Source organism: Sciurus carolinensis, chromosome 3, assembly GCF_902686445.1.
Source record: "Sciurus carolinensis chromosome 3, mSciCar1.2, whole genome shotgun sequence".
NCBI lineage: Eukaryota > Metazoa > Chordata > Mammalia > Rodentia > Sciuridae > Sciurus > Sciurus carolinensis.
This window is the reverse complement of record NC_062215.1, coordinates 149,039,348-149,183,526: the sequence shown is the minus strand read 5'-3', so window position 1 is coordinate 149,183,526 and position 144,179 is coordinate 149,039,348. Positions and strand designations below refer to the sequence as shown.

Below are 144,179 nucleotides of genomic sequence, written 5' to 3'. Positions count from 1 at the left end.
AGGCTTGTTTAGGAACATTTCATTCAACTGCCATGGCCTTGTCCCTTTGTCATCTAAACCTAAGACTTCCACCTGCCTGCTGCCCAGGGGCTACAGCAGACATAGTCCACCCACCTTCAGCCTGCCTGTACTAGGAATCACTGAATTCTTGATGCTACATTCTCTGAAGGAAAGAAGAAAGTGGGGCCCTGTCCTGCCTCTCACTCTCCCCTCATCCTTCCCTTTCTTTCCCCTAAACTCAGACTGGTGAGAAACTGCTGAGAAACAACATCCACAATTAAGGACGAGGTCACGTTTAGTTCAGCACCATTGGCTGCTTAATTGGCTGCTTCTATGCTGCTCTCCTCATCTGCCAACACAGCCTCTAACAAGCTGCTTGCCGGGCAATTAATCCTTGGGTTCTGAGACCCGCCTGATGCAACGGTCCACTCCCCTCCTTTATCTGTTGGTAGCAAGAAGTAGATTCTTGTCTAAAAATCCTGTGTAAACTTGTGGGGCTCAGAGAACACACCTTCTGGAGGAGAAGGCTCCAGGATCCAGGAAGGAAGCACTAGCCTTCCTAAAGGGTCTAGAAAAGGCAGGCCTGACTGACCCTTTTGGATCTTCTGGGCCAAGGGAGTGGAGAGACAGTAAAGCCTAATGGTTAGAGAATGCACAGAGCCAGGCAGGTCCTGTCTGATTTGAAACCCAGCTCTGTCCCTTAATAGCTGTGTGGCCTTTGGAAGGCTAATAGTTTCTAGTCTTTTCTGGGTTTCAGTTTCTTCCCATGTAAAAATGGGATAAGAACAATTATTACTCTATTATCACCTACACCTATGAGTAAGAATGACATGATATTGCGTATGTCAAGTGCTGAGTGCAGGGCTATTATTAGGGCAATAGTAAGATTGGAGAAGATGAACTCGCACAGCCGGAGGCAGATGTTTCCAATCCCAAACTGGCAGAAGGACCTGTAAATGACAATGGCAGTGGAGAGATGCTTGTCCCGCTGTGGGAATAGGAAGCAGCTGTGAAGTTGACCAAGTTTGAGCAGAGTTGAAACTTGGATTTTTATGGTGCTGATACCGCTGTTTACTGGTGACGAGTCCTGTTTCCTCTAATGTTGAAGTTTGAACACTAGAGAAGCACACCAAGGCAAGCATATTAAGCAGGTTTTATTTAAAAGCAGTAATAATACAGACTTCTCCAGGGAGGGAGAAGGCCATGGCTGATGTTCTAGAATCCCAAGAACTGAGCACTTCCTACGTCTTTTATAGGTTAAGGTCTCTTGTTCTCCAGTTCTCTCCCCGCTTATCTCTCCTTCCTGCCTATATGACTAGGCCTGGTTTTGCAGGTGAGATGCATAAAGTGAGAAGCGATGGGCAGGGGGAGGGCCAAAGTGATTCAGCCAGGCAAGGAACCAGGGAGCATTAATTAGTAACTCCTTGCCTGTGGACCTTGATAAGGGCAGGTAAATTTGGTAATCAATGGGCTCCGGAGATCCTTGACATTCCATTCTCCCAGGGGCAGTCTCCAACTTCCAGAGGCAGATGGCTCTCATGCCTCCATTTCCTCGATTTGACGCGATCCCCTATTTCTACACTAACTGCCTGTCCCCAATTCTGGCTTCAGTGCCAACTCCCCTCATGAGGAAGGTACCATGGGTGCCTGGTGTGGGATGTGCCTTCCTTCCAAGCACACTCACTGCCCATTTGAGGCCATTAGAAGGAAGGTTTGTGCTATTGTTTGGATCTGGATGTCCCCCTAAAGACTATGTGTTAAAAGCCTAATCCCACCGGTCGCGGTGGGGCACTCCTGTAATTCCAGTGGCTCGGGAGGCTGAGATAGGAGGATCGCAAGTTCAAAGCCAGCCTCAGCAATGGCAAGATGTTAAGCACTCAGTGAGACCCTGTCTCTAAATAAAATAAAAAAATAGGGCTGGGGATGTGACTCAGTGGTCAAGTGCCCCTGAGTTCAATCCCCAGTACCAAAAAAAAAAAAAACAAAAACAAACAAACAAACAAAAAAAACATAAAAACCCTGACCCCGCTGTTATGGTTTGAATATTAGGTGTCCCTCAAAAGCTCACGTATGAGACAACACAAGAAGGCTTAGAGTGAAGTGATTGGGTTATGAGACCTTACCCCAATCAGTGAATTAACCCCCATGATAGGGATTAATTGAATGATAACTGAAGGTGGTAGGGGGTGGCTGGAGGAGGTGGGACATAGGGGGTGTGCCTTTAGAGTATGTATTTGATCCTGGCAAGTGGAGTCTTTTCTGCTTCCTGGTGTATGTCTTGAGCTGTTTTCCTCTGCCACACTCTTCCACCATGATGTTCTGCCTCATCTCAGTTTTCAATGAATTATTAGACTGAGACCTTTGAAACTGTGAGCCCCCAAATAAACTTTTCCTCCTCTAATTGTTCTTTTCAGGTCTTTTGATCACAGCCACAAAATAGTGGACTAAAACACCAGTTTAGAGCTGTTGGGAGATGGTGGAAACTTTAAGAGATGGGGCCTACTAAGAAGTTTTAGTCACCAGGGGCATGCCTTTGAAGAGTATAGTGGAACCCCAGCTCCTTCCTCTTCTCTTTTGCTTTTGATCATGAGGTGAGTGGTTTAGTTCCCACCACAATCAATGTAATCACCCCAGACCAAAGAGCAATGGGGCCAATCAACCATGAACTGAAACCTCTAAAACTGTGCACCCCCAAACCTTTTTTCTCTGTATAAGTTGGTTATCTTGCATATTTGTATGGAAAGCTGACTAACACACCATGTATTCAGGAACCACAATGCCCATTATCATTATTAGTATTCAAAACTGGGGTGTAGTTTATAAACACATCAACCTCCACATTCACTGGTGCGTTTAATCCTCAGAGCAACGTTATGACGTTTGTGGAAGTTCATATTTCTAGGTGAGAAAACTGAGGCTCAGGGAGGTTGTGATCTGTCTTGGTTGGCTACAGGACTGGCACAGAGTAGATCTGGAGCCCAGTTCTTCTCTTTCTGAGCCCAGCTTTGCAATATGTGTTCATGAGAACAGTCCTCACTAACATCGCTGAGGGAATGTGTTGCTTATGACCCTTCCAAACATTGCTGGGAAGGGCTGTCAGTGCTTAACTCCCTGTCTATAAACATGCAGGTCACTTGAGCCAAGCTCCATTACTGGTAAAAGGAAATGTCATGTCCCAACCCCCCTAATTTCTGCCAAGACTTATAGACTGAATGTGGGGCTTGTGGCTGGGTTCCAAAAACATTTCCACCAGTTTCATTACTGAACCAAAAGCCTCTGGGTGACTCAGGATGGCACAGAAGAGCTGGATCTCTCTGAAAACTACTGTCACTGTTCCCAGTTGGGAGCTGCCTTGGGGATCTCTGAACCATCAGGTATGGTCAGGAGAGAAAGTCAAATCCCAAAGTGAAATGGCTTCTTTGTTTTTAAATGGTTGGGGAAAAAAATTGCTCTTTGAAAAATAGAACAGATTTCCTTTTAATTTTTGTTTGAATTCTGTTCAGTGAGACAAAAAAATACTAGGAGGTCATCACCAATTCCTTGCCTGACTGAGGGTGAATCCAGTTCCACATGGGTGGTGGGTGGAAATAGTGCTCAGTGAAGGTGACCAAACACTTGTGCTTGCAGGGAGGGATGTCTGCTCCCCTACTTTACATTGTTACCAATTTACCAATGGCTATTGTGCTTATCTGCCTCCCAGTCATTAGGAAACTGAGGAATGGGACTTGAGTTCTCAGCTTGGAACTCAAGTCCAGTGTACTACCACTATATCTCAGACAACTGTGTTAATTATTTTAAAAATTATATGTATGTGTATCTATATATATACACATATATATATACATATATGTTAATTGTTTTAATGTATGTATATGTATATAATGTGTGGGTATGTGTGTATATATATATATATATATATATATAATATATATATATACATATGAAGCTGGTGCATGATTAGTGAAACCCTATCTCTAATAAAAATAAAAAGGGCTGGGAGCTTAGCTCAGTGGTTGCCCCTGGGTTCAATCCCTAGTACTACCATAAATAAACAAATATAATGATAAAAAAAAAGTCTTAAAAATTAATGAAAAGTTAACTGAGATACCTGGGAAATGAGAGAACAAGAATGGAGCCATTTGAAATGTCTGGATGTCTAAAGAACCTTTTCTGGATTCCTTTGAATTCCTTGAGGAACCTTTTCTGGATTCAGTTGTCTTTGATCTTTCTAAGGAGGATGGGGCAGGGGTGGAAGGGGCAGGAGGATGGAGTCAATGAAACCATCACACATAATGGAAATTCAAGAGAATCTTAAGCCATTATTTCCTTTCAACTTCCTCCTCAAACATTTTACTGGGGTTAGTTAAGGAGCTAAACTGGCTGATTTGGAGTTTTATTTCCTTTTTTCTTTCTTTGTATTTTACCCAATCCTTTCGGGCAGGCTTGTTAATGAGCGGGGGACAGCTGAAAGGCAGGCAGGAGTGGGTAGAGAAAGGGGGAGTCGTAGTAACCCACAAACTAGATAATTGGCCTGTGATTGATCAAGGATGATATTTTAGCTCTGCGGCTTTCAGGGAAGCCCAGAAACGAACACCAGGAAGAGCGGGCACCTCAAACTCCCGAAGTCTTAATGAAGAAGAACTCTGTTCATGGGAATGTTGAGCAGGATGTCATAAGTACCCAATTAAGGAAGCCCTTACAAGATCATTCACTCCCAGGAAGCATGGAGAAGGATGGAAAATTTGTTCATTTAAGATCAAAACAACAACAAAACCTTGTCGGTTTTATAGACATTAAATAGACATTTATTGGTTGGTTCCCCAATATTAATGCATATCCATTCACCCTTCCTCTTCTTCACAAAATTTTCAATTTCCTGTGGGAAATTGTCCTCCCTCATGTTCTCAGTTGTGTGCTTCTAGACAATTCCACACTCAATGCTAGGCAGGGAGCACATGACCCACCCTGTCAATTAGTACTTACATTTCCCTTGACCTTCTTGATTGAACATAACCATGTTGGAAACCTCACCAAGGCCTGGGAATGTAGCTCAGTTGTAAAGCACCCCTGGGTTCCATTCCCAGTACCAGCAAAACAAAGCAAAACAAACAAAAATTCTTGATGTATAAAATAACTTAATAAAACATCTTGAGCCAGTTTTCATGGAATTGGCCCTCATTTGCAACTAAAATCATTCTATCTTACATAACTAACAACAGATATCAACAAATAGGACACAAAGTCAGCATCCTCGCTGGAAGGGGACCACAGAGAGAGACACCTAGTGAAAACTCAGCAGTGCCCACCACACCCCAGAACAGAGTAGCTGATATGGATGCAAGCCTTAGGCCCTGTTCTTGCCTCTGCAGAGCCCAACATGATGAAAGCAAAGTCTAAACAAAGTCCTAACTCAAGGTTCACCGGACTGTGCCACAGGACAGGACCTATAACTGGCCAAGAATAAACCAATACTCATCCTTGTAGGGAGTGGAATGAAAGAACGGGGTCCCGGGGCAAAGGTGCACAGCTCCAGGCAGAGCAGTGGAGATACCCTCTGCACGAAGGATGTCACCCCTCTTCCTCTGATCTGACAATTACCAACAAAGCCATACTTTATTCCCATGTGGTAAAATAAAAAATTCTCACTATGGACCATGCATGACCCTCTGGACCAATGCCCTTGCCTGGGGTAGGCGGTGAACTTTCAGTGGAAAATGCCAACATAATTTGTCTTATAAAATTCTATTCCTGCCAGGCATGGTGGCACACACCTTTAATTCCAGCTACTCTGGAGGTTGAGGCAGGGGGATCTCAAGTTCAAGATCACTGTAGGCAATTTAGTGATTCCTTATCTTAAAATAAAAAAAAATTAAGAGGGCATGACTTCCCAGAGATGCACTGATACTCCTTTTGTCTCTCAGGAGTGTCTCTGTCACAGAGGCCTTGTCACAAGAACATCTCCCAGAATTGGGGACTGAGTTTCCTGTAACAAATGACCACAACCTGATGACTTAACAATAAGGCAGATTTATACTCTTAAGAGTTTTGGAGACTGAAGTGTGAAATCAGTTTCATTGGTCTAACATCAAGGTGTGAGCAAGGCAATTTCCTTTGAGCCTGTAAAGAAGAATCTGTTTCCTTGCTTCTTTCAGTTGCTGGCAGCTGCCTGGCTTCCTTGGCTTGCAGCCCCTTCCTCCATTTTTGAAGCACATCACTCCAACCTCTGCTTCAGGCCTCATATCACTACCTCTTCAGGCAGGCACTGTCTTATAAGAGGAAGAGAGAGAGAGAGAGAGAGAGAGAGAGAGAGAGAGAGAGAGAGAGAGAGAGAGAGAGAGAGAGAGAGAGAGATATCTGTTTTCCTCTTTGAAGGACACTAAATTATTAGGGCCCACCCAGATAAATCTAGAATAATCTGTCCATCTTAAGATACTTAACATAATCACATCTGCCAAATCCTTTTCACCACATGAGGTAACATCCACAGGTTCCAAGGATTAGGTCCTGAGTATCTTTGGGGGCCATCTTACAGCCCACCACAGCAACCAAGTCTGGGGAACTCTGGTTGGCCCAGACCACGCTCAGGGGCCTGCTTCTCTTTGCTTTGGTGTTGTCTGTGCCACCAGGGAAGACAAAACGTACGCCTCCTCAAAGGGCTCCATGCTGCCTCATGAGTTCTGTTTTCTTTGCTGATGATCTCATTCTGCTAACCACTGGCATTGGTCAAAGGCAGCAGGCAATGAAAGTCTTGGCCACATTCATCTTGGTCCCTGAGAATCTGCCTCCAGGCTTCAGGTTCATGGAGGCTACTGCTGTTGGCCTCAGGGTCCCCCTCAGCCCGGCATATGAAGCCTGTGAGGAAATCTGGTTATTGGGGCCAGCTCTGCTGTCAGAGTATCTATCCCCAGGAGACAGTGGGAAGCTCTCTCCATGTCCTCAAAATAAATTGCTCTCCTTCTTGGGTGGGACCAGCAACATCTGAGCCTGTGGTAGATGTCCAAACTCCTGGAAAGTCTTTCTCACATAGGCCTGAGCTGGGCTTCACAGAGGAAGGGCATTATGTCAATGAAAACAGAGTGAAACCACAGGGTCCTGCTTGGTGGGGCTTTGTTCTGCCAAATCCTTCAGGCTACACAGCCCTGCCCTGGCTCCCCTCAGCCCCATGCCAGGACATTCTTGTGTGACTTTACAAAAGCAATACAGTTTGTTTCCAGGAGGTGTGAGAAATGGCTTCAGAACACCATCCTCTTCAGAGGTTGGGGGAGAAGGAAAGGAGAGAAATTCTCCTCAAACTGTGAAGGTGGGAGATAGTTCTTGTCAGGATCAGGATTAAATTGAGATGTTGCTCTGTCTGTTATTTATGAGTGACTATTTGGGCTAACATATAAATTTTTAAAAGCAAGAGGATGTCTGTGTTAAAACACCTCTAAATAAAATTGAGCTAGGAAAGCATAACCTCAGATTCAGGGAAATGGCATTTTTTAATGTATTTTTTAGTGGATGAATATAAGTCTGTGTGTATTTATCCAATGTCCTCATGTGAGCAGAAATGAACATACTTTAGTAATTCAGACTAATTAGGTGGGAGGCCTAAGTGAGATGTCTGAATTACTATTTATTAAAAGGAATGCCGTTTTATTATTTTCAAGAGCTTTGAGTAAAGAAGCTAACAAGATGTTACCTAGGAGACATATTTATAGATTTATTCTTGAGGTAAAAAAATGCTCCAATTTAGAATTCAGCCATCTGAAGGGAAGGCAAGATTGGCAAATTGAAGATGTGTTCTTACTGCAGGTGGGGACATACTGGGGTGTTTTGATTCACAGAAAACAGAAACCACTCACTTATTTTGTGTTAATTGTTTTGCACTTCAGTGCAGGAGGTTCAGGTACCAGTTACCACTGCACGTACTTGTGTATGCGTGTACACACACACACACCATGGCATGTACATCTGCACCACAGAATAATCATGATGTAATCAGAGCAGGAAGAGGGGTTTGCAGTCATCTGGTCAACTGCCCGCCCTCTCTCGACCTGGGAGGAGCTTGTGGGCTACCAGCAGCCCACACTAGGATAGAGTAATTGGGATCTGACTGATCTCTGACTCTTAGGTCAATTCTCTTTCCTCTTTTGCTGCTACCTGTTGGGCATTCACAGCCACATCAGAGAAGTGCCAAAGGAAATGGATGAGAGAGAAGAACAGATTTTGAGAAAACAACAGATCATCCTGCCATGATCTCTAACTGGATTTGGAGCAGGAGACCACTTATCCTTTCTCTTCCATGCTGGTCCTGGAGCCAATGGCACTAACAGCAGAAGTTGTCATTTACCTAGTGCTTGCTTGGTGCCAGACATTCTCTTAAGAACTAGATGTGGATTAACTCATTTAATCCTCAGAACGGCCCCTTCCGGTAGGCACAATTATTAGCCCCATTACACCTGTGAGGAAACTGAGGCAAGGAAGAAGTACTCGTGGTTATAAGTGTTTAAGCCAGGACTCAGCTGACTTTAGAGTCCCCTTCCTCCCAGAACCACTCTGCCCTAACGATTTCACTCTATGCCAGAGTCTTCCAACAGGTAGCACAAAACATTGGCCCTTCAGTCCCTGGGTATCCCGAAAAGGCCCAGAGTGGATGAAGTCACTTGGATTGCAAAAAATCTCACCTGTTCATCCTGGAGTGTCTGTCATGTTGTATTATTATGTTCTTGTGAGCTACAATGGGAGAGAGGTTGGGAAGCTTTGTTCATGATAGATGATTCAATCAGCATCTTTATTTGTTACTGTCTGGTCAGCTTAGAAAAAACTAACAGCCAGTTTAGCCCAACAGGTTGGTGGTTTAGCCTCCCAGACTCCACTCATTCCTCTGGGGGCAACTCCTGAACACAAGAGAGACACAGCAAGAGTAGGCCTGGATTTACATAAACCCTTCACCTACCAGAAAGGCTGTTGGGCCTGTGTCCTCTGAGAACCAGTCAGGACAGGATCCTCTGAGAACCAGTGCAGACAGACAGGATCTTTTGATCCCAGGAGGGGAGAGCATTGAGGTTCAGAATCCCAGAACCTGAATTGGATGTCAGTTCTTTTTTAAACTTCTCTATTTATCATACAGGGGCACCTGAATTCTGTACTGGTATAGCAATGAGATGTTCCTTGAAGGAGAACTACCTGTTCCTGAGATGTCAGGGTTAGAGGAGTCGGCAATTATGAACTTATGAGATAATGACATGTGTTTTTGGTGTGATGGCAAATTATACCATAGGAAAAAAATTTTTAAGATTCAGTTTGAACTATTTTCCCATATAAACTTACTGCCTCAGGAAAACTGTGGTTAAAATTATACATTACCAGGAAACTTCAAATTTCCTCTAGAGAGCCAAAATAGAAATACAAGAAGCATTGTTGAAATCATCTCAAATTGGAAGCAATGATTATTCAATTAAAAATAAGTGTAGTTACACTTTTTGTTTATATGGTATCTTCTAGCAGCTTTTAGCCAGAGGCTCAAAGGGAAATGTGGTAATCCTAGACTTCACCCTCACCTCGGTGATGGGTGGCTAACCTTTTTCTTACAAATCTCTAAAGATGTAACTTCCTCTCCTCTCATTTGAATCTACTTCAGTTTTCATGGCCTTCATGGTCAGAAAGTTTCTTCTAAAGTTTATCCTAAGTCTTCCTTCTGTTTTTTAACACACATATATATTTTTTGTCCTGTGCAAGGGAAAATGGAAGCCACAGTTAACCCTTCACATTCTTAGAGAGCATAACTAAGCCGACCCCTTTCTGTCCCCCTACAAAGATACCTAGGGCTTATGTCACATAGCTTCCATTTGTGGAGAGAGTTATCATCATAGTAGAGTTCCAGGGTCCAAAAGGCAATGTGGTGGTAGACAGGGTGGTCTTTGTGGGTTTCACCGGTGACCATGATTCCCTTTTCCATCTGTAGACCCATGGATTGACCAGTGCCTAGCATTCTGTGAGGAGAAAGTTACAGGGACCACAGGAAGAAGAGGTACCACTTACAAAGAATGAAACTGGTCCCTTACCACTGTATGCTGGCCTGGGATCTTAGGCACCTGAATGGAACTTTCGAGCTCCTCATTGTCCTCCTTTGTAGAAGGGAAAGTAGCATCTGTCTCACACAACCTCACAGGATGATGCTAAGATCAAATAAGATGGAAGACCAGTGCTGTAACTCAGTACAAGAGCACTTGCCTAGCAAGCAAAAGGTCCTGGGTTTGATCCCTGACACTGTTTAAAAAAAAAAAAAAAAAAAAAAATTACAGAAGGCCATTGTTTTGGACTAAGCTCCTGCACTAGGGCCCAACAGACTAGACCAAAAATCAAAATAAGAGTCTCTTAAGCTAAAGTTCCGGGTCACCAAGCTGAAACTAAGCTGTTTACCTTACCTTCTGAGAAATCAGGATTAGAGAGATAAGAGCCAAATTTCCCAAATGGGCCCAGTTTCAACTGGCATGATAATGAAATTCCCTTTGCCTTAATACTTCCACCAGAAAGGTAAGCTGAAGTAACCTGATGTTAACTAACCAGTTATTTTTCTATTGTTCTCTCTCCCTGCCCTGCCTTACTAGCAAAGTAGCTTTGAAATGACCAATCTGCTTCTTGTTTTTAGTTTCTGCTTTCTTCAGGCCTTTTCTGTCTATAAAACAGACTTCTCTGCTCAACTCATCAGAACACTTATTCTGTTTTATGGAATAAAGTGTTGCCCAATTCTAGAATAAAGAAAAAGCCAATGAAGATCTTTAAACTAAATTATTGTAATTTAGTCCTTTGACAGTACCCATTATACTGAGTCCTTTGGATGCAGGCCTACTCAATAGAAGATGTCCATCAAAATACACATATTTCTCTGGGTGCAGTAGCACACGCCTGTAATCCTAGCGACTTGGGAGGCTGAGGCCAGAGGACAGTAAGTTTGACATCAGACTTAGCAACTTAGCAAGACCCTGTCTCAAAATATAAGGGACTGGGGATGTAGCTCAGTGGTGAAGCACACCTGGTTTCAATCTCTAGTACAAAAAGAACAAAACCCAAGAAACATATTTCATCCAGGAAGGGAACCAATCCTTTGACAACTGTTTCTACATTATCACAGATAACTTAGTTAATTCTCTAGCAGAGGGCTGGGCATTGAAGGGATAGTAAGTGTTGTTTTGGGGGAAATGAGGATGTTGGCTTATATGCATGGGCAGGGTGGTGGGCAATGGGAATTTGGAGTGGGAGAAAGAACATCAAACTTCAGTCCTAGATTTGCCATTTGTGAGTTGACTTTGTGATTTGACTTTGGGCATTTGCTTATGAACTCTGCTGCTTAGCTTGCTCTTCTAGGAAAAAAAAAAAAAAGACACAAGGATATGCATATACCCCACAGGTGGGTCTGAGGATTAAATAGTAGGGGGTGAGTGTTTGTGTTTTATTAACCAAGAGGGGAAATGCAAATGTTGGTCATTGCCACTACTTTGATCTCTACCATGTTTCTCAGGACCCAGGGCCAGTGCAGAGGGATGTAAATCACCAGCTCAGGACACTGCATGAATGTGTCTGTGTGGAGCGGTACAGTCCATGAAGAGGTCAGACAATGTAATAACAACTTTGATTCTGGATCTACCGGCTGGGAGCCTGCACTGTGCTAATGACCATCTGCATTACCTTGAGGCCTTATAGCAGCCTGATATTAGTGATATTATTAGTATATCTGTTTTTTTCTTTTTCTTTTTTTCTTTTTTTCTTTTTTTTTGGAAGAGGAAAGGAACTCAGGACAAGTAATGGTCCAAGGTTACATAGTAGTGAGAGGTGAAGTAAAGACTCAAACTGAAGCTAGGAGTCTCTGGGGCTTCAGTTCTTTGTATTTGCCCCCCTATAAGTCTCTTTTCAGGTTCTGCACCCCAAATTCTTCATCAGAGAAGGCCTAGTTTAAAATGGAGACAGGCAGATCCTAGCACGGCTTCAACTCAGCTAACACACGTAGTAAATAAAGAAGGCTCCCTGTTCTTCACTGGGATGGCTGTAGATTCCAAATGAGAAGTGACCACCCCACATTCAGTGTCACCCCAAAGCACCTGTTCCTCATTTGGAGCATTAGTAGTTGTAACAGAAGTAGTAATATTTCAACAACAGTGGTGATTAGTTACAGAAGGAGCCAAGTGACAGCTCATCTCCATGTAAAAAGGGCTCTGGGCCTTCCAGGCACCCTGGCCTGTTCCATCCTATTTCAATAGGGGTGCATACTCCCTGCCTGGCACCCAGCTGGCAGCACAGAGGAGCTGTTGTGACATAAACCCCTTCAAACTCAAAAAGCTTTTCATCAGCTTGCAAAGGAGGGGAGGAAAGTAGAAGAAAAGTCATAAGAATGCAAAAGAAAGTAGGGGTAAGGGGGGGGGGGTGCGGAATTAACCCTTTGTGCATGAGGGATCCTTCCAACCCACTCTCTTTCCCAAAGAGAAGGTATGAATGAGCCAGAGGGAACTGTGGGGATGGGACTGGAAGGAGACAAGCACCCTGGAGGTCCAAACCTCAGTCTGATGTCACATGCCCATTTAACTCTCAGCCACTGCGCAGGTGTGACTTGGGAATTAGGAATGACAGGTGATTTGTTTCAATCACATAATCCTTCATCCACAGGAAGTGGAGGAACTGTTGGTTTCCTCTTGAGGCCTCCGAAACCAGAAGGCCAACTTCGTAGGTGTGCAGTTTCACACCCCAGGCGTCTACCATAAGGGGACCAATGGGACAGACGGGAAAGAAAACATCCCATGATCTGGCTGGGGTCACCTCCTGCTCTGTGGGAGGGTTGGGGACCAGCCAGGGTGGAGGCCAGAGCCAGGGGAGGGAGGGTATTACTGTGTGGCGGGAGCCAAGAACAAATGTGGGTGAAGTGGATGAGGTCTAATTTAGCAAGGGTAGTGTCATAACTGTCTCTTTAGCAACCGCAAGGTACCAACTCTGGGAACAATGACTGCACACCATTATTTAAAGATCCATGTAGACCCAGGAGCATTAATAATGCAAATGAACTTTCTTTTTTCTTCAGTGCTAACATTCTTGGTCTAGAAATCACTGTTCTGTTAAAATCTTTTCTGAAGCTACCCAGTTAGAACACAAGATTAAAAACAATAATTAACATACCCCTCCCGCCTTATTTTTTTCAGTACTTAATGATTGAACTCAGGAGTGTTCTACCCACTGAGCTGTATCTTGGTCCCTTATTATGTTTTGTTTTAAGACACCCCCCCACCCCCGCCGCCAAGCTGCTAGTCTGACCTCGAACTTGCAGTCCTCCTGCCTCAGCTTCCAGAGTTGCTAAGATCAGAGGTCTGTGCTACCATACCCAGAGGGACTTGGGTTTTTTGACTGTACATTCAGTGCTCTTCTTATGAGTCCTTGCAGTAGTGCTCCATTACTGACACATTAAATTTGTTCTTACAGAGCCTCTTTGCTTGGACAATCATTACCAAAGCCCTGAACTCATGTACGTGGGTCTTCTTAGCCCTTGGACTGAGGAAGCTAAGTCATATGACCCTCTAAAGCAACTATTAAAAAAAAAAAACAAAAAACTCCTTCTAGTGCATTTTAACCACAAATGTCCCCACCTTAGTTTGGTTGTGATATTTATTTCTCAGGGTCATTCTTGGGTCTTTTTCTACTAAGATTCTCTTTGAAGTCCCCCCTTCAGGAGGCCTTCCTTCTCTCTTTGACTCTGGTTTCCCTTCATTCTTCTGCCCAGGTCATTCATAGGCATCTATGCTCCATCCCAGACGTGGCCTCTCTAGAATCCAAAACTCCCAGCTTGTCCTGGAAGGGGCCACATATCCAGGATGGGTGGAAAACCCTACAGAAATGCCTCCCCCCATCCCTTCTAGGCCCAGCCCCAACTCCTGTTGCTCCTACCGGGGGTTCCCCATTCTGGAAAAGGTTTGAGATGGACATGTAGTTAACATAAGCCAACTCTGACTTGTGGGGGAGAGCTTGTCACTGGTTGTAAACCCCCTCTTTGCCAGGGGGCCTGTTCATCATCTTCTGCTCCTTTTCTCCAATAAAAATGACCCATTTAAACCAGATTTTTTTGATTAACAAACTTCCTACTAAATGACTTCAGCTGTACTTGTTGATTTATGGAACTCAAAGAGTTCTCCTCAGCTGTGGTCCCCTGCCTTGGTCCAAGGGCCTGAGCGAGCCATCCTGCCCTGGTGACATGGTGTGGGGGCAGGGCACAAGCTACTCTCTAAGGGGCAGCTTCAGAGGGGGCTTGTTTCTTCTTCTTCTTCTTCTTCTTCTTCTTCTTCTTCTTCTTCTTCTTCTTCTTCTTCTTCATATTCCAATTATGAAAATGTCCAAATACAAAATTAGGGGAAATAAAAAGTAGAACCCTTTGGACTGTCACCTGTCCATCTTGTTTGATCTGTTTCTCCCCACTTCCTGAACTGCCCTTCAACTAAATTAAATCCAAAGCTTTGTATCATTCACCCATAAAGATTTCAATGTATTTTCTAAAATATAAAGATCATTTGGGCTTTTAACAGAACAACAATATCATTATCATATCTAAAAATATTAACAATAATTTCTTAATATTATCTGATATCCACTCAGTGTTCAAATGTTCTTGATTGTCCCATAAATAGCTTTTATATTTGACTCATTTAAATCAAGATCCCAATTACATTTGATTGATGTGATGACTCAAGTGTTTTTTAAAAATCTGTAATAGTTCCCCCTGCACCCGGCATCTTGAAATAGACAAGTTCCCAAAACATATGTTCACTCTGCTCTCACCAAGGAGGAAATTCCAAAAGCACCCTTATCACTGGAGGCTTTTTAAAATCTGCCATGGCTTCCTATTACCATGGCCCCAACCCAAAGGCTTCTGCCGACTGTCCCTCGGGATGCCCTAAGAAAGCTGAATCATCTTATTCCAATACTGATTGCAACATGAGATCCTAGAGGGCTAAACAGTTATAACCCATTCATCCCAATAATAATTCACGTAATTTGATTGTTTTTCTTTTTACCAATGCTGAGGATCGAACCTAGGACCTCATGCATGCTAGGCAAGCACTCTAGTTACCCCTAGCCAATAACTCACATTTATTAACACATAATAAGTGCTTACCACAACCCAGTAGGATTGGTCCTTTACAATCCTTACTTTACAGATGAAGAAATGGAGGGATAGAACAGTCAGTTCTACTTGTCCTGATCTGGACTGTGGAATCAGGTTGTCTGATGAATGCACCATGTGCCTAACCATTGAGGGACACTGTCTCATTGTGCAAGGGCTTATTTCCTACCAAGGGCTTCTGGGGCTTCCAGGCTTCTCTCAAGCAGAGCCCAGGGAAGAAGGAGAAACCTAGATCAGTAGCAGGTGCTTGCACCTCTGGGGAAAGGTTAGGGCAAGCAGGAAGTGGATGTGCATGACCAACAGGGACCTGGAATCTTCTGTGGATTCCCTTTGACCACAATGGCCTGTGCCCATCCCTGAGGGAGGCAGCAAACAGCCTCCCCACCCTCTCTCTTTCACAAGTCCACACAAATCATTATTGCCACACACTCTCAAATGCATACAAACACCATATCCACATGCCCTCAGATCTACAACCAGCTGCTTGGCTCACAGGACAGTCCCCATAGGACTCCCACAAGCACAGACTAGCTGGTGCTGAATAAAAAGACCCTAGAGACTGTGGGGGAAGGGAAGACGTTGTCTCTGGTGGCAGCCAGAACTAAAAGCTATCTGACTTCAGGTAGAAATGCTGTCTGTCCATCCATCCACTCATCCAAACATCCATTCATCCACCCATCCCTCCATTCATTCATCCATCCATTCATCCATCTTTAGTAGGTCTTCTTAAGTCTTGGAGAAGACAAAGGCTTTAGAGTTCCTGGTCTCTGCAGGCCTGGGGAGTCTGGCTGGGACTGCAGGGTTACTTAGCAGAGCCAGGGTGGGGCAGGTGAAGTGGGGTGAGGAGGCGGCTGGTTAAATAGTGCTAAATTGAATTCTTTCCATCTGAAGAAGAGGAGCTCTCATTTGTGGTTCTAAGGGATAGAAAAACACCAACTGCTAGCAAGATAATCCAATTTCCTTTCTCCATTGCACGGGAGGGGGACTGCTTGGCCCTCCTGCTCCAACTTCATGCTGGGTCTCAGTCTGGCTAGGACTCTTTACCCCTCTAGCAGAATTCATATCAAAGCCTCAGCCCCCCAGGGTTCATTAGGAGGCATTTATTTCTGCATATTCTTGGAGGGCGGGAGGGAGGATAACTTGATTCGCAATGCAAATTGCTTGGCTGTAATTTCAACTTGCTCTCCCTCCCGGCTCACAGGGAGATTTTGCAGGTCATTAAAAATATATGATTGCCTCCAAAATAGCAGTGACAGCAGCTCTGCCGGGCAGGGCCAGGTGCTAGTGTTTGAAGGCCACTGAATGATGTGAAATGGACTCCCTGGGCAAATGGAGCCAGGCCCTCCCTCCTGTGCCAGCAGCTGGTATGGTGGCCTAGATCTGGCACCAGTCGGGTACTTAGACCTCATCTGTCTTCAGCCCACTTTTGCCTTCTGTTGCTGTGGGGCACAAGGCAAGTATTTCCATCTTGGAGCTCTTGGTTTCCTCCTCCATAAAATGGTGATAAGTAAGGAACTGGACACAGAGTAGCTGACATGGAGTGGGTAGGTGGTCACACTGCAGCCCAGGCTTTCCCCCCTGCAGGCTTTGCTGCCCTGCCAGTCACAGGTGACACCCTTCTTCATCCACTGCCCTCCCAGTCTGGGCTTCTAGGCTCTAATCAGTCAAGGAAGGATGGCCTGTCTTGACCTTTTGGTCTTTTCTCCCCTGTATTGCAACTGGACTTCAAAATCCCCAAAACTATCTAGACCTTTACTGGTGACCTAATTGAATACTCTTGAATGAATGGGCAAGGAGGGTAGGACTTAAGGGATGTGAGCATTGCTCAAAACCAACAGCAAGACAGGAAGGAAACTTCCCCCATGAGTCTGAGAGTCTAACCTGGGATTCACCTGGGAGATGCGTGGGGCCCCAAGGTGCTCCAGCCCTGAGCTGCAGGGATACTGTTATGGTGTCCTATTTCTATAATAAATGCATGGGGAGCAGAGTTGTTGTGTACCACTGCAAGAAGGAAGGTACATTTTGAAGGTTTAAAATTATCTTTTTAGTTTAGATGTATGGGGGGGAGTTTGTGTGCTAGGGATTGAACCCAGGGCCTTACACATGCTAAGTATGCACTCTACTGCACTGAGGTATGCCCCCGACCCTGTCTTAGATTTTAAAGGTATATGTATATAGAAAACAGTGTTTCAAAATGTCAAATACAGAGCTGTCCTATGAGCCTGCAAGTTCACTTCTGTGTCTGTAACATGAGAAATGAAAGCAAAGGGGCCCATGAAAACTTGCATATAAGTGTTCATAGCAGTATTATTCCTAAGAGCCAAACAAATGAAAATAACCCAAATGTCCATCAGAGGATGAATGGATAAATAAAATGTGGTATGTCCAAACTATGCAATATTGTTCAGCTATGAAAAAGAATGAAGTACTAGAAAATGCTGCAACATAGATGAACGCTGAAAACCAACAATATATGGCCAGGCTTGGTGGTGCATGCCTATAATCCCAGCTTCTTGGGAGGCTGAGGCAGGAGGATTGAAAGTTCAAGGCCCAGCCTGAGCCTTAAAAATGGCTGGGTTGTCACTCCATGGTTGGGTGTCTCTGGGTTCGATCCCCAGTATTGTGGGGGGGCAGGGGAAGCCACAGGAAGCAAAGAGAAGTGGGCAATGGAAGAAAATCATGCTTAACACTCACTGTTCAGTAGCACTAAGGCTCTTTCCTTCCTACCACCCTGCTCAGGCTGGTTTCTTTGGTGGGTTCCCAAGTTCTGCTCACAGCTGGGAGATACTGGTCTGTGGTGGGGAAGAGGGTTTGGGGGCAGGTAGAAGCGACAGGGCATCATTGGTGGGAAATTTGCACATCCCCTGTCATCCAAGAGATGGTGCATTCTGAAAATATAACCATGACGTTCATGAAAGGTTTAAACAAATCTCTGGCTGACAGAGGCAGTCCTCACCTTTGAGGTTGATGTCATGAGCTTGTCAAATTAAACAAATGATGTCTTATGCAACGGGAGATCTGAAGGAACAGTTAGACATGAATTCCAATTTTTAACAAATTTATTCATCACAAACTCCAAACTCTCTTATGCACATGCGCGTACACACACACACACACACACACACACACACACACATATGCCTGCCTGTGTTTGCAGTTTAGTTTTGACAGTTTCATGAAGAAACCCAGGTGTCTTCTCTACAGTTGGGGTCAGGAGGCAGACTCACACAGGAGTCCAGGAAGAGAGATCCCTTCTGTCCAGCACCATCGTCTCTGCTCCTCCTCATCCATCTTATGCATCAGATCTTTAACTGTTTGCAGTTCTGGAACCACGCATGCACCCTGACCAAGGAACACTTTTCTTCTGCTTCTCTGCCTGGGGGCACCTATTTGTCTTCCAGAAGAGCCCTCCCTGGCCTTCCCTTTCCCTGGGGAAGCTGGTTTCCTCACCTCCAGAGGAATAGCTGGGCAGTGGAATAGCTGTGTCTGTTCCCTGGTTATGGAACAAGCACAGGTGACTGGACTGTGGGCTCCTAGGAGCAGGGACCATGGCTCAACCATTTGAATCATGGTGCCTTGTGGGACACAGAGTGGTATTCAAGTGATGATGGGAAGGAAAAAAGAAAAAGAAGGTAGAAGGACAGAAAGGAAAGGGTGATCTTTTTTTATATTATTTCTTTTTTTTTATGTAGTAAAATTTAAAAAGAAATAAAAGAAAATAGTTTCAAGAAGTCTTAATTCTATTGTCATTTTTTTGTTGGTGTGTAGTTTCATTTATTAATAAAGTAGAAAAAGAAAGACTCAGGTATACTTTACCTGCCAATGGAATTCTAGATTTGAGGATTTAAAAAATAAGTACTGACCAGGTACACATGTCTGTAATTCCAGTTACTCAGGAGACTGAAGCAGGAGGATCACAGGTGTGAGACCAGCCTGGGCAATTGTCCCAAAAATAAAATAGAAAAGGCTGGTGATGTAGCTCAGTGCTCAGTGGTAGAGCGCACTTGGGTTAAATCCCCAGTACTGTTAGAAAAAAGAGTAAACTTTACTATTTAGCTGGGTGCCATGGTGCACACCTATAATCCCAGCAACTTAGGAGGCAGGAGATTCACAAGTTCAAAGCCAGCCTCAGTAACTTAGCAAAACCCTGTGTCAAAAAAAAAAAAAAAAAAAAAAAAAAAAGAGAGAGAAAAAAGGTATTAGGGATGTGGCTTAGTTGTTGAGTGCCCCTGGGTTCAGTTTCCAAAAACTTTACTATTTAAACCACTTTTAGTGTATCGTTTTAAATATATTCGTATATGAGCAGCCATTCAAAAAAGAGTCAATATAGTCAATGTTCATTTCTCCTCTTATAGTCAATGTTCATTTCTCCCCTATAGAAAAGTCATTTTTCTCCTCCAGAATGACTTGGGTTCTGACAACTTCTGGTAAAATGGAGTTTGATTGATCTACAGGCTGAATATGGATCTCCCTTTCTCTTACTCAAGTGGAGAACACACATACATGGCCATTCCCTTCCAGAGCATAAGGGGCTTAATTCTCTTTGGTCCAAACCCAGCTTTCTCAAGGCTCCCTGTGTTCAGTGCACCAAGTGTGTGGACTTCAAAGGGCGTTCCACATGAGTGCTGGAGATAGATGGGTGCAGCAGGTGGGCATGACTCCTCTTTATTAGTTAGCATTTACCAAGTCTTTGTAATCATTAACCAGTTACCCTGGTGGAGTGAGTCCCCTATGCATTGATGAGAATTATCTGAACATAGAAAGATAGAAATGGATCATCTGACCAGGTAACCCCATAATTGTCCCCAAACAGGTGATTTCATGAAGTACTTCTCAGAACCAGGGGCAGTATGGTGCCCAGGAAGAAACATTGAGCTGATTCTTTTCCATCTCTGTCATTAGCCAGCTGTGTGACCTTGGATGCCTCCTCACCTGCTTCCTCAGTGATTCCATAGCTGGCTTCAATCAGGGAGTGCAAATAGGTAGCAGATGTGCCACCACGGATGCTCTCCTGTCACCATGGTGGACATTGCTAATCAGTCACAGTTCTTTTCCTGAGACTGGACAGGGCTCCATCATCCCAAGCACCTACAATTGAGCATATGTCCTGTAAGCTGCTGCTCATGGCCCACGTGGGACTAGATGGTCTCTGCTATTCCTTCCAGGGCTAACACTCAATAATTTTAAGTATTATGGCTGTTTGTTTTGTTGTGGCAACTACCACCAACAGACCTCATAAAACTGTGCACTTCCGTTCCAAGGATCCCAAAGAATTTCTCTCCTCAAAACACTCCTACAAAATAGGAAAATGCACATACATTCCAGTGTCCCTGAGGCTGAGACTGCCTGAAAGAAAGGGGGTGGCCTAGATATTCTAAAACAAGTTCCAGACAGGGCTAAAAGTAAAGGCCACCACTGAAACCACTTCCTAGTTCTTCCCTCAAGAGTGAAGGTCAAGAGCCAATCCTAAGGAGAATTCATATAGGACTTAAGGTAAATTTGGGGTTAAAATGAGTCAGTTACGGGCTGGGGATATTGCTCAGTAGGTAGAGTGCTTGCCTTGCAAGCACGGGGTCCTGGGTTCGATTCCCCAGCACCGCAAAAAAAAAATCAGTTCCTCATACACTGAGGGTAGAAATGTAAAATGATGCTACTGCTTAGGAAACTGGCAGTTACTCAAAATGTTAAATACAGGTACACCCTATGATTCAGTGAATTTACTCCTAGATATATACCCAAGAGAAAGAAAAGCATACATTGTTCCAAAAGTGTGGACCATGTTATTCATAGTCCCAAAGTGGAAACAACCCAAATATTCATCAACTGACAAATGGGTTAATAACAATTATACATCCATACAATGGAACATTATTTAGCCATAAAAAGTAATAAAGGACTAATGCATTTTACTACATGACTGACTCTTGAAAGCACGCCAAATGAAAGAAGCCAGATATGAAAGAGTACAAACTGTAATATTTTGTTTATGAGAAGTTTCCAGAACAGGCAAATCTATGAAGACAGAAAGTAGATTAGTGGTTGCGAAAGACGGAAAGGGAAGGAGATGAGCGAGAGATAGCTAAGGACTGTGAGGTTTATTTGTGGGGAGGAGCTGGAAATGTTCTAAAATAGACTCTGAGATAAAGCAGTACAGATACCACTCCTCCCAAGCTGTCTCTGCTTCACTTCCTAGGTCATCTCCTGACATTTCCCCCGCCACTCCGCATCATCCCACGCTCTGCCACACTTCCGTGCCTTCACAGATGAGGGGATTCTGGCCTCCGTGCCTTGTTCCCGCCCACCCGACTCCTTACCTGGCAGAATTCAGCTCACTTCTTGGGAAAGGAGAGCCTCTGGGCTACACCCGCCTCACCACCCGCACTTGGCCCAAGATTCTGTGTTGTCTGGTCCATCTCCCTCACTCCAGGGTGAGCGCCTCAAGGGCAGGGTTGATACCGTGGAGATTTATGAATTCTCAGGGCCGAACAACATGCCTGAGGCACAGCAGGCCCTTGAAACACAAGAGGAACACTCGGGGTTCCTGAACTTGTGACAGGAAAACTGCATTATTTTAGCAAGTTACGTAGCCTACCCCCTCGCCTTTTTGGAACTGAGAAGCAGCCACCAAGTTCATGTACAAACAGAACCTTCAAGAGTCTGGTTTCATTCTAGTAGCAGCTTTTGAACAAAAATCCAATTGTTGTCTGGAACAGAGACACATCACGCACACAGGAGGGATGTCTCTTCCCTCTGACTCAGGGTCACCCTCTTCTCTGCTGAGGAACATTCTTGAGCATCTCAGTGTGTAGAAGTTAGAGAAAATAATGAAAGGTTCAGTGTCTCTGGGTCTAGTTCCCACCGATGGGGAAAAAGTGGTTGTTAAAGCGGTAACCCTCATGAGAAAACTGCCACATGGCCATTGTTCCCCTCCAGAGACTGTGGCGTGTATCTGCAGCTCTCCCCCACCTCCTTGGGTCTTCCAGCTCACTGCCATCTATGCACAGTTTTTACCTATAAATGATGTATGTACTACTGCACTAATTATATATAATTAGAATTATGCAAAGGCTTTAGGTATACCATGATGTCTTGGAATTTGCTGGGGTTTGGTTCCAGGACCCCTGCGGTTTCCTAGAACTGCAGATGCTCAAGTTCCTTATATGAAATGGCATAGTATTATCATATAACCTATGTTTATCCTCCTATATGCTTTAAATCATCTCTTGATTACTTATAATACCTAATTGTTTTATTCAGCTTTTTCGTTGCTATGACTAAATGATCTGACCAGCACAATTATAGAGGAGAAAAGGTTTATATGAGGGCTCATGGTTTCAGAGGTCTTAGTACATAGAAGGCTGGCTCCATTCCAGGTGAGGCAGAACATCATGGCGGAAGAGTGTGGCAGGGGGAACCAGCTTACATTATGGTAATCAGAAAGCAGAGAGTCTCCACTCTCCAGATACAAAATATATACCCCCAAAACCACACCCCAATTTCAATCTTCTCCAGCCACGCCCTACCACTTCAATTAATCCCACCAGGGATTAATTCACCAATTGGGTTAAGACTCTTACAACCCAATCATTTCTCCTCTGAAACTTCCTGCATTGTCTCACATGTGAGCTTTTGGGGGACACCTCACATCCAAACCGTAACACTAATACAATGTAAGTGCTATGTAAATCATTGTTACACTATATTGTTGACAGAATAAATATGAAAAAAGTCTGTACATTTTCAGTAGAGATGTGATTAAAAAAATTATTTTTTGTGACACTGGGGTCTGAACCCAGGCCTCGTACATGCTAAGCAAGAGCTGTACCACTGAGCTACATCCCTAACTCTTTTTATTATGCTTTGGAGTCAGGGTCTAAGTTACTGAGGCTGGCCTTGAACTTGCCATTGTCCTAACTCAACCTCCTAAGTAGTTGGGATTACAGGTGTGTGCCACCATGCCCGGCCAGGACTGACTGTTAACACACACACACACACACACACCCCTACATGTGCATATATAAAAAATAAGTAATGTTTGCCTAATTATACATTTATATACTTAATAAAAATTCATGTGTTAATGTTTACATAGTATTATGTAAATGCAATAATATTAATGTATACTCTAATTTTTTTTTTCCAGCAGCTTACTGGATCTTACTCTGTACAACCACTCCCTTCCCACTCTTAATCTGGGGACTACCCATCTAACTCAGCACAAGTCCAGAAAGCAGAGCTCATTTTCTCCTATGTAAGAATGAGAAAAATAAGGCTTATGAGTTAATGGAAGAACCCCAAGCCCCACAGCTAGTGGATGACAGAGCCAAGTCCCAAACCTTCATAGATAAGGTGCCACCCTCACTCCACTGGCCAGCTGCAGGGAGGGCGTGGGGAGGCGGGCAGGCAGAGGAGTCTGGGGAATCTGAAGGGCAGGTACAAGTTGGGCAGGTCCCAAACTGTGGTGTAAATCATTTAGGAATAAACAGAAACTGACCCTCAACCCTTTTTGAAAATATTAAAACATGTAAGAAGAAGTGTTTTAGCAAAGCATCTCCGCTCCATGCAATTCCCAGGCCTGAAACATTATATGCAGCGGGCTTTGAGTGGATAGCGAAGCAGCCTTCTGTGTATATACAGAATAAGTGATGGCCCCATAAAACATGGATTTCTTTAATCTACTGAGGGAGCACCACTGACAAGACACCACGAGGGCACAGCTGTGTTTACTCCGGGGTGACCTGGTGTTATTTATAATAAATGCTTTCGCTTTTGCACTTTGGATATGAAGTATGTTACCACGGGACCCCAGACGCTGTTAATGGGCCCACACGACAATGAACACACCAGCCGGTCTGAGATTTTATTGCATCCATCATGGGACACCAGGATCCTTATTAAAGAGGAGAGCTTTTACGGTGTTTTCCAGAGCACCATATTTTCTGGACTCAGCCCGCAGGGAGAGCACTACGGTGAGCGGTATTGCACTGCAGGCCTTTGGTTGGGGTCTGAGGCCATGAATGTGAGGGCAGAAAATCATCGAATGGTATTTATTAGGTGCTGTCCTGGGTTGACGCAGGGTTAGGGGCCATACAAGGAAAGTTAGAATGTCTTGACACTTTTCCCTTAGGAGCCTCCATCCAGAAAGAGAACACTGAGGCATAAGTAAAAATTATGACCCACTTCACCATGCACACTGTGTAGTAAAAATGTAATTAACTTTGATTTACAGCATGTGGTACAAACCTTAATCTATTCAACCCTCTGGCCACCAGAAGTTCTTTTTCATTTCAACCCTTGTTTAATGTCTTATCAATTGGTCTTGGGCCTCTTTTCCTATTTAGGAAGCTGAGTTCACCAAATATAATCTTATCTTTCTTTGTGGACCAAGAATCTCTCAGTGTCAGATTGATGTTTGTGGATATTAGTTCTTTTCCTGAGGATGCATTTCATGTGCTCTGTGGTGAGCTGTGGATGAAGTGGACTGCCTTTGATGTCCAAACCCGACTCTGCCACTTCACTAGCTGGGTGGCCTGGGAAAAATGGCTTTACCAGTCAGACTTTCTGAGCCTTAGTGTTCACATCTATAAAATGGACCTAATAATAGTTACTTTACTAGGACTAGAGATGGTGATTGCAAGGTTCTTAACATAAAATCTGCTACATAGGAAGCACTAAGCTAATAACAGTTCTTCTTATCTGTCATATCAAGTCAAAATGGAATACATAATATATTGGTCTCAGGTGCACACCTAGAAATATTAGTTGCTTACAGTGAATGCTGGACCATCCACTGCTGATGACTCACGGTGTGTTCCTAGCTGGGCCTTGCTCTCAGCCATCAGGAACTGCCCACCGAAAATTATACTCCCTCCCAAAATGGATGGTATAGATATGAAGTTCTGGGTCCTTTGCCACAGTTTGGCACAATTTTGAAGGGAGGTTCCAAGTCTAGAGTTGCCTAGATGATGGGCTAAGTCCTTAGATGGTGACCACATGATAGGCCAGCATCCGCAGGTCCAGCTTTCCTCACCTGAGATCTTTCCCCAGTAAGCCTGTGGCACTCGACTTGCTGTCGTCTGTTTCAGGAGAGCTCAACCTAAGATCTTGTTTAAAAGTTACTTGCTGGGGCTGGGACTCAGTGGTAGAGCACTTGCCTGGCATGACTGAGGCACTGAGTTTGATCCTCAGCACCACATAAAAATAAATAAATAAAGCTATTGTATCCATCTACAACTAAAGAATATTAAAAAAAAATAAATTGCTGATTTAACTTTTTCTTGAGAATTGATTATTTCTCTCAAAAGTGATACGCAGGAAAAGTGTCAATGAATTATGTTTTCTGGTTGTTTAGTCTTAGCTAACCCATTTTTTTCCACTCACTGCTATGATAAAAATAAATCTAGTGGTTTAAAACAACAGCTATTATCTTAGAATTTTGAAGTTTTAAGTCTAAAATGAGTGTCTCTGAAATCGATGTCTCGGAAGGGTTTTGTTTTACTTTGGAGGCTGTGGGGGAGAATCTGTTTCCCTGCCCTTTCCAACTTCTAGAGGCTGTCCATATTCCTTGGCTCATGGCCTTCCTTTATCTTCAGAGCCTGCAATAGCAGGTCCAGTTCTCCATCACGGTACTCTGCCTTCCTTTTCTGCCTCCTTCTGACACTTCTAAGGACCCTGTGATAACCCTGGGCACACCAGGTTAATCTAGGGTACTCTCCGTTTGTTAAGGTCAGATGACTAGCAATCATAATATGTCTGCGATCTTCAGTCCCTCTTGTCATGCAATGGAACACAGTGATCGGTTCCTGGGATTAGGACATGGGCATCTTTAGGGACCTTGATCCTGCCCACCACACTAATCAAAGTTTTACTGTTCAATTAATAAGGCAAATGGGAACTGGACCAAAAAGTGAAGGTGGACTCTCTTGGACAAGTACAACATATAAACATTTTTTCATATGGGATATTTCAGGGTTGTGGATCCCTGGGAAGCTGAGTATGGGAAGGAGGTAGTTTGGGAGGCAGTGGTCATTGATGTAGGCAGAATCAAAAGTGACAAGTTCATGTTACTGCAGAAAGTAGAAGCTCTGAGATTTGAGCAAACTGGCAGAGAAGCACTTAAATGGAGTCTGATGTAATGATTCAGCCCAGTGAGAATGTCCCTGGGCTGGGGTTATGATTGCCGGCTGATTCATCAAGTGTTGGGGGCTGAGAAAGGCTAAGGAATGGTAGTCCCATAAGTCTGACATTAAATCGATTATCAAATGTCAGACCACATAAAAGAAAACACATGGAAAAATTGACAGCGTTTCGTTACAAGTGTCTGGCTCTCTCTGGGCTCAGATGCCACACCAGGTATCCAGCAAGTGGGAGGCATATAAATTATGCTTAGGGTAGTTGCATGAAAAATGTTGTACTCAGTACTCAAATTTGTGTCTTCAGAGCCCCAAACTGTCTCTCTAACTATCATATCTGGCTTAGGGCTCAGTCTTGCAGAACTGAGATGGATCAGTGTGTAGTGTGGGGGTGTCTCTGTTTCGGTGGGATCCCTTTTCTCAGTGGAGTCTTTTGCTCATGTTTATAAACCTCTGAATAAAAGTTTAAAAGTCCAGGGAAGACACAATTCAAAAGGACTTGGTGACCTCATCAATTTCCCCTGCCTGAGCAAAGCTGAGTGTCTGGGGCATCCGGGGAAGTTACTTGTGAATCTATGGAAGGAAATTTAAGGTATGTTTTAAATAAACATACCAGAGCGTATGCATCCCACATGAGTCTCCCCTTCAAAGCAATGTCCTTGGAAGACGAATCACTTATCCCAAAGATGCTGTTAAAAATCCTCTGGATCATTTCTTTTCAGACACTGCAGTGAATTCTTTGGAGTAACATGATGAGGGCAAATATTTATCTTTTAAAGGTGGATTTGATTTTTAACAATAGTCAAAATTTATTCAGATCAAAGTCTGGGGAATAAGGTGCAAAATCAAGTTAAGTAATACCTTTTAGATTAAAAGATGAGGTTGATAAAATTGAATTAGATTAGCTTTCTCAGGAGGTTTGTGTACGGGCCTAAAAGTGGGAACAACAATGGCATCGACAGCCTGAACTGGCAGTTTTCAAAACGCTTTCTTCAAAAGACAGTACACATTTAAGTAGCAATATTAGGAATTTATTTCTTTTTAAAAGTCTGTTACTTCAGAGAGGCACTGTGCCATTCAGCTTCACCCTTTATGAGCTGTGTGACTTCAAGCGAGTCACTAAACTTTCTGAGATTCATTGTCTTCCTCTGAACAGGAGGGCTATGATGCCTCACAAGATGGCTAGAGGGAATAAATAAGGTCATGTATTAAAACATTAAGTCATGTATATAAAGCACCAGGTCTACTAGATGGCACATAGTAGGTGCTCAGTACATAGTGGCTGTTGATTTCCTTCATCGTCACGTTGTGGTCCCACAAACACATATGCCTGTTCACACCTCTGTGGGAACAAATTCATACTATTGATTGCATTTGTGAAGGATATGAAAATTCTAGTAACTGTCATTTATTGAACACTCATGGTGGGTCAGACCCTTTCAAGCTTACGATAACTCCCTCAGAGGCAGGTCCTATTAGTGGACCCAGTTTTACAAATAAGGAAAAGGAGGCCTCGTCGAGTTGAGTAACCTGCTCAAAGGCACTCAGGTAGGAAGCTATGGCATTGGGATTTGAACCCAGCACTTGACTTGCAAGCTGGCGCCCTTATCCCCTTCCACACAGCTGTTCCGGAAGCCCATCAGTCCTCTGTGGCAGGATCAGGGTTTCCAGTGTGGATACCAGAGCTCCATGGGTTGATTTGAGTTTGAACCCCCTCCGCACCTGTCACGTGGCCCACGGCACTGTGGGAGCAATGTCCTCAGGAAATGGGCTGACCTCAATAACCCAACGTGCCACATGGCTTTGGTGGCCTACCACCTGCTCTTAAGGCCCCCGCGGCCCCCAGGCGATAGCAGTGCCCTGCTGTGAAAGCCTTTGGCGATAACCTTGTATGAAGAACAGCCTCACTGATAGGGGAGAATTCTCTGAAGGCAGGCAAAGTGTTTCCATCAGATTGTGGCCGAATTCCAGCTGGGGTGGAGGAGGTGACAGACAAAACCACTTAGTGCTCCTCCTCAGCCCACACGTTGATGCTCTGATCACACACTTCCCGAACATATGTTCCTGGAGAGTGGACGGCTATCTGGGCTGGGGCTGGGGCTGGGGCTGGGGGCTGCCTGCCAACCCCATGTGGCCTGGGACCCGCCCCGATAGTGCTTTCTCACACTGTCAGGTGAAGTCCGCGGACAGAGGAAAACCTCACGGTATTTATCTCTGGTTGGAGTACTCATCCATTCCATTTCTTCTACACATTCATTTCTCTTCCTTCAATCTCTGGAAGACTCCATGCCAAGCTGTCCTGCCATAGCTTTTAGACCTCCTGGAAATGACTCCGATCTCGTGCTCATGTCTGTTGAGGTGATTCATTTTTAAAAAGCAACTTATATACATGGTTACATCCGCTACAAGCTTTTACCTATTAAATGACCTGAGTCGGGTTTCTGCCTGCCTTGTGAAAGGATGGTGACATAAATTTAAATGCATATTGAGTAGAAGGTGCTTTGTTTCCCATGAGAGGAACTATAAAATCCAGAATGGAAAATATTCAAAGTTGCCTCCAGGGATTTTTTTCTAACATTTTTCTCAATCTCCCAATTTCTCATTACATACCAACCAGGTGCTTCCTATCAAGGTAACCCTTCCCCAACAGATCACTGCCGAGGGGACTTGCTTTCCTACTTGGTCAGCATCAACCTGTAACCCAGAAATTCTTTATTAAATGTCAAAATTAAAGTGGCTATCTTGACTGGTTGTCTCCATCTCCTCACCTGGGAGAACCTTTAAAGATGACTTTTGACACTCCTTCTAGCTACCACGTATGTGCCACGTATCGCTCCAACAGCAAACCACCCTTCTAACGCCGATATTACTCATTTCATTCACTAACTTAATAAATGCTTGTTGAATGAGTGACTGAACTCATTAATGAATGCCTACTGTGTTCCTGCCCCAGGGAACACACAGATAAATAAGACAGTTTTCGCCTTTGAGTTCACACTCTGAAGAGGAGACAGATGTATAAACAGAAGTGTTGTTCAGTTTAGCTTTCTTTCTGTTAGTTTGGCCTGTTATTATAATAAGGAATGTGATTTATTTAGTGCCTAGTCCGTGTCAGCCATGCAGCTGGGTGCTACACGTGCTTTACAAGGTAGGTTTTATCAACCCTATTTTAAAGATTAGAAAAAGAAGGCCAGCAAGTGACAGAACCTAAATCCGGTTTGCTCTGGGTCATGCCTATGTATTCCTAAGTCAGACATATGTGGGATGAGCTATAGGAGCTCTACTGATTCTGGAAATAACAGAAAGAAGGTACCATGAGTTGATCTCAAGGAAAGGTAGCAAACGTTGATGTTTCAGTCCATTTGCTGAACCAATCAGGACCTCAGATTTACCCTAATTCAAGATAGATGTGGACTGACAACTGTCTATAGCTTGAGAATATGTACTTCTTCTATTAGAACCACTTTCTCTTCTGATGACTTGTTTAATCAATAAAAAACTATGATGATGTCTTTTCACCACTGCAAAAATGGTAGTATCTTTATACATATAAATTCATCTATAAGTATATGTACATACAGATATATGTATACACACAAAAAAATCACCTCTTTCTCTCTGTATAACTTAAAAATTGTAAAGTATCAAACTTAGATCAAAAATGTTTAAACTGCCTCCACCATTGATCTTCACCCATGAATTTTAAAAGGAAATAAAACCTTATTTCTCTGTTACATGGATAGTTTTATGCTTTCCTTTTACTTGTGACAGGAGCCCAGGGTATTCATCTGAGCCTCAGTTTCCTCAAAATGAAATTAGGGGTTGACTTTGGTGACCGCCAAGTACCCTTCCGGCTCCTGCATTCCAAGAGTTAACCTGTAATTCTGTGTCACTTTTGCCACAAGATCTCCAAGAGCTGGTGACACTGGAAAAGTTTTTTTGCCAGGTTTAATTTAACTTTTTTAGAGTACATTTCTATCAAAAAAAATAGCAAGGCCCCATTGTCAGAGCCACATCTTAAAGGTGTTTCCAAACTTGTTTCTTATTCTCCACTTGACAAGTGCTGTCACAGGGCTCCATCACTCCTAGGCTAACAGCTACCAATAAACAGAAAATTATTTCCAACCAGCTAACATGCTGTTTACTTTCCAGAAAAATTGCACTTTCCAATCTGACAGTTGATCAAGGGGTATCCCGCTGCTGTCAGCAGGAAGAAATGTTTAAACACAGAGATGGGAGTTTAAACATTTTCTCATTATCACAGAATAAGGGGAAAAAACACAAATAAATAAATAAGTAAAAATGGCATCCAGACTCTCTAACCCCCCACTGGGAGCGTAATGAAGCTGTGTCATGTGACCAGAAGGAGTGGGCTTTTATCTCTGGCCCCAGTATCTTACTCAAGTGACACCTGTCACATGACCCAACTTGGGTCTTTTATCTGCCTTCCCCAGCCACCCTTTTGGGGAATTGTCTTTTCCAGAACTGTGAGGCCCATTGCAGCCATTGTCGTGGGCTCTGTTAATGCTGTTAGCTTGGCTTTTTGTGTCTCCTGCCTTGAATCCTCCAGATCTTTTCTCAAACATTGTTTAAACATAATAATGCAACCCCAAAAGAATCAGGAATGAAAAAAATCAGCGCCATTATTACATTTCATATAAGGAATTGAAATGTGTCTGAAGAGAACAGTATCTGTATTTTTAAACACTGATCTTCAATTTTGAATCTGTTCGTTTGACTAGGAGGTCAATGAAACCCAAGTACACTCCTTAGAAAAGTGCCTGCCCGCAACCATAACTAGACAGGCTCACCAAGAGAACCTCAGTCACAAACAAACAGAATCAGGAGTCATCATCTACCTTTCCCTTGTCACTCCCAGACCCAATCTAACTCTGGAACCTAATTTGATATCTTATCACCGCCACCTGAACTACTACTAGCTAATTTTTGTAGTACTTAATATGTACCAGACACTAAATGAAGCTCAGTGAGATGGGGCATATCCATAATCCCTGCTACTCTGGAACCTGAGGCAGGAGGATCATGAGTTTGAGGACAGATCAGTCACTTAGAGAGACCCTGTCTCAAAATGTAGAATGTTTTAAATGTATTAACTCATTTAAACCTCATAAGCAAATCTCTGAGACAGGTGCTAATAAAAGCACAGAGAAGTAATTTGCCCAAAGTCAGGCAATTGGTAAGTGGCAGAGCCAGATCTGAACAGAAGTCATCTATCTGGCTCCCAATCCTGCACACCTGCCTAGCAACTTCTTAATATCTTTATTTGTGTATTTTTTCCTTTTCTCTCATCTCAGAGGACACACCTCTCTTACCCTCTCACAGGCAAACGGAGACTCTTAGTCTCATTTCTTTCAATTTCTGAATCTTTACTGATTTATTTGCTTCATAAATATTTTGTAAACATGACTGTGCATCGTGCACAATTCCACGTGCTTAGCATACATCAGTGAGTAAAATGTGTCAAAATCCTTGCTCCCACGGGGCTCCCATGGAGGGGAAGGGAGAACATACAGTAAACATAAAACCTGGGTGTCTCATATATGGAAAAAACCCAGAATGAACAGAACATGATGAGGGAGAAAGGGAATGCTGGGCTGCCTGAATTCATGGGAAAGGCATTTCAATCATTCAAAAGACTTTTGTTGAGGACCTACTATGTGCAAGGCACTGATCAAGATGCATCAGTGACTAAAAAAAGATTCCTGTCCTTCTGGAACTTGCATTTAGTAGGGGAGAAAGAAACAATATATGTCATAAAAAGGAAATTATAAGTTATGGAGTATGAAATCAAGGGATAACATGTTTTACAAGCATAGAGCAGGGTAAGGGGATCGATGTGCAGGAAGGTGGCCCCTTAATGTGACTGTGACTGGCTTCACTGACAGGTGACAGGGACAAAGCCTTGCTGTAGGCTAGGGAGCTGTCTATGTGGACATTTGGGGGAAAGAGGTCTTGGCTAAAGCCAGCAAAACCCCCAAGGTTTTAAATAAGGTCTAAATAAACCTCCTGTTTATTTAGACTATTCACTGATGCTTCAACTCCTTTTTTTTTTCTTCAGCCCATAAAAATGCATAGCCTTCCTATGCTAAAGAAAATAAGAAACCTCCCATTCTTTCCACTCTGTAGCTAGTATCCCACATTTTCTATCCTTTCATGAAGGAATTTCTGAAAGAATTTCCTTATTTTTGCTTTCTTATCACTCACTCTCTTTAATCCATAATGTTTTTCTATGAAAGTTGCTCCAATGACAACTGTCAACAAAATCGTGGCCTTTCTGAGTTTATACCCTTCTAAAGTTTTTCTCTGTAGGCTACTCAGTCTCAGAACGCTCTTAACTTTTTCACATAGAATGACTCTCATTTTTCTCCCCTCCTGATAATACCTCCTTTCTCCATCAATTTCTAGCCACTAATGTTACATCTCTGTATTAGTCCATTTTCTGTTGCCATGACACAATACCTGAGAAGGGTACCTTATGAAGAAAAGAGGTTTATTTAGCTCATGATTCTGGTCACTGGAGGATCCAAAGAGCATGGCTCCAGTGTTCTGGCAAGAGCATCCTGGCTGCATCACAGAGAAATGGAAAGGGAACCAGCTTTTTGCAGAGTGGGGCAAGCTTGTGGAGTGGCCTACTTCATAATAACCCATTTTTGAGAAAACTAATTTGCTCTGTGAGATCAGCATTAACTCCTTCTGAGAGATATGCCCCAATGACCCAATTACCAGGCACTGGGCCACACCTCTTAAAAACTCCTCCACACTGGGGATCACTCTTCAACATGTGAACCTCTGGCGGACAAACCACATGCAAACTATGGCAATTTCCTTTGCCAATTCTTCTTTCTCCCAATCCCTAAATGTGGGCCTAGTGTAGTTTTTGTGCTTCCTCTCTTTGCCTGTGTCCTCTTGGGAAATCACGTCTGGGAACTTCAAGGACCATCAGTATTAGGTGATGCCCAATATGGCCAGGTTCCACTCCCTGCAGTCAGACCAGCAGTTCTAATTGTCTGGTGGGTGAACACAGTACTTTGAATTCAAGATATCTAGAAATGAGCTCATAATCTTCTCTCCCAAACTAATCCCCTGACTGTGAATGGTGTAGCAAGTCCTCCAGGTCCTGAAACTGGAAAGCCATTCTTCACACCCTGATATGACCCCCTTGGCCCCACGATCAGTTGCTGTAGGAGATCTAATTGGTGTCTACCAACACTTGCTCCTCACTACTTCCGTGGGATAGGGCAGACTGGTGTGTTGTCATGACTATTCAGGGACGGAGGTCCTGGCTTCAGATCACGAAGAATCCTGAACCTTCTGAAGCTGGCATTTAAAAAGTGAATACGTGACAGCCTGATCAGTAAGATGTAAACAGAATTGTGCTTTCTTTTAAAAAGAATCGCACAGGAAGAGACACCCTCTGCTTCCACTGCATGTGGCCACGAGGGGAACCAGCCTGAACACTGAGGCAGTGGACACTGAAGACACAGGGAAGGGGACAGAAGAGCCTGAGTCCTTGGGTGTCGTTCTCCCATTAACTTAATCGTGGAGCCACCTAATTTGAACTTCTTATGTGAAGTAATATCCTTAAGGATTAAACCATCAGACTGAGGTTTTCGGTTCCTTACCATCAAGTACATCCTCTCCTTTCTACATTTCCTTTGCGTAGGGATAGCTTCTCCCTCCTTCAGTAGCCTGCCTGGCAAACTCCCACTCCAAGACAAGGCTTCCCATCGTTTCCTCTGACAGTCATGGGATCTTACATTTACTTCTCTCTACCTTTCCATTAGACCATGAGATTCTTAAGGCAACTGTTGTATTTCTAGTGCCTAGATGTTTGTCAAATGAATTAACAAATGGATTAGGATTATTTTATGTTTTGGTTTAGCTTTGCACTCCCATAATACGTTTTTGTAATATTCAACGGTAGTGCTTGTAATGATGATATTGAACTTGGATGAATTCATTACTGAGCCCATCAGATCTCACAGCCATGCACATTAAACCACTTAGGAATAGAGAAGAGTTAGAAGTAAAAAATGCAAAGTTCAGAGACTCTGAGAGGATGAACTACAATTCAACTGCTTGGGAATTCACTTATGCTAGGTGATGGCACATGCCTGTAATTCCAGCTACTCAGGAGGCTGAGGCAGGAGGATGGCTAGTTCAAAGTCAGACTGGGTAAGTTAGTGTGACCCTGTCTCAAGATAAAATGAAAAGTAGCTGGAGTGTAGTATAGTGGCAAAGCATCCCAAGGTTCAATCCTCAGTTCCACCAAACAAATAAATAAATAAAAATAAGAAGGGGTCAAGAGAAACAAAAAGATATTAATCTTCTTTGTCAATGTAACCTTCAGGAATGCTCGTTCTGAGCTCTTTGGTTTTCAGAAATGTAACTGCTCAGAATGATTTCTTTTCTTCTAGAGGGTAACCGCCACTGGATGCTCCCAGAGATTTCATTCATTTACTTATTTTTAAAATTTTTATATTGGTGCATTATAATTAAAAATGATAGTGGGATTCATGATGCCATATTTGAATGTGCCCTAACATAAGTGGATCAATCTCAGGTCCCATTCCTTCCCCTTTCCTCCCTTCCCTCCCCACGAGCTTGCTTTACTCTACTGATCTCCCTTCTATTATTATTATTATTATTAATTAGTGCAGTATAATTATATATAATGTAAAATATATGTATATATATATATAAAAGTGGGATCAGATTTTTAAATATCTTTTTAGATGTTGATAGACCTTTATTTTATTCACTTATTTATAGGTGGTGCTGAGAATCGAACCCAGTGCCTCACACTTGCTAGGCAAGTGCTCTACCACTGAGCCACAACCCCAGTCAGGGAATTCATTTTAAAACTTGAAACTTTATCAGACTAGCTCCAAGGTAGTATTAGATGCATGCACTTAGAATATCAAGACATCTTAGATGATAGCATTACCAACTCTCATAAAAGTCTAGCATCTGTTAGCGCTGCCCGACAGAGCATGGTGCAGCGATGGAAATGTCCGCATCATGTGGCTGCCAGCCACGTGTGGCTATTGAGCCCTTGAAATGTGATCAGTGTGTCTGAAGAGCTGATCTTTTAAAGTTAATTTAATAATTAACTCAAATTTAAATATAAATAGTCATAGGTAGTCCTGCATGTTGGACACTGCAGAATTGAATTTTTTGTGCCCCTACGCTACATAATACTGTAGTAACAACCCTAAAGCATTATTGACTCCAAACAGTGTAAAGTTTTATCTCTCTTTCCCACGACACATTCATCACATATGTCATCTGGGGAACTCTGTTCTGTATTTCCTTATTCTGGGATCCTCTGGGATGCTGCTGGTCCCTGTAACAGAGAGACAAACTTTTTTTAAATCATTTTTTTAAAGTTGTCGATGAACACAATACCTTTATCTTCTTTATTTATTTATATGTGGTGCTGAGGATCAAACCCACAAGCGCCCTACCACTGAGCCACAACACCAGCCCCCAGAGACAAATTTTTTAAAAAGTCTGAAGGGCATTGCACCAGCAACCCAATGACAGCTTGGCCCACGAGTGGCACAGACCACTACATGTCACAATTCACTGACCAGAACCAATCATATTGCCCTATCTACTCACAAAAGAGCCAAGAAGTCCATTTATGGATGTCAAGAGATAGAATTTTAGATGATCAATACTCATGACTAAATAAGTAAGCATCACTAATAAAGTTGAACAAAAATAATGCTTTTAAAATTCAAGTATGTTTCTACCAAAGGAACCAAAGGAAATGTGGAAGGGAAAAAAAAATGCACGAACACCAGAAATACTTATTTTATAAAATCAAGGAATGAAGGAGGATTTGAATGATGTTTTAGAGTCTCATAGATATTTTTATTAAGTTTTTCAATAGGCAAAATCTATCATTTGAAGGAGAAAAAAGAAGGAAGCACAGGCATAATTTATCTTTCATTACAAAGAGGATAATTTTATCAATTTAGACTTAAGAAATCCTTTTTAGAAAATAAAATGAGTCTATTTTTGCAACAGTAGGACCTTACCAGAATTCCAAGTACAATCTGTCCACAGTTGTCTGCAAGTCATTATCAGAGAACTTTGGTATTAGATAGGGTCCTGCAGATCAGCTATTCTAACCTCCAATATGAGAATCCCTTCTATAGAGCTCTGTATCTTTGGGGAGGCAGAGGAAGCCTGCCACTGTGTGGGAACACAATCTATTAGTGGACAGGAGAAACCATTCAGGGACTCCTGCTGCATCAAAAGTATCGTCTGACTTGGCATGGTGGCACATGTCTGTAATCCCAGCAACTGGGAAGGCTGAGGCAGGAGGATCACAAGTTTGGGGTCAGCCTCAGCAATTTAGGGAGACCCTCAGGAACTTAGTGAGACCTTGTCTTAAAATAAAAACAGACTGGGGATATGACCCAGTGGTAAAGTGTCCCTGGGTTCAATCCCCAGTACCAAAACAAAACAAAACAAAAAGCACCCTAGAGCTTTCCATCTGTCCTAGCTCAGCAGTCACCCAGTGGGGACAGCTGCTTTGCTTTGTGACAACCCTTAACTCTCTGGAAGGAGTCTGTCTGCCCCTGGTCTTTCTCTTCTTCACTACTATTCCTCCCAGTGGCTTGGCTCACATGCCCTCTCTTTTCCTTGGAGGATGCAGCAGAATTGGAAGTGGGCTGGAGAAAGTACAGACTTTGGGGACAAATTCTAGCTACTTATATTTGATTCTTGATGTTCTTCTCTGTAAAATGGTGACCAATGGCATTAATGTCTTAGTCTTATTAAGAGGATTAAACAGGATTAGATCTGCAGACTAATTGGTGCACAATAAATATTTATTTCAGTATGATGTTTCCTTTAAAATGTGATGTGCGGAGTTGAACATGATAATTTAAATGTGGTCTGTTCAGTAGAGAGTAAGATATTTTCCTTCTCTGGGATATCATCATCGTCCTTCATTTATGTAGCCTGAAAGTATTAGCATTATCTTATGGGGGCACCCAGATTATACTATTAATTCACATTGTACTTAAAAGTACCAATTTCCAGGGCTGGGGATATAGCTCAGTTGGTAGAGTGCTTGCCTCATAAGCACAAGGCCCTGGGTTCAATCCCCAGTACTGCAAAAAAAAAAAAAAAAAAAAAAAAAAAATTACCAATTTTAAGTTGTAGACATTTTAAGCCCAATGTGTAAGAATTTAAATCAGATAAAATTTGATAGGAATAAGTACAGCTTCAGCTTGTTGCTCATTAGCTTCTAGCTAGGACTTAATCCTTTGAATCAGGATCCAATTCTAAATATCAGCAGCTTCTTCAAGAGTTGTATATTCTATAAATCTAGTAATTTTGTGGTTCCTGGAAAGATCACAGATACTGAAGACAGCCAGACCTGAAGTTTGCATCTGAACTCTGGAGTACTCCCAGGGGGGAGTGATTAACTTTGTTGAGCCTCAGTTTCTTCTTCTGTAAAATGGAACTAATAAATGCAAAACAATAGTACTTCAGTGAGTTGTATGAATAAGCTGTCCACTTTCTCAGATTTTATTTGACAGTTAGTAAAAAATATTTGATCAGAATAAGACTCAAGTCTGAACTCTGTACCACACCACCATCAGCCTTCCTCTAAGTTGAACAACCATTGTTTTTGAGCATAGACATCTGCCCCATGATCCAGCCCACACCATTCTATTTCATCTTTTACGTTCATCTGGGCAGCTTTGTTTATATTGCCTGATTAATAATCATAAAGGCAGTTTTCTTGGGACTATCTGTATGTGTCTTTCTTCCATCTGAGATTTTGGGTGGATAGTTATTATTTTTTAAATTCTCTATTAATTGATCCTCTTTGTTCTTCTAAAGGGTACATAGAGGTCTCTGGTTTCTAGGCTACCAAATTTCCCCAAATGATCCCTAGACAGAAGTAATTTGAGTTATCCTGGCTTCTTTTAGAAGTCATTGCAGCAAATGGTACAGGCCTTTGTCCAGACAGATCTCCTTTAACTTGCGGGCTGTGTGTGCGCGCACACGTGTGTCTGGGCTTGAATTACATCCAAGGACTCTGCTCCTGACTATTCAGTATCTCTACCATCAAATGGGAGCTTAGGTTCTTCATCACTGTTGCAATCACCACAGACAATTAGGATTCAGAAGAAGGAGACAGTTTGAAATTCAATTCTAACCAGTGGCTCAATCCAAACTTGAAATCTGGGCGGGATGGAATGGTAATGTGTTCTGATAAAGCAGGAGAGGAAGGAAGAAGCCCCCCACCCCCAGGAAGGCATAACAGCCAGTCTTAAGTAAGTCCTTTAGTTGACAATTTTATCCAAGAGACCATCTTCCCTGGAGACTTTTCCTTAACTTTAGACTAATCCTTTCCTTGTTACAGAAGTCCTTTTGTTGGGGGACATTGTAAGTGAATACAAGAGTGATGGGCCCCTATAAGCACTAGCTCTGTCTACAAATTCTTTCAATTGTCTGTTTCCCATCTGTTCTATTGAGAAGTTGACTTTCTGGCCCAGAAATGTCTTTCAAAATGGATGAAATTGTTGAGAAGTTCTCCTTACAGATGATCTTAGTTTCAGTCCCATGTTTGAGCTAATCACCGTTAAATTCTAGGCAATGATAATAACAATCTTCCATGGCTTTTTCTTCAAGTGTTAGGTACTCTTGCCTTGAACATCATATTTAAAATATTCCAGGTGTCCAGTATGGAATTAGACTTGAAGCTTCTTAGTACGCTGAAGCAAATGAAAACTGAAGCGGCATGAAAGCAGCCCTGGAAGGAAATGAAGAATAAATAAGACCAAACTAATGAACAACAGCATATCATTTGAATACAGAAAACCTGCTGAGCAGTATTGCAAAGTTCGCATTGGTAAGGGTAAGAGGCAGCATGTTACCCCCGGTAATAAGAACCAAAACTTAAAAACTAATCCAAACCCATCTCTGGGTGCATAAACTCCAGTTTTAACTCACCACAATCCACTATTCATGCCACACTTTGAAATAACATGTGAACAGGGCCCACTGCAGTCCCTGGCACATGGAATGCATCCAGAAAATTTTAGTTCCTTCCCATTTCTCTTGTAGATATCAGTAGACATTTTTTTTTCATGCCTGAAACTGACATTTTGAGGCTCTATCATGAGTTTTAATTTTGAGGAATTGCTGCCAGTTACCAAATCCTAACACCCCAATTTACATTTTGACTCTCCTGAAAAGTGAATATTTTAACATAAATTCAATTCAGTGGAAAAGATTTACAGGCCCCCAGTGTCCGTGCGATTACAGCTTTTAGTCTCTTTAGCTCCAGCACTCTCAGATTTTGCAGATCCCAAGCCATTTATTAAACAGTTTAATTGCTCTAGCTTTTCCCTCTTGTGGTTCATCTCCTACCGGTTTTATCTCCTTACATTAGTCTCGAGGCCTAGGGATATCATGAGATTACTCCAGTAGAGACTCAATCTGCTTCTTCCGTCCTTCAATTGCTGGCACAGGCACCAAGCTTGACAAGCTGCATTTAATTGATTTTCTATTGTGACCAATTTATGCCTACAGGTGACAATTCTTTGTGCAAAGTCACTGTAGATCAGAAAGGCCAGGTTATCTCCCCACCTTCTGGCTGCTAAGTAGGACAAAATACATAATGAAATCATCATAATAATGCTAGGGACCACCTCCATCTGAGACCATTTTCATTAGTGTCTTTGATAATTTTATGAAGGGCACGCTCTTCACTTTATAGATTGCAGCTAAAGTTCATCCTGCTCTCATGACTCGTTGGTTTGACATGGCACAATTAAACAATAAAAACTCCTCTCTAGAAAACATTTTTTCTTAAGGAATATCATGCGATTGCATTGCCCATTGTAATTCCAGTTGTATATTGTCAAAATACAAACTTATGTATTTCATAAAATACTCTGGGGAATAGCTCTAACTCTAAACTTCCCTGTTCTTTGAAGTCAAGATCATTGCTGAAGAGCCAGAAGGCAGACATCCTTGATGTACATATGCCTTTAAATAGTGACAGTCAAAGATAGAGATCCAAGAGAAAGACAGAGAGAAATCCAAAGAGCTGAATCCTGCCATGTGAGTGAGGCTGGGCGAGTGGGTAGGGAACTTGTGGGTAGTTACCATCTAGGCTCCAACAGCTCCGTTAGCAAGCATGGCCCAGCGTGGCCACCAAATGGGTGGCCAGATTGTAATATAAGGTCTGTGGTCTGGGACATAGCCATGGTCACCTAAAGAGCTGGCTGGCCCTGTACATGAGTTTCGACTTGATTTCTCTGTCTAGATTACTGTCCCTTCTACCCTCCACAGAAGGACCATGTGGCAAGTGCCTGGAGGGATGCCTCTACGATGGTGGCTTTGAGGTGGTCTCACCTGGCTTCCGGTGCCTGTTGACAGAATTTCTTATAGAGTATGGTAGCTTTGGAAAAATCCTCTACAATGTTGTGTCCTCCTTGAGATTACCTAGGAAGGTCATTTGTACTACTAAGGTGACCAATTATCCTGGTTTACCAGGGACTGTGCCAAATTTAGCATTGAATGTCTAGCATTCCAGGAAACCCCTCTGTTTTGGGCAAACTAGGACTATGGGTCACCCTTTCCTCTGGTTTGGCTTTGTCAGCTGACAGCCACATAAGGAAGGGAACACATGGTCAGTTGTATCGTTTTGTTCCAGTTGTGGTGGCCGAAGGTGTCACCATGATATGGAAGCTATCTGTGGAGCCCCACTACCGGTCCTGGAGTGGGAGAGACAGGTGATGCACTGTCCTCTTCCCCATGGGGCCACCTGTTCCCCAGACCCAGAAGAGAGGAGCTCTGAATTGGTGAAGGATGTTCCCGCCTACAGCAACTGCTTTTCCATTCTCTCCACAAGGAGCCTCACTGTTGGGATCACTCACCTGGAAGAATCTTGGTGACCTCACCCCTTCTTTTCACCAGCATTTGCTAAACCAGGCTGGGTGGTGACCCTTCCGGTAGGAGGCCAAAAGGTCACACATTTCTGGTTTTAGCCTCACTCCTGAAACTGTAAACAAAGACTCCTCTGTAGGGAAGAAAAAAGCACCAACATATTATGTCCTGGGATCTTTCACAGTATATATATTTTTATGTCTGTTGTAACATTTGTCACCTGAAGAGAGGTCAAAACACGAGCCAGACTTATTTTCTAATGATTTATAGTGACTCACCGATGACTCACTTTACCAAATCTACTACTAGTTGTCAAGAGCTTCCTACTTTACTCAGGTCATGGAGTATCTACCAAATGAACACTAGGGCAAGGTGTGGTAAGGACAGAATGGAATTGGGAGAGACCTCAGACACAGCGAGGGCCAAAAGTGAGGTGCAAACAAAGAATTTTGATAACCTGTCCCGTTGGAGAACATCAAGAAAGTGTGTCACCCACCTGGAAACAGATTAAAATTCAAAATTCTAAGTCCAGTTCTCCGTTGGTCCCTGGTTCCAAAATCCAAGGCTATTCAAGACCTTTATATAAAATGGTATAGAATTTGCCTACAACATCTGCACATCCTCCTGCATACTTTAAATCATCTCTAGGTTACTTATAATACCTAATATAATGCACATGCTACATAAGTAGTTGTTATATTGCACTGCTTAAGGAATAATGACAAGACAAACAGTACATGTTCAGTCCAGATGTGAGTTTTCTTTTGTCCCCTGAATATTTTTGATCTGTGTGGTTGGTTGAAACCAAAGTTGGTAAACCAACGGATGAGGATCCTTTGGGCACAGAGGTCTGTTGTAACATGACCTGAACATGTGTATGACTATTGAACATACACATGTGTATTTCTATTGAACATGTGTATGACTCTTGTGCCATCAAAAAGTTAAAAAAAAAAAAAAATATATATATATATATATATATATATAAATCAAACCATTGTTAATTAGGGACAGTTCATATTTTAAAAATATTTTTAGTTGTAGATGGACACAATACCTTTATTTTGTTTATTTATGTGGTGCTGGGGATCGAACCCAGTGTCTCATGCGTGCTAAGCAAGAGATGTGCCACTGAGCCACAGTCCCAGCTCTGACAGTCTGTATTTGATTTGTTGAGCACACCGGCAGTTTGCATGTCCACAGATGCCTGTGTTTATTAAGTGCCTGTTGTTTCTGAGTGCTTAGTAAGCTACAGTTATGGGCCAAATTCTCCAAAAGTTAACATTTAAGAGCCTCATCTACAAACGGGAAAAATTGAAATTCCTGGCAGATTGCTATAAGGTGAGCATATGCAAAACACCTTGAGTAGTTCCTGGTATACAATGTTTCTAATAAGTGGTAGCTATTGTTACAAGCATTAGCACAGACTGACACCAAAGCAAATCTATGGAACTTGTTCAGGGATTCCTCCCACTTGGACATTTCTAAGTCTCACAATATGCACAAACCCGGGTTGCTCAAAACATCTCACAACTCAACAAAGAGAGAAGCGCCTACCTTTGACTCTCCACATGCATAAAATGTCTTAATGATATTGTTTGCTGGAAGATGCTCTCACCCAGAGGAAAGAGAAACCTGCAATGCTAGCCCTGCCTTGCTTGGTCAGGACTTCTGCTTAGATGCTGTGGGTAGTCTGTGGCTCTGACTTCTTTGGTTTGGAATTATATATTTGCTAGTCTAGAAAGGGGCGATATCAAGTTTTGTCAATATGCATGCAACATTTCCACAGGGACATTATAATATACACTTTTGTATTCTACTTTCTTTTAGCTCATGTCATAGCATAAACAGTTAAATGGCTAAAATAAACAGTGTGTGCACTTTACAGATGATGCTGAAATCACCTCAAATCCAAACCATGTTGGGAACTTCTATCAGGAGAAGTCTCCTTGCACCTTGGGGACAGTGGCATGAAAAGCTGGGATTTCCCCCAGGCTTCTTTGCCTATCAAAAGCAGCAGCTCCTCCAAAACACAGACGGCTGCTAAGAGAGGGAGGGAGGAAGAGAAAGAGAGAGAGAGAGAGAGAGAGAGAGAGAGAGAGAGAGAGAGAGAGAGAGAGAGAGAGATACACAGAGAACAAACAAGAAAATCAAAAGGATTCCGGTTCGACTGTGGACTGCCAGACTCTCCTTCCCAACTCAGAAAAAGAAAAAGGTGGGAAAGAAAAAGAAAGAAAAAAGCCGAAGAGCAGGCTCTCCTTCTTCAGCAATCTCACAAATGCAAAACCTTCCACTCTGGTGACTCCTCATTAGCTTACTGAATCTGACAGCATAATTATCGCAGCTGCTTCACGCTTAGAATAAATAAATACGAAAGTGGGTGTTTAAAAATTTTTTTTTTGAGATGAGAAATTCAGTCATCTAGACAAGTCAGTAGGACAAGTTTATTTAAAACTTTTAGATTCTTATGTATTTAGATCATTTCGGAAGGAGATAATGAGATAGTTGTCTTTCATTCTAATTGAGTTCCCAAGCTCAGGGCTGTTGGCTGTCACCCCTTTCAAACTTTGCTTTAACTTTCCTTCCTTTAGAAATCTGATCCTGGTGTCTCCATTTACTCTTCCTGGGCTGATAACCTGGGGAAGGCGCAGTGCACTGGAGTGCAGAGAGTGACTTAATGGGATTGAGGGGCTAAATAACCTTTCACAGGAAACAAGATAATCAAATCCCTTTTACTTGTCTGTAACGGCTAAAAGAAAAAGCGTAAGTTAAAGAGAAAGCTTGGAAATTATGCCATCCTTTCAAAATGTCTTGCCATTCGCCTCATCACGTGGTCTTTGCACTCTGCTTACATATCATCAATCCATCAGCTGGAGTTGCTTAGTGCATGCAATTATTCAGAGTGCACACGTAGTCCTGACTAGGCGGTAATTTTAGCTCATGTGTATGTATAGAGGCTTCATATCTTCAAAGCCCAAAGGATCACACAGTACCTTAAATTGAAGCTGCTAACTAACAAGGAGTGCACTTCCGACTCTGACTAGGGGCACGGCACATATGCATTTCCCATTAAAGCAGATGATCTTTCCTTTTAAAATTAATTAGTGCCTATTTATCTTTCCTCTCCCTCCCACTTCTGTTTCTCCTAGGACCACACTTACTTGAACCCTTGCATTCAGTGAGCTAAAAGTTTTACAAAATAAACATCCCATTCCATCTGGGTTGAGGGAAACTTTTGTTAACCCACTGTGCAGATGGAGAAATAAAGGTTTATGAAAGCCAATAGTGCATGTTGTGTTAAAAGGGAAAAAAAAAAAAAAAAAAAAGATGAAAACAGTTTTTAACTCTCAGTCCAGAGCCCAGGTTCCATGTACCATTTTGTTTTAATCAATTCATTGAAACAATAAAAATAACACCAGGGGCTGGGGAGATAGCTCAGTCGGTAGAGTGCTTGCTTTGTAAGCGCGAGGCCCTGGGTTCGATCCCCAGTACCCCCCCCCCAAAAAAAAACAATTATAAAAAAATCTTTGAAAGGGGGAAAAGATAATCTACAAACCCCCTAAACTAGAAGAACATTTTAATTTTTGTGTACTAATTTTCTGTTTTGTTCGTAAGTATGGTGATTTTCACAGGTCCATTATAATATACAATATTGCGTCCTAGTTTCTTGTAGCTCATGTCCTAGCAGAAACATTTCCATAATACTGCACACCTCTGATAATTATTTTAAATGGTCACAAGGAACAGTATGCTGAGTCAACACACAAACATTTTTCCAATCCTTTCTCTAGTGTTTAATATCTAAATTTGTTTCTCCTGTTTTTATTTTGTAATTTTTAAAACATAGATACCATTGCAATGAACATTTTCATTAAACTAGGTTTTATTTTGTTTTTCCTATTCAATTGTTTCCTGGATAATTTTCAGAGTGCTTGCCTAGCCCATGTGAGGTACTGGGTTCGATCCTCAGCAGCAACACATAAAAATAAATAAAATAAAAGTATTATTTCCATCTACAAAAATTAAAACAAAAACAGGGTGGAAGGACATGAGCATTTATTTGTGTGACTCCTACCACAAGGCTTTGCAAAAGTTGCCCCAATTTACACTTCCAACAGCAGAGAATCATTTTACCACAAACACACCAGCGCTGGCAGTCTTTAGGTAGAAGGGAAAATTAACTAACCTAACAGTTATTTGTGTTTATTTAATACCTACTAAAGTTGTCTGTTTATTCCATGTATTGATCTGCTCTTTTTGCTTCTTCTTGCATAAATTGCTGTTTTATGCCTTTGCCCCATTTTCCACTTGATTCCTGATGTTTGTCTCATAAAACAGAATGAGTTACAGAGAAAACAAAACAAAACAAAACAAAACAAAAACATAACCAGCATTGAGTAAGAAATATTAAAACCCAAGGGTGACTGTGTATATAATTATAAAAAGAAAAGAATAGAAACTAAGATCAGATGGGACTGAGGAAGGAAGGGGTCAGTGGTACTGGGCTGTGAGTCTATTACTCTAAAAGTGAGCCTTCAAGTGTTGCATATTAAACATGTCACCTCAGGACGTTCAAAATCTTTCCCAGGAAGGTTTTAAACTAAACATAGAACATGAGGCAGCAGAAATGGCAGGGACTGGGAATCCAGCTCTTGGTTCTGCTCCTGGTTTTGCTCTGAAGTTCCTAGGAGGTCTTTACAAGAGCAATGTGTAGTGAGAAGAGAGTAAACTGGGAGTCTGATGTGAAATCAGGTTTTGACCCTACCACTTAGCCATGAGACTTTAAGCAACTGGCCTCTCTTAGTTCAATTTCCTAATCTGTAATATGAAGATAATAATCCCAGCCTCACCAATTAGTATATAATTTGAATGAAATTCGTGGCAAGCACACAGAAGTCCATGAAAGGCAGCTACAACTGTTCTGCCCTGAGTGTCAGCAGCACATCTCTCTAATGAAGACATAGAACAAGTAGTCTCTAGGTCCTTTCCCATTCCAAGGGTCTCTAACTTTTTCATGACTAGTTCATCCTTACCTGGAGATTCTTTCAGAACATGACAATAACAAATTTAACCAATTTAAGGACCTAGAAGGGCAGAGGGACCTGGTTTACCCAGCTGTCTCCTAGCAACACCATAAACCATCCCTCAACCCGAGATCTCCTCTACTGTATGGGAATGCATCGAGGACACCTTCTGAGTGTAGAGGTGAACAAGGGTGTTATGAAAGACACTTCCTAATTTGTTTCTTAATGTTTTGTTTTTTAAGTACTGATTAGTGGAGAATTTGAAAAGTGGAGAGAGTAGTCTAAGGTATGTTGGAAATTCCTAGAAGCTGTAGAGTCCAAACAGCTGGTTTAGAATCTGCCTTTTCTCTTCCCCACCACCCTCAACCCCTGAAACCTGGCCTCCAGAATATTCTGGCTAAACTCTGAGTAAACCAGAATATTCTGAGTAAAGCAGACAATAAAAATGATAAATGGAATAAGTCTGAAATCACATAGAAACATATAAAGAACTAAGCTAAACTTCACTAAGTGTTAAAGAGTGTTTAAATCATTGTGAGAACATATACAATGATAAAAGTAAAAACTATGATGGTATATGGATTCAGATTGTGCCGCTATTATTAAAACGAAGAGTTTTAGAATTGATATCACATAGTACGAAGAGGAACATGACATTCCTTTCCCTGGATGTCCTTTCTCCCAGCCACTCAGGCTCATCATCTTTCAGGATCTACTCTCAAAGTCATCCCGGATCCCCAGCTGGCTTTAATCTGGTTAATCTCTGCTCCTCTGGACCCTCAGAGCATTTAAATGTTATCTGATCTGTAGTTGTTTACCTAATCGTCTCATTTCCTTAATGATTGGAAGCTGTTTGAGGACAGGGTCCATGACTAATTCATTACCACTATTTTCGAAATCACAATGAATAAACACTTAGTAAATCTTTAATGAATGAACTGAAACATAATTCTTCCACTCTATTAGAAAACTGAGTCTACACTGGGTCCAGAATCTTAGAGATAAGCGAAATAATTGGAATAGATTCAGAATAGACTAAGAAAGTGGAAGAAAGAGTTGGGTATGGTGGTGCACACCTGTAATCCCAATGGCTCATGAGGCTGAGGCAGGAGGATTGCAAGTTCAAAGCCAGCCTCATCAATTTAGCGAGACCTTAAGCAACTAAGCGAGACCCTGTCTCAAAATAAAATATAAAAAAGTTCTGGAGATGCAGCTCAATGGGTGAGTGCCCCCGGGTTCAATCCTGAGATAAAAAAAAAAAAAGTGGAAGAAACAATCTATAGTTGGAAACAACAATAAAAAAGGTTAAAGATATTCAGCTTAGAGAAGTGACCTTTGGGAAAAGATAGCATAGGGATCTTCAAATACATTAAAGAGTTAATGTTAAAAGAAGGCCTGAAGTCTTTTATGAAAGTAAAGCAATATATGATTTAGATTTTAACAGGACAATCTGAGTGGGGCTTGCTCAAGAACTTTCAGCATATAGGTATTAGGGTGGTGTAAAGACAGGTGGGGAAACACCATGCCGCCTCCCACTCTGTATGTACATAAGTACATGGTGACAATACAGCCTGTGGCACATTGTTTTCAGAAACTTTCTTGTGAAAAGACTGCAAGCTTTTAAGTTTTAAGATTTTTTTTTTTTCTAAAATCTGTTTTAAAGGAGAAGGGGGATTTAGTCCAGGAAAGAACGATAGAAACTGAAGCCTGGGATTTGGAATAGAAAATGGGACCAACCCAGAGAGAGTGGGAGAGAGAGAGAGAGACAGCCTTTGATGTCTTGACAATCAAGGACGGTGGCTTAAGGACCAGACTCTTAAATCACGTGGCATTTACTGCCCCAGATAAAAAAATACTTTTCTGGATCAGTGTGTGTACTTCCAAATGGCTAGGTTCCAAAATCAGTCTTAACTTTCCAAGGGCAACATTTGGAAGGCATCCTGTAAGACCAGAGTGGAGCCAGTTTCTAGAAGGGGCAGCTTAATGATTTTTCTACTCCCCCCACCCCCAGATCATTAAACAGTGTTCTTTTCCCAGAGCCCAAGTTCATGCTGGGGGCAAAGGGAATTAAGTGAAGAGGCTGAACCTGCAGCTAAGATTAGAGAGTTGCCAAGGGCCTAATTTTAGGTCCTTGCTGCCCCAGCTGACGTCCTGCACTGCTGGCTCAGCCAGGGGGACCACAAGTGTGGCTGTAAGCTGGTGCCTGAGAGGGGAGAGTGGCTCCCTGGCCATCTGCAAAAGCAATTAGTTTGCTGTTGGGCGTGTTTTGAGAGGGACTACCAATAATTTCTCCTTCAACAAATGTTTCTTCAGGTGTTCAAGAGTCAATGAGGGAAAATGTCAGCTTGGCTGAAGTTCCCACATGCTTTCCATTCCCCTACTCACGCTTTTCCACTTAAGAGCCATCTCCAAAAGGGAACGAATCCTGGAATTCCTGGTTTTTCATGGCAAATAACCTCCTGATAAATTTCCTCTGGCTCTAAGCGGACTGCTACAATCTAGAGAAAGTGTTATTCAGGACTTGGCTTGATGAAAATCCACCTGGATGGACGGGAGCCGTTCTTTTGCGGGGACAGGCTAAGCTATGCTTCTGCTGGGATTTAGGCTGTCCTCGCCCTCCACATATTTCCCAGGCACGGGTTTCATGCTTTAATTGTCTTCTTCAGAGGGCAGACAATAATAGCTGGCATCTTCCAGATCAAAGGGGAAACAGAATATATTTTAAAGTGACAACTCTGTTATCCTGCAACCAGAATAATAAATTGATATAAATATAAGCTCCTAAATGATTCCATACTGAAATGCTACCAGAGAGCAAAATTTCTTGCACAATTATGGTAGGGAAATTCTCCTTACAAATCACCAACAAGAGCATGCCTCATTTTTGCTGGAGTCTCATGCCTGGGGCAGCAGCCCACCTTGGGGATGGAGATTTTATGTCCCTGCAGGTTGGGAACTGTGATTACCCACTGGTGCTCTCTGTCTGCAAAGGAGGCTCTTGACAAAGGCTCTTTGCCAGGGGCAATGAAAAAGCAGACTGGCACTGCCAGACCCAGGGAAAGCAGCCCTTCGTGGATAATATGCCCTTGGCAAGGGCCACTGTAGCGAAGGTGCACAAACTGGCCCCAGGGGCTTCTCTCTCTTCTTCTTTCTTTCCTACCAATCTTCCTGGTAGCATTGCCTTTCCTCTTCACTTGTCCCCTGTCCTAATGTCGATCTGTCTCTCTATGTATTTCTACACGCCCCCATCGCACACATGCACACACACAGGCACATGCACACACACATGCACGTGCGCGCGCGCGCGCGCGCACACACACACACACACACACACACACTCGCCCCCCTCCCCTGTCTCTTGGCGCTGGCCCTTTCATCTTCTCCCTCAGGGATTCGAGATGTCGCTGCAGGAAGTGCTTGTCCGCCGAGGCAGCAGCAGCAGAGCCCTGTGGCTTTGACAAACCTCATTTAATTGGGAGGAAGCCAGGAGAATTTGAAAGAACTGAAACATCCACGAAACTCCTTTTATCAGGCATAATTTAAACTCTGCATGGAAAAACCCCTATATGTATAAAGAAAAGTCAACTTCCCTCCTGCTGCGAGCACCCCTCATCTCCCCCCAGTGCAGGCAGGCTCCTGCAAGATTCCATCTTTTCATTTTTCTAAAAGTGTCAAAGTAGATTTGGGCTCTGTGGCTGGGTGAACAGAGAAGGAATACAGATTGTTCTGTCTCTCTCACCCTTGCGCACACGGACACACACACACACACACACACACTTCTAGACATACATGCACCAGGGCCCCTCTGTTGGTGGCTTTGCCGGGAAGAATCACAACCTAAGTTTCCAACAACGCATCAGTTGGACAGTGATTGTTTCTTCCTAATTACCCTTCATCAAGCAAAAGCTAGTGCCCAGAAAACTTTGAAGATCCCCAGGCAGTTCTCAGAATAATAGATCCCAGAGGAGGGATGATGGGGGTGGTTTCTTTAAGTGGGGAGAAGGGTGTGTACACCCAAGCATGGACGCTTGCATGATGTGATAGAGTTAGAAATCCCAAACCCGAAAGAAGAAAGCTAAGAAGGAAAGATCTAGGGGCTGAGGTTGGGAAGAGGGGATTGGGATGGGAGAGGAGAAGGTGGGGCCCAAGTGGGGCAGAGGTGCCAGGAAGGAAGTGAGAATTGTAGGTCTGCCTGCCACGTCCTTCATTCCACCCACATGCCAAACCCTCCCTCCCCTCCTTTCAAATTCCACTTCAGATTCACCTCCAGTGTAATCCGTCTCACTTGAGCTATGCTAGTTTCTCTAAAGAACTGCCGTTAGCACATGCAGTCCTGAACATCTGCAGTTGATTACGCACAGATTTTAGCTGTTTAGATATGATTTGTGCTAATATGTGTACGAGGGTGCCCTGTTTCCTCTTCTTCACCCTCTTTTCCTCCCACTCCTTGAGGCCAAGGACAAGTCTCTTGTTTTCTTCAACTTTTTGTAGCACTTCATATGTTCTTGACACTTATGTCAACTTCATAAATTTGAATGACTGATTCTTCCTACAAGGGTAAGTAAGACATTAACCCCAGTTGCATGATTATGGTTATTTTTGGAGATCCTAAATGACTCACTTTAATAAAATTCCTCAACAAGTCCCAAACTAAGAGTTTTGAACTATTGCAGGACAATGACATAGATAGAGTGGAACAGTAATTGCAAACCCTGGCCACTTGGACCAGACTGTGTCTACACCTCTTGGGCAGTAGCTCCTCACACCATTGCACATGATTCCCCCTGCCCCCTCCTCCCATCCCAGGCCCCTCTTCCCAGTCTGAGCCCCTAGACCCTCCTGTTTAGCTTCTTTTTCTCTGCTTTAGGACTCCTAAAAACTGTTTTCAGTTGAATGGTGGCTATTTTCAAAAGAACCCCACCTAAGGATAGTCCCCCTCAAACAGCCCAGACCTTGACCGCAATGCCCACATCCTCTACATAGCCCTTCCTGGCCACATTCTGAGAAACACAAGGACAGCTCCAACCACATGACCCCTCAGCAGATTTCAGATTTGGAGGATGACTTCAGGCCCAGGCAGCAAAGGCTGATTTCAGGGTAACTTGCCTCTCCAGCAGGCAGCTGGCCTGGGAGGAGGTTTCCCTCCCCCCAGCGCCCCACCTCCACACTTCCTTCTGCAGCATCAAATTACCAATCAAGAAAGGCCCAGCTCTGCTCTCTGACGTATCCATGTCACCTATCATCTTACTCTCTATGGAAAGAGAGAAGGGGCTTGTTAGAAATTTTGGTTTTGCTTCTCCTGGCAGATGCTAGCTAAAGCAAACAACACAGAGGGAACTTTTATCTCGTCCAATTTCTAAGTGTGTGTGTGTTTGAAATGTTGGATCCTTGTCACCTCTCTACCAGTGCTTCAGGGTTTTAGAGAATCTCATGCAAAACTCAGGCAAGATTGGGTTCCATCTTGCTTCCGGCAGGCAAATTAATCACTCTCTTCTTTCTGGGTGCAAATTTTTTGATTCTCCAGGTTAAGAGAAAACACTTAACACATGTGCTTGCACACACACTCCTCACTCACCATCAGGAAGCTGGTACAGCTGGGAGGGTAGGGCGCTGAAATAATCATGGCCCAGTGCTTCCTGGGCGGAGACACGGTCTCTAGGAAAGCCCTTCAACATTTGGGAGGCCAAGTCTTCGGCTTCAGGAACCCTGCCCAGCCTGGAAAAATGGGAGAGAGAAATAGAGTTTCTCCAAATGCCTTCATTCTGGAAAACAAGGGTGGGGGGAGGGTGAAAAGTATAGAAAAGGAAATGACTAGATGTAGAATAATGTTTTAAATAGAACTTTCCTGGAGTTATTAAAATGGTTGGAGAAATAGCCTCCATCCTGAAACTCCTATCTGTCCTGTTACTAAGATTAAGGGGAAAAACATCTCCAAGTTCTATCTTTCAGCTCGCCTGCCTTCCACCATGTCTCCGGGCACCATGTACACATAAAGGACACTGTTTTATAATTATAGAAGCAGAAATATATAATTAAAGATTCTTCTTGGATAGACACAGCAGCCCCAACCAAGTGGAAAAGTCCAATTGACAATACTTTCTAGGTCTGGACTCCAAAAGCATCAAGCATGGAACCCTGGAGGGAGAGAGGTGATTCTGGAGGGTGAAGCTTGAGTGGAAAATTCAATTATGTCTAGAGTTTCTGAAACTCAGCCTCAGGATTTTTAGCTAAGAAGTCCTCTTCATTCTCCCTGAGGTGGAGCAGAGCAAGAGAGATAATTAAGCACGCAAATCACAGTAAGGATGAGTTTTTAAGTTGACTTTATGTTGAACTATATATTTGGAGATGAACAAAATCATTTATCGGGCAATTATTATGTGCTAGTGAGTGGCTGGCTCTGGGAGGCATGAGGCAAGACTGTCTCCTGGCATCTTGGTCTAGTAGAGGAACCAGATATTCACCACATTATTATACAGATGCACAGGTACCACTTTGAAGAAAAGGTTACTGCTCTAGTCGGAATGCTTCTGTTCTTCCCAAAATTTTTAGGTTGAAACCTAACCACCAAGGTGATGGTACTAGAAGGTAGGGCCCTTGGGAGGTAATTAGATTATGAGAATAGAGCCATCATGAATGGGATTAGTGCCTTCATAAAGGAGATGGCCTCTTCCACCATATGAGGACACACCAAACAGATACCATCTATGAGCACAGAGCCCTCACCAGACACTAAATCAGCTGGAGCCTTGATTTTAGTATTCCCAGCCTTCTGAACCATAGACAATAAATTTCTGTTGATTATAAATTATCTAGTCTCAGGCATTTTATTGTAGCAGCTCAAACCAGGCAGCTGATACCTGACCCAGAATGGGAGGAAGCAGTCAGGGAAGACTTTCTCGAGGAAGTGACATTTGAGCTGAGAGCTGAAGAACTGGGGACAGGCAAGGGGAAAGCATTGCTGCAAAGATCTCTGGTGCTCTGGAGTGGAAGGGAGAAGAGTGAGTTTAAAGAAGGGAATGAAGTCTTAGCGACTGACTTGGGAAAAAGAGAGGGAGAGGTGCCTGATATAAACCTGGAGAGAGGGGTAGGGTAGGGGACATCCTGCAGGCCTGTGGATCTTCCTGATGCTTATTTACTTACAAGGCTTTAAAGCTTTTGCTAATCTAGTGCCTATCATTTAAGTACATCCATCTCCACAAGCCACAAATAGGTTTACAAATAGAAAGCCACAAGAGGAAAAACTGCAGATCCTGGAAGACAATTAACCACAGGACTGATGTTTGACATTCAAAATTAAATTGCATGGTCACGAAACAGTCAAGCAAAAAACAGAGCAGCTTACTTAACATCAAATTCACATACCAACTTAGAGCAAAAGCAAGAAAGCAGATACTTCTTCCCTCTGCATTCCATGGTGCTGGGATGCTGAAGGTCTCGTCCACATTTGTAATTCACCCAATTTTTGCACAAGATTTGCTTAAGAAGTTTTCAGGTACCTGATTTCCAGGACATAAAACTGTTTCTGCAAACAGATTACTGTCCTTCAACTCAGGAATAACTTCTTCATAGACAAGACGAAGAAGAAATTTGGAAATCCCCAGTCTTTGCAAATTTCCAGGTCAGGACTAAAAGGAACCTGAAGGTAGAGGTCTGAAGGAGGATTGGCAGGTATACATACTCTCCATTCAGGGTGCCTAGCTCAGTCTTTGTGATTATGTAAAACACTATCTATGAACCCATCATTCAACACAGGTAAAACCTAGTTGTTCTCAGAGGAATGAGACAGTGGTTTTAGATTTTTTTTTTTTTTTTTTTTTTTTGTGGTTGTTGGGGTACTAGGAATTGATCTCAGGGGCACTCAACCACAGAGCCACATCCCCAGCCCTAATTTGTATTTTATTTAGAGACAGGCTCTCACTGAGTTACTTAGCATCTTGATTTTGCTGAGGTTGGCTTGAACTCACTATCCTCCTGCTCAGCCTCCCAAGTTGCTGGGATTACAGGCGTGCACCATGTGCCCAGCTGAGACGGTGGTTTTAATTTCTTAGCACAACCTGACTCTAAGTATAGAAATCTCCCACCCTCATTGCTGCCATTGATCTTTGCAGCACAGGCTGAGCTGGTTACCTTGAGCTTAACTGGGTTCTTTGCTTTCCCCCGCTGCAACTATAGAAAGGAAAAGGGCAGGGATAGAGTAGGTACTTTTTTAATGCTTTCAGTTTAGGACACAATAAAGTAGATGCCCACGGTAAGCCTAATCGGCACTAGGAAGAAACATCATCAGAGAAGCTGTCCTCCAATTTGCTAATCAGTCTAAAGAGTGTGTCTTACTAGGCCCACACTAAAGAGATCATCATCAAACCCCTAGCAAGACCTCGTGCCCATTTACAGGTCTGTGCATAGTTCCACTGCACCTCTTCAGGAATCATGTAGAAAAGCCATGAAAAGTCAGCTGTTTTTTTACTTAACCACACTTACAAATGAATTGTGGATTCAATTGATGATTCACAGAGACCTGTGCACCAGATGAATCCTGACTCCACCAGTTACCTACCTGGATGAACTTGGTTAAGTTACTTAGCTTCTCTGAGCCTCAGTGTCTTCCTCTTTATCAGGAAAATGACATTTCTAAGGATTGAACATAATAATATATGCAGTACCCTGCTAGGCATGTAGTACATAGCTTGCCTAATGCTACTCCTTTTTGTAGGACCCTTTTCAGCACCAAGAATTTTCTCATGTGATAATCTAGGCCAGCACTGTCCAAAAGAACTTTCCATGATGAACCAGATGCCACAGGGCACACCTGTAATCCCAGGAACTCAGGAGGCTAAGGCAACAGGATCACAAGTTAGAGGTCAGCCTCAGGAACTTGGTAAGACCCTGTCTCAAAATAAAATAGAAATAAAAATAGAATATTTCCATATGATGATGGAAATATTCTATTTCTGCTCTTTCCAATATGGTAGCTACTACACGCATATGGTTCTTGAGTCCTCGGAATTCTGCTTGTGCAATTGAACAACTGAACTTTAAATTTAATTTGGAATAATTTGAGTTTAAATAGCCATGTGCAACTAGTGGCTTCTGTATTAGTACAGCTCCAGACATTACCCCAGGATCTGAGCAGAGAGAAGCCAGAAGTCTGAGCAGAGGCAAAGACATTGCCGTGGGCAAGGGAATGGGCGGAGTTGGTAGGAGTGGTGTAGTCAGAAAAGTCGGGGCCAGAGATTCAAGTCCCGCTTGACCCAGAAGGAAGGGCTGGTGTGCAGACAGCAGGAAGCTGGTGGCACTATTTCAACAGTGGCAACAGCAGCACCCTTAAAGCATTAGGATGCCTCACAGGTGTGGAGGTGCCATTTATTTCAAAAGCCAATAGTGAAAGGAAAGCAAGCCGGGGGCAATGTGACAATCCAAACGTTTCTAGCGTTTCTAGCGAGGGGTTAGAGAACCTACTATGCTGGCAAGAGAAAGTGTGAATGAGGTGATAAACAGCAGTACTCTGGAAGCTTCTCCCAAGATGGTGAGGAGTTGCAGGTTATACAGTGCTTTTGAAAATAAGAGTGGAGGGGAGGGACACCCTAGGGAGCCCTGATGCTCCCAATTCAAGGCCCTTCAGGAGTCCATAGCTCTGTTTCCAACCTATTTTGTTCTTTGTACCCTGGTATTCACTCTACATGGTGACTTTTTATGAACAGTAGGAATGGAGTAACCAAATGACATTTGGTTAGCTTCAACGCTTCCATATTTTCAGTCAAGCACAATGTTCAAATGTTTAGTTGGGATCTTGGCTGGTGAAACTCCACTCCTCCCCACCTGTGTGAGTGTTTTTCTTTGACATTTGAGCTCGTTTCCCCTGTCTCTGATGTTTTCCTCACTGCCCTTTTTGCCTCCTCACTGAAGCAAAAAGAACAGAGCCTCGGCTAATTACTCTCAGATCAAATAATACTGGTTATTGTAATTGGTCATTGTCCGAAAACACTGAGTTCTTCTTAGCCCCGAGGTTGCCTGGCACAGCTTAGTTAGCTAGCTATTCCCGGAATGTCTCTATTATCTGTTTTACTTTGCAAAAGAAACTAGGGATTTGTTGAAAGCTGGTAATAAAAGTCTGCCCTGGTCTGAGCCGAGACTGCGTTGAGAGGGCCTGGGAAAGCATGACCCCCATGAATCAAGTTCCCCCTCCAATGGCCACTCAATGATGTTATTTGGCTTCTCTGTGTCAGAGAATAATAAACCCACTAGGTTTTCTTGCAAGCCAACACTCCCTGTTCTCAGGGCCTGGGGCATGGCTGAGGGGCACAAAACAATTTTAATGACCAAACTCACTGAAAGTAAAATGGTTCATAGAGAAAAACCAACACATTCACAGGATGCTGGCTCTCTCAGAGCTTCTTCCCGGGACTCAGAGCCCTGAGGTCAAGGCAGTGGAGGCTGTTCAGGGGACCGAGGTCCAGGGAAATGTCCCTTCTTCCTACCTAAAAATAACTTCCCAAAATGATGCTCACCTGTTCCAGACAATCTGAAGACTCTGAGGCTTAGAAAGCGGGAACCATTCTGGAAAGCACACAGAGATATATTAAAAAACAAAAGCAACCCTCCAAAATGTTGCCAAAAAATATCCTTAAAATTCTAAATACCCTTCTTGGCCTGGGTTAAAGAGGACTTAAGAATCAGCTGACCTCACGGTGACGACCTCCCCATGAGAACATGCCTCTTGAAAAGGATCTCCTTTATCCCTCTCCAGAAGAGAAGAGGAAACACAAGAAGAAGAGCCTGGTGCAGAGCCCCAATTCCTATTTTATGGATGTGAAATGCCCAGGATGATATAAAATCACGACAGTTTTTAGCCATGCACAAGCAGTCGTTTTGTGTGTTGATTGTTCAACTGACCTCTGCCAGCCTAGGGGAGGAAAAGCGAGATTTACAGAAGGATGTTTCTTCAGAAGGAAGCAGCACTGAAAGCAGCCTGAATCAAGATAAGTGGGAAAACATCCCAATAAACAGATTTTAGATAAAAAAAAAAAAAGAACCAGCTGGGTGCAGTGGCGCACGCCTATAATCCCAGTAACTTGGTAGGCAGAGGCAGGAGGATTGCATGTTCAAAGCCAGCCTCAGCAACTTAGCAAGGCCCTAAGCAACTCAGTGAGACCCTGTCTCATAATAAAAAAATAATGACTTCTTAAGGCCTCTTCTCACTCTGAATTTTTATGATTCTGTAGACGGTCCTTATTATGGATTGAATCCTCCCCCAACTAACCCAGATTCATATTTTGAAGTCTTAACTGCAAGTACCTCACTCAAAATATGACTTTTTTTTTTCTTTTTGGTGCTCTACTACTGAATTAAACCCCAGCCCCTTTTGGTTTTTATTTTGAGACAAGGATCTGGCTAAGTTGCCCAGGCTGGCCTTCAACTTCTGATCCTCCTGCCTCAGCCTCCTGAGTAATTGGGATTACTGGTATGTACCACAAATATAACCCTTTATGGAAAGAGGGTTATTGCAGATATAACTAGGTAAGATGTAGTCATTAGGGTGGACACTAATACAATTTTACTGGTCTCTTCATAAAAAGGGAAAATTTAGCTGGGCACAGTGATGCACACTTGTAATCCCAGCCACTTGAGAGACTGAGGCAGGAGGATTGCAATTTGGAAGTCAACCTGAGCAACTTAACAAGACCCTGTCTCAAAATAAAATTGATGAATAGAACTGGGGAATGGAGCGCAGAGGTAGAGCATCCCTGGGTTAAAACCTTATTACTCTTCCCACCACACACATACATACAACAATAAAAAAGACAAAAATCATACAATATAAGGGACTGTGGATGTAGCTCAGTGGTAGAGTAACCCTGGGTTCAATACCCAGTACTGCAAAAACAAAGATCACCACATACACACACACACACACACACACACACACACACACACACACACACATACCCACAAATTTGGATACAGAGGTAGACATTTACCAAAGAATAGATCTGAAGAAATACAAAGAGAAGATGAACATCTATAAACCAAGGAGGTAGGGCCTGGAACAGATTCTCTCTGAGTCCTCAGAAAGAACCAACCTGAAGACATCTCAGGTTCAGGCTCCTACCCTCTAGAACTGTGAGACAATAAATTTCTATTGCTTAAGCCACTCCATTTATGGAACTTTGTTTATGGAAGCTCTAGCAAACTAATAGAGCCAAAATATTCAGTAAAGTCAACAAACATTTATTTGACATATATGATGTGCAGAGTATGTGTCAAGTGTTAGGAGGATAATGAAGAAATCAAAAGAAACCTTGCCACAGACACTTGAAAAGCCATGCAGCGAAAGAAAGGGCAAAGTCTCAAAGACTTAAAAGTGGTAAAAAGGAAGGGGGGGCTAATTTTATATGCCATGTGTGGTAAAAATAATAATAATAATTGTCATTTTATTGGGAGCATTCTAGAACATTTTTATTTGGATACAGGGTTCTCTTATCACTTTTGGTATTGACGCTAACGCAAAATAAAACCACAATGAAAGGGGACATTTTTCAATCAAGAATAGTCATCCAATGTCACCTCTATGTGAGGGCCATGAAAGATCCATAGAGGAGGATTACTGCTGTATTTCTCATCTAAATTGAGAAAAGAGTATTTGGACTCTCATTTAAAGTGATATTTCTACCTCACCCTTTTCTGAAGCGTGAAGTTTTGATTTAAAAAAAATCTCCTCTTCTAGATCCTATACGAATGGAACATACCAATGCTGTTTACCACAACCAAGAATTTCATCATAGTTTGGCAACAAAATAAAAATCACTTCGATAATACTGATGTATTCATGCTGGTATGTGCATAGAAACAAGTAGAAGACTACTCACTAAATAGTGACTGTGGGTAGACCGGTTTATACTTTATCCTTCTACGCCTGTTTTCTCAAAAATATTAATAAAGGAGTCTGGGGCTGTAGCTCAGTAGTAGAGCACTTGCCTAGCATGTGTGAGGCACTGGATTCAATTCTCAGCACCACATATAAATAAATGAATAAAATAAAGGTCTATCAACATCTAAAAATAGTTTTAAAAAATTAATAAAGAAGTATATACAGTTAGCCTTTTTTTTTTTTTTTTTTTTTTTTGTACTAGGGATTGAACTCAGGGGTGTTTACCACTGAGCTAATCCCCAAGTCCTTTTTACTTTTTATTTAGAGAAAGGATCTCACTGAGTTGTTGAAGGCCTCACTAGGTTACTAAGGCTGGCCTCGAATGTGTAATCTTCCTGCTTCAGCCTCCCAAACTGCTGGGATTCCAGGTGTGCAGCACTATACCCAGTTTACTGTTGGCCTTCTGTCTCTGCAGGTTTCTGTCTACAGGTTCCCCAACCAAGGACTCAACCAACCATGAATTGAAAATATTTTAAAAATTGCTGGGGCAATTGTACTGAACATGTACAAACATTTTTTCCTTGTCATTATTGCCTAAACAATACATCGTAACAACTTTTCACATTGTACTGTGTATTATAAGTAACCTGGAGATGATTAAAAGCATATGGGATAATGTGCTTAGGTTATATGAAAATGCCAAGGTACTTGAGCTCCTGCAGATTCGGGTATCTCCTGGGGTCCTGGAACCAGTTCCCTGTGGATACGGGGGATGTCAGTACTCTGTTGTACCTTTAGACACAAGTTCAATTAAAAGCTGAATTTATAGTGCTAAGAGTTGTAGAGTGAAAGGAGTGATCAAAGAAAGTGGTTTGAATTTTCAAGGTCAGATGCAATCAAATGTGAACCACTCTGCCTATGGTTTATAGTCCCAGGTGGGCACTAAGAGGAGCACTACTATATACAGGTTACTTACCCTCTGTTCAGTGCAATTGAGCCTGTGTTCAAAATAACCAGTAAAGATAAGAATATCTGGTATTCGTTTGGTATGTTTATTTCCAAACCACTTTCTACTGTCTATTTACAGCTCTTCCCTGGCCAAACAACATTAAAATATTTCCTCATTCAGTCCTATCCCTATTTCCAATTAGCATAATGAAATCCATTTCAGTCCGCTCCCAGTCCGTTGTCTTTCCTGTCTTAGAGCTCAATGTGCTGTGTTTTTTAGCCTTTAGTAATTTTATACTATTTCCAGCTTTAGTGTTGTTCATGTTGGGAGTTAGCTGAATTCATCTAGGTACTGACTGCTACTTCAGTTTTGCTGAGACTTGAAGCACATATTTGAACCATGGCGACCCTCAGTTTCCGTAACCAAGCTGCAGGTCATAGTCACCTTACAAGGATGCTAAAGCAATTAAATTACACAATGACTGTAAAGTGCCGACTCTGGAGCATTAAGCAAAATAAACCTTGTTTGCCTTTTCTTCCCCTTTCTTTGAAAAATGATGAGCAGTGTAGACTGTGGCAAGGCACTTAGACTCTGGACCCAGGTTTTGATTATTTGATGACCCACTTACTGGTTGCGTGACTTGAAGGTGTGGCTTAACTTCACTGGGCCTCAGTTTCCCCACCTGCAGAAGGGGAATAATTACAGTTCTTTCTGCACAGGGTTGTGAGAACTGGGTAATAAGTGCACATAAGACTTTCTCACTCTGTTTCTCCTGCTTCTTTCCCTTGTCTGGTGTACCTTGTTTATCTCTCTCCTCTCAGGTATTTCCGCTTTATTGTTCTCTTAGGAAACCTTTCATAACCGTTTCCTGCTACTGAAATTCTAGCTTGCTCCAAGCTCCAATTCTTGTAGGCCTGGGTTGATTTCTTTGAGGCCTCAGTGTGAGCCAGAGGTGTTTTCTTAGCTGTGTAGCACAGTAACACGAACACAAACCCAGGCTCAGATCTCCTTTCTGCTGCTTAGGAGCACTGGCACTTGAGGAGAAACTGCTCAACCTCTCTGGTTAAGTAACTGAGAAAGTTTATGAATCTATAAAATGGGCATAATTTTCCATTTGCTGGAAGGTTTAGATAAAATTGAGCATTTGGAATACAGAAGGGGATTAAAAAAAGGTGTTAGTCTCATTCCTTCTCTTTTCTTCTCCTTGTTCTTACCCTTGTCTTGGAGGGGTAGTGTGGTCTAACATGGTAGCTCTCAAGGGGGCTCCATATCAGCCTCACCTGCAGTGCTTTTAAAAGAAAGGCAGCCCTGGCTCCACTCCCCCAGAGAGTCTGATTTAACTAGTCTGGGAAGGTCCAGGCATTGGTTAGTTGTTGTGCTGTTATTATGTCTTTAATGATCTCCAGATGTCCGTAGTGAGGCTAAGACAGAGGACTGCTGGTCTAGCCAACAGAGCAGGTCCAGTACTCGCCAGCAGCTCCACATGCTTCTCTGAGCCTCATTTCCTCATCTGTGACAACTCAAGTGAGGTTGTTGTGAAAATTCCATTAATCAATGTATATAAAAACTGTAGCAGAGTCTGACTCATACTTAATATGTTGTTCCAGGATGTGAAAGAGGAAGTGCAACAAGGGAGAAATCAGCTCTCATAAATTTGACCAGAAAGGGATGACTGTAAGATTGCCCCAGGACCCCAGGAGTGACAACAGTTTGAATTGGAGGGTCCATGTTCTGTGCAGATGGATAGGGCTGGCTCTTCCCACATTTATTTTGTCGCTACATTAGCTCAGAGCAATTGATGTGGTCAGGGTCAGTCTGGGAGCTGCCAGGAAGCCAAGTCAAAGCCCAGGTCTATTTGTGGACTACCCTCCCACTCTTAAGCAGGTAACCAGATGTTGGATAATGTTGAATCACCTTGTCTCTCTACCATCGATTTTTCCCAGTAGTTAATCTGCAAGCGGTCAAGGGGAGAACCGTCCACAAACAGATAGACCTTGTACACAGAACCATTTAGCCTTTAAACATAACAGATCTGGAGGTAGCTTGTTTCCCTTCTCCTCCATAGTTGATAGTAAATCATTAGACCAGATTTCCCTCCATCTCCTTCCTCTGCAGTTCTCTTTAAAAGAGTTCTCATTTGAGTTCAACTGGAATTTGAGGCAGGAAAAGCAAAACCAGTTGCAAAAGAAAACTAAAAAGGTGGGATATTTAAATTTCCAAAGTAAGTGGAGGAAAATTCATAGAGGGCAGAGTTGTTGCCACCTTAGTTTTAAAAAAATCTATTTCCCATAAATGTTTAATAGAACTCATTTCACAAATGACTCAAGTATAGGAACCTTAGTCAACAGAGATTTGTTGGTTGATTGATAAAACATCACTGGGACATTTGGAGTCTTGGCTCAAAGTAAAACATTTTCTAGTTACGATAGTCTTGCCACAATCACTCTAAGGTTATCTTATAGTGCGGTCTACTGAACTACACCTCTGGAATTTCCTGAATACAATGCATTCTCGAGATACCATATATTTAAATAGTTGATAATGTTGTTAGCCTTACTTCGCTATCTCGAACAGTAACTTTAAAAGTGCACTACCAAAATCTGTAGCTCTTTTTCTCCTACCTGTACCTCTCCCCCACCCCAAACACACACACACACACACACACACACACACACACACACACACACCATCGTTCCCCCTCCTCCCAACTACTCAACTGCTGGCTTTGCTTTTCCTCAAGGAGCTGACTTGGAAGCTTCCTTATTCTTTGACTCCAGGAGTTTTTACCAGGCTTTAGATTCCTCTTTGAGCATCATTAGGACTCAGAAAGCCAGGGCTCTTGTGGGCAAGGTTCATTGGCATTTGAGGCTGGCACTCTGATTTATGTCTGTAACTTGCCACTTTTCTAATTCTGCATCAAAACTTCCTGTGAATCTGAGAAAATACGCCATCCTCTGAAGCCTGTTCCCAAGGTCTCTGGAGAGGAAGAAGCCGGGTCTTGCTCCTGGTGGATGGAGAAGGTAGAGGGCATGGACCTAAGCAGGACTTCTTCTCTTTCAGCAGTACTGTGGTTAATGTTATCCACCCCCACAAATGGGTTTTGAACTTGATCATGCTTTTAAAGGTTTATCATTGGGCTGGGGATATAGCTTAGTTGGTAGAGTGCCTGCCTTGCAAGCACTAAGGCCCTCAGTTCAAATCCCCAGCACCGCAAAAAAAAAAAAAAAAAAAAAAAAAAGGTTTATCATCTTTTTGGAATTGCATATTTGACATCATTTTTTATTCCCCTGTAGTCTCTACAAATATTGAGACCTCATGAAGGGCCTCCACATGTAGTCATTGTGCTCAGTACTGAGAACACACGAGTGTGGTACCTGGCCTGCCCCCTGCAAGCTTATGATCATATGGTTTTCCATGTTATTATTATTATTATTATTATCTCCTGGTCTTCTCAGCTCCTTTCCCTCTATGAGGTCCTTTAGTACTGGGCAGGCAGTCCAGTACTTCTTTCTCTACATTGATTTTCAGGGGCAACAGGATTCACACTTTGGGCTTTAAGCAAATGACTTCTGATTCTATTTCTAAATTGGACTCTTGTAATCACATACTTGTATTTCTAATTGCTTTTTAAATATTTCCATTTGACTCAAAATGTTGAAAGTTTATATTCATTACCTTCCATACAAATCTGTTCCTTCCCCCTTTTTATTTCCTGTGCCAGTGAACGATGCTTCCTCTCTTACCCATAGAGACAGGTTTTGGTTCCTTCACAACTCAAGCCTAATCAGTCACTACTCAAGCACAGACATCCTAGTGTCTTCTAGAATCTAGAGGATTCCTGTATTGCTTCTGACCTCACCTACCACCAATTTGATTCTACAGTCTTACAAGCAATTTTCTTTCTAAAAATTAAATCCTGCCATATCACTTGTCACTAAAAATCATCCAAGTCCTTCTCTTTGCTTACATGTCAATGTGCAAATCCTTAGAATGATTACCAGTCATTTCCCAGTCTAGTCCTTGACTACTTTCCAACTTCGTCTGCAGTGACAGTCCCCCACAAAGCCACCATTCTAGCTGTCCTGAGCAACTGACCAGCTTGGTACATTACCACATAGGCCCACTTTCCTATTCTTCTATGTCTAGTTCCTTTGTCTAGGACCATGGGGACCACTTCTCCTCCTGCTCACCTGGAGAAAGCCATCCTCCTCTATCACCTTTCTCTAGTCATCATGGAGTCTCAGCTCATGATTCCTCCTCTCACAACATTTCCAAACTCCCTAAATAAAGATGGCCTTCCCCAGCATTCTCAAGGTCCCCGGGGCATGCTGCTATAATGTACTTTCCACCTTGTGTAATTGGTTTATTTCTCCCTCTGGATTCTATTCCTTGAAGGCAGGACTCCATGCTGTATTTCTTTTTTTATTCTCCCAGTCCCAGCACCTAGCACTTAATAAATATTTGCTAAATGAAAGACAGAAGTTGATGCTTGGATAAAAAAATAAAAATGCAATACATTTAGTTAACCTTACTCTTAAAACGTTAAAGTAACTCATGAGAGCCCACTTGTGTATCCAGTCCTGTGCCTTATAGAGATTGATGCCACAAGGCCCTGTCACTGAGGTTAAGGAAGGAGCCTCTGGTTTGAGCCAGTTCCATGACGTTTGGCACTTTGAAGACCATTTTCTTCTGGAACTTACAGGAATATGGACAGGTTTTACTTTGTTTTATTTTTTTTAACATTATTTATTTATTTTTTTATTTAACCTTATTTATTTATGTCAATTGACAAATAAAAATTGTATATATACATACTGTATATGCAATTTATATATTTTATATAGTATACAACATATAAAGTTGCATGTTTCTTTTCTGTTAGAAAGAAATATGTTTTACCTGTTTTCACTCCCAATTTTTTCTAATCTTAATTACTTTAAGATCATCTACTCCCACTCCATAAAAACTAATAATTGCCACTAAATAAATTAAAGATGAGAAAACTAAAAATAAATGTAGAAACTAGAAGAAACTATTAATGAAGATCAAAGTGGGCTGTGTATCTAAATGAATTTCACTGACTGATGTGGGGGACGGGTTAATAAAGATGTTAATAGGAACTCCCCGGGAGCTTTCAGCAGCGCTCCAGAAGCGAAACAGTAATGAGCCCAATCTCGGCTCATAGATTCGGTGATCGCTGGTGGCTTCATTAGCTGTAGCAAGGGAGGGCTGCCTGAGTCCCAGGGTAGGGACGGCACTAACATTACATTCCAGAAACACGTCGCCAAGCTCACAGACTTGAACATCAAGACTGGGTGGAAAGACATAATCATGTGGAAATGGACTTGGAATAGTGACACAGGCTGGGCTCCACCGTAGGACATTGTCCTAATCACCAAATCATCACCATGCCATTTGACAGTTGAGGTAATATGGAACACTGCTAACTTAGACTTCAAAGAGACTGTAAGTACTGGGTCACCACTTACTGGTCAGGTGACCTCAGTAAGACGTATACCTCTCAAAGCTTCAGCTCTCCTTTGTAAAGTATGGATGATAACAGTGCCCTGATTTGATAGAGTGGTGGTGAATCAATGTAAAATAATGCTTCTTATTATTAGTACTCAGTAAATAATAGTTAATATTGCTCAGTAATAAGGTCAGTAATAACTATATATGTTTTTTTCTTGGGAAAGCAAACAGAACAGGAATAATTAGAGTTCTAGAGGGTGCAATTGGAATTTGAAACCAAGTTTCATAATTCCTAGTCATTGATTTTGTTTCATAAATATCTATTGACTACCTATTATGTGCCAGTTAGGGGGCATGTATAAAATACTAGAAGTGATGAAAGTGGTCAGGTTTGGTCTGTAGAAAACGCTGCCGTTTTTTCCACCATGCTGCCATCTTGGGTGAAATGAATGAAGATAACACAAATGCTGCTGCCATTTGGTGGCTCTTACTGGATATTTGTTATGTAGTAGGTAGTTAACAATGATTCTCCCAAGGAAGGGCCCTGTGCACGTAGAGTGGGTCAACATCTCACAGCAGTTCAGGTGTGAGGAGCAGAATGGACAGACCATTTGACAGGGACAGCCTTGACAGAGACGGCCTTAACATGCACTCAGACTGACTCAGGTAGATGTTTGAAAACTGAGCACCCACTCTTAGAATGTGGGAATTCAGGCAACATTCAGGCTCAAGCAAGCAGAAACGAAAGATGGTTCTGTTGTCAGGAGGCACACCTGATATTCAGAAAGAGGCCAAGTTTTTGAAGGAGCTAAATATAAAGAAACAGGCAGCATCAGTTCTCACACCTGTCATTGGGTCTGCACCATGGTGAGTCACTGAGCAGCTGAACTTCTACACTGAAAACAAAACAAAACAAAACAAAAAAACCACAGGAGTTGGGGCTGTGGCTCAGTGGTATGGCACTTGCCTAGTATGTGCCTAGTATGTGCGAGGCCCTTGGTTCAATCCCAACACTGGAAAAAAAAAAACAAACCCTAACTTATTTAGCACCTACTAAAGATTAGGCACCATAGCAGATGCAGTTCAATAATTTCATTGATTTCTCTGCAATGCCCTACAAAATCAGACACGGACACAACATGATCAATGGAAAGAGAACAAGGTTTGGATGCAGATTTGACCCACTTCCAAACAGGAAATGCCTCTGTGAGCCTGGGAGGCTCACATCTGTAAAATGGTGTTACCCTTTCTAGCGCTGACCTTGGCAGGCAGTAGTAGGGATTAGCAGTTATGTATATTAGCAAAAAAAATGCATATTGCTATATTGTATATTTATGTCATATATGCATATAATTATGAACATTGCCTGCATATAGGGAGCATCTTTTAAAGGATGAGATTTTGCAGATTTGGTAACTGGAAATAACTTCCTCAAGTTCCACCAACAGTAAGGGGGGAACTTGGACTTGCCATTCCATATGAGAATCGATGCCCCTAGTTAATGCCTTGTCTTATCAATATTTTTCTTCTTAGTTCAATCCACTGAATAACTCACTTGGCTAATAGCTCATGTGACCAAGCTGATAACATGCAGATGCAATCGTAGGTTGTGTTCGTAGCAAACACATAGAGACTTGCTCAGAACCCTTTGAACCCAAAGCATAACAGTATTTTTTTTTTTTTTTTTTTTTTTACTCCAGTGGAGTCAAAGGCAGTGAAATTCTCATGCTGAATTTAGTCAAAATTAGACATTCTAGGAGTGAAGCTGTGTGTCTTATGTCAGTATTCATTCCATCCTGGTTATTTCTTGCTTCCACCTGGTGGTCAAAAGTTGAAAAAGCAAGCCTATCAAAAAACTGGGCGTCGCTGCCTATCACTGGCCATGGGCCTATCACTTATAGTCCATCTGATTCTGGTCCCTGTGGGGCTTTTTGTACTGCTTTTCTGCCTTTTGATTTCCACTAAGTTCCTCCAGTGGAAAAACTTCCCGGGTGAGGTGTTCTTTCCTGGGACTGAAAGAACGGGGCTAATCCCGGATGCTTCCCTGTGGCGGAGCTCACGTCACAAATCAGGCATGATTTTCAGCAGATATTGCTTTAAAAGTTCGAAGGCCTCTGTGGACTCTATTCCCTTCTCTATGGGAACGGGCATCAAAGAGACAGGAGTAAAATGCTTTGCACGCACATCAGGAACTAATTGCCAATTTGGCAAATGCATTGACTAATATCAGGGGCTGTTATTTCTAAATCCTCTCCTGTCCTTGACCCCCAGTATCTAGACATAAACTTGGAACCATTAGTGGAGAAGGATAAAGTCTTCTGGTGCCTCAAATGGAATTGAGAGGGATTTAAACTCAGCGCTTTTGAGTGTGGTGAAATGAACTCAGCAGTGCATTAATGCTAGGATTTGAGCTCACCCAGCATGAGCGCTTTCAAAAACCGTGTTTAGGGAAGCAAACAGAGCCACGACAGACCCTTTCAGGGGAGCAAAAGGAGTTGGATGAAACAATCAATGACACATTAAAAACCACAACTGGGCTGCAATCATGTGGGCAGAAAAAAAGTTTCTCTTTATCACAGGATCTTTGCATCTAATGAGATGGTGACTGGACTGGGCAGCCCCTGGAGGAGGGGGACCTCCATTTACTTGAGCTGAGATGTGTCCAAATATTTAGTTGATCCTCTGAAAAGCGCTACATGATTCTGTAGCACATGGATCTTTAAGGTATGATCTTATCAGATCTCCATGGCCAATGGGAAAACCTATTGAATGGGGATTTGGAATAGAAAAATCAGAAAATATCATGATGAAAAGTACAAACGTTTAAACCTTTTCTCTCAGACTTAACTATTTTTAATGTCTTTCAGATTACTTAGTTTAGGACCAACAACTTCCCAGTCGATGCCTTGTCTTAATTGGTTCTAAATGGCTGTTTGTTTTCACCCGTCGTCCCCATGGTGAAACCTCTGTTGTGTGGACTGGCATGTCCTCTGTCTAGTGCTTGAGGTTCAAAGCAGAGCTTGACCTGAATGCATTTTCGTGGGCATGGAAAGGGGAGTGAAGATGGTTGAAGGAAGTTTGCAAAGTTGTCTAGAGGGCTCCACTGTTCAAATCCATGCTACTGTCTATATTAACAGATTTTAGCCAACATGAATATCCAGTTTGCTAAGCTTCGGGGCTCTTCTGAGCCACAAACCAACCCCTTCCCAGATAAGGCATCAACTGGGCCTTTAACCTTTTCAAATTGGCTGAGAGTAGAATCCTCTCCAGCATTTGGGTCTTTATGATTGCTTCCGTGCTCTCTTAAGTTGGATCACCAAAATTTCTCCCTTCCCCCACTGCAGGAGGCCAGCACAGCCCCAGTTCCCCGCCAGTTTGATTAATGTGTCTTGACTAATTGTGTGAAAGATGGCAGTCCTTTAGCAAGTGTGACCAGTTTATTGTTCAGCCAATCACGGGCACCTCAGTTAGCATGTGAAAAGGGGGTGTGTTGTGGGGGAGGGGGAGTGTTCTGGCGGCTGAGTCAAAGGAGGAGCATTTTGGGGGGTCACGAGCAACACCCACTTCTTTGAGGGGATGTTACTATGCTCTACTAAACCTGTAAACCTCGTACTCAAAGCACTTTTTTTCTCCTCCCTCTTTTTTCAAGATCTTTTTTTCCCATGGTGCAAGCAGGCAAGACACGGGCTACTCTGCAGATGGAGTTCACGTTCCAGGGTTTTTAATATTTCACTTTTATATTTCTGTTAGAGAATGATCCCGCTGAGCGTCTGGGAATCCAGGCTCGTCAGAACCCCCTCGCTGACACTTGGATATATTGCTCTGAAAGCTATCCCAGGAGAAAAGATTAAACAAAAAAAGGCCTACTTTTCAAAGCCTACTTCTCAATCTGCCCACATCAAAATAAGACAACTGGCCCTTTGAAGTGGAGGACACAGAGTTCTCAGCCAGCTTGCTTAAATGGGGAGTGGGAGAGAAGGAGAGAAAGGAAGGAAGGAAGAAAGGAAGAAAGAAGGAGCCAGACTCTAAAATGATACACCCCTTTCACCTTGCCAGATTTAATCAGGCACAAGAGTTTACACTGTAGCTAGAAAGCTTACCACCCTGCTGATCAGAGATCCAAGAAAACAGGTAACAGCAGAGAAATCTTAAAGCTGAGTCAGCACCAGGTGAGTTATCAAAACTGTACAAATAGAAACTGTGTTGTCCTCCTAGATAGAGCCCAGACAAAGCAGAGAAATGGAAAAGTGGATCTGGATGGACCTTGGATGGTTCTCCCAAGTTCAGAGCAACTGAATTCTCTCAAAATTGCATTGGCTGAAGAATATATTATGAACCCAGACAACTTTACCGCACAAAAATAATAATCCAGTTGAAAATGGACCAATGACCTGCTGAGATATTTCTTAAAAGAAGACTACAAATGGCCAACAAGTACATGAAAAATGATCAACATCACTGATCATCAGACTGATGCAAATCAAAACCACCATGAGATATCACCAAACTCCAGTTAGAATGACTATTTTTAAAAAGACAAAAAATAACCAGTGCTGGGAATGTAAATTAGGACAGCCATGATGGAAAACAGTATGGAGGTGGTTGCTCAAAAAACTAGAAATAGAATTACCATACAATCCCGCTATATATATTCACAGGAATTAAAATCGGTATGTCAAAGAGACATCTGTCCTCACACGTTTAAGCAGCATTATTCACAATAGTCAAGATATGGAATCAACCTAGGTGTCCATTTTCAGGTGAATGGGGTTTTCAAATGTGTTATATACTCATAATGGAATACTATTCAGCCATAAAAGGAATGGGATGCTGTCACTTGCAGCAATATGGATGAAATTGGTGGACTAAGTGAAGTCAGCCAGGCTCAGAAAGGCAAATAACACATTTTCATTTTTATGTGGAAGTTAAAAAGTTGATCTCAGAGAAGTAGAGAATAGAAGAGTGGTTTCCAGAGCCTGGGAAAGGGTGTGGAGGAGGGAGGGATGGAGAAAGAATGGTCAGTGGGTACAGGGGTGTAGTTGGATAGGAAGAATCGCTTCTAATGTTTTGTAGCACGGTAGGATAACTATGGCTGGCAACAATTGCCTAAATTTTTCAAAAAAGCTAGTAAAGAAGATTTTTACTACTCCCAACACAAAAAAAGTTTAAATGTTTGAAGTGATGGATATGTCAATTACTCTGATTTGATCATTACACACTGTATGCACATACTGAAAAATTGCATTATACCCCATAAATATGTATAATTGTTGTGTTAATTAAAAATAAAAATAATTTAAAAGATTGTACAGACCGAGTTCAATTTCAGTGTTCTTACTACTACGTGGAATGAAAAGGGAAGGAGTGGAAATCCTGTCCATAATGGTGTTAACACAGTTCCAACTGAAATTTTTCCTGACTCCCTCTCCCCTTCAGTTGCCCTTAAATTGCTGGAGTTCACGTGTGCGGAAACAGCAGCAGCAGCTCAGGGCCAGGGATGGGGGTGATTCAAAAGGGGCTTACTGATTCACATGAAGGGATGTTTCTGAAACACTGATCTTGATGACATTTTAAAAACATATTCCTTATGATTGAGTTGTTAATAGTACTGACCCAGTGCCCAAAATATGATGAACTCTTAAGACTTGCAAAGGCAGGATTAGTTAGACATCTTGGCCCTGGCTAAGGTTACTACTCCCTTCTTTCTATAAGCTCAGCCAGGCTCACAGTCACAGCCTCCAAGCCCACGGAAGCAGCACTCACAAATAGGCACCCTGCTAAGAAGGAGGACCAAAGAGTGTGGATGAATGAATTAAACTAAGCTCCAGAGATCCAAGAACGCACAATACTCATCCCGTAGCCTCAGCACCTCTCCCAATGCCTAGGAGATAGTAGGTACTTAACATTTTTTTACTTATTTGAATTAAGTTGAAACTTACTAGAAAAACAATGCAAAGTGTGAACCCAGCCGGTGTTGGGCCTGGAGAGTTTTCTTTGTAAATAAAAAATTGCACAGTACTTTCATTTGACAGTAAAATGAAAAAATGCAACTCACTTCTGTTTTAGTATAGCACAGATATCTTATTTAGCATAGAATTTGGCAGGAAGGCATCTTGGTCAAGTTTCTAGCATTGTTATTCGCACAAGACATTCAGTATTAAGGATCTCTACTTATTGCCTGGACCAACCTGAAACCCAAATGTTTGAAGTTTGGGGAAACAGCACATGTGTTTACCATGGCAGCTTTGTTTTGACATCAGGCAAAATGTTTTCTGTGACTCCAAAAAAACTTCTGTTTGCATACATGTTAGAAAGCTGACAAAAATTAGGGGTTCCACCTTCACTCAGATGGAGAAGAGAGTGGACAGGAAGAAATAGAAACAAAATTATGTTTCAAATTATGTTTCAGTTTGCTACTTGTGTATTACAGAGTTGGGGACCCAATCTAATCTTAACTCTATTTCAATGTCTTTCTTATAAAAGAATCAGGAAATAAGTGAACTGAACTCCATCTTTGCTGTTAATTTCACAATACAAAGCACTCTTTGTGGCCAATGCTTTCCTGACATTGCTTATTCCAAGCATTCAGAAGTTTGGATTGATATTACCTGGATTGTAGTTAGGTAGCTTGGAGACTCCAGGCCAAGTGTCCTCTGTAGGGACTCCCAACACCTATATAAAGACAGAGAAAGACAAAGAAAGGTTGGAGAGAAGACCAGGAGAACAAAGCAGGTACAGAGACATAAATGACAGATCAGGGAGGAGTGGGGAAGAATTTGATTATGTCACATCACGCCAGCTAATATATATGAGAAACTGTAGTACTGCCAACAACAGGCAAACTCCAGTATATGCCTATGGTCTGTGTGTCTTTGCTAATTGACTTGTTATTGAGGCAGTTTTGTTTAAAGTCATTCTCATCTTCAAATATTTATTGCATGATCACCATGCATGAGGAGGTCATTTTAGCAGTCAGGGTATAAAGAAGCCTGAGTGACTGTCCCTTTGCCTTACATCAGTAAGCATACTGACAGAAGATATTTGACAGCTTAAATTATGCCTCAGCATGGGCATTCAGCTGTTCCCCATGTGCTCAAATTAAGAAGGATTCAGATTACTGACCTTTAGGCAGTGGAATGTTGGCTAAAAATGACCCCCAAACCTAACTCCAGTCCTTTCTACCAAATTCATCTCATTGGCTTGTTCTCTTTGTGTCCAGCAGCCTGAAATATAGCATTTGGTTTTTCACTAGTGAATTGTAATGGTAACATCACTTGAAAAAGAGCTGACCTATGCATTAGATGGCCAAATCAAAGTTCTTGGTTTTAAATTAAGATGCTCTATGACAATAAAAGTCATATGGGATACAAAGCCAAAATAGATTTTGGGTGGCGCTGTCCTAGTAAGTTCCCCTTTAGGTTTCTTCTTCCCATTCTTTTAAGATGATGGTAAAAGCCCACAGCCAAAAAAGCCCACAGCTAGTTATACCTGGGAGTCTGAAGAACACTGCTTTTGTGAAATACTAGTAAAACACTTGTAGCTTCCATTACACTGCCATAGCACAACTCTTCAGAGAAGCACATCAGGATTACTCTTCAAAAGCATCTTCCAGAGTCTGGTGGATCCATCTGAATAAAGATGCTGGTGCAATTTTTATGGCAGGAAGTTAATTGCCCAACACTGACAGTATAATCAATGAGGAATCCAGAATCTTAAATCTTTCACTTTGCTGACTAGGACTCTGGCTGAGAGGTCTACTTTTCCAGCCTGTTAAGCTTGTCCTTAAACAAAAGACACTAAAGTGCTATTTTCCCTGTACAATATATATATTGTGAAAAAAAAAAATATATATATATATATATATATATATTTTTTTTTTTTAAATCATGCCACCCAGTAAAATCGTCCTGCTTTGATCCATTCTCTAAACAAACCAAAAAGCGACTGAGGGGATTATAGGCTTTTCCTATCAACCACCCTGAGCCTGAGGGAACACTCAGAATCCTGGAATCCATTTTGAAAAACCAACTGGATTAATTCTTCTTTTGTGGGAGAAGGCCAGAGGACAGGAAGCTAATTCTTCTTTCTTAACCTACCATCTCATGTATTTGCCCAGATGCAAGTGTAAACAAGTGGGTGTGATTCATGTGCACCCATTCATCTTCTGTTGGCTAGCAAAGCACGAGGAAAAGAAAGCAAAGATCAAGAAGAGGAAACAATACAAAAGAAATAACAACCAGGTCCATATTCTCTCCAAGGTGAACGTCACCAGACTTGTAGGTTACTTTGTATTGTGTTTCTTGCCAATGAAACGGATACCAACGTTTTTGGAAGCTCTTATGTTAAAAGCTTTAGGCTTAAGATTTTAGAAGTGTAAACAAAAATATTCAATATACTTTATTTGGCAATGTGAGGCTCAGTTTCTATTTGAAAGTTAGAGAACTCTTTTTCACTTGGGAAAATTACTAAATCTCATCTTCATTTTCTGGAAAACTAGAACTCAAAAAATCGCTAATTTTCTCTTTTCCCACGGGCAGTTAGAGTTCTAGGTTTTAGACACAGAGCTGGAGGGGCTGTTTATCTGTCTTCATTGGAATGGAAACTAAAGGCATTTTGATGAATGGATTTAAAGTTTGCATAGTTTATTCTGATTTTAGAACTGAATCCATGATTATTTGCAAAAACACTAAAAAAAATTAGCTTTTTAAAAAACACTTCAGAAAGTGTTGACAGCTACGACTTTAGATGTAAACACACCACGTGTACATGAACACACACCCACAGACCAAAAGATGGTAAAATAAATAGTCAGCACTTCTCATTTTGTCTTTATTCCTAAGAGTGAGATCTAACTGTAGAGAAAAGTGTGGTTAGAGGTTGGGAAGTTTAGAATGGGTTCATTGATTTCAAAGAAGCAATTCCTACATCAAATATCACAGAATCTCAAATAGCTCTCCTATTTTTATCTGTGTAGACCATATGTAGTAAAATACAAATTTAGGAACCATTTGTAATTGTTTAATTTTCTAGCCTATTTCCTAGGCAACAAAAGTAAAAACAGACAAATGAGATGACATAAAACTAAAAAGTTTCTGCACAGAAAAACCAAACAATAGAGTCAAGAAGACAATCTACAGAATGGTAGAAAATATTCACAAACCAAGCATCTGGTAGGGGATGTGTGGAAAAAGAAGGAAATCCTGTTATTTTCAGCAATATGGATAAAGCTATAAGACGTTAATTAAATCGAGCCAGGCACAGAAAGACAAATGCCTCATGATATCTTTGTATGTGGGATTTAAAGGTCAACTCAGGGATGTAGAGTAGACCGGTGGTGACCAGGGACCATGGTTGGGAGTTGGGGAGATGTTGGTTGAAGGATGCAAAATTTCAATTAGATATGAAAAAGGTCAAGAAATCTAGTGTACAAAATGGTGAGTAAAGTTAATATATTGTGTTCTTGAATAACATGGAGTAGATTTTAAGTATTCTCAATACACACACACACACACACACACACACACACACAGTATGTGAGGTGATGCAGAGTTCAACTGGCTCAATTTAGCCATTCCAATACATATTTTATTTAACTTTTAATTAAAAATATTTTTGTGCGTGTGAGGTATGGAGAACTGAACCCAGAAGTCTTCTACCACTGGGCCACACCCCCAACCCTAGTATCAGCAGACCAGCCTCCAAACTTGTGATCCTCCTGCCTCAGCCTCCCAAGTCACTGGGATTACAGGCTTGCACCACAGTGCCTAGCTCCAAAACATCTTTTAAAACATCATGCTGGAGCTAGGGTGTATCTCAGTGGCAGAACAATTGCCTAGCATGCATGTGATCCTGGGTTTGATCCCTAGCACCACAGAAGAAAACAAAAACAAAACAAGAAACATATCATGTTGTACATGAGAAATAAACACAGTTTTAATCTATCAATCAAAAAGAAAAAAAATCAACCCAGACCCAGAGCACATGTCCACTGTACTCAGAGGTATATATGGCCATACGGATAAGCTTGTAGACATTGTGATGTCATCAAATGTAATGCTAGTGGCTTCAAACAATATCCCACAAAGTCTTTTTCCCCCCTATGGCCTTTTTGCCGTGACTTTCTCTGTGCAACCTTGTATATGTTGAAACTACTCTGGGAGATTATTTTCTTACCTGTAAAAATGAAAAACTTGAATCCAAAGTTATAAGGTCTCTTCATAGATGTTCTTTCCCACATTCCCTGTAAACACTTCCCTGATGGCCCAAATTTCAGTAACACATACTAGTTACAGCCAGATTTGACATATGGAGACCAAAGTGAAATACTAGTATTATTATCAATAATAATATGATTATTACTTAGCACTTACCAGAGGCCAGGCACTGCTCTAGGGAAAAAAATAATTCTAACCTGGTTGAGATGCAGTGACACAAAGGTCGGCAAAGCTGCTGACTCATGATCGTCTCACTTTTCCTCAGAGTATGGAACTACGGATGTGATAACCAACTACTTGAACAGGACCGTGAGAAAATGAGCTTTAATGACTCTGACCTCCTAGTACCCATAATGCACAGTTAAATAATACAGAGCTATCTTTTGGAAGGACAGGTTGAAAGTCAACAGTGAGCTATGCACCTACACAAACTTGAGAAAAAACTGAGGGAAAAAAAATCGAATGAACAGAGAATATTATGATAAAAACTCACAGGAGCTATAGTGTTCTCTTTGCACTTTGTTTATAGAAGTCACAGAGTCAGAGAATCAAATACACTTGAAGACTCTGAACCCTGGAGCCAGGGGGGTCAGATACATACTTTCTCTACTTCATGCTTGAAGTTGAAGTTGTGTTCACAACTCCTGAGTCCTGACTAAATATGTCCACTTGTTTTAAATTTGTAGTGAGTTATCATAAATGTCAAAATAAAGACCCTTTCACTTCCTGAAGTGTGATAATGATAATGGTAGACGTGATCATGGCTTCTTGGGCAGGACCTGTTGGACCAATGTGTTATTTCTGTGGTCTCATTATTTATTTATTTATTTATTTATTTATTTATTTACTTTTGGTGGGGGTACTGGGAATTGAACTCAGGGACAATCAACCACTGAGCCACATCCCCAGCCCTATTTTGTATTTTATTTAGTGACAGGGTCTCACTGAGTTGCTTAGCACCTTGCTGTTGCTGAGACTGGCTTTGAACCCACGATCCTCCTGCCTCAGCCTCCTGAGCAACTGGGATTACAGACATGTGCTACCTCGCCCAGCACCTTATTCTTTTTCTGGTACTTTATGTCCAGATTCAAGTCTAGCATCTTTCCTTTTCTGAACTACCTAACACTTCCTTCAGGTGCCCAATGTCACTTACCAAGGCCAGGCCTGGAAACTCGAACCGATAAATAGAATGTCATCAGGTTCTGGGAAACATCTAGTCCACTCCTTCTGTTCATGATTTCTAGGTGCTAAGCTAAATGCAAAGAAGTGTGAAATGATTGCTTTTTCAGTGCATGGTCATTTAAATAGCACATGATACTTTAAAGTCAGTTTACACACCACTCTTCAAACACTTATAGCATATAAGGATATATTGTTTTCAAATATGCTACTTTTCAAATCTCCTAATAGTACATCTTATTTCAGGATTACAATTTATTTTAACTATCTCTACATATATACTTTCATATATATATATATATATATATATATATATATATATACACATTTATTTTATATGTATTTACCCATCATCCCACCTAGACTGAACAACACTTGAAAACATAATCATGACTTTTTCTTATTCTCTTTTTCCCCGTGATCTGCTGCTTCTTACAAACCCTTGGACAGTATTATATATGGTGAATGTTCAATAGGTATTAAATTGTTGGGGAAAATTCTCTGAATGTGTAAAGGGTCTTTGCAGGATGAGATCTAGGCCGTGCTAATTGTGCTTCCTCTATTGTTGATAAGAAGTAATAATACTAAGTGGAAGAACAGACCAACTGGGTTAAACATCAGATAATACTTGCTAGCAATTGGGTTACTGAAATATCTCTGTAACAATTTATACAAGAAAGGAAGAAAGCAAATATTTATCAAGCACTTATGTTGTACTGAGCTTGTTATGCATTTGATCTTACAGAATCCTCACAGCAAGGTTAGAAAGTCATAAAGTTCAGAGGTATTGTATAACTTAACCACATTCATAGCTAGACAGTGGCTAGAATTCAGGAAGACCCAGGTCTTCTGATTCCAAAGCCATTTCATTAGATTGTCTCCAGCTTAGATGGTTACAACATCTAGCAGTATTATTTTAAAGTAGCATTTCATCTGTTTTGCTAGGAAAAAGTTCTGAGTCTTTTTGGTCTGAAAAATGTTCTTTCAGTTTATGAACGCTTCCCAATTCGTCCCAGGATTTCTCATTACAGCCACTATGTTTCCAAAAGAAAATTTAATGTCAGTGATTAATTACTATATCATGTGCTAATTTCCCAAAGTGCATTTTATCTTGGCCAGAAGACAAGGAGCAGGATCCAGAATCCCAAGTGATAAAACTTCCATCTAAAGTACCTTGTCACTGTCCACAGTATGAAATTTGAAAATCCTGTGCTAAGTGAAATAAGCCAGATACAGAAAGACAAATGTTACTCAATTCCACTGACATGAGGTAGCTAGAATAAGCAAGTTCATAGAGACAGAAAGTAGATTAGAGGTTACCCTGGACTGGGTGGGGGTTGGGTATATGGGGAAATATTGTTTGATAGTTGCAGAGCTTTTTTGGGATGATGCAATGGTGCTGGAAATGATGTTAGTGATGGCGCTCAATGGGAATGAACTTACAGCACAAAGTGTACACTTAAAAGTGGTGAAATTGCTGGGGATATAGCTCAGTTGATAGAGCACTTGTCTCACATGCACAAGGCCCTGGGTTCAATCCCCAGCACCACACACACACACAAAAGGTGAAATTAGGAAAAGCTTTCACTTCATTTTATTTTCATCGACACATCAAAATTGTACAAATTCATGGGGTACTGTGTGATGTTTTAATGCATGTGTATATTGTGTAAGGTTAATGTCAGGATGAACATATATATCTTTTCAAACATTTGTCATTTCTAAGCCAGGAGCAATGGTGCATGCCTGTAGTAATCCTAGTGACCTAGGAGGCTGAAGCAGGAGGGTCTCAAGTTTGAGGCCAGCCTTAGCAACTTGAGGACCTCAGCAACTTAGTGAGATCCTGTCTCAAAATAAAAACTAAAAAAGTTTGGAAATATAGCTCAGTGTTAAATTGCCCATGAGTTAAATCTCCAGTACAAAACAACAACAACAACAACAACAACAACATTTCTTTGTGATGAAAACATTCAAAATTCTTTATTCTAGCTTTTTTGTGCAATAGAACACCAGAACTTTATTTATCCTATTTAACTGTGACTTAGCTCCCATTGACCAACCTGTCAAATTTTATGTTATATATATTTTGTCACAGTAAGAGAAATCACCATGAGAGAAATAGGAGACTACACTATGACTATAGTACTACTATGTAAGGGACGTAAAAACCAAGCACATTGTACTAACGAAGAAGGTAGAGACAAACAATATAAAGGAATGGAACCACATATACACGGGCACCTTGACATCTTAGGAATCTGATTATGGAGGGTCATGATAAATAGTATACTTCTCTCCCACTGACGTGTGAAGTCAAGGAAGTCTCTATTTGATTAGGGTTCCATGACAATATGGTGTCTTATCTTCAACTAACAAAGATCGAGGGTCAAATATATGGTGGAATTAGAGTCGAAGGTGAAAAGGCAGAGAGGTGCTTAAGTAGTAATAGCAGAAATTGCCCCAGGAGGTTGAGACAATAATAATAATAGGAATGAGGAGACCCAAATGTCATTGGTGGGGTGCTTCATGGACTGCTATGGAGCAACAGGGGTTTTCCTAACCATTCATCCCTAAGGTGCTTATCCCTGTGGCAAATACAGTTTCTATAATCTTAATACATGACTCAGATGGACTGCTCCATTTGTCTCTGAGGCAAATTTTGTTCAAGGTTTGAAATGTTCTTTTTCCTAAAGAGGAATTATTTCCTTACCTCCCAGATCTTCTCCAGCTGTTCAAGGATGTTGGAAACCCCAGGAAACAAAGGTTGACCCTGGAACATTTCAATAAAGATGCAGCCTGCACCCCTAGCAAAGGAAACAACACATTTTCAGGGAAACCATACATGCAAAACTGAATTACTAAAATGTCAACTTCTGAGAAATATTTTGGGGACGACTTGATAGGGGCCACATGCTATTGAAAGTCTTGGGAGGAAAGTCCCTATGTCAAATGAAAGTAAGAACAACATGTAGCTTTTTGTTAAGATGCAACCAAGTCAGCAGCAAAAAGGAACACTAGATCATCATCAAACATCTTAGGTCATTCAAGCTTATTAGTGATCCATTTGTGAGAGGGGAAAGCACAGATCCACATATTGCATAGCCCTTTCCACTGAATCTAAGATGCTGTCATTGTAAAAGAGCACTGCAAGCCCGGCACAATGGTGCACGTCGGTAATCCCAGTGGCTCAGGAAATTAGCGAGGCCTTAAACAATTTTGTACAACCCTGGCTCAAAATAAAACAGAGTTGGGGATGCGGCTCAGTGCTCAGTGGTTAAGTGCCCCTGGGTTCAAGCCCCAGTAAAAAAAAAAAAAAAAGACATCACTATGATGTATCCCATTAAGATATTTTTAAAATCCTGCAAATTATTCCATAAGTATGTACATGTCAATTAATTTTTTTTTAATTTAAAAGATTGCAATCCCTTAAAACACACACATGCATACACACAAACACACACACACCTTGCAAGTTAAATTATGACATGGTCAGAATGTTTATTGCGTACTTTTTGAAAGGAATGTTACTGATTTAATTAGATTATTTTATCATATATCATATGCATACATGCAAAAACAAAAAAGGAACATTAAGCAAAACAAATTGGTTCCTAAAAATTATTCACATTTAGCGTTTGATTCAAACTCTTTAATGTCTGTTTGTATTTGCCCATGGTATCATCCTCTGTATTAAGAGGTTGATGATGCAGCATTTCTTAAAATAAGTTATAAAAGAACTAAGTCATTGGTACTGGGCTTCTAAAGTGGTTTTGCAATTACATAGTTAGCTTACTTTTGACTCCTGCTTAAAGAATGTTGCTGAACATGTTTGATTCACTCCCTTTCCACAACCACTTGGCTCCTAGGGGTTAAAAAAAGAAAAAAAAAAAAAAAAAAAGCTCCTTGTTTGCAAGATTTCCTTCCAAGTCAGTGACACGCATTCTGCAAGTTTTGATGCTGGCTCATTTGATGTTCACTCTGCAATTGTAACTGCAGTCACAACTGCAGCGGGCTGACTTCTATTGAAGATGCTACTGATGGTGAGATGCATCCCAATTTAACAGAAAATGTGCATCTTCGAATAGATTTAATAGGGTGAAACATAAATTTTCTTTCCTACATTATCAAACTGAAAGATAATTCCTGAAGGACAGGAAGGGGTGAGATTTATTTTGCTAATAATACACACACATTTTTGTTTGTTTGTTTGAGGTGTTCAGGACCCAGCCCAGGGCCTTTCAGATGCGAGGCAAGCACTCCACCACTGAGCCACATCCCCAACCCCACGAGCACACTTTTATGTCCTTTGTGAATTCAGATGACTGATTATAGCGATTATCTTCATGGCCCAATACTTCTCAATTTTTCTCTGTTTTAAACCCCATTTACCATAACACATAAATTTGTAATTTTTGTGTGGCACCATGAACAAGGAAATTTAAGTAAAACATTTTATTATGGATTGTCATGTTATCAAGTTCATATAAAATGTTGTCTTTACTGCATATATAGTTACTTCATATGATAATCTTTTTTCTTTTACCATCTGACTATAGATACATGCTGTTTAATTTACTTTCACTGGTTGTGTAGAAGGCAGCAGGTTTCTTGACAATCAGGTTTAATAACAATTCTTGTGTTTGGTTTGGGGAGAGAATATATATTGAAAGAAAGATTGAAAATTATCTTATGTCACAATAGGCAAAAGCTGGTTTCATGACCTACTCTTTGAACTTAATCAACTGGTTCATTCTCATAATTATATGAAAAAAGAAAGATACCAGACTAAGCTTTGCAAGCAGGTTTTTCTATCCCTCTCAAACAACAGGTCTTTATTACAAAATTTTTAAAAAGTCAATTTGTATATAATAGCTACGATTTTTCTTTTTATTGATTTTTTTGTGGTGCATTTTGAATTTTGATCAGATAAATGTAATTTATGGATCTAGTAAAGAGTTTGAGGTGGATTTTTAGAATTATTATCATCGAAAAACTCATGAACTTGCTTTTATATATTCATGTTCTTTGCACTTGCTGTCTTTAAAACAATGGATGAAGAATGTATAAATGAAAAACTATCTGGAGGAGAATGAAAGTGATGGCACCCTACCAAATGGTAAACCCATCCTGGTTGTTAGCAATGGTAACCTAAGGGGCAAGTCAACTGAGAAGCAGGGGGCGAGTGCCCCCAAATGGTCTCCACACCCCAAGCTCTCTCCAGACACACCTGAACAGCCAAACACCATTTCATTTTGAAGTGAAATATATATATTGTGTGGACACAAAATACATATGTAATTGGTTTGTTACTTGGTTATAAAATAGAAATTAACATGTATTGACTTTTGAAGACTAGAACCAACCCTCCATCTGGTTCACAAACACCTTCAAGAAACCCCAGGGCTTACAAGCCACTAAAAGGTCAGAAGGCATAGTAAACAATGCTTAAAAAGCATGTCATTCCTAGGCTTAAACTTATAGTTGACCTTTTATTTCTTCTCCCTAAAATAGACCTTCATTGCTTGGAAAAAGTTTGTTGTCTTTTCAAGGTGTGTGTGTGTGAGATTGGGATTCAAACCTAGGGCCTTGGGCATGATCCTAGGAAGGGCTGGGAGTATAGGTAAGTGCCCTGTACCCACAGCCCCTCCTCGTGTATTTTCATACTGGTAGATATGGAAAGACAAGAAGGAAGTCCTTTTATTACACAACTTCTTAATGTCTTTATCTTCTACACTGCTAAGATAGAGTACAAAATTACGTAAAATATATTAAATCTAGAACAATAAGGCCATTATGTAAGCACTACAAAGTAACACAAGATGTTTGTGTTATAGAGATAAAATACTAATATTTGGTTTATTGGTTGAAATTTTTCATTTTCATTTCAAGGCAGGTAGAAATTTTAACAAATCTAGAGTCTAAGGAGATATATATATATGTATATATATGTATATGTGTTCTTATATCCATATACATATATATATGGATATAAGAATATACATGTGTATATATGTTATATACATATGTGTGTGTGTATGCTTCTAGACAGAAAAAATTTCTTAATCAATTATATTTCAGTATCTAGAAAATCCACAAGTACCATAAATGTCAATGCCTTGATAACAAAATAAGTCTGAATACCCTAAATTTTAAAGATGTTTTCTAGGTGCAACCCATTGTTCTTTTAAAACAGTAAAACTCATCTTTCTATTTAACTTGTTTTTCAGAGCTGCTTTATTTTTTATTTACTTTTTTAACTTAAGAATATAAAATTAAAAATTGGGGTAATGGGAACATTCCTAAACATTATAAAGGCCATCTACGCTAAGCCCATGGCTAATATCATTCTAAATGGTGAAAAACTGAAAGCGTTCCCCCTAAAAACTGGAACAAGGCAGGGATGCCCTCTTTCACCGCTTCTATTCAACATCGTCCTTGAGACTCTAGCCAGAGCAATCAAACAAACCAAAGAAATTAAAGGGATACGAATAGGAAAAGAAGAACTCAAACTATCCCTGTTCGCTGATGACATGATTATATATTTAGAGGAACCTGGAAATTCCACCAGAAAACTTTTAGAACTCATAAGTGAATTCAGTAAAGTAGCAGGTTACAAGATCAATGCTCATAAATCCAATGCATTTTTATACATAAGTGATGAATCTTCAGAAAGAGAAATTAGGAAAACTACCCCATTCACAATAGCATCGAAGAAAATAAAATACTTGGGAATCAATCTCACAAAAGAGGTGAAAGACCTCTACAATGAGAACTACAGAACACTAAAGAAAGAAATTCAAGAAAACCTTAGAAGATGGAAAGATCTCCCATGTTCCTGGATAGGCAGAATTAATATCGTCAAAATGGCTATACTACCTAAAGTTCTATACAGATTCAATGCAATTCCAATTAAAATCCCAATGATGTACCTCGCAGAAATAGAGCAAGCAATTATGAAATTCATCTGGAAGAATAAAAAACCCAGAATAGCTAAAGCAATCCTCAGTAGCAAGAGCGAAGCAGGGGGTATTGCAATACCAGATCTTCAACTCTACTACAAAGCAATAGTAACAAAAACGGCATGGTATTGGTACCAAAATAGACAGGTAGATCAATGGTACAGAATAGAGGACATGGACACAAACCCAAATAAATACAATTTTCTCATACTAGACAAAGGTTCCAACAATATGCAATGGAGAAAAGATAGCCTCTTCAACAAATGGTGCTGGGAAAACTGGAAAACTATATGCAATAGAATGAAACTAAACCCCTATCTCTCACCCTACACAAAACTCAACTCAAAATGGATCAAGGACCTCGGAATCAGACCAGAGACCCTGCATCTTATAGAAGAAAAAGTAGGTCCAAATCTTCAACTTGTTGGCTCAGGATCAGATTTCCTTAACAGGACTCCCATAGCACAAGAAATAAAAGCAAGAATAAACAACTGGGATAGATTCAAACTAAAAAGCTTTCTCTCAGCAAAGGAAACTATCAGAAATGTGAAGAGAGAGCCTACAGAGTGGGAGAATATCTTTGCCAACCATACCTCAGATAGAGCGCTAATTTCCAGAATCTATAAAGAACTCAAAAAACTCTACACGAAGAATACAAATAATCCAATCAACAAATGGGCTAAGGAAATGAACAGACACTTCACAGAAGAAGATGTACAAGTAATCACCAGATATATGAAAAAATGTTCAACATCCCTAGTAATAAGGGAAATGCAAATCAAAACTACCCTAAGATTTCATCTCACCCCAATGAGAATGGCGATTATCAAGAATACAAGCAACAATAGGTGTTGGCGAGGATGTGGTGAAAAAGGAACACTCATACATTGCTGGTGGGGTTGCAAATTAGTGCAACCACTCTGGAAAGCAGTGTGGAGATTCCTCAGAAAGCTTGGAATGGAAACACCATTTGACCCAGCTATCCCACTCCTTGGCCTATACCCAAAGGACTTAAAAGCAGCATACTACAGAGATACAGCCACATCAATGTTCATTGCTGCTCAATTCACCATAGCCAGATTGTGGAACCAACCTAGATGTCCTTCGGTTGATGAATGGATAAAGAAACTGTGGCATATTTATACAATGGAATATTACTCCGCAATGAAGAATGATAAAATTATGGCATTTGTAGGCAAATGGTCGAAATTGGAGAATATCATGCTAAGTGAGATAAGCCAATCTCAAAAACTAAAGGACGAATGATCTCGCTGATAAGCGGATGAGGACATATAATGGGGGGTGGGACGGGCTAGCATTAGGTTTAGGGTTAGGTGTAGAGTTAGGCTAAGGAGAGCAGTAAGAATGAAGGAAAGAAGGACTGTGTAGAGGGAAAAGAGGGGTGGAAGGGGTGGGAGGGGTGGGAGGGGTGGGGGGGAGGGGAAAAATATAATAAACATCATTACCCTATGTAAACGTAAAAAAATAAATAAATAAATAAATAAATAAATAAAAGAAAAAAAAAAAAAGAATATAAAATTTGTGAGGTTATCATCCATTTTGCCCACTCCATACTAGGATTAAGCGAACACTTAATATATTCAGAACGCTAAGATTTAGATAGGAAATTAGCTCTTCTTCTCTTTCTTTAGTTTTCTTTTCTTTTTTTTGGTTAGCGATTGAACTTTGAACTCAGATCAGGGGTCTTTTACCACTGAACTACATCCCCAGCCCTTTTTATTTTTTATTTTGAGACAGGGTCTTTCTTGCTCAGTTGCTTAGGCCTCACTAATTTGCTGAGACTAGCTCCAACTTGCGATCCTCCTGCCTCAGTCTCCTGAGTCACTGGGATTTCAGGCTTATACCATTGGGCCTGGCTTCTGCTTTGTTTTTAAATCTTCATTCTGGGGGTTTCTCCTACCCTACCGGTCTTTAGGCTTCTCTGTGGATTTCCAGTCTGTAGAGATACCCTTGGGATTGTTCATGCAGATGAAGAGGAACTTCACACACAAGGGGGAAAAGACCACGTGGCATCAAACTGAATCCTTTGGAAGGGGGGGATGCCCTGGGTCATTTTATTCTTGCAACTGTGGTTCTTCAGTCAAGTTAGAGAAAACAGCTTACGCGTTTTCTGCCCTTTCTGGCGATCTTCCTAACTTTTTCTGTATTTTAAGCACGAACAAATTCTTCCATAAGAGAGAAAAAGATTCCTCAAATTCCTCAGGCAATCCCTGGGGAAAAAGCCCATCTCAGGAGTTTTAAGCTCTTCAGAGATGCAAGGAGCACAGAAAGATATATTGTTGGGAGAAATGAATTGGCATTTCATTTTAGTGTTGAAATTAATTCAGAATAGCATAACACACGGTGGGGACAAGACATTTCCATGTGCTTTTCCTGGCCCACATTTTATATTTGCAAGTCTGCAGAGAAAAATCTAACAATACAGGAATCAGGTAGGGACAACTTTCCACAGTCCTAAAACCAGCAGTTGCGGGAAAGTCTAAATAGGGAACTTGATGTACCAAAATAAAGCCTCCTTTAAAGCTGAGTGTACTAGCCTGGCATGAACCTTGAAGACACTACGCTAAGCAGAATGGCACACAGGGAAGGACAAGTATTACATGATTCCACTTACATGAGGTACCTAGAACAGTCACATGCACAGAGACAGAAAGCAGAAAAGAAGGAGAGGGGGAAGTGCTGGGGACTAAAAGGAGAAAACTGTTTTGTATGCATGTATGGATATGTCAAAGAGTTATACAACTATAGTTGTACAGTTGTATATTATATATACAACTATTATTATAGTTATATAGTTGTACAACTATAATGCACTAAAAAATAAAATAAAATGAAGGAAGAAAGCAGAATAGTGGTTACCAGGGGCTCGGCGAGGGGCCGGTGGGAGGTACTGTTTAATACAAAAAAGTAACACAACAACAACAACAGTGTAATCATTCTTAAACAGTGAGTATTTCTCACGGAAATCCCTGGTGGACTCTTTTAAGATCTGAAAAGGAGGAGAAGAGAGGAAGCGATGTGGGGGCCATTAGAGAACGTAGTCGTTGAGAATAACTAGTGTGTCTACTTCTACTTTCCCCACAATTCACCAGGGCCCTATTCATTTGCTCTGAATTCCCTCCACCCACCGCCGCCGCTGCTGTCCCAGACCTCACAGCTCTTGCACAGCCTGTTGTCATTGCTTTCTTGAAGGGAAAAGCTCGAATGCTCACTCACTGTCATTTGCCTCCTACAAAGGCCTTTGGTTTGGACCCTATAGGTTTGCATGGCCTAGCAGAACAGGATTTTTTACCCTTTCCTTTCTTTGTCAGTTGGAGACCTTCTCTCTACTCATTTCCCCTCTTCTCCCTCTAGGAAGAAAGTGGCGGGGGGGGGGGTGGAGGGGAGGGAGGATCACAATGCAAACACCCAATTTCTAGCAAGGACTTGGAGGGTAAACATATAGAGTAAACTCCATGGGAGATGCCTGCTGGTCTATTTCTACATTCCTGCTGGGTGCGTTCTCAAGGTCCTGGTTCCGTCCCAAGTACCAGAAAAACAAACACTAATTCTACTTATTCTTTAGTTTTATCAGGCAAACGATAAAAATAGTGGGATGAATAAGAGAAATGACAATAATTTTAACTCATAATTGAATTTTTGTTTTGTGCCGTCATCATCCATGGTTAAATCCATGAAACACTTATCAGTGGAAAAATGCACATCTTTGTATATGCAATAAATAATGTGGTTTAAGGGAGATTTAAAGAACTGGCAGAGGAGCTGAAGAAATTACTCAGAATGCAGCACAGAAGGTTCAGGAGATGGAGAATACGAAGGAAAGAAAAAGAGATATGCATAATAGGATGTAGTCCAAAAGTCTTTCACTGGAACTCTAGAAAGAGAGGACAGAGATAATGAAATAGAGGCAATAGTCAAAAAAAAAAAAAAAAAAAAAAAAAGTGGCTGATGAAAGGCATGAATTCATAAATGGAAGAAGTACTGTATATAGCAAGCAGGATAAGTGAAAAGAAATGCATGCTGACTCCGCATAGTGAAACTGCATAACAACCAAGGAAAAGAAAAATTTCCTTAAAACATCCAGAGAAAATGGGGATTTTGACGTAAACACCCAACACCTGCAAAAGGAGGACTGTAAAGCTTAAAGCAAACTTCTCAGCAGCCACCGTGGAAGACAAAGCAGGGGATTACCTCTTCAAAGTTCTGAGAGAAAATAACTGTCATCTAGAATTGCACCCCCAGAGAAACTGCCTGTGACAGTGAAGGTTTATCATCAGAAAACAAAAGGGAGCGTTCGCAGCCAACAGGCCTACACTAAAGAAAATTCTAAAAGACTGACCTTAGGAGAAAGGAAATTATTCCGAAAGGAAGATCTAAAGTGCGGAAAGGAGCAATGGATGGTTTTAAATTTTATTTGTACTTAAAGAAGATAGCTTCAAAATAAGTAAAGCAAAAAATGGATAGAAGTATGATAATTTGATAATAGAGTGAATGATGTCAACATATCTTTCATTGGTAGGTTAAAGAGACAAAGATTACATAAATAAAAGATTTGGGTGATACTATATTAACAATCTTGAATTTTTGGATATATTAAAAACCTGTGGGCTGGGGTTGTGGGTCAGTGGTAGAGCACTTGCCTAGCACATGTGGGGCACTGGCTTCGATCCTCAGCATACAATAAAGATAAATAAATAAAATAAAGGTATTGTGTCCATCTACAACTAAAAAAATAAAACCCGTACTTAAAAATTAGGAAATACTTTCTTATCAAATGCACTCAAAATAATAACGACCACTGATCGTGTACTAAGTAGTGCTTCTTACACTATCTTTGGGGAAAGACCAAGTTTTTCTAAATTTTTTGGTAACTTTTAATCTTGAAATAATTTTTTTTTTGTCATGTCGGGGATCAAATGTAGAGCCTCATACATACTAGGCAAGTACTCTACCACCAAGTTACATAGTTTGCTCTGAAATAATCTCAAATTCACAGAAAATTTCTAAGAACAGAAAGAACTCCTTTGTGTCTATCAAACACATTAAACATTGCCAGTGTTTTGCTGTCTCCATTTCATTTCACCTACCTGTCTATCTGTCCTGAAGCATCAGAGAGCAACCTGCAGCAATTATGACTCTTCATTCCTAAATACTTAAGTGGGTTATTCCCCCTACACACAGTTAATTAGGAATTATTATTATTTTTCCATATTTTCTATTGGTGCATTATAATTATACATTATGGTGGGATTGTTACATATTTGTTCATGCATGTGATATAACAACATAATTTGGCTAATGTCATTCCCCAGCCTTTCCCCTTTTCCTCGCCTTCCTCCTGGCCCTCATCCCTGATCCCTTTCCTCTACTCACTCCCTTTGATTTCCATGAGACACCCTCCCCCACCTTTCTTTTCCTTTGTCTTTTCTAACTTCCTTAGGTGGGTTATTTCATATATATATATATATATATATATATATATATATATATGCCTTTTTTTTTATTGTGGATGAACCTTACTTTTATTTATTTATTTTTATGTGGGGTTTATAATCGGACCCAGTGCCCCACATGTGCTAGGCAAGAGTGCTCTACCACTGAGCCACAATCCCAGCCCCAGGTGGGTTATTTTCTAAGAATGAAAACATTCTCTCATAGAACAACAGTACAATTATCAAAATCAGGAATTTTAGCACTGATCCCAAATCACTAATTCATAATCCATGTTTAAATTGCACCTATTGTCCCCATAATATTCTTTATAGCTCCATTTTCCCTAGGATCCAATCCAGCACTAGGCATTGCCTTTAGTTGACATGTCTGCAGTTTTCTTTAATCTGAAACAGTCCCTCCATCTTTCTTTGCTTTCAAAACCTAGATCCAGGGCCTGGGTATGTAGCTCAGTGGTAGAGTACTTGCCTAGCATGTGTGAGATCCTGGGTTCTATTTATTCCTAACACCTGCACTCCAAACCAAAAAAACAAACAAACAAACAAAAAACAAAAAACAAAACAAACAAACAAACAAACAAAAAAACAGGACTTGACCTTCTAAATAGTGTAGACCAGGCTAGCTACTTTATAAGATATTCTTTTTTGTTGTTATTCTAATTAGTTACACATGACAGTAGAATGAACTTTGACACATCATATATAAATGGAGTATAACTTCTCATTCTTCTGGTTGTACATGGTGTAGAGTTACACCAGTCATGCAATCATATATGCACATAGGGTAATAATGTCTGATTCATTCTACAATCCTTCCTACCCTCAGACTCTCTCCCCTGCCTTCTCTATCTTCTGTCTAATCCAAAGTACCTCTATTCATCCCTAGCCCCACCCACTTATTGTGAATTGGCATCCACATACCAGAGAAAACATTCTGCCTTTGTTTTTTTGGAATTATCTTATTTCGCTTACAATGATATTCTCCAGCTCCAACCATTTATCAGTAAATGCCATAATTTCACTTCTTTAAGGCTGAGTAATATTCCATTGTGTATATATACCACATTTCCTTTATCCATTCATCTGTTGAAGGGCACCTAGGTTGGTTCCATAGTTTAGCTACTGTGAATTGAATTGCTATAAATATTGATGTGACTGTGTCACCGTAGTATGCTGATTTTAAGTCCTTTGGGTATAAACTGAGGAATGGGAAACTGGGTCAAATGGTAGTTCCATTCCAAGTTTTGCAGAATGTTCTTAAATTGGGTTTATCTCTTGTTTCCTCATGATTAGATTCAGGTTCTGTTTTTTTGGGGAATATCAAACAAATGAAGTGATGTCCTTCTCAGAGCATCATGTTTGGAGGAAGCATGTGATATCAGTAGTTTCATTCATTATATTAACTCTCATTACTTGGGTAAGATGTTGTTTGCCACATTTCTCCACTGTAAGGTCACTATTTTGTTTCTTTGTAATTAAGTGATATGTGAAAAGGTACTTTGAGACTATGTAAATATCTTAATCCTCATCAAACTTTCCCCCTCTAGTTTAGCACTGATGATTCTTGTTTCAACCAATTATTCCCATACTGATTGTAAAATAGTGATTTTCCAACTCTATCATTTCTTCTTCAGTTATGAATTGGCATTCTACTGTAGGGAGGTACTTCCCTTATTACCCATCTAACTAGCTAGCTATCTTTAGTGTGAACATATGTATTCTTATTTCATTCAATAGATTATAATCCATCACTTTCATTTTTCACTTCAATGTCCAAATTGCCCTAGATTTGACCAGTGGAAACCTCTTCAAACCAATTCCCACATCCTTTTTTGTTTTTGCAATGATGGGAATCAAGCCCAAGACCTCATCATACTAGGCAAACAGTCTAACCCTGAGCTATATCCTTTTGACATACGATCATCCTTTTGGATCACTTTGTAAGGTGCTCCTGGCTGCAAACCCTGCCAACTATTCCTCCAAAGAGACCCAGTTCTTTTTAGTAGATAGTGGTATAGAAAAGTCAAGATTTGGGCAGTAGACCAATATGTAGGTAAAACTACATTAATAAGTATTTAATGCAATTAATAGAATACATTGGTAAATTTCTTTTGTGAACTATCCCCAGTGTCATCAAATACAAATCCTTTCTGAAGGACTCACCTCATTTATGACCTCAAAGAAATCCCACAAATAAAATTCCAAGGCAAATTAACATCACTATCAAAACCAACTAAACACACATGGGAAAACGCACCATAAATAAGAACCAAAGGAACCATAAAGTAGACTTACAAGAACTTCTACTTGTTTTTCTTCTTGTAGTACTGGGGATTGAACCCAGGACCCCACACCACCCTGCCACTGATCTACTTCCCCAGAACTTTTTAATTTGTTTTGAGTCAGGGTCTTGCTGAGTTGCCCAATGGGCCTGGAACTTGGGATCCTTTCTGCCTCAGGCTCCCAAGTAGCTGGGATCACAAGTGTATACTATATACCTGACTAAGAACCTTTATTTTAGATGTGTAAGAACTTAGATTAAAAGAAAATTATGAAATTTTACCAAAAGCCACTAAAGAATAACTAAACAGATGGAGAGATATAGAATGTTCAAAAACTGGAAGGCAATATTATTCATGGGTGTTCATCTCAAAGTAGTCTAGAAATTCCACATGATTCCAGTGAGAATCATATGAAGAATTTTCATGAAACTTGAAGTACTGAATCTAAAACTTACATGAAAAATCAGAAGAGAAAAATCATCAAGACTTTTTTTTTTTAGATGAGGTCATTGCTATGTAGACCAGCTGGGCTCTAACCTGCAATTCCCCAGCCCCAGCCATCTGCTTAGCTGTGCTTGTAGATGTGTGATAATCAAGACACTCTTGAAGGAGGAGACAAAGTAGGTGAGAAGACTTGCCCTACAACCTATGAATTTTTATTATAATTCTATAGAAGTTAGGACAGATAAATTGACCCCAGTGGAATAGAATAGAGAACCCAGAAACAGTTTGTGGAAACTTGATATATAAGAAATTTGCCACGGCACATCACTGAAGAAGTGAGTGAGAGAGTTGGTTAGCATATAAAAAAGTCAATGCATCAAAGATTGAAAGTGCAAAGAAAAAAACCTTTTTAACCTTTGGCCAGACATTATGTCACACTCCTGTCATCCCAGTTACTCAGGAGGCTGAGGCAGGAAAAACACAAACTCAAGACCAGCCTGGGCAACTTAACTGTCTAAAAATAAAATATATTTATTTTTTAAAGGGCTGGGAATGTAGCTCAGGGACTGAGTGCTTGTGTATCCCGTGCAAATCCCCAGTAGTGTGCATGTGTGTATGTGCATACACATACACACATACACACAACTGTTCAGTCTTTAAAAGCATCTCTTAGGCAATATTCTCACCTAAGCGAAGGAAGGAAGGACTTAAGGGATGAACATAAAATAAAAGATTGATAAAGTCCTCAATATGAAAATTAAGAACTTTGTCCAAAAGGACATCAAGACATGAAAACATAAGCCCTGAACTTGGAAAGGCTACTTGCAAGACACATAATGATAAAAGATTAAAATTCAGAATATATGAAGAACTCCTGTTAATCAACAAAGAAGCACGGGGGCGGGGGGCAACAGAGAGAAACACAGAAAATGAATAAAAGACATGAATAAGCCAATCACAGAAAAGAAAACATAATGGCAGATCATCCATGAAAAGACATGCAACATAATTAGTGATTAGGGAAATGCAGACTTAGATCACAGCACGAAAACATTCTACATGCTTGATGAGCAAGAATTAAGAATTCTTTTTTTTTAAATATTTTTTTAGTTGTTGATGGACCTTTATTTTATTTATTTTTATTTATATGCAGTGCTAAGAATTGAACCCAGTGCCTCACACATGTTAAGCAAGTGCTCTACCACTCAGCAACAACTCCAGCCCCAAGAATTAAGAATTCTGATATTGCAAAGTGGTGCAGATATGAATAAAGGGCTTTATTCCACTGCTGGCATATTAATTATTATAACCACCTTGGAAGACAAAACACTATTTTATAAAATCTCCTGGGACTTAGTACATTTATCACTAAATAAGTATCCTAGAGAAATCCTTAAAAATAAACACCAATTCTTTTCAAAATAGTAGAAAACAAAACGAATCAAAACAAAACAAAGGAAATAATCGAAATGTTCAACAATAAGAAATAAAGTGTAGCTACATAGATCAGTGTGAATGAATCATAGAAAAGTTGCATGAGAAAAAGAACAAGTCACAGAAAACTAAACAATGTAATCCCATTTTTATAAAAGCTCAAAAGTAGGCAAAACAAAATAATATTTTTAAGAAAACAAGTAAAATGTGAAGATACTATTTTTATATATTATTATTATTATTTGGTACTGAGGATTGAACCCAGATGCCCTTTACCACTGAGCCACATCCCCATCCCTTTTTATATTTTATTTAGAGACAGGGTCTCACTGAGTTGCTTAGGGCCTCACTAAGTTGCTGAAGCTGACTTTGAACTTGAGATCTTCCTGCTTTAGCCTCCGGAGCTGCTGGGATACAGGCAGGCATGCACCACTGTACCTGGCAAGATACCTTTTTTTTTTTTTTTTGCAGTGCTGGGGATTGAACCCAGGGCCTTGTGCATGCGAGGCCAGTACTCTACCAACTGAGCTATACCCCCAGCCCCTAGATACTATTTTTAAAAGGGGTAAGGAAATAGGATTAAAAAATAAAATAAAATAAAATTCAGGTGGACACCCATCCAGTGGAGTGGCCAGTTGATGGTAAAGGCACACAAGCTGATTGACAATATTAAGTTCTACCTGTTACACAGGGTAGTGGGTTCAGGCAGTTCACTTTATTATGTTTCTTAATCTGTATCAGCTTAATCTTTACACCACTGACATTTGGGGCTGGATAAATCTTTGCTGTGGGGAGCTGTCTTTTGCACTGTAGGACATATAGTAGGATCCCTGGTCTTTCTACCCACTAGATGTGGTGGCAACCCACCCCACCCCAGCCCAACACACAGCCTTGACAACAAAAAATGTCTCCAGACATTGCCAAATGTTCCCAAGGGAGTAAAATTGCCCCTGGTTAAGAATCACTGATCTACATATGTGTTCTCTATATATTGAATGTTTTAAATATTCTATAATAAAAGAAAGTTTAAAATTGATGGGTAGAAGTTTCACTCTGTGAAACACAACCAGGAAGACATCATTATGAGCTAAGAATGCCTGAGCCTGCTGAAGGCCTTTGAAGTGACAGTGCAGAGCAGGGTGAGCTGACAGTTTCAGTGGGGTTTGACTAGCAGGTGATATTTCTAGAAATGGTACCAGGTATCAAACATCCATGACTCTAGATACACTGGAGGAAAATTTCTGCAACTTTTTTCAATTTCTTGAGAAATCTAAAAGCATACATCAGCCTTTTAGGGCACTGTTTAATTTTTTTAAAAAATATTTTATTGATTTTTTAAAAACAGAGCCTGTGTTTATATAAACCCTTTCTTCTAAAGCCTTGGAAGAGGTCCATGCATTTTATCACCTTAGCAGAGTTGACTGTCTAACTGTGGCCCTCAAATGGTGGGCTCACTCCAGGAATAACACCCAGCATGCATAACATCGCTGTTCTCAGAGGATGAGTACCTGAGGTCCCATTCTCACCACGTACCCCCTTGACCTAAGAGTCACCCTAACGATATGATTCTACTTACAGAATCTATTTGGTCCTTACACTTGCACTGCTGTTCCATTTAACCCCTGATGAGGAGAGCTTATGACCCACATTTTAAAATGAAGAAACACACAAAAAGAAGATATATGGCTTTTTCAAAATATCAGAATCCAGATTAATTGATTAGAAATAAAGCTGGGCACAGAGGCACATGCCTATAATCCCAAGCAGTTTAGGAGGCTGCAGCAGTAGGATTGCAAAGACAACCTCAGTGACTTAGCAAGGCCCTAAGCAGTCAGTGAGACCCTGTCTTTAAATAAAATATAAAAAAGGGCTGGGGATCTGGCTCAGTGGTTAAGCACCCTTGGGTACCTCCCCAAAAAAGAAAGAAATAGAGTTGGCATGAATGTCGGGGCCCCTAGTCTTAGTCTTCATGCCTTTCCCACCAGGCTGTGCACTACGTTTGGGCACATGTGAGTGTGTGGGTGTAGTTGTGTGTGTTTGCATCTGTCTGTCTTTGGGGGTTTATGTGTTTTTCTAAGGACACGGTGTTAAGGAGGAAAAAAGGCAAAAGATTGAAAAGAGGAGCCAGAAGGAGGGGAGCAGCCGAAAGAGCGCAGGATGCAGAAGATCCCCTGGGCATGACCTCTCTGAATCTGTTGCTTTAACAGAAAAACTCATAGATCGATTGCAAAAATCAAATGAGTTTAAGCATTTGAAACACCTAAGTTCTCTCTAAATAAACGTAGTGCTTGTTCTTATTAGAATGATCATTTAACACATATTACAGATGATCAAGCAACCCTCATGGTAGGGTGACTCACATTTTCATCATTTTTTGGCACCAATTCTTACCATATGTCCAGCTCAGAGGAATACTCAGTGGCTCCCAGCAAAGCATCAGGAGGCCGGTACCAGAGGGTCACGACTTCCGAAGAGTATGTCTGGCTGGGAATGGACTTGGCCCGAGCAAGACCTGCCCAGAGGGGAAAATCAGAGAACGCATTGGGGTGGCCCTTCTGGGAGGGACAGTGATTCACTCTACCAAGGAAAGTGTGACTGGCAGAGTAAACAGCATTTTAAAAATAACACACAAACCTTGGGGGATTTTAATGGAACCCACTCAGCTCTCTTGCCCTTGACCCTTGACCCTTGACCAAGAGGATTTCCCAAAACTTGACTGTTTTGTAGCTGGGTGTGGAATTCCTGGTGGCTAAGTGTGGTCAGCTGACCAAGTTCTTGCCCATATGATGTGAACAGAGATAATGTGTGAACTTCTGGGTCATGTCCTAGTGGAGGAGTGAAGTGTTCTGCTTCCCTTTTCTCTTTCTCTGAGCCGTGATGAGCCCAAGGTGGCAACCACCTTGAAATACACAACTAAGAAAATGTCTTGGGGATGGTGGAGCCATGGACAGACCAAGTCTGGGCTAGGATACCAGGGGCCACCATATGACTGTGTGGTCAGGACTCTTAGCTTCTAGCATGCTACACCTCTGTAATTTGTGGTCTCTGCAACAGCAACTGTACTAACTACAATTAGGACTAATATGTCCATGCTCCATTTTTGTAGCACAGGAACCCCTAGTTTCATAGGTAAATGGTGGGGTCTGCTGATCCAAATTATTTAGTTTATTAGGGCCTGAGATGTTTTTCTCTTAGGCATGTTCTACAAAATGAGAGTATTTTTGTTAGCTATTTATTTCACATAATCTATATGATTTGTCATTGGGAAAGACCATTAAAGGAGGAATTCACTATTGTAGAGAAGTGGTAAATGACTGTCTGTTAGATGCTTACATGTCAGGATGAATGCTACTATTTCAAAATAAAGTCTCACAGCTACAGCACCAGCATTTGACATTTGCCAAACAGAAAAGAGTGAGGCTCCTCTGCTCTCGTGGAACCAGTTTGTTGACAAGCATTTATTGAGCACCTAGTATGGTACAGGGAACTAGAGATAAAATGATAAACAAAACCAATTCCAGCTGCCCTCATAATGCTTATGCGCCAGTGGAGGAGAAAACGTTTTACGTATGTACATTTGTATAGGTGCATGTGTGTGTGTTCATTTCTGTGTACCTGTGTGTGCATGCATGTGTGGATGGTGTGTGAATATAATTATAAACTGTGATAAGTGCTAAAATGGAAAGATATCAGCGATGCTCAGAGGAAATTTGTGTCACTTTAATGGGAACACAGTCACACTTCTGTAGATATTTAGATGAGCAGGAAAAAGTGTCCATTCCTGCAGGAGTCTGTGCTGTAGTCTGTAGTTAACCTCTTTATCCTGGGATAAGCTTGATCTATTCTGACAGAATTTGTAATATCCACTCAGAGGTAGGGAAACCTGCTGAGTAGAGTCTACTCTGCCAATGCCACTATATTAAAAAATGGCAGCAAGGTGGTAGGGGATGCCTAAGTTTTGGGGCATCTGACTAGATTGGGGCTCAATGGAGTCCGAGGAAGCTGCTGATCTCCCCTCTTTCTTCCTGGATGGCAGTGATCTGATATTCTCACTGGGCATCTCCTTCCCCCACCCCCAAGTTTTCAAGGGCCAGGACTAGTCAAAGTATACAAAAGCACCATTGTTCACAGCCCAGAAAGAGACCTGAGGGGTGACTTACCGAAATCAGCCAGTTTGAGCTCTCCCAGGTGACTGATGAGCAAGTTCTGAGGTTTCAGGTCCCTGTGAAGAACGTGTTGGTGGTGGATATACGCCAGGCCCCGCAAAAGTTGAAACATGAAAAGCTGGAAGGAATGAACACCAACCTAAGGACATTTGAGCCACTATGTGTTGACTTCTCTAAATCAAAAACAGGCATCTGAAAGAATATAGTGGAAGTGTCTCTTGAGAAAGAAGAAAAAAAAAGACTACATTTATTCAGAGAGAGGAAAAAAAGATAAGGAAAATCCAGTAACTAGACCACATCCTAAACAAAGGGATCCTGGCTTCTTCTGACATCTCATTTCTTTGACACTGTAGGAATTACCCTTCCTTAAAAATATAAAGCAAAACTTTGAAGTTTCCTTTGGAACACTAGTTATTGATTTAGATGTGAAAGATATAATTCTCTCCCCCACCAATGAACTTGGTATGTAAGATCAAAGTTGACCTGGAAATGATATTCTAAAGTTTACAACTATGAAAGTTTTTCAGACTCTGATATGAAACCCTCTTCAAAACACCACACAAGGAGACCTGACTGGGAAGGGTATCCCTTCAATGGGGTTAGGAAATAAAGGAATCTTTTTAAACTTAATTTTCAAGTCTTACATTCAAAGCTGAAAACAAGAGAAATATACAGTATAGGTGAAGAAGGGAGAGAGACCAAGAGACATGAGACTCCCCTCCAAAACAATCAAAAGAAAATGAAAAATAAAGAGTAAAGAGAAAAAAGGAGAAAGAGCGGGGTTGTACTGGCAGAAAAAGGAAAACTACTTTCCAGGCCACAATTTTAAAATGTTTCATGTAGGGGCTGGGGTGCAGCTCAGTGGGAGCATGCACAAAGCCCTGGGGTTCATCCTCAACACTGAAAAAAAAAAAAACTTTTTTCTTGTGGTTGTGAAGCACAGAAACCAAAGCCATTACTAAATTCCCATCTATCTAGAAGCCAACAAGGAGAAAACAATGTATCTCTTCCTATTTTCCAATGCCACTGGCAATGAGAATTCAAACACCAGCATGAGTGTTTACAAAGATCCTTGCCAACTGGGAACATGTTCTGACAGTTTAGAAAAGGCCAGGCTCAGCATTCTTGGGAACACAGGCAAAATGGTAGATGTGGGTAAATCCACTTTTCTCATGGCATCTTGGAAACTAGGCACTTCAGAGCTGCTAGGATCAGTGCTAACGTTAACAATGACACGGAGACATTGGAGTCAATTTAATGAGCAGCTTGGTCCAACCAAAGCAGGAGATGGGCAAGCTTATCTGCCAGATAGATAGATAGATAGATAGATAGATAGATATATATGACACATAGATACATAAATACAGATACTACTATATATCTATACCTCTCTATAGGTCTATATAGATATGCATATATACATACATATATATATATATACATATATATATATATATATATACACATACATATATATATATATATATCGTGATATGGCTCAGTGGTAGAGCCTTTGCCTGGCATGTTCAAGGCCCTGGGTTCATTCCCCAGTACTGGATGAAAAAAAAAGTTAAAAATTTCTTGGGCTGAGGATGTAGCTTAGTACTAGAGTACTTGTCCAGAATGTGTGAGGCCCCCAACATCACCACCCTGATTTTTTTTTTTTTTCATATGACTCTTTCTTCAAATGTTCACTGTTCCTATGAATCTTCCCAACACATTCTCTTTCTGGTACTTCAAACACACAACTATTCAATTTACTGTACACCAATAAGCTACCAAAGTACAAAATACCTATGCCAACATTTAAACCTTCCAGTTGGTATAGATAGAAATTTTCACAGACAAGACAGTACAAAGAACCAATTTAAATTCTGGGCAAAAGATAAAGTACCATAGTATATGCTGAAAAATGTATTTTTCAATGAAAAGGGATGAAGGAAAGAGGGAGATGAAGACAGGAGAGAGACAGCAGATAGGAAGATGGTGACCAGAGAGGGTTCTAACCTTTGGAAGAGAACTCGTCCTCTATTTACAGATAAGAAAACCAGGACTCCAGGAAACTTTAAAAATATACCTAGATCTGGGCAAAGTGGTACATGTCTGTTATTCCAGCCACTTGGGAGGCTGAAGCAGGAGGATCAAAAGTTTGAGGTCATCCTAGCAAGACCCTGTCTCAAAATAAAAAATAAAAAGGACTGGGGATGTAGCTCAGTGGAAGAGCATGCTGGGTTCCATCCCCAGTGCCGGGGGTGGGGGGGGGTGTCTAGGAAGAGTCTAGAAAGAGACAAGAGTCGAGGCATAGACTCAAATTCAGACCTGCCTGACTCCACTATACCATCCTGAGAAAAGACAGGAAATTAAAACATGACAGGAAGGAGAGAGTTGGCGGCTGGCTGAGTCAGAGACACAGCTTCTTGGTGGGTCAGCTTGAAATGCCTTTCATGTCCCAAGTGTAGACAGGTCTCACTAATTAGTCACGCCCACCTCCTACCTTCTTGCTCGATGCCTTGCTTCTCTGCCTCAGGTATCTCCAAGCATTGTTAATAGCAAAGCCCTGCGGCATTAAGGTATAGTATTTTGAAGCCACAATTCTTAAAACTGCAGTGTGTGCTGACTAAGCTCACCACCCACTCACTCTTTCATCCCTCCCAGCCTGGATTCTTCCTTCAACAATTACTCCATCATGCTATCACCAATCCTATGGTGTTTTCTCAGTCAACGTCAAGCCAGACCGTGGGCAACTCTTTCCAAAGAGGCTTCCCATACCCCAGGGGTAAGACCTGTTTCCAACACAATAAGGTTTGGGAGAAACAAAAAAATTCCACTGGGCTAGTGCCATCTGGGCTAGGAGTCCCTCAACAACAGAATCGGATCAGTCAGCCTACTATTTGTAGGGAAGCCTGCCTCCTGCCACCCATCCCTAGGGCTAATATTAGAAATCTAAAAACGCGGAGAGTGCCGCAAAGCTTCATGTGTTGAAGGCCTAGTCCCTCATGAAGCAATGTTCAGAGGTGGGGCATGGGGAAGTGATGGGATCATGATGGCTCTAATCTCACTGATAGATTAATTGGATGGACTCATAATTGAAAGGGCTACAGGGAGATGGTGGAAGCTGTAGGAGGTGGAGCCCAGTTGGATGAAATACGTCACTGGGGGTGTGCTCTGGAAGGTCATTTGTTCCAGGCCTCTCTTTCTCTCTTTTCCCTGTCTCCATAAGGTGAGCAGCCTCCTCCACCACATGCTCCCCACCCTGATGTTCTGCATTACCACAGGACCACCCCACCTGCCACCAAACAAAACAAAACAAAACAAAACAAAAAAAAACCACAGAGCCAAGTGACCATGGACTGAAATCTTGAGCCAAAAGTCTCTCCTCCTCTGAATTGATTTTCTCAGGTGTTTTGTCATAGTGACAGAAAGCTGACTAATACAAAAACAAACCTCACTAGGATTCCCACTGTGTTTTTCTTGGTCACTTTTCAATGTATAAGTCTCTAACTATTGCCTTCTCTCTCATAAGCTCATTTCCATACTACTCTGCTTTTCCTCTCTTTGAGCCCAGTATCTGTTGCTTTTTTCTCTCCCAAACCTTTTCACTCTTTACTCTCCACTCCTCAGTCCTAGTTTCAAACACTCCAAAAACTCAGCTCTGATGAATTTCTTTCTGCCTCCTTTCCTTCAATGAGATGTGAGTTCACTGCTTCCCTACAGTATTCTCTAGTAGATGCTGTTTCTTTTTTTCTTTACGTTTTTATCTTTAAATTTTTATTTTTTTTTTAGATCACTAAAGGTAGGATAAGCTACCTCTCCTTTCCCAATATCATTTCAAAACCATTACTTTTTCTGGGTATGGTGGCACTCACCTGTCATCCCAGCTACCTGGGAGGGTGAGGCAGGAGGATTGCAAATTCCAGGTCAGCCTGGTCAACTTAGCACAACCCAGTCTCAAAATAAAATTTAAAAAAGAGCTACAAATACAACTCAGTGGTAGAGAGATCCTGAGTTCAACCCCCAGTACCTCAAAAACAAACAAACAGAAACATGACTTCCCTACCCTTAACTTTAGATTTTCATGCCATCAGCTAGCCTTCCTTTGCCCTGTCTTCAATGTCATCATCTACTCAACTACTGTTCAATATCATTCACTAAACACTTGGGCATCTGGATCACCGCTGTTGCCTCATGACACCAGTGTCCAGGAGAGTGAGTCTAGCCAACCTCCTCCGCTCCCTGATCTGCTTCTCTGGTCTATTGCAACCACTGATTCCACGGTCACATGCTGGTTTCACCATCGCATGAAACTGTCCTCTGAAATGTGAAACTAATCCCCCTATAAAAACGTTTCTACAGTGAGGCCTATAAAGAGTTTTTCTACAAAAGACCATAATCACCAATGCCTTTTGCTATGAAATCCAATAGATTCCTCTCATTTCTTATCTCTGCCGCATTTGGCATTGTTGACCATGTTTTCCTTCCTAACACTCTCTTTCTTTAAAAAAATTTTTTTAGTTGTAGATTGACACAATACCTTATTTATTTATTTATTTATTTATTTATTTATTTATTTATTTATATGTGGTGCTGAGGATCAAACCCAGTGACTCACACATGCTAGGTAAGCACTCTACCACTGAGCTACAACCCCAGCCTCTCTCTTCTTTTTCTTGGTTCCCCAGTCTCCTCATTTTTCTCCTACCTTTCTGGCTGTTCCTCTAATAGCTTCCATATTCTGATCATTTGAACCTATATCTCCAACTCTGATCTCTTTCCTGACCTTTAGACTCACGTGGCCTAATGTTCACCTGGACATCCTGTCATCTCCTCACTTAGCAGGTTCAAACATCATTCACTGTACCTTTTCAATATCCATTTTCTTCCTATTCCTCTATCTCAGTGAATGGCACCACCCTCCCCCTTAAGACTCAAAGCCAGAACAATTCCTGTCAGTCCTTCCTCTTCCTGTCAAGGCTGGCTCCGTAACTGATGGCATTTTGAGCCACTTCCCTCCGCCATCATCTCACATCTAGACCACTGTTGTTCTGATTAGCCTCCCTGTCAAAGGCTGGAACCTGGTAGACACCAGCACTTAGGGAATGAGTAGAGGAAGAGAAGTCTGCAAATTATGGGAGTGAGAGTTGGGGGCAGGGCAGGTAGGATCAATCAAGGAGAATGTTGAGTCAGGAAAATACAACATTTTTTTAAAAAAGAGTGTTTCCCTCCTTTCAATCTACTCACCACCACACTGTCATCATTGTGAGCTTTGCAAAAAGAGTATCTGAGTTTATTCCCTTCCTGTTTAAAACCATTTAAGGGGTCCTCATATGGAACAGAATGACAGGCCCTTTATGCCCTGGCTCCTACTTCTTATCTCCTGAGTCTCGCCTTTAACCATCCCTAAGTCTGCTACTCTTAAACTCCAGCCTTACTGAATTAGTTTCAGTCTTGGGATGCAACACACCACCTCTGCCATTCTGGCATGTTCACTGCTGCCGCCATCCTAGGGAAATCATTCCTACCTGCTTTGATTAGGCAACTTTTTCCTTTTTGACTCCATGTGCCCCCAATAAATACAGGACCCCAAATGTACAAAATTACAGCAGACTCACACCAAGACACATTATAACGAAAATGACTAAAATACAGAATAAAGGTAAAATCTTAAAGGCCATGAGAGAAAAAAAGCAAATTACATGCAGGGGAAACCCCAATTTGGATCTCAACTGATTTCTTAACCCAGACCCTCAAAGCTAGGAGGTCATAGAACGACGTATTTCAAGCTCTGAAAGAAAATGAATGCCAACCAAGAATTTTATATCCAGCAAAATTAAGTTTCAGATTTGAAGATGAAATAAAAACCTTCCATGATAAACAAAAGTTAAAAGAATTCACAATTAGAAAGCCTGCATTATAGAACATTCTCAACAAAATTTTCCATGAGGATGAAGTGAAAAAAAAAAAAGTGAAAACTAGCAAAGGGAGGAATTACACTACAGGAATAATCAAAGGAGAAACTAAATCAAATTAAAAGCCAGAAATATACCACAATGACCAGGAATACAAGTCATATCTCCATAATAGCCTTGAATATTAATGGCCTAAACTCATCAATCAAAAGAAATAGACTTGCAGATTGGATTAAAAAACAAGACCCAAAAATATGCTGTCTCCAAGAGACTCACCTCATAGGCAAAGACATCCGTAGACTGAAGGGGAAAGGATGGGAAAAACATATCACTCATGTGGATTGTGTAAATAAGCAGGGGTTTCTATCCTCATATCAGATAAAGAGAACTTCAAGCCAAAGTTAATCAGAAGGGACAGAGAAGTTCATTTCATTCTACTGAGGGGAATTGTACATCAGCAAGACATAACAGTTATAAATATTTATGCCCCAAACAATGGAGGATCTATGTATGTTAAACAAACCCTTCTTTTTTTTTTTTTTTTTTTTTTTTTTTTGTGGTACTGTGGATTGAACCCAGGACATTGTGTTTGCAAGGCAAGCAATGTACCAACTGAGCTATATCCCCAGCCCACAAACCCTTCTTAATTTCAAGAATCAAATAGACCATAACACAATAATACTGGGCGACTTTAACACACCTCTCTCACTACTGGACAGATCTTCTAAAGAAAAACTAAATAAAGAAACTGTAGAACTAAGTAATATAATCAATAATTTAGACTTAACAGATATATATAGAATATTTCATCCATTAACTAACAAATACACTTTTTTCTCAGCAGCGCACGTACAGATCCTCTGTAATATAGAGCATATCTTATACCACAAAGCAACTCTTAGTAAATACAAAAAAATGGAGATAATACCCTGCATTCTATCAGATCATAATGAACTGAAATTAGAAATCAATGATAAAATAAAAAATAGAAGCTATTCTAACACGTGGAGACTAAATAATACATTATTGAGTGACAAATGGACAGCAGAAAAAAATCAAGGATGAAATGAAAAAATACTTAGAGGTAAATAAGAATACCAATACAACATACCAAAATTTTGGGGACACTATGAAGGTAGTTCTAAGAGGAAAGTTCATTGCATTGAGCTCATTTATTAAAAGAATAAAAAGTCAACAAATAAATGACTTAACATTAGATCGCAAAGTCCTAAAAAAAGAACAAATCAACACCAAAAACAGAAGACAGACATCATTACCCTATGTATATGTACGATTACATGAATGGTGTGAATCTATATTGTGTACAACCATAGAAATGAAAAAGTTGTACTCCATTTGTGAACAGTGAATCAAAATGCAGTATGTAAAAATTAAAAAAAAGTGGAAAAAAAAAGACAGGAAATCATTAAAATCAGAGTTAAAATCAATGAAATTGAAACCAAAGAAACAATTGAAAAAATTGATAAAACAAAAAGTTGCTTCTTTGAAAAAAATCATTAAAATTGATAACCCCCTAACCACACTAGTGAAGAGAAAAAGAGAAAAATTACTAAAACACTTGATGCAAAAGGAAACATCACAGCAGACACAACTGAAATACAGAAGATAATTAGAAACTATTATGAAAATTTATATTCCAATAAAATAGAAAATATTGAAGACATTGACAAATTTCTAGAGACATATGACCTACCTAAACTGAATCAGGAGGTCATACACCATTTAAACAGAACGATTTCAAGTAATGAAATAGAAAAGGTCATTAAAAACCTACCAATTAAGAAAAGCCCAGAACCTGATGGATTCTTAGCCGAATTCCATAAGACCTCCTCAAATTATTCCAAGAAATAGAAACAGCACTTTTCTCCCTCCCCAAACCAACTTCTCCTATTTCTGTTAATAAAGCTATAATTCTCCTTGTCATGACTGATTTTGAACAACTCCCATCCTTTTCTTCCTACTGCCCAGTTAGCCCACAAGCCCAGATTTAACTCTTCTTTATAATTGTTTTTCACATTTCTTTCCATTCTTACCATCACTACCATAATTTAGGCCTTTATGACTTTTTACCTATATCCATGCTACTCAATGTTTGGTCCTTCATCAGTAGCATCTGTATCACTTTGGATCGGAAATACAGAAACTCAGGCTTAATCCTAGACATACTACATCAGATTCCCTGCTAATTTGTCTGCCAACAGAGTTTGAGAAGTGCTAGACTAGACCACATCAATAACTCCTAACTGGAATCCTTTACTCTAGCTTCTGATTCCCTTTAATCCATCCTACAGATCACAGTCCCAAAGATTTCCTTCAGATGCTGTCATTCTCTCTGAACTCAAACGCTTGTAATGACTATACTAAGGAATAAAGTCCATACTTCTCAGAAAGTAACGCTCTCAGCCACCTAATCGATTTCCCCAGACTTGTGTACCCTGTTTCACTAATAATCTTTGTATTTCAGGCCAACAGAAGCAAAAATGCAATATGGCACTTGCAGAAAAGAATCTTAACCAGGAGTCACTTTTAGTAACAATAAATGTGGTTTCATGAACTCAGGCAATGTATTTGCCCTCTCAAATTCTGCATTCCTTGTGTGCAAAATAAGGAAACCAGACCAGCTCTGCGTTTTTAAAGTTCTGTTGACCTCAGTCCATGGTAAGAAATACATACACATCCAGTATTTATCTCCACACATAAATAAAAGTACAGTTACAACTGGAACAAAAGAGGCACAAACTGATACTTGCTCTAAGTGTCATGCACTCTAATGTTTTCTAGTCTCTTCTCATTCATTTTGTTTTGTTTAAAAAATGCTGGTTGCTAACCCCCAAATTGATTTTATGATCCACTAATTGGTAAGAACCTGTAGACTGAGGAACACGGCCGTGCTTCTTGCCCAACAGCACAGGATTCTGGGGCCTCTTCTTGAGCACATCCTTGACTTCTCACTCTGTGCCTTTTCTGAGAGCATTCCCTCCCCCAGGACCATCTTCTGCTATCCCAGTCTCTTCAAATGCAGTGCATCTTTTAAAGCCTGAAACTTTGCCGGAAGTCTTTGAAAGTCTACAGTACCAGGTCTCATTTCTGACTTGGCATAATTCACAAATGCCCCTCTGTAACGGCAGTGTATACATCTTATCTGCTGTTTTTAAGTGTAAGCCTCTGAAGGTCAGGAATCATGTCCTCTGTGTCTTTTTATCTTTCTCATCATTTTGGATAATGTCTGGTATGTAAGTCACTCAAACCTGAAAAATCTGTCCTTCTCCATTATTTTTCTTCCACCTGTTTTTCTGTTTAATCAACACTTGAGTTCCTTGGCCCTTCTATCCTCTCCTGAGCAACTGCTCAGCTTCACTTCCTACCCTCAAGTTAGACATCTTCTCGAAGTCACTGACCATCATTTAACAGTCTACTCAACTCTGGCCCAACTGGCTTTTCTTTTCACATGTCTGGCAAAACTCTAACTCTGGAGCAATCCAAATGTCTACTTTCTCCAAATGTCCTTCATTTTAATGGCTAAACATTGCCATTAAAAAAAAAAAAAAAAAATCCCATGGTCATGTAGACAAGTTAATGGTCTTTGTCCTTAGCAGAGTCCTTAACAGATTAGACATGACTTCTTGGTTTCCCTGGTTAGTTCTCTATCTCATCATCCATAGTTACTTTAATTTTTTTTCACTCTACAGGTCTTGTCCTCAAATCTTCCCTTCCAAACCCAAGACTGGGTTAGGTCTGCTCACTATGTTTTCCCACAGTATTCCTAGTTAATGTGGATATAGTACTTAGCACTTCATTTCAAACTGCCTAGTTGGTCTATGTATCTTACTTCACTTTAAGCTCATTGAAAATAAGAAACACAACTTGTTATTGAAACTATAGAACTTAATATAGCACTGAGTACTCAATATTTCTTGAATGAATGAATAAATGAATACATAAATAAATATTAGTTCAACGAATAAATATATCATATACAAATCTCATATGGTTTTCCAAGAGTTGATCAATTAATTAATGCCAATAAAACCTTAGGGAGTAGAAAGTATGAAATATTAATGACTTCTAAAATTTATAATGTAGAATTACTGCTAGTTAAGAGTTTACTATTATTTTTATTTTAATGACTGAGAAAATGGAATTTAGTCCCATATGTATAATAGGATCCACTAGAACAAGCAATGCAAATTTTATCACAGGCCACAATAGTCTCTCATAAAAAGCATTTATTTTATGAAGGCCTGGCTTCTTCTCTTTTCTTTTAATATAATTCTTTTTAGTTAGTTTATGCTGCTGAAGACACACAGGCACGATGGCAATGACTGACATGGCTAGGCTGCCCAGAAAATAGCTGGACATCGTTCCAGATCTCAAGGGACCACTCTTGTTTTATTTAATGTTTCTCTAGAATATCAGTGAGGACTGTCTTCTTATTTGGTGTCATGGGACTTGTGATGTAAATCTGTTTCAAAATTCTCCTGCTGTGGACAGGAGAGCCTGACCTTTGTAGTACTCACCCTGACGTTATGAGGATGAAGCCCTCCTGGATGCTGGGACATGTACTGGGCCAGGTCTGTGTGCTGAACGGAGGAGAGGAAGAGAAGACAGAGTGAAGTCAGTGGTGCTGCTTGGGTGGCGTCTTACAGCAGACCACAGACCTGACCGTCCAGGACGAATGACGAAGTCAAGGATTTCTGAGACCAAAGTGTAAAAGGAATATAACCAGGTTTTCTGAGACTCCACTGTTAAGGTCAAACACAATGTGTCTTTCTAACAGGCTGCTTGCAGAAGGAAGTCTGTTTCTTGGCACAAATGGAGATGCTCATTATGAATGACTGGCACTGAACACAACACAGGAATTTTTCACCCTTCAAGTGTCCTTGGAGGCCAGTCAAGTACGTGTGCCTTGTGATTTCTTTCTGCTCATTTGAATCTTTTTTCCTTTTAAAAGTACAAAATGAGTTGTTCTTTAATAAGCTTACATATATTTTTTTAAATATCTTGTGACACATCTTCATTGTCAATGAAATAAATGTTGGGCTCTGCTCACATAGTGATTAAAAATAGATTTTTTTAAAGTACAAAATTTTATGTAGGAGGCAAATTCAAAATCCTAGTTTATTGTTGGTAATGAGAAGAAAAAAGACAGCAAAAATTGTGGACAAGGAAGCTAAATGTGGTGGCACATTCCTGTAATCATAGCCACTTGGGAGGCTGAGGCAGGAGGACTGGAAGTTAGAGGCCAGCCTCAACAACTTAAGAGAGACCTTCCCTCAAAATAAAAAATAAAAAGGGCTGGGGATGTGACTCAGAGGTAGAGCAACACTGGGCTCAATCCCTAGTACCAAAAAAAAAAAAAAAAAAAAAAAAAAGAGTGGACAAAGAAGCTGGACTCCAGGTGGATATAGTAACAAGAAGCCTCCACAAATCACAATATAATGGAAATTTCCATGCTCCTGCCACATTATAATGAAAGTTTTACTGTGCCATAAAATATTAACAGATTCATTATACAAGCACCAGGCTTCTCCTTCATGTGTTATAAAATGCTTGAGAACTCACCATGTATTCAAAAACGAATGTCAGGGTCTCTTTGGTGTGAACTATGTCATGCAGAAGCACAACATTGGCATGTTTCAAGCCCTTCAGGAGAGAAGCTAGAAAGATTAAACAAAACATTAAATCAATCACTGATAACGAAAGTGCTGTTTTAAAAGCTATTGAGCAGTATTTATTTTTTAAACATTTCAAATCAAGCATTCTATTTTCTTACAGCTAGAAATAAATCTCTCTGGAAAGAATACTTAAAATGACAAAGTCCATTATTTTTAAAATGGTGAATCACTGCATATATACAACTTACCATTCTTACAGGCTAGAGTGGTTGCAAAAATCTGTTTCTGTTTACCTCATCAATTTCATCAAAGCACTCAGAGCACTTTGCGAATGCTCTCCTCTGGGAGTCTCATCATCCCTGCTCCACAGCAATAGGAGCAGGGGCCTGGCGAGAGAAAGGCCACTGGGAGAGCAGGAAATAGAGTATCTGTCTTATAGAGCGGGACTTCGCAACGTAAGACCCGTCTCCAAAATGCAAAGTCCACTAGTGGTCACCAGGGTGGGGGAGGTGATTATAACTGGGAAGCAGGTATGAGAGCATAGGGCCAAGACTTGTGGAGTCATATTAGAGTGTGGAGAGGTTTTCTGAGGGAATGTCCATATCTCTGTGGAAAGGAGAAAATGCAAACTTGATAAGAGAGAGTCAAACTTGGGGGAGGGAAAGGTTGGGTTGAGGGGAGGCACGGGAGAGAAAGGGTGGATGGCTGTCTCTTGCTTCTTCAATAACAGGTTACTATTAGATTGCTAAAGGCAGCCCTTTAAAGGGGAGAAAGAATCCCAAAGGCCAGGAGTGACTGGGAACAGAGCTGAAAGACTATTCCTGAGACAGGAAGACCCTGTCTTCAGGAGGACAAAAGCCAGAAAAGCCACTGTAAAGAGATAATGAGTCTCAGGAGGGCAAAATCCAGAAAAGCCATTGTAAATAGATAATGAGTCTCAGCTCAGGGTGTCCCTGAATGAAGAAGTAGTGTCTTTAAGACTTAAAGAGGTCTGGGATGCAGCTTCATGGTAAAGCACTTGCCTAGCATGTGTGAGGCCCTGGGTTCAACCCCCATCATTTGGGGGAAAAAAGAAGGAAAGAAAGGAAATGTTCAGCACAAAAGTTCTACAGTATATACCTGCACTTCACATATCTCTTGCACCATCTTCCTTCCAGTATAGAATTCCCTAAGATTGAAAACAAGCACACAAACTTAAGTACCCATGTTTGGGAACAAAGTTATTTCCTTCGGGAACTTTATCCTGTTGTAAGGAATCTCTGTTGTTTTGCTCTCCTGACAACCATTCTCCTGTCTAATGGGGCCACCTCTGTTTTTCTCCAGGAACCAAACCTCTTCTGACTTAGTCCATGCTCTTCTGATGTGGCTGACTTCACTTCCGCCCTATGTGGGCATATGACCCAACCAGAGATCAGCCACCGTGATGAATGATTGGTTCAGAGACAGGCACAAAACCCAGGCCTGGGAGAGCCCTACTTCGGTGGTGCCATCAGGAAAGAGGTGCTGCTTTCTTTTCCACTGTGAGAGATGAGTTTGTGGGATCTAGCCAGGAGTTGCTAGGACCAAATTACCAACACCTGGCGACAGCAATCCTAGGACTAAAACTAAGGCAGAGAAAACCAATGTTGAGTGACAGAGACACGTGGGTTCCTATTGACACTGTTTGTACCCTGCAAACCTGCCATTATCAGATCTGTGGGCAAGTACGGTGCCTTCTTTATTAAGTTGGTTGGAACTGGGACCCTGTTACCACCAAAGGAGCTCAAAATCCTATTATGCTGTAATTGATACTTTTTGCTCCCAAAGTCCTTATGGACTAAATGTATTATTTTGCTTTTACAAGTACACTGTTTTATAAATGTAATGAACAGTTTTACAGGCATCTGTTTCATTTCTCTAGTTCCAGACCAAAGAGGGGAACAGAGAGATGATTCTCTCTCTCTTTTGGATGCTGCCACACCACCTATTACAACACTCAGCCAAGAGTAAGCACTTAATTTATCAAGCATATTTATTGAGTGTCTTAAGGGAGAACTGTCTGTGGAGCCAGAAGCCCTACATGAATCCTGGCCCTGTCACTTTCTATCTGAGTATCTCTGGAGAGTATCTCAACCCAAGTCTCCATGCAGCCAGTCCTTATGAAAAGTTGTATCAGCTTTCCTGACTTTACTTTACAGGGTTGATTTGAGGATGGAATCAGATCCCATTGTAGAACCCTTGGTACATGGAAAGTATTATTCAAAGGCAAATTCAAATTAATGTCCTTGAGTTTGCTTCTCTATCCCCCTTTCACACTGAACCTATTAAACCCCTACATCCAGTCTTAAAGTCTTGCTTATGGTATGTTTCTGCTAGAGTTTTCAACAGTCTCTGTATTTATAACCATGACTTCTGACTATCCACTGAGAATGCCTGTATTTTATGGGTATTTTTTTTTATTTCATAATTTTCTCTCTCTCTCTCTCTCTCTTCTCTCTCTCTGTCCATACACACATCCATCTGCACACACACACACACTACAAAGCATATATCAAAATTAGATGTTAGGGCTGGGACTGTGGCTCAGTGGTCCAGTGCTCTTGTCTAGCACGCACAAAGTCCTGGACTTGATCCCTAGCACCAAAAAAAAAAAAAAAAAAAAAAATTAGAATTTAAAAGGATATAGAAAAACTGACATTGCTAAGAATATTAAGATTTTTAATGCAATTTTAGTCTTAATTGTATTACTAAAACTCCTTATGCTTATTTTAAAAATCATGACCATATGTTTTATTAGTCATGATGACTTCAAACTATCATTCGCTAAAATGCTCAAGGAATGATATCTACTTGGATGAGGCTTACTGCTAACAGGGATATAAATCTTTATGTAATTTTCTTGATCATTTTACTTTAGTAGAATGCCAGTTGCCATTTCTCTGTTTCCATTTATATTTATCTGATTAGTTTTATTAGTTTACGAGTTCAGTTCACAATTTCTTCGCAGAAATATTTTTGTCATTCATTCATTTTATGAAGGTTCACCACTCTGGCAAATGGCAACTTCTCTCCACTTTATTTTTTCCACACCCTCATCCAACTCCCAGCAAATCTGTTGGCAAGACTTTCAAGACATTCCAGAAGTCCTCACTGGCCAGGTCCTCTGCCCGCTTCCTGAGCCAAGTCTCTGTCATATCCTGGCAGAACTACTGCAAATGCCACCTAACTGGTCTCCCAGCTCCTGCCTCCCTTCCTACTGTCTCTTTTCCACAGAACAGCCGATCACTGGAATCCCTTGCCAGTGAAAGTCTGGGCAGCTCCCTCCTTGTTCCAACCCCTGCAGTGACCTCTCCCCTCGCTCAGTGAAATCCAAAAGCCCCTGCTCTGGCCTGCCCCACCCCTGCTCCTCCAGCCATGCCCATCGCTCCTTGGTATCACTTCACACTCCCACCCTGGCTCAAGGCTCTAGCCACATGGGCCCCTACCTGTTTCTGGGACACTTGAAAACATAAATCTTCTCTGAAGTCTCAGGTTTGTCCTCTCACCTGCCACCCTCTTTCCTCAGTTCTTTGCACATTTCCTTTGGCACTCTGCTGGGATACACATGAGGTCTAGGCTTCTTTGGCCACTGTAGATGAAAGAGCAGCTCTCCACTCTGTCTCACCCCAGGAAGCCTCTATCCCTGCACCCTGCTTTGTTATTTTCCATAGCACTTATCACCACCAGACATAAAATGCATACATGCAGATATGTGTAGATGAGCACATGTATGTTGACTGTCTGTCTTGACCTTTGAGAATGTAATATTCATTAATGATAGTTACTTTTATCTTTTTTGCTTCTTGCTGTATCCATGGTGCCTAGAACAACATCTGTTATATTATATGTTATCAATAAATTTCACTGTTGACTTTATTGTCCTTACCTACCTAATATGACTCGTACATGGGGAGTTGACTGGTAGAGAGTGTTTCTGATTGAGTTGGGTTTATTCCTTGTTTCTTTTAGTCATCTCCCTCAATTAGATCCCAAATGTTCTGCTTTATGACCATGTTTACTACTGCTTTTTTAATGCCCAAGACTACTGAAATAGCTATGTGGAACTGAATTTTACTGAGTATTTTACAAGGAGTTTGTGTGAAAGAGCACATGATGTTTAAAGCCTGTATCTCATGGTGGCATTTGTATATCCACTAGAGGACCAAAAATGCCCTTAGCTTCAAATATGAAAGTCTTAAAGCCAGGAAAGAATGTTCTTTCTTTCAATTTCAAGAACATCTGATAAACTTTGCAGCAGAATGTGGTGCATATTTTGCAGACTAAACATTTTGGGGATGAAAATTCAACTGAGAAAGGGAGATAGATCCTAAAATCAACATTCTGATTCTGGTAAAATTACTGTTTTCATAATTATATTTCAAATGTTATTTATTTATATATTATTTAACTGGAGATTGAATCCAGAGGTGCTCTACTACTGAGCTACATTCTCTAGTCCTTTACTTTTATTTTTTTTATTTTTTTTTTATTTTGAAACTGGTCGCAGTTGCTCAGGATGGCCTCTAACTTGTGATCCTCCTGCTTCAGCCTCTCCAGTAGCTAGGATTCCAGGCTTGCACCACTGTGCCTGGCATAATTTTTGTTTTCTTCAAAGAAAAGACACAAAAATAAATGGGGTTGGGGATGCTTATAGCTCCAAACAAGTCACAATGGGATTTATTTGTTTGGTTGGTTGGTTTTTTTAGGTAAGGGTCTGGGAATCAAACCCAGGGCCTCACACATGTTAAGAATATGCTCTACCATAAAGCTATACAGTGCTTCTGAAGTAATTTTAGGGATGTGGGTATAACTGAGTGGTACAGCACTTGCCTGCCATGCACAAGGCCCTGATTCAACCCCCAGCACTGTAAAAGAAAAAACGAATTAAGTAATTTTACAATGATGATGATGATGATGATGATGATGATGATGATAGCTAATGTACACTGAGTATTTAAGCCATATCACAAATTGTTGTAAGAATTTTATATGTATCTATCTGGGTTGATCATGAAAACATTCAGAAAGTCAGAAGAAACACGAAAAAAGAAACATAATCCCAAAGATCAGGAAAAATAATCAATCCATGGTTGATTTTGATTTAGTTCCTAAGCTATCTAAAAATCTAGATACAGTAATATGATCATGTGAGCTATTTCAAAATTCAAACAATTATCACTTTCATCTCACTAAGATTAATGAATATTTAATATCTTGGTTTTGCCCACTTTGTTGGGTTTTGCAGCTCAGTGAAGTTTTAGAAAAGGTAATGCTTTTCAAGTGCGATGGTCACAATATCTTGATGTGACTCTTCCTTGTCCTGCTTCAGTTGTGAAGAAAATGGGGAAGATGGTGACGAAGAAGAACAAGCCTGCCTCTCAAGTCCCGGTCGGTTTGTAGTGAGTGCCTGCAGGTCAGAGTCCTCTCCAGACTTCGGGCTCTGTGGATGTGGATTGAACGGGTCCGTCTCCAGGACGAGCACAGGCTTGGAATGTGGTGCTCAATAAGTGCTGAGAACTAATGAAGACCAGGCCGCTTGTAACAAGTTTACGTAGGAGTCCAGAAGGGAGCCCACCTCAACTCCCACTAGACAGTGAATAAAACAGAGCTTGTGTGCTGAGGGTGTAGCTCAGTGGTAGGGCTCTGACCTAGCCAGCACGAGGTCAAAAATAAATAAATAAATAAAAAGATGTGGGTGGGACTTGCGGTTATAGTCCCCCATGTTACATATTCTCTGACTTGGGAGCCTCAAATCAGGTCAAGGTATACATTCCAAGAAAAGATATGATCTAGATAAATATTAAGATAAATGTCAGATATAAAGTTATCATCTGGCCAGGTGTGGTGGCGCACATCTGTAATCCCAGCAAATAGAGAGGCTGAAGCAGAAGGATCACAAGTTTCAGCTCAGCCTCAGCAATTTAGCAATGCCCTAAGCAACTTAATAAGACAACAACAACAAAAAGTAACAAAAAGGGCTGGGTACATGGCTCAGTGCCCTGGGTTCAATCCCTGATACAAAACAAAAAAATTATCCTCTGATTTTTCAGGAATTATAATCCCCATCACATACCTTCATTTTGTTTTATAAAGACATAACCATGTACGTGTGAATTTGCTGTCTGTGATGTGATTTGATTGCATTCGATGGCAGACTGCTTGTCAAGTTTTCATTTGAAGACAGGGTCTTGCTAAATTGCCCAGGCTGCCCTTGAACTTGCAATCCTCCTGCCTCAGCTTCTCAGTTAGCTGGGATTACAGGTATGCACCACCACACCAGGAACAACTCAGAGATTCTAATCAGACTCCTCCTTTGTCTCACCCCATGACCTCAGCAAGGCTCCTTAGACTATTTTTGGCTCACTTTTCTCATGTATGGATTGGGAATAATTACTCTGTAATGTTTTCTACCAGCAAATGGTCTTAAAAGATCCTTAGCTGAAACTTCCCAATTTAAAAATGGTGCTGTAGAATCAATGGTAGAATTGCTAAATATACAATATTATTTTCCTTAAAAATGTTTCTTCTGCATTTTCCTTAATGTTTGTACAGAGAACATCATAAAAACAGATTTCTATTTTTACCTTTACTCTTGCTAAAAAAGAAATGCTTAGACAAAGTATTTCCAAATTTATATAATAAAGTAGAAAAGATTTTAAATAGTTTTTAATACCTAATAACTCTGATCACTAGCTCTGTGACCGTGGACAAGTTATCTAACCTCTCTGAAACTCAGATTCTTTCATCTCTATAACAAAAATAACACATTTTACTCCCTACAGTGATAAGGGGTTTTAAAAATTGGTTATCGAGGGGCTATGTCATATGCCTGGTTCTTAGAAAAGGTTAGTTCCAGGACTGCCTAAAAAATACTGGTAATGATTGAAGGCCCTAGATTTAAATCAAAGTTGACCATTTGTAGAAAAATATCAAATTAAAGCACATTACTAAGATATGGATAAAGAGTTTAATAAAATGAAGAAATCTCATCTTGATATAAAAACATAAAAGTATTTTCTCCTAGTTATGAAAATAAACATTCAAAGTATAATTTTGAGCCAATTGTGAAGAATTTTCTAAGTTTTCATGAAAGCTTCTGATCTTTTTAATGAGCAAAAAAACTGTAAGGAACTTATTTACTTTGTGCATTGCTGTGTAGCTAGCAGTTGGCAGAGTGCCTGGCCATAGTAGGTGCTCAATGAATAGTTGTAGAATGAATGCATAAAAAGTTGTGGATTTTTGGATCAGAAAGATTTAGTTTGTGTCTTGCAGGGCAATCATAATACCTATCTCTAAAGGTTGTTAAGAGGATTGAAAGAGATGTGAAAAGGACCCAGCACTTGAATTAAGATGTTTCCCTTGGTACTGTTCATACTTTTGCTAATTTCAAAATATTATATGTTACAATTAAATAAAAACAAACAGTATTGCACTTGACCAGACTAATAAACTGTCACATGTATTCTCCCCATAATATATAGAGAGACTGTTCATGTAGCAAAATCCTCCTCAATACATCTTTTGCTTCCTGCTTCAAGGCTTTTTACTCCGTTTTTCTGCACATGGCTTTCGGTTGCCTTTTTAGCTAGTGACCCTGGATTTTAACTAATGAACTCCAGCTGTTCTTATTTTGCCTTCCAGCCCTACTCAGTTAACCTCCTGTCTCCCTGGGCGCACATCCTTAGAGTTCTTACGGGAGAAATGGGATGGTGCCAAAGTTCTTAAATGAGGCCTCACATCTTGAGGGGAGAAGGCCTCTCTGACCAGGACTCCAAGTTTTTACAATGGTGGAAAAAGAAGCATTCATTGTGGAAACTGGAAGCCTAACAACCCCCAATGTGTCAAAAATCCTTTTGTGGTTTTTATTATCATGCAAGCAAAACTTTCAGTAAGGGAAGTTCATAAAACCACCCCAGAATGTCCTCAGTTCAATACTAAATGTAATTGTAAGCACCTGTGACGAGAGGCAGCTCCTTGGTAAATGTGCAATGAAAGAAACATTTAGCATACAGAACAATGCAGATCCAGCTTTTCTGAACCATGCTGAGAACCATCTGTTAGCAAATGCAGCAAAAAGATTTCACTGTTATCCTCAAATGTCCACCTGAAAAACTTGGCTGTGAGCAAAAGCTAAGCAACACTGGCCTTACACCATCATGCTCACAAAGGCCACACCTGGAGAAAGATGTGAACCTGGGCCTGGATCCCATCCCCGAAGGACGGTGACCTGGCAATTTCTATTCTGTTCAGAAATACTCTTTAACCTATCCACACATTTCTTCCAAATAAGATCATTTTTCATGGGGGCCACTAATAATTACATCAGTAAATGCAGTTTCCATGGTATTACACACTTAAAACCATGCGTTCCCCACAATGCACCTGATCCTACCAGGACGGGTCCCTGGCTAAGCCGACAGCCATTTGGCCCTTCCAGTTAAATTTAAAATGATGTATTCCCCAGGGGCTCTGAAAGACTTTGAAAATGGCATCAAATTCAGTTATAAACTCATTTGCTGAATAGCTTTTTCCATGCCTGTTTACATAACCCGTTCTTCCAAGCTCAGAATCTTCTGACTCTATTAGCCAGAATGAGACCACTGGTTCTCATCTTGGTTTACAAAGTCTTTTACACACTTGTTCCTTGAATTATCTGCTCTGTTAAGATGGAAAACCACATAGAAAAAAGACTGGGCTTTTCTCTTCTCATCCTTCACAACACTCAGCAATGTGCTTTGCACATAATATATGCTCAGTAAAGAAGATAAAAAGGGGAGAAAGTAAAGCTAGGTAAGTGGATTTCTTTTGTTTTTTTGCTGAAATGGACAGTAATCTCAACTTCATTTCAAATGGCCCATGTGAAAAAGTTGATAAATTGTACTAAATTGTACTTTTAATTATTTATTCTCACTATGTCTGTTTTTTTTTTTCTTTCTTTCTTTCTTTCTTTTCTTTTTTTTAGTACTACTTATCAAACCCAGGGCCCCACCTACTCTAACCAAGTGCTTTACCACATTCTCAGCATTTTTATTTTTTATTTTGAGACAGGGTCTTGATAAGTTGCCCAGGTTGACCTCAAACTTGTGATCCTCCTACCTAAACCTGGTTTTTCAATTTTTATGGTGTAAATTATTAGTTATCTCGATACTTACCAAGACATTATTAAAAGAAAGGAGAAAGAATAGAATAATAAGAGCCAACATTTGAAGTCTGAAAACAGACTCTGTGATCAATGCCATATATATATGTATGTATGTATATACATTCTTGTTTAATTCTCAATAGCAACTTGTGAAATATGTACTACTATCCTCTCTCTACAATAAACTAAGTCTTGGGTAATCTATCCAACACCAGATCACTAGTAATGGTAGATCTACCATGCAAACCCAAATCCATCCTTCCTCACTTGCTATACCAACTAAGGCACAAAGGAAATACAGACACAACACTTAAAGTACATGTCTTCCCAAAAGAGTTTTTCAACTATGATGAAAGAAACATGCTATGTTTAGGCAAATTCTCCACTCATAATTTGTGTGTTTTTTATATGAGTATTTTGGTATTGTATAGATACACTTTTAGCAACCAGCACCAGGCCAAACACATGGAAAGTATTTAGAAAACCCTCTTTGAATTCAAAGTTTTGGTCAAGTGATATAACAGTTTTGAATCTTAACATCCTCAAGAATAAATAATAAAATAGTAGTGTAAGTACTCTCAGAAAACTGGTATGAAGAATAAAATTGTAATGATATATTACTTTCACAAATGTCAAAAACCAGACAGATAAACTCAAAGCATTTTTTTTTTTTTATCAAATCCAGGAATCAAAATAGATCTCTTGAGTCTGCTTTTCCTGTTCTTACCTTCCCGGATAGCTGTGAATGGAACTCCTTCCTCTGCATTCATGCTGATGACTTTTAAAGCCACTAGTTGTCCATTTATCCTAGAAAAGGGGTTGGGAAGTATGACACTCACTTATTGACATGGTTCAAAGCAGCAAGATATAAAGATGACTTCATAAAAGGAGTTTTCTGTCAAAATATATTCCAGCATGTCATCTACAATTATCTCCAAAAAGTTTTATATACATATGTAAAATATATATCATATATATGATTTATATGTTTAAAAAGCACTCATCTACTAAAGTGATGTATGTTCATTACAGAAAAATTTGGAGAAAATAGAAGTGCAGAGAAATCAACGCCCTCATTATATATGTATATAGAGATACATTTTTATACAATATATAAATATATTTTTTTACTGAGGATAAAACCCAGGGGTGCTCTACCACCCCTAGCCCTTTTAATTTTTGAGACAGGGTCTGACTAAGTTGCTTAGGGCTTTGCTAAGTTGCTGAGGCTGGCCTCGAACTTTTGATCCTCCTACCTCAGTCTCCCAAATCACTGGAATTATAGGTGTGCACCACCATACTAGGCCCTTATAATATTTTGACATTCATTGATTTTTTTTATTTCCCTTTTGTGCACTCATTTAACCTATCCTTACTTCTCATCTGACTTCTTGTTGTGACCTCCTAATCATCTCCCTGCTTAAATACTTGTACTCCCTCTATCTATACTCAACAGAGTAACTAGGGGCATATTCTTAAAATCAAAATCAAAACAAGTCACTTTTCCATTCACAAAATAGCCAGATGTTTATAATAGCCTCTTCAGTGCTGCCTGTTCTGCTCAAGCTTCACCATTCTTTCTCTCTCCCCCTTCTTCCTCCTACTCTCCCCTTATTCGTTATTTTGGTCATGATGTAAGCCAAGTGCCCAGAACAGAGATTTTAATGCAGCTATAAATATGTCAGGTTGTTTGGTGCATGGGGTCCTGGGGATTGATCCCTGGGGTACTCTACCACTGAGCCACATCCCCAGCCCTTCCTATTTTTTATTTTGAGACAGGGTCTTGCTGAGTTGCCCAGGCTGGCTTCGAACTTGTGATCCTCCTATCTCAACCTCCAGAGTAGTTGGGATTCTAGGCCTGCACCACCATGACCAATATTAATATTATTAATATTGTTTTTACAGAGTGGGATTCATATCATATTGTTAGTAATATATTTCTCCATTTAACATTTTCTCTTATCATTCATTGTTGTGTTGTATGATGTTTAATAACGGCCTAATATTTTATCATGTAAATATACTAAATGTGTTTAGCCATTTTCAAATGCTTGCAAATTGTTTCTAACTTTTGACTATTATAAAAACACTATAATGATCACATTTATAATCTTCTCGCCCAGCCCAAATTATTATTTCCTTGGGTAGAGGTGGAATTGCTAAGTCAAAGGGTATTCAGTGCCCATGTTTTCATTGACTTGAATTCACCTTTCCTGAGTGTTTCACTGAGTGATCACACAATGATGGTGTCACGCCTTTGCTAACATTGGACAGGCTTTTGTTTCTATTTTTGTATTTTTAGATTTCCTTTTTTTTTTTTTTTTTGAACAGTTTCAGATTTACAGAAAAATTAAGAAGATCTTGGACCAACATTGTTAAGTTATTATTAGCTAAAGCCCAGAGTTGATTAAAGCAACATGGTTTTGAAAAGTTCAGAACAGGTATAAATCCAAGTATCCAAGTTCTTTAGTTTGTACCTAATAGTCCTTTTTATTGTCCAGGATCCCATTCAGTTGTCACATCTCCTTCAGTCACTCTTGGTTGTGAGTGTTTCCCAGATTTTCCTTATTTTTGATGACTTTGGCAGTTTTGAGGAGTACTGTCAAGTATTTTATAGGATGCCCCTGTCTTTGGATGTTTCTGCCTTTTTTATGATTGGTCTGGGATTATGAGTTTGGGGAGGAACCATCTTCATATCATATTTGGGATACCTATTGTGGTTGACTTATGTCCTTGGATGTGGATCCTAACCACATGGATGAGGTAGGATTTGTCAGGTTTCTCTCCTGGGAAGTTACTCTTTCTTTCCTCTTTCCATTCTGTACTTCAGGATGAATGTCACTAGACACAAGGAATTGGGAGCTATTATCTGCCTCCTTGAGAACTGTTTGGAATTCTTCATGGGAGATTTATTTCTCCTATTTATTAATTTATTGAACCATTTATTTATATCAGTATGGACTCATAGGTATTTTATTGTTTGGGTTATAATTCAATATTACTTTATTTTGTTTCTCAAATTTTTGCAGGGTTGTGTTTTGAAAGCTCTTTCAGTTGGCTCTCATGTCACTTTGGCACATCCTCGCCAAAGTGAGTTTTGTGTTGTTGTTTTGGATTTTTCGCTTTCATCTTCACATTTTGGCCTATAAGATATGTGGAAAATGTGATCACATTTTAATTCCTTTACTTATAAAACTGAGTTTTCATAAATCTTTTCTATTTCTTTGGTGCTTTCCCTAAATTGCCCACTTTTTAAATTGAAATATTGGCATATACTTCTCACCAGTTGTTTTAGTTTGCCTTATAATGTAATAAACCTTTATATAATAATAATAAACCTTTGAAGGTTTATTTATTCATTTACTTATTTATTTTTGTGGTGCTGAGTATTGAACCCAGGGTCTCAAATATGCTAGGCAAGTGCTGTACTCTATTTCTAGCCCTAAAGTTTTGAACTTAAAAAGATTTTTATAACATTCAGGATTTTCCAAAGTGTTCTACTTAGAGCCTGGTTCTGTAAAATTCTACTCCACTCTCCCCCAAGAAAAGTTTTTTAGTCAAATATGTTTAGAAAATGCTTTGTGCTTTTTTAGTCTTAATTGTTCTTAAAAGGTCACAGTATACACTAACATTTTTTAAATGCTGAAAGAATCTGTAATAAAGAATCGAATCTGGTTTTGTTCTAGGGTTGCCCAAATTGATTTGGCCATAACTGGTTCAATGAAACATCTATTAAGGTGTCTCAGAACTGGGGCTCCCTAGAACATACTTGGATATATGGGGCACCATGGACATTTCCTGTCTTCCCTCATGGGTTCTGATTTGAGTGTTAGACACAGACTTTCCAGCCTAAGAATTACACAGAATTCACCTATCTTTTCTTCTAGTTTTTGTATGTTTCTTTTTCATTTACTCCTTAATCCACCATGGTTATATATTATATTTTAATGATACTTGGATTTATACCTGTTCTGGACTTTTCAAAGCCATGTTGCTTTGATCCATCTTTTCTTATACTTGTGCTGCATAATTTTAATTATTGTAGTTTAGAATATACAGTTGGATGTCTGTATTTGTAGGTTCTTCATCTGTTAAACTGCAGATTGAAAATATCTGCAAAAAAATTCTGTCTGTACTAAACATGTACTGACTTTTTTCTTGTCATTATTTCCTAAATGATATAATGTAACAACTTCTTATATAACATTTACATTGTATTAGGTATTACAATGAGTTTATACTCAAATACTGCAATCTTTTATATAAAAGAGACCTGAACATTCATGAGTTTTGGTGCCTGAGGGGGTCTAATCCCCCAAGAATTGACTATATCTAGAATACATCAAAACTTGAAGTTAAAGAATTACTGACATCTTTGCACAATTAGAATTTTTTTTAAGTTGTAGATAAACACAATACCTTTATTTTATTTTATTTATTTTTTTATGTGGTGCTGGGGATGGAACACAGTGCCTCACATGTGCGAGGCAAGTGCGCTCCCACTGAGCTACACCCCCAGCCCCATAATTAGAATTTCTGATTCAAATACCCTATACTTAAACAGTTCCTGGACTGGTCATTGCACAAGATCTATGCAGCCCCCTGGTGTACACATACCACCTCCTGCCTGCCCTCATCTGTATCCACTGTCCCTTCCAATACCAGGGATGACTCTGCCTCAGGGATTGTTGTTCTTGAGATCTCCCCTGCTTGAAGCAGACTTCCACCGTGCTTACACACAGCTCACTCCTTGCCTCCATCAGGTTTCCTGTGCAAGTGTTTCTTCCTCAGCTAGGCCTCTCAGGGCCCTATTTAAAATGGCAATCCAACACCCAACTCTGGCTGTCTCTCTCCCTGTTTCATTCTTTTCTTTTCTATAAAGTATTGGGTGATGAACCCAGGGGCGCTCTACCACGGAGCCACCTCCTCAGCCCTCTTTAGGGGTCTGGCTACATTGCCCAGCTGTTCCCCTGCCTCAACCTCCTGAGTAGCTGCACTTATGGTGTGCGCCACCATGCAGGCCATTTTCATTCTCCATAGCACTCTTCACCTTTCAACAAACTCAGTATTTTACTGGTTTGTTCATTGGTTATCTCACTCCCACCACACTCCATAAGAGCAGGGATATTTGTCTCTTTTGTTTCCTAATATATTTCCTATTACTTAAGTAGTGTGTGGTACATAATATTACAGTATAGAAAAATTAATAAATTTTAGTAGAATGAATGAATGACTGTCTGACTTTTAAGTCTTTTATGTCCCTTAGTAAATCTTTATATAAATCTTTATATAAATCCTGCCCCACTTTTTAATCACATTTTTTTTTGCTATTACCAATTTTCCCTACTATATTTTCTAAATAGTCATTGCTAATACATATGACATCTTTGATAAGTATATATTGATTTTTGTAACTGATCATCTTTTCTAAAATTATTATTATTATTATTATTATTATTATTATTATTACAGTGCTGGGGATTGAATCCAGGGCCTTGTGCTTGCAAGGCAAGCACTCTACCAATTGAGCTATATCTCCAGCCCTAAAATTATTTTTAATATTTTCTTAGATGATTCTCTTACGTGTTTTTTTTAGGGAGACAATGCCATCACATACAAAATGATTTTGATTTTTTTTTTTTTAATCAATGATGGATAATGGTCATTCTTGCCTTATTTCAAGCTTCACAGCAAAGTCTATAATTTAACAGAAAAGTATATGTACTGTGATTTGAAATGTCCCTTATGGTAATGAGAAATTATTGTTCTATTTCTATTTGGTTCAGAATTTTGAAAACTGGAAATTGGTGTTGAATTTATCAAATGACCTTTTGGCATCTATCTTTACGGTATTTTTCAACATATTTTTATATTATGAATGTAATGCCTTTGTGATAGGGAATAAAGGGAAAAGTTTAAGAGGGATCTTTGTTTCCCTGCTTCAGTTTCAACCACTAGAAATAACTAATCTCTTGTGTATTTCCCCAGACTCTTCTATGTACATACAAACCTATATATGTATAATACATCTGAGTGCTTTTTTCTAAAAGGGATCAAAGAGTACGTATTGTTCAGTAACTTGCTTTTTTTTCTTTTAAAATACTGGACATCTTTTCATATTAGTACATCTACTTCATACTGCAGATGGCTGCATACAATTTCACACTATGGTGATTATTTACCCGGGTCTGCCTTGATGACTGTTTGTGATCAGGTTTTTATTTATTCTATTATAAATCCTTAAGTGAGCTGTACACCTCTGCTTATATTCCTGTGGACTTGAACACGTATTTCCAATGCACTTTTCATCCTATTCCTGGGGTGAATTTCTTGAAGGAGATTTTTTTATATCATCAATTCCTAGGATAATCTGCAGACATGAATTAAATTTTGCTTCTATACAATATATTTAAACTGTATTTCCCTTACAGTCTTATTTTAACAAGCAAAAAAAAATCATAAAAATCACAAAACATTAAGATAAATAATAAGTATTTAGTTTTGTAGTATTTATATTTCTAAAATTAACATTTAACCACTGTTAAGCCATTATTTTTCTCCATCAGGGTAACATAAATGAAAGAAATAAGATCTTCCAACTTTCCCTCCCTAAAAGGCAATGGAATTCAGTTTTCCAAAATGGGTAATTGTCTTGGAGAAGCAGTATTTTTATTCTCCAGTCATTTGCATATTTTGTAAGTGTAGAAAACTAAGGATTTATCGTTTTTCACATATTCCATACTTTGCAGAAACCAACTTCAGATTTTTATATGAAAGCAAGATGGAAGATGAAGCAGCAAATTCAATAAATTACAATTGCAAAACTTTTATCATTGGGACTCATATATGAAAAACTCTCTAGAAATACCTTACCAATTGTGTTCCCCACCAGGCAGTAATTGTTCTTTCTGGTCAATAGTAGAGAAAGTCTACTTTCTTTTAATTGAATAAAAGAGAGGAAAGGCTGATAAACATTTTAGTGAGCTAGTTTTAATTGGAGTAGGGCAGATTTATTTTTCTTTCAAGGCTATTTAAATCATCATGTTTCTCTCCCTGTTGGCCCTGGCATCTTATACAGCTTCCAAATGCTGTGAATTTCTGTGGTGTGTCATCTGGCTTTAGAATGTAAAAGGAGGGGTGAGTCCCTCATCTTTTAAAGTCTCCTGTAAATGCAAGTAACTCACCTGCTAATCCCCTTGTAAACTGTAGCATAAGAACCTTCACCCAGCTTCTCCAAGTTCAAGTAAGACGAGGCTGCCCCAAAAGGGAGGCTCTTCCTCTGCTTGAAGGGAAGTGGAAGGATGAGAGGTGGAAAAGACAGAAAGAGCACTTTTATTAATGTGGACTCCTCTCCCTGTCAAGGGAAACAGCATTGCCAGAGTGGACCTGGGAAGGCCCACTCAGTAATTGCCCTGAAAGTTGAGGACCAGCTTCCCGGGGACAAGCACACATTAAATTCTTCTTGATCAACCTCAGCGGCTCACTCACCCACTGAAAACCCTGCCTCAGATCCTCTTCCTGAAAAGAATCGCTATTACTCCGTGGCCTTTTACTCTCAAACTTCCGGGCACCAGCAGCCTGCACTCCCCTGGGGTGAAATGAAGTCATGGAGCTTGATGCTTCTTTTAGGTCTGTTAGCTAGAGAAAAAAGAGCGCATGAACAAAATCTATGCAAAGTCAAGATCAGTGCCTTCCAAAACCATTGCTTTTTTCTTTATTTGCCTAATTCTCGCTCTTTATGTTTATGAAGGTTCTTCCTACATCCCCAAAAGGCACCTTTCTGAAGTCAGATCCAAAAAAAACCCCACCATAATGGCATCATCTGTGAAAATACTACAATCTTTCTTCACTTGAATACATTTATCTTTAATACGTAGGTTAACCTGAATCTCCTTGATACATGTTTTCCATTTTTTCTCTCTAACTCAGCCTCCCCTGCCCCCCACACATGTCTATGTAATTTATCACTTTAGAGGAATAGTCTTCTAGCACGGCATGGCTAATAGACATGAGCTAATTACTGAAATGTTGAATCCACCGCAAACCAATACTGCAGTTGTTCAGCTCTGCAATGTAGTACCTTGGAGATTTCAAGAGAAGAACCACTTTTTCCACTTCAAGTCAAGGGGAGTTTCGTGCAGCCCAAAGTCAAGGATTACTTTTCCCTTTTGGTTTACAAGCACATCCCCACAATTGATAACTACAGCCATAAATTCTCTGTGACTTTAATAGAATTTTCTTTTTATGGGTTTCGACCTACCGCAGAAGAATCAGACCCCTGCTACAGAAAGCGAGCGTCTGTCTGGACTCCTTGGTTTATCAATAGAGAAAGATGCTCCTCCGGGGATACAAATACCTGGAATGCAGCCTCCATGGTCACAGGCTGACTCCTCCGACAGCTGTGTGCCTCGCCTCCCTCGGAGCGGTGATAGCAGCTGCACCCAGGCTGTAGACTCTTAGCACACAGCTCTTGACCCATAGTCTTCCAGGTTCAAGGAGAAAACCCACACTTGAACCTCTCCCACTCTGCCTTTCCTGTCCTCCTTCACTCCCTTTTTGCCAGAGGTCAGCAGTGTGGAGCTTCCATATGACTCACATGAGGCTCTGCCTGGAGCAGCCTCATGACTTCAGCAGTTTCTCCTTATCAGTGCAAGGAGCTCGACATCAGAAAGGCGGCTGCTTGCATTCATATATGCACATCCGAAAACAAGGCAGCTAGTATTGGAGAGAATAAAATTGGGCACAGTTAAAGTTCTTATTCCAGTCATGAGTTAGTGCTGTTGGTATACATACTTTTTATAAATTCACATTGCTTATCCATGTGATGATATTTACATGATAGCATTGATAGTGATATTGATATTTATTAGGCTTTCCTGGTACTAAAGCCGATGCACTGAGGAGGTTTTTTTCTCCCTGCCTTTCATCTGAAAGCATTTTGGTTTTCTGACTTTTAAAACAAATTTGCAACTGAGCCAATATTTAGTGGTCAAATAAACCATAGAATGAGAACAGGAAGAAAGTTGAGGATGTCTACTTCATCTCTCTGCCTCCAAGCAACAGTGTATCTAACAGTCTTAGAAAGGTAGTCATTCATTCATTTATTCCAACACCACGTGGTGAGCACAAATGTTATTTATACCGTACAGGTACAGGTAATCATCTAAGCCAATGGTGGAATTTGCATGAAACATCTTCCCTCTTTCTCTCCTTCCTTTTCCTATTCCTTCCTCCCATATAAATATAATGCTTATTATATATAAAGTACTATGTTAATATTTACATGACCAGGAATCTGGCTCAAACTGGTTTGCATTCTTCAGTTTTTGAACAAAATTTTTTTTATAATTTATTTCTATGTTTATTTTTTGGTATGGGAAATTGAACCCAGGGGTACTTCAGCACTGAGTTATATACCTGGTCCTTTTTATTTTTTATTTTTGAGACAGTGTCTCACTAAGTTGCTGAGGGTCTGGCTGAGTTGCCCAGGATCACCTTAAACTTGCAATTCTCCTCTCTCAGACTGCTGAGTTGCTGGGATTACAGGTGTGTGCCATTGTGCCCAGATGAATATAATTTTTTCTGTGGTAGACTCCTAAGATTTTTGCTATTATAATGTGCCACTCACAGAGTGAAACAGAAAGGAGGACACACACACACACACACACACACACACACACGCATGAGTCATATCTATTGTCACAATGATATTTATGGATGTTTGGGGCTGTGGTTATAGCTCAGTGGCAGAACCCTTGCTTAGCACGTGTGAGGCACTGGGTTCGATATTTAGCATCACATAAAAATAAACAAAATAAAGGCACGCCATCCATCTACATTTACAAAAAAAATTTTTTTTAAATTTATGAATGTTTGATATCTGAACCTCACAATAGTTTTTAAAAAAACCTTCTGATAATTTAATTATGAATATGTATTTAAGTTTTATTTTAAAAAAGGACCACTTTAAAAATTCACATTTCATAAAAAGGAGATCAATTTCACTAATATAGAGAAAATATTTTTTAAATAAGCTTAAAAAACTATTAAACTTATAACCAACTATCGATTAACAAAGAACGAGAAACTAGAATATTTAAATCCACTAGAATTTATCAAAATGTTGATTATAATACATTTTATCAGAAATGCTAATTTCTTTCTAAAGGGAGATTATGAATCATCAAATAAAAGTTACATTCTAAACCAGATTTAGGATTTTTTTTTTTTACCTTTATCTAATTATCCTAAGTTTTAGAATGTTTAAATGATCAGTATTATTGTTAGCTGAGGGAATTGTGCACCAAGTAACAAGTATACTAGAATAGAATAATCTGATTTATTTTATTTATCTGTTTATTTATCTATTTGTTGGCATGATTGAACCCAGGGGTGCTTTGTCTTTGAGCTACCTCCCCAACCCTTTTTCATTTTATTTTTTTCTGAGCCATAATCTCACTAAGTTGATGAGGCTGGTCTCGAACTTATACTCTTCCTGCTGGAGCCTCCGGAGTCATTGGGATTATAGGCATGCACCACTGTGCCTGGCTAGCCTGATATTTTAAAGATTTAAACTGCAGTTTAGATACTAGGTGGACTACTAAAAGGAAATTGTGCAATATTCTTCAGAATTTTCAAAAAGTAAATAATTTATGGTCTTGCTCTAAGTTAAGGAAAAGTATCAGATGATGTTTAAGGTGTTCTCTAGTTCTGTATCCAAAATAATAATTTTTGTTACCAAAGATGTCTGAACAAGGACAGAAGACTTAGATGATTTCCTTTTGAATTCTGCTTCAGGCCCAGTTCATGCGCCACTCCAGATCAACATGGTTGTACCTGCTTTTTTGCAGCCTGACTAGGTTCCCAATGGGAGAAGCCATTCTTGCCCTGGGGAAGAAGGTCCACTATTGCTGTTACCTCCCGAAATTATAGAACAAGAGCCCCCACACAGCAGGCTGACTGACAGTGCGAGACCCTTGTGCCTGCCCACCATCCTAAATGGACTAACAGAGGCTCTGGCTTCAGCAAAGTCCTGCAATGACCAGGTGACACAATTCAGAAGTGCAGGCAGACCTGTGGAGCACGCTTCTCTCATGATGAAACCAGCAAGAGTTGGGCAGCTGAGACTAATTTAGAAACATGCACCATTCATTTGCTCTCTCCTTCCCCCTCACCTCTCTTGGGATTGCACATGCTACTCCCTCCTCCTACTTTTTATTAAGGCTTTGTTTTCAGGGAATTATGTTAAGACAAATGCTAGCCATTTTTAAATTAGCAGTAAAATCATATTATTGACAAATTCAGTTTACCTTCTCCACTTATCATGTTTTTTGAGTCATTTTTCCTCTGCAAGTGGTGTGACTTTGAACTACTATATTTAGCTGGGAGTATGAATTTTTCCCTTGTGTGTGTGTGTGTTCTATCTTTATTAAACTTAACCAAAATAGTAAGAATTACGGTCTAATTATAACTTTTTAGAATATGTAGATTATCACAGGCATTCAACAGATAATAACATGAGAAAAATGTGAAATTTGTGTTAGAAATATTAAAAATAACTCATATACATCCACACAGTAGACAAATAAGCAACTGGAAAAAAGTAGTGAGATCTTTATATAATGACATAGAGTGATCACCAAAATACATTAAGGGAAAAAAGCAAAATGCAGAACAATATTTATAGTGTATCATTACATTTTGTGGCAAAGAAATGAGGGGAAATAAAATGTAGTCAATTATCTTACCAATAGTAACAATATTACCATTATTATTATTTTTTGTCTATTTTAGAGGAGAAAGGACTTCTTTTCTATTCCTTAACTTCATGGTTGAGGCCCCTATAATAACAGAAGATGAACAAGAGAAAATCATAAAGATTTAATTAATGTAAGTTTATGAGACATGGGAGCCTTCACACATGAAGACTCAAAGACACAGGAAAGTCTGTGTATTTTTATACTAAGTTTGATGAAGTGGGTAGTTGGGAAGAATTATGAGTGGAAGATAAAAGGGTCTCTGATCTGAAGGTTAATAAACTGGGGGGAGCTTAATAAAACCTGTTTGTTCAGATTCTTCTGGGTATCTCTGTGTCTTTAAGGATAGGGATGTTCCCTTCTTTTGGGTAGAGGGTGGTTACCTTTAGAATTAAGTATTATAATCCACTTTAGAGGAAGGTCAGCTAGGTTGTATGTCCTGCTTCAGGGGAGAGGGGGAAAGAGGAAAGTAAGAGCAACTTTCCTGCTTCTGCTGTTTTCTCAATTGCCAATGTGCCATATTGTCGGGTAACTGAACCCCATCACTATTACATGTGTACCTAAGACTAAAATAAATAAGTAAATATGCTAATGTCATTAGAAACCTAGTTCTTCAGTGTACGAGAAAATTGACATAAATATCAAATCAAGGAAAAATTCTAGGAGTTTAAATTGGACTTGGAAACATACAGTTATGTTTCTTACTCTTTTAGCGAAAAGAAAAGCTCTGCAGGCAGAGGGTGTCACTCAGGGATGCTTAGCACGTACAAGGCCTTGTGTTCAATTCCAAGCACCAAAGGGGAGACCAAAAGCTCTTTCAATCAAAAAGACCCAGGAATAACAACATGATAGAAACGAATAAAACTAAGCTCAATTTGTGGTCTCTAAATATCATTTTTCTTTAAAAAGAACTAAATATCCATGGAGAAGTCATGGATTCTAGGTCTGGAGTATGAAATCCACAATAAAAGACAGGGGAATCTTTCTAGCTAGAAAGCAAGGAAGTTATCAGGAAAGATATCCCAGGTTTATGTAAGCCAATGGGAGCCTTGTTAAAAGGACATGGCAGTCAACCTGAAAGAGACCTGCAGTGTCTTAAGGTGGAACAAATTGAGTGTCAAACAGAGCAACGACCTCAATGGCTTAAAACACAGGAATGCATAAAATCTATAACTTTATACTAATTCTAAACAAACAATCAATTGTCAGTTGGAGGTTTCTAGTGTATAAACATTACTCAGAATATCATTTAAAAAAAAGGAGAAAAACCAAGTATTCAAAAAACATTTTTGCAAATAGTTTTTCCAGGGTTATCAAATTGCCAATGAGGGGAAAGTTCTTCCTTATAGAATTCCAGATAATAAATGTAGGAGAAAGAATAAAAAGAGAAAATCACTATCATGCAATCCTTAATGCAATGATAGATCTAATCAGTCATCAATGCGTGCTGAAATCCTTAGATAAAAGATTGATGAGGCACTTAGTAATGAAACCAGCTGAGCCCACTGATCAATCACGTGTTTAAGGTCTTTCTGAATAAAAACATAGAAAAAGAACAATATTTTAAAAAACACATTCACACAAAATCCATACTTCTTGATTATTTATTTATATTCCTGTCTTCTTCCAAAAAGAATGGGTAAACTGTGGTGGTGCACAGCTGTAATCCCAGCAATTTGGGAGACTGAGGCAGGAATATTCCAAGTTCAAGTCCAGTCTCAATATTTCAGCAAGACCTTGTCTCAAAATAAAAAGTACAAAAGACTGGGGATGTAGTTCAGTGGTAAGGGTTCAATCCCTCGTATCAAATGAACAACAACAAGAAAAGGCAGGTAGGTCTTTATTAAAGTACAGCCGTCATCATCACCATCATCACCACCACAACCACCACCACCATCATCACCATCATCACCACCACCACCATCATCACAGCTACCATGTCCATGCTTGATCTGGGGCAAGCTCCATGCTGCATGGATATAGATCATTACTCTGCCATGACGATGAGGTAGGTACCATTACTTAGGTACCATTACTTTCCCCATTTAATCAATGGGAGAACTAAGTCTTAATGAGCTTAAGTACCTTCTTATAAGGTAACTAAACTTGCAAATACCAAAAAATATTTGTAAAACTCCCCAAAGACTACATACCCAATTTCATAAATCCTATATTTGCACAAAAAGCATGAAATCTCTTAGTTAAGTTGCACTCCTCGATTATGACAGCTAAATTAAGATAAGTCATTATATTCAAAATGAACCAATAGTAAGTAAGTGACCCTAGTTCCTTAATCAGGGGCATATGACAACATCTTTGGTAAATGACATATCTTTCGGTAAAAACAAAAGCTACAGAACATAATTTCTTAAATCACACTTCTTCCTTCTTCCTGGACTACTTTAACTTGTAACTGTCACATGCTGACAGTGCTGTCTGATGACAATAAGCAGAACTGCAAGCACACGGAGTCTAGGCCTCCTTTGTATCTTTACATGCGTATGTGGTTGTCCTCCACACCACATTATTATTGCATGTTAGTGTGCTCTTTGTTTACTTGGACTTAATTTTCACTTTGAAGTTGATGTTCTGAACGACTATCTTCTATTTCCACTGACTTTAAGACAGTAATGTTCAAAATTGGAAAGTTAGTATTAGAAAAGAAAGTAGAAAAAGATGGCCATATTTCCAAATTTTAAGAATTCTTACTGACATAAGAAGGTAATTTCTGGAGCCCTGGGAATTTCTGTGCAGGAACCAAATGTCCCAGTTACCATGCTTAGTTTTCTAGTTTTAAATTTCATGTGTAGCTCAGTGATAGAGGGCTGCCTAGCATATGCAAAGTCCTTGGTGCAATCCCTAGCACCAAAAAGAAAAAAAAAATCCATGTTACTTGCCCTCCTAGTAGATTCTGACGTCTTATTCAGGCTTTTGCTACATCCTGGACTTCACTTCTGAAAGAGCACTTTACCTGTTGTGGATCAAAACTCTTAATGACAAATGGAATGCTCAAGAATGCCAAGTAATTCCATATGTATACGTCCACACTCTGAAACAACTAGAAAGGAATTATAGATTTAAAACAAAACATGTCACAGGCAGGTAGGAAAATCTAATTGCAAGGTGCTTCTGTGGCAGAATGGGTTAGCTTGTGAAACAATGCAATTATACTAAACACTAGACCTAAAAAAGGACCCATTGTCTAAAATTGTAGGAATCCTTGGTATATCTGTACATGTGGGGAAAGTGGAAGACTTCCTATTTCTAGTCTAAGCAAAAAAGAAAACAATGTTTCTATACACCAGATATTTTCCTGGTTGTTCTTTGCATGTGTGTGATTGTTTTATTATTTTAATTTCATTTCCTTATTTATTATTTTATTTTCATTTTGCAGTTCTGGGTATTAAACCCAGAATTTTGTACATGCTAGGCAAGTACTCCACCACCGAGCTATATCCCCAGCTCTGTTTTAATTTCTTGAGTATGAATGGACAGAGGGGAATTTTCTGAAATGCATTAATAATTTGGTCCCTATTGAAATGAAGGAAAACCAATGTTACATTTAATTTTCCACTTTCAATGTAACAGCTCAAGTTTTTCAAAAGAATGATTCAATGTTCTTTTTATAAAGAACATATTTGTAAATACAGCATAGTCAGGTCCCCAGTGAGGCAACTTGACACATGTATTTAGTCCAACTCTTCTGGCTATGTGTAGAGGGGGGAAAAAGTGACCTTAATAAGGTAAATACCTGGTTTTCTTATATTTTCTCATAACTGTTCTGTGATCACAGACATTCTGCACTAACCGGATGACTGAAAGCCTAAGGTTTGGAATCTTCCCCTTGGAGATTGTCGGGATGGCTGAGATGCCAGGTAAGGGTCCCTGCTATAGCGGTGCAGGCCGTGACAAGTGCGGAGCAAGCCCTTTCTGGTTGCTGTGAATTTTCCACGAGGGTTGATCTCTATCTAGTGTTGGTCAGACCAGAGGAACTTATATTTTTCCTGTATTAACCTGTGTGAGTGACTGTCAACTTATTGGACAAAAGATTGGTTAGAGGGCTGGGGATGTGGCTCAGTGGTTAAGTGTCCCTCGATTCAATCTCCAGAACCAAAAAAAAAAAAGAAAAGAAAACTGGTTAGAAATTTTGGGACACTTTCGGTTTTCACTTAAATTTACTGTCTTACATAAGTACCTGGTTCTGTCAAAGGGATTCCAATAAAATATTTTAAAGCAAAAGACAAAAAAAACAGCCAGGCGTGGTGGCACATGCCTATAATTCCAGTGACTAAAGCTGAGGCAGGAGGATCACTATTTCAAGGCCAGCCTGGGCAACTTCCTGAGACCCTGTCTCAAAATAAAAAGGGGTAGGCATGTATCTTTGCAGTAAAGCATCCCCTGGGCTCAATCCCCAGTACTAGAAAAAAAAAAAAAAATTGTGATAAAGGTACTTAAAAAATTTGCCCTAAAGTCAAACAAGCAAGAAGTGGTAGAACCAGGATGGGAATCAAGATAGGCCAGCTCCTAAGTACATAGTTGTAACCTGCTTGACCATTTTCCTTTCTGATACTACTTAAGAATGTCCACTCATACCCAAAGAGTGTTCATACCTGTGTTTGGTTCTTCCTTAATTAGGCATTGCTACCAAATATGTCTACCAATTTTTTAATCTGTTCTGAACAATATCTTCATATACATCTCATCTCACTGAATTTGGCAATTATTTATTCCCCTTATTTTAAATGAGGAAATGGGATCATTCATGGTTTTTTAGAGTGTAAATGTCACTGTTCTCAACTCTAGTCACCTGCCTCCACACTACTGAGCATTCAGGTGCTGTGAGCAAGCACCCTTTCTCCAACACTGTGAGCTGGTGAATTAGCATACAATATGTGGAAGGGAATTTTGCTCCTTGAACTCAGAATGGCACCCAACCCATGTGAAAGAACGTCCTTTCTGATAGAAAATGCATTTCTGAAACAGGGGTCTTCAATCCATGGGGTCTCTTTCTGCCACTCCCTTCCAGTCAATGTCCAATCAAAACAATTAGTCCACTGCAGATGCCTCAGCCTGGGACTAAAGAATAATGATACCTGGCCTGGGGATGCAGCTCAGTGGTAGGGCACTTGCCTAGACTTGCTGTGTTTGATCCCCAGCTCCATAAGGAAAAAAAAAAAAAAAAAGAAGAAGAAGAATGATATCTTTGTGCAATTAGTCATTGTTAATTTCTCTGATTGCATTAAAATGCTCTAATTACCTTCTCTAACGTTGTCCTGAAGTTTCTTCTCTGTCAAGGTAAAATGGTCTAGCTGGAAACTCATCCTTTTTTCACAGTGAAGTTCAGCGCACTCTGCAGTCTAAAAGCAGTTATTTTAGGAATGTTTGAAAATCATCTTCTGCAAGATATTATTAGTTTAAAATAGGTATTTATTGTATGTACATAAATACAAGTGAATGCACGTTACAATATCCTAACTTGTAAATTCCTGATATTTGAAAATTGTGTGTCAGAACTCTGAGTCTCCCTCTCCTCATCTCCCTTCCCAGGGTTCCTGAGGCCCCTTGGCCTTGTCCAAAGAAAGACAGTCTTGTACCAACAGCACCACTCGGTGGCCAGGATGAAGAACTGGCTAAATAACTCTTCCCACCCAACTTTCTCCTCAGACGTGGTGTTTCCAAAACCCAGTCTCTCCACCCACTCCAACTTTCCATGGACTTAGCTATTCATAGCCAAGTTGATTCCACTTCAGGCAATCTTTTTTCACACTTGTATGCATCCTTTTTGAGGAATCTTTTTTCTTCTTCCTACCAAGCTGCATCAAAGCTTTTCTTATTCCTCCAAATGCCTTTATCAACATAGGTAAGCCTGGAAGTTACTAGAGCCAGGACAGCCACACTTGGCCCCCATGCTTGGAAATGTGGAAGGGTTGTTTTTTGTTTTTTGTTTTGTTTTGTTTTAGTACTAAAGATTGAACCCAGGGGTGGTGTGCCACACTTCTGGCCCTTTTTAATTTTTATTTTGAAACGGTCTCCTAAGTACTTTAGGCCTTGCTAAGTTGCTGAGGCTGGCTTTGAGCCTGTGATCCTTCTGAACTGCTGGGATTGCAGGCATGAGTCACCATGCCCCATATTAAACATGATTTTTTAAATTGAGCATTTCAAAACCTTGTGCAAATTGTTTAGGCCACTTTCACTTCGGAAATACCGTACCTTCCAGTTCCTAGCCCCCAGTCACTGATGGGCTCCTGCCCATAGTGGTCTTCTTTAACAACCAGGAGGGAGGCACAGACCCACATTAAGAAAAGATAGCAACTTGGGGTGGGGGTTGGGGGCAGAAAGAGAGAACGGAAAGAAAGGGAAAGAAAAAGAGCAAGAAAACAAAAGAGGGAGAAAGAAAAAAAAGAAAGGAAGGGAGAGAAGGAGGGAAGAAGAAAGGAAGGGAGCAAGGGAGGGAGGAATCTTTTTGGGGTGAGGCATTTGCAGCTTCCTTTCTCACAGCTTCCCACCAGTGCTTGGATGGAGATGAGGAATAAGGGGGCACCAAAACTCACTCAGTAATAAAAACAATAAATAAATAATGGTGTGATGCAGTATTTCTAAAAATCAAAATACAAAAATTGAAATATTCGTAAACATCCATGATAAGCAAAATATAGTATCTGAATTTTAAATAAAGATCAGTGACCTGCTTTAAAACCCATGTGATTATGCAAAGGGAACAGCCCTTTGCAATCCTGAGCCAATGATTTGTAGGTTGCTGGGCCACCTGATGCTCCCCACTATCCCTCCACCCTCCACCCCCTCCCACCACCCCGCCATGCCACCATCACAATCTCCCACCACAGGGCAGGTTTGTGAGAGATGACAGTAGCGTGAGAATATAGGGACATTGTGGGGCCTTACATATAGACATTTCTAAATTGTAGGACTTTTGTTGATTTTTTCCACTTGACTCAAAATATGGGAGGAAGCCAGAAGTGGAGATGTCTACTTGTTAATCCCAGCCACCTGGGAAGTGAAGCAGGAGGATCACAAGTTCAAGACCTCAAAATAAAAAGGATTGGGGGTATAAATCAGTGGTAGAACACCCCTAGGATCAATCCCCAGTATCCCCCCTCAACAGGGGGTAGGATATTTTGCTACACATTCTATAAGGGCACATTTTCCTTCTGCTTTAGGTTGAAATGATACCAGACAGGGCTCTGCTCTCTGCTCATTCATTTCTTCTTTGCTTCCCTCCCCAACTCCACCATCTCCCTGAAACTCTTAACCTTGTCCCTTAAAATCTGTTTTTCTTCAAGTACCAAGCATTCATGAAAAACGACTACTCAATACCAAAGAATTTTTTTCTTATTTCTTTAACTGCAAAATATTGCAAGTGTATTGCTTTCAGATAAGATTAACATCATACATAACATTGTTATCATAAATAACATTTATAAGTTGACAGAAACTAAACCTTTATTTGCCTCACTGTATCTATGGTTTTCTTATTTTTCTTTTTGGTGCTAAGGATTGAACTCAGAACCTTGAACATTCTAGGCAAGCGCTTTACACCAAACTACCTCTCTAGCTCCTCACAATTTATATGGGAAAACATGTTCTAAGTTTCAAACAATTCACTTGCAAAATTTTTCTCTGTTTTTGGTAGATTGGAAACCTAATGCTTTTTAAAAATTTTTTTTCAGAAAAATGCACATATTATACTTTGTAGCACATGAAAAAAAAGTTCTTTAGCCCCAAACTAGTAAAACAAACAAAAAAAGCAAATTGTAATGCTAAATTTGAGATCAAAATGCTAAGATACAGCAATAGAATAGGTTTTGTCAACAAAATTGAAAAAAGAATGAGAAAAGTATAGCAGTGTTATGCACATACTGTATAAAATAATTCAGATAGGAAAGAAGGTTTTATTTAAACATGGCATTTATTTTTTTTATTAAAATATGCTTGCTATAGTCTGTGTGTGGCACATGCCTGTAATCCCAGTTATTCAGGAGGCAGAGGCAGGAGGATCATGAGTTCAAGACCAATCTGGGCAATTTAGCAAGATCCTATCTCAAAATAAAAAAGGGAAGGATGTGACTCAGTGGTAGTACACCCCTGGGTTCAATTCCCAGTAATGCACCAAAAAAAAAAAAAAAAGATCGCTCTAATTACTTACCTGTCATAATATGGAATTTATGAGTATGTGTCTCAACTATCCTCATCTAGATGTGCTCGCATTCTAAAAATAACAAGTTAGCATCTGCCTACCTACGTCTGGCAATTAGTCATTCGATCCACTAATTAGTTTTTGGTATGAGATGAGTGGAAGCATTTCTATTTAAATCATCCCCCGAATTACCACATGTCATCGACAGGTCTTTACCCCTCATTTTGGTCATTATCTTGCATGAAGTTCTGCCATATAGTAAAGAGCTCCCAGATGTCAGGGAGAGGTAGGTGCCCCCTGTCCCAAATCTCAGCCAAATCTCATGTAAAATCACTTAGTCAATCCTCCAGAGAATCATTCAAATGTCTCTAATTCTGTGCTCATACTGCTCTGTTCCCAGTCCAAGGCATCACCATCTCTCATTGGGCCTAATGCAAGAACCTACTTTGTCTCTCTGCTTCCATTCTAACCCTCCTGTAATCTATTCACCCTGAATTAACTTAAACAAAAAAACTAATTTTATTAGAACTTATTCCTTGACTAAGCATCTTTCTAGTATTCTGTGTAAATAAGTGGGATGAACACTTAAAGCATGAGTTTTTTAAAATTTAGATCAGATCAGGTCATTCTTCTACTGGGGATGTAGTGCAGTGGTCAAGTCCTTGCCTATTATGCACAAGGTCCTGGGTCGGGGGCAGGGAAAAAAACTTCCTGATGTGTTTAAAATAAAATACAAACTCAAACCATGATTTACCAACATTTTCATGGTCATTACAAGTTCATTTTCTACTGTTTGATCTTCTCACTCACTCTCTGCTAATTTGACCTTCTTTCTGTTTCTCAAACACAGGTTACTTGTTCCCTCAGAGAACCCAGCAGAAGCCTACGCTAGTTCCTCCTCATCTTCTCCATCTCTAAAAGAATGTCCCAGAACTCAAGCCTCAGATTGCTTTTCTTTTTATCAACAACTTCCAAAGTTATATCTCCAGGCTGGATCTTTTTCCTCAATAAGATCATCTCCCCAACTGCCTATTTGACATATCCATTCAGATGTCTAATAACTATACAAATACATAACATATCCAACTATGAAAACTTGATTCTTCCTCACTGCCTCCCCAAGCATACTATATTTCCAATCTTTCCCATCTCAATATTAAATAAAAATCATAGGAAGCCTTGTTCGGAATAGGCTTCTGCACTGGGTTTTAACAACCAGGTTAAAAACCAAAATGGAGTTGTTGACCCAATAGTTCCACATTACCAAGCTGAAAGTAAGCTGTTTATCTGAACTTCAGAGAAATCAGGATTAGAGAGATTAAAAATTGAACTTCCCTAATAGTTCAGTTTTAATTGATAAGATAATAAATTTAATCTTTGCACAAAAGAAATGCCCTGAAATAACCTGATATTAACTAATCAGTTATTTTTCAATTCTGTCTCTACCTTGCAAAGAAAGTAACTTTGCAAGGACCAGCCTACTTTTTCTTCTTTGTTACTACTGTTTTTCAGCCTTTCTCTGTCTATAAAAACCAAGCTGGTACTGTTCAGTACACTGGGACACTTATTCTACTTGTGGAATGCAATGTTGCCTAATTCCAGAATCAAAAATAAAGCCAATTAAAATTTTTAAACAGGGACTGGGGGTGTAGTTCAGTAGTAGAGCACTTGCCTAGCATATGTGGGGCCCTGGGTTCAATCCTCAGCACTACATAAAAATAAATAAATAAAATAAAGGTATTGTGTCTATCTACAACTAAAATCAATTTTTTCTGAGGAAATGAAAAGATCTTTAAACCATCCCTTCTTGACTAAGCTTTTGGCTAAGATCAAGTATAGTATCTGTTCTTACCGATTTATAATGTATTACCTGATATTTCCTCTATGTGAACAATATAGTTAATGGATTTTTGAAGCAGAGAAATGGAATAGGAGTTTGCTCCATCCATTCCACGCATCTACCAGGTAGATATAGTATTTCTAGGAACAGGATACCAAATAGAAGAAGGAGGAAGAGGAGGAAGAGGTGGAGGAGGAGAAGGAGGAGGAAGAAGAGAGATTTTAAAATAAGTTGTTGCAATTTTGTCATTTAACATACTAAATGACAGTTCATTCTTACCAAAAACTCAGGTTTTAAGTCCTTTCTTTCTCTCAAAGCTCATAACTAATGCATGAACAAATAGTATAGCCTCTCCCTTCAAATTATATCCAGAATCTAATCCTTTCAATAGGTAACAAACAGACACAAGTAGTGGGAACATGAGGTTCTGGGGATAATTCTATAAACTGGGCCTAGTGAGTTGACTGACCCTAGCATGCTTTCTTTGAAAAAGCAATTTAGGGCTGGGGTTGTGGCTCAGTGGTAGAGCGTGTGTGAGACACTGGACTGGATCCTCAGCATCACATAAAAATAAATAAATAAAAGTCTAAAAAAATTATTAAAAGATTTTTTTTAAAGTAATTTATCTGCAGCCCTGCCTAGTTTAAGTCAATAGAGTATATTACATTCTTTAGCAAACAACCTCTTATCTGGAGGAGAAATGCAGATTCAACACCCGCTCTCTACTGATAAGAAGAGCACAAGTTACCTTAAAGGAGGTGAACTTTTATGACCTTTACACCATTAGATTCCAGAATTCAGGGAGAGATGATCATAAGAACCAGTCAGTGTGGGCCAAAGTGACCCAGTTGCCTTGGATTTTTAGCATGCCATCATAATAATAAGATCTCTCGGGCTGGGGATATAGCTCAGTTAGTAGAGTGCTTGCCTTGCAAGCACAAGGTCCTGGGTTCAAATCCCTAGCACTGCAAATAATAATAATAATAATAATAATATCTCTCTTCCATGGACTAAGACCCTGTGAAGTGGGGACTTAAAAGTCTGATGCAATCCTGCTGTCAATCAGAAGTCTCTTCGTGGGACTCTCTGGAAATTTCCCTGGGGCCCCCAAGAAAGCTGGAGGGTAGGAGGTATACACCATACTTTTCCTCTCTCAGAGGACCCACTCTCTCTCCTTTTGTTCCTTTTCCTATCCCTCATGCCTGTAACTCTGAGCAATATGTGCAATCTTTCTGGTGTAATTATAAGAACCAGTAGCTAAGGACCTCCAAGATTGCCTTGACTCTACTGCAGGCCCTTGATCTGTAACAATTTTTTTTTTTTTTTTTTTTTTTTTTTTTTTTTGATACTGGGGGTTGAACCCAGGGGCCTTAATCACTGAACCACATCCCCAGCCCATTTTTAGAGACAGGGTCTAAAGTTGAGTTGCTTAGGGACTCGGTAAGTTGCTGAGGTTGGCTTTGAACTTGCAATCCTCCTGCCCCAGCCTCCCAAGCTGCTGGGATTACAGGTGTGTGCCACTGTGCCCAGCTCTGTAACACTTTTACCTTCTCCATTACCTTCTCCATTAAGCCATCATAACTGTTTGCCTCAACAATTCTAATAGTCTCTCACTGATGTCCCTGCTTCCACTTTTCCACTCTTACACTCTGTTCACTCTCCACACAGCAGAAAAGCCATCCCTTTAAAAAAGGAAGCCAGACTATGACACCCTCTGCTCAAAACCCTCTTAAGGGTCACACACTAGATAAACCCACAGGCCCAAATGATTGCCTCACTACCAGATCATTGTCACCTGTGTGGAGTCATATAGAATAAGAAATATGTCCCCATTGGTGCACAATACAAAGCCCTCAAATGATTGGTGGTTCTAGGAGACTAAATGATTGGTGGTTTCGAGTGGTGTGACACGCTGATTGACACGCTGATTGGATAAGTACTCAATAAAAGAGGAAGAAGCTTCTGCAATAAACCAGTCAGCAGCTACTAGCTCGCCTGCTCTTACCTGGTTCCCTGTGTCTGTGTGGTTATCGACACTGCGCCCTTCAACCTGATCTTATCGCCTACCTTTCTATCCTTTTTTCATTTAACTTTAGCCTCCTTCAGCCCCTTTGAACCTTTATCATGCATCTCTCACAGTACTGCCCTTGCAATCACTTGCTCCCTTTGCCTGGAGTTTCAGGTGTCCACAGGATTCAGGTCCTCATTTCCTTACATGTCTCTTTTCAAATATATATACATATATACATATATATACATATACATATATATACATATATATATATAAAACATATATATATATATATATATATGTATGTTTTTTTCTTTTTTTTGGTACTGGAGATTGAACCCAGGGGCACTCAACCACTGAGCCACATCCTCAGCCCTTTGTATATTTTATTTAGAGACACTGTCTGGCTAAGTTGCTTAGGGCCTCGCTAAATTGCTAAGTTGCTGAGTCTGGCTTTGAACTTGAGATTCTCCTACCTCAGCCTCCCCAGCCGCTGGGATTACAGGCATGCGCCACGGCTCAGAGTCTTCTTAAAAGAAAGGTTTCTATTTTATATAAAGCAGCACCCTCTCCCTTCTATCCCCATACCTTTCTAATAACAACAACATCACATATAGCATATAGCATTTGCTATGTGCCAGATATCTTTGTAAGCACTTCACAGGTAGTGAATTATCTAACTCTCACATCACCCTATATGGACAATGTTACTATTCCCATTTTATAGATGAGGAAACCAAGGCATACAGAGGTTAAATAACTTGCTCCAAAGTTACAAAGCCAAGTACTGAAGTCGAAATTTGAATGTATGCTCTCTGGCTCCAGCATGTTCCTTTTTATTTACTGCCCAATTTTTTTTTAATAGCTCTAGTTACTACCTATTTTATATTTATCATCTCACAGTTTTACCACTTTAGCACAATCAATCATCCCAAAATTAGTGGCTCAAAGCAATAACTTATCATTTCTCAGGAATTTGAGTCAGGAATTCAGGCAAGGCTTGACTAGGCTGTTTTTCTGACCTACTTTGCATTGGCCTATGTTACTCAGCTGCAGTCAGTTGGTGATCGAATAGGCCAGGAAGGTCTCAGAAAGCTATCCTCAGATGTCTGGCACATAAATGCTCCTCAATGTGGCCTCTCTCTTCACATTGTTTCTTATTGACCTGTGTTAGGCCAGCTTTATAACATGGCAGCTGGTTTCTCATAGAGGGATGCGGAAATTGCCAATTTGCTTAAATTCTTGATTCAGAAGTCCCAGAACTTAATTTCTGGCACAATATATCAGTTTAAAAAAATTTCCAGGCATAGTAGCAAATGCCTGTAATCCCAGCAACTCAGGAGGCTGAGGCAGGAAGACCACAAGTATGAGGCCAGTCTAGCAACTTAGTGAGGTCCTAAGCAACTTGGTGAGACCCTGTCTCAAAACAAAAAATAAAAAGTATTGGGGATATGGTTCAGTGGTTAAGCCCTCCTGGTTTCAATTCCTGGTACCAAAAAAAAAAAAAAAAAAAAAAAAATCACATGGCTAACCCATACTTTGGGGAGAAGAAAAAGACTCCATCTCTTGATGCTCAGAGTGGCATTTTTATACATGGAAGGAGGACCTGATACATGTAATCTCAGGAGACTGTCTTCCACATTACCATTGTGTAAGTTCCATAAGAACAGGGACTCTTGCTATTTCATTCATTATCATGCCTCTCCAGTGCTTAGAACAGTGCCTGGCAATAATAAGTATGCAATAAGTATTTATTTCATCCATGAATTTAAGGCACATGTGAAAGAAAACCAGAAAGGGGCATGTCCCAGATGTCAAAGAGAAAGAGTGAAAGGAAGATTCATCCAGCTGAGAACTATACCTTCTCCTCTCCCCTTTTAAATTGATACATTAAAAATTGTACATATTTATGGGGTACCATATGATGTTTCAGTATCTGTACACATTGTTTAATGTTAATATCAGGGTGAGCACATGTACCTCCTCAAACATCATTTCTTTGTGATACAAATATTCAAAGTCCTTTCTTCTAGCTT

At 40.3% G+C, this 144,179-nt stretch overlaps 1 protein-coding gene, 1 non-coding gene and 2 pseudogenes across 2 annotated transcripts; 3 read left to right on the top strand and 1 right to left on the bottom strand.

Annotated features, from left to right (window-relative positions):
• The first annotated feature begins 37,353 nt into the window (after positions 1–37,353).
• Positions 37,354–37,427, top strand: Trnam-cau (transfer RNA methionine (anticodon CAU)). The gene has a single exon. It is a non-coding gene; the product is annotated as a tRNA-Met (tRNA).
• A 33-nt stretch (positions 37,428–37,460) lies between these two features.
• Positions 37,461–126,860, bottom strand: Cdk15 (cyclin dependent kinase 15). Its single transcript, XM_047545277.1, has 14 exons — positions 126,738–126,860; positions 125,870–126,019; positions 125,566–125,660; positions 119,109–119,188; positions 109,169–109,263; positions 108,124–108,186; positions 97,674–97,797; positions 95,905–96,025; positions 79,634–79,727; positions 72,139–72,202; positions 56,750–56,798; positions 51,820–51,959; positions 41,211–41,353; positions 37,461–39,076 (listed from the first exon to the last, which is right to left on the bottom strand). Exons 1-13 carry the CDS (start codon positions 126,858–126,860, stop codon positions 41,244–41,246), a joined length of 1,308 nt encoding a protein of 435 aa, XP_047401233.1. The 3' UTR covers positions 37,461–39,076; positions 41,211–41,243.
• LOC124980090 (40S ribosomal protein S27-like) lies at positions 56,952–57,203 on the top strand (annotated as a pseudogene).
• Positions 126,861–140,091: 13,231 nt separating the features above from the next.
• On the top strand, positions 140,092–140,292 carry LOC124981593 (uncharacterized; annotated as a pseudogene).
• The last annotated feature ends 3,887 nt before the right edge of the window (positions 140,293–144,179 follow it).

Excerpts from the sequence above, each read along its gene's own strand:
- Cdk15 (XM_047545277.1), bottom strand. The coding sequence starts at position 126,860 with ATGGGTCAAGAGCTGTGTGCTAAGAGTCTACAGCCTGGGTGCAGCTGC. Across the intron at positions 109,264-119,108 it reads ATTCACAGCTATCCGGGAAG|CTTCTCTCCTGAAGGGCTTG; the intron begins GTAAGAACAGGA and ends TAATCTTTCTAG. Across the intron at positions 41,354-51,819 it reads GCTGTACCAGCTTCCTGATG|AGGAGTCTTTGTTTACAGTT; the intron begins GTGAGTGAGGAG and ends TCTTCCCTACAG.